We start from the raw sequence: 104567 nt of genomic DNA on the forward strand, positions 1-104567 counted from the left end.
TGGGAAGACGTAATATAATTCAAATCAAAGACACTTTAATATTTTATTGACTGAGGTGTCATGAGTGTTACAGCCCAGCCTACCTCATTTGTGATGCGTCCTGTAACAAACCTGTGTCCAGTTTTCCCATTCTGTGTTCACACCAAACATACACTTTGTTTTGTCACAGAATCCTGGGACATGTCTTGAGATTAGCCGTACCTCTCCGTGTTATGCAGTGTTTTCACTTGTCATCACTGTGTTTTCCTACTGCATATCTTGCCCTTTTATCATTCTTTTTACAATAATTAAATATTTTATTTTTATAGTTTGAATTTTATGATGTCCCTGTTGTTTACCTGCACGAACTGATCTGTAGCTTGTGCTCAGATTGTGCTCATCTCTCGACTCAGAAATTGTCTATACTGATTTCAGAGTATGTATGAATACTAACTTTTGATACATGTGACCTTTACGGTTGATTAATGTTAGAAATAATTAATCTGGCATTAAGCAAGAGACTGTTTTGGTGTCTGACAAGTTTATTGTCATTGCCTATTTAACAGTTTTGTTTTACACATTTGTTTTCCACGCTGGGGTTATTGATGCCACCCTGTTACATAGTGTGACTTATAGATTCATAAAAAGGCCTTAAAACAAGCATAAAAAAACAGTCCAAAATGGTATCTTTCGCACGAATAAGGCAGTGTACTGTAGTGATGAGGGGCTCCAGGTTCTGGAATGGAGGGTCATGGTTTCAGATCTTGGATGATATGCTGCTGTTATACCCTCAAGCAAGGAAAATAACTGTTACTGTACATAAACTGGTCTTCAGCTTGAAATTACAAATAAGACATAACTGGTAAGACAAAAGAATAAATAAACTGCCTTGAGTCTATAAAAAGACAGACTAGCTGAATGCTCCAGTTCATGTGTCATGTGTGTCTTACATTGCATACAGCGCAGTCTAGGAAAGCAAAATGAGTCATGTGATGGATCATGGGAACTCATAATCATCAGAAGAAATAGTTTACACTGACGATTTCAGCCCTTTTCTACTCGGTTTTCTCCTGGCCTTGATCCCAGATTGCACAAGATGTTGGATGCCTATCTGATCTCATGGTTGTAGGGCCCTGATCGCTCCTGGAGGAGCCATGGTCATGGTTTTTTCCAGAGACAAACTAAAGACCGTTGAGTCAAATGATATTGGATGAGGATGTGAGCCCCTCTTGTAGACAGACCCCCGGTTACTGTCCAGTTTGCAGGTTCTGGATGGTTGATCCTCTGTGTCTCTCACGTTTCTCCTGGCCTCACGCGGTCCAACACAGTGGTGCCCACAGGACAGCACAGCTCACCTCGTCTGGGCTATAGCTGCGTATTCAGTCCCATCAGGGCAGGAGATGTATGCTGGTTTTCTGGCCTCATTAGTCACCTCGGCATAGGTAACGCAGCTTTCTGACCCCCGCCTGGAATTCCGAAATTGGATATTTGCATACGTTGTATTTTCCCCAGCCTACAGAGAAAAAAAGCACAATGTACTGTACCACGTTGTTGAGTGACAAACGTTTGCTATCGTGGACTTTCTGACAAAATTCCTGGGAGACAGAATGTTTGGGTACTAATTAGAAAAGATGAGTTTTAATACAGACAGGAACCAGGGAAAAGCAAAAAATAATTTTAAAATATTTCTAGATTTCTGTAATGTGCATCAGGATGTCCACAAGAAATTCTTTTCTAAAGTTTCAAATTTGATGTCCCCCTCTTGTGGGCTGTTCCTGTTTCCAGTTATTGCTGATCCTTTTTTGTCACTGCAGTTGTTGAGAAAGCACAGAGCTGTGCAGCGTGGAAGCTGTGTAAGGAGGCTGTGTCACTGCAACACAGCTTCAACTCGCGAAACATCTTCCTTCATGCAAAGAGTTTTTAAATTGTTTTGAAGGAGGAAGACCATTGCTCCTAAATTGTTTTGAAAAGGTTTGTTAAGACATTTGTAGAATTTTTTAACTGCACTTAGAAATTATTAGAAATGAATAAAAAAAGATAAATTTCTAGCTGGCTCATTCAGTTAGGATATCTACCCAAAGCCTGAGTTTTGTCCGGTGGTCTAGACTGCCTGGGCTTAAGCCTAGGCTATGACAATAGACTACAATGGCCAAGATTTCCCTAGGGGAAGTAAGAGAAGTATTTATCAGTCATGCTAACTCAAGTGTGCTCTGGAGAAGGGTATCTTCAGCTTGTGGTGTGTTGTGCAGCTTGCTTGCAGTGCTGTCACTGAGCACTGCTTCACTCTTCCAGCCTTCTGACCACTGTGTGTTTCCTCCAAGCTAGTGAGAGGGTTACAGGGGTACCCCAAGTTGTTTCTCAGTTTCAGATTCCAAATCGGTAGGACTAAAAATACAATTAATTAGTAATTCTTGATTAAACATGGACAAAAGGGCACTATTGAAACCTTAACCTAAGAATACACTCTACACTGTGCACACGTCTGTGAAATATTTTATAGGTACCTGTATTAAAGTATTCTCTGGAATTCCCAGTTTGATTAGCAGCTGAGACCGTGTCAAAGTGGCATATTTAGCCACTGATTCTCATACTGTGAGTTTCTAAATATTTGTATCCCTAAACAATGTTAATTCTTCTGATAATGTGAAAAATGCCTTTGCTTTTGGCTGCTTGTATAGGTCCGCCACTTGAAAAATAGCCTTGAGGCTATTTATTATCCGGCCTGGATAATAAGTCCTGGAGGATGAAGGTGTCCTTCGTTTAGCCATCAGCTGGGACACAACAGGGAAGCTCCATACCTGTCTGCTGTCCACATTCACTGCTGAGCTGGAGTCTCCCTCCTGTCCTCCTTCCTCAGGCTTTCCTGCAGTAGAAATCCAAACCGAGCTGCAGTCAGTGACTGGACAGAGTTTGAATGGTTTCTCCGCTTGTCCATTACCCCTCTCGATCTGAACAGGTTATATTGCGTTCAGTATTCTTTACGTAGCCATGCTGCTGCCATGAAGCATTTCATGACGGGTACATCTGTACAACAGAAAGATCAGAACCAAGCTGAGGCTCCATCGGCCCGTTGGGTTAATTCGGTTCCACTGTCAGTACTGATGGCGCTCGGTTCAAACCCCTCCACTAACTCATTCTCCTGATGTCTTCAGGAGGCAGGTGGGCACCAGAGGACTTGGTGAAAACCCTTAAAACATGGGCAGTTTTAGAGAGCAGATTGTAAAGTGTGACTGCCAGGTAAACACTCACCCAGAACCTTGTTTTTCCTCTTTAGAGTGAAGACAACAACCACAATCACCACTAGGATAACAACCGTAGTGCAGGACAGTCCAATTATGATACTTTCCTCTGTACTTATCCTGAGAAATGAATAAATAAGTGTTTGAATGAATGAAAATCACATATATTTTCAAATCAACCTCTGACCTAGGAAGTAGTTGCAGACGAAGCCCCGACAATGCAGTTGTGATCAAAGCAGAGCATTTACACATATATTTTGGGTTTAACCTGCTTGGCTTGAGAGATGACGGCCTGGCCATGTGGACAAGATAGTCTGAGCCTCACCATCAGAAAGGCAGTGGGGTTGGGGATAGCGAGGGGGTGCTGCTATGAGGAACTCGGGGTTAGAACAGTCTACATGTTCCGTATTTGTACTGAAGGGAGCTGGTGAGGCGCAGGAGCTGGGGTTTCTTTCTCCAGACGGTTGTCATAAAGCCCAATCACTTTTAACTGATAAATCATATTGAGTTGCAGACCTCAAGTACCCAGGAGGAGGCACCATTTCCTGTCTTGTTGTTTTTCTGAGGATTTAAAAAATCTACTAAATCGATTTAAAAAAATCAGCCTTGTATTCCACAACATTTGTATGCTTTTTTGAAAGGTTACATAATGTCTTTTTACAGAACAAACACAGGTACATGGCATCGTAGGGATGACACACACTAGCCTCCGCAAGACATTTGAGTTTTATCTTGTTTCTTTTGGGTTCAAGGGTTCAAAATTTCAGCGGCTACGGCAAGTATTGTAAAGCTCAATCAATTATTCGATCACTACTTTATTGCCACTCAGCAATCTACAACATAAACAAGAGGACTTGTAAAATAACTATTTTAAATTGGCCATTAAACATTTAAGTTTATAATGCAATTAATTAGTGGGCTAACTGCATCTCGCAGGATCAAATACACTGATAAAAGTTCATGATCATGGATTTGTTTAAAAGATGAATACTTATGGCTACAAGAAATTTAAACCACTTCTTGTTTTCGGTGTTATATCTTTTCTGCTCAATGAGTATGGTGTTTGTGTAAGACTTGTGAAGTGTCAGTTCTAATCTGGAGATTTTAAATTTGGGACTTGTTTATCATTGACAGAGAAATTTCAGTTGTTGTTTATTTTTTTGTTAAACAGAGTGAGCTCCACACCAGACAAAAGAAAAATGCTTTGAGGGAAAGTTCTGTAGGGTTTTACCCTTACACTAAATGAGCGTTAAACACTTTTTAATTTTTTTTTCTTAATTTTCTTCTTTTGATAAAAAAAATGACAGACTTAATGCAGAGCTTTGGTCAATTAATTATCAAAAACAAACCCTTTTAAAATGGCTTTTAAAAGCATAAGCTTTAGAATTTTAGACCATGGTCCAGAGCTTTTCTTTCTTTTGAAAAGTCTTAAATGACTAACTTACCCAGGAGAGGGTGTTGCAGGAACAGGGGTTAATGCCTTGGGGGTAGTCGTTGGGATCGTGGTGGTAGTAGCTGTAATAGTTGTAGGAGTTGTAATAGTTGTAGGAGTTGTAATAGTTGTAGTAGTTGTAGTTGTTGGTTTTGTGGTTGTTACTGTATACAAAAGGTACAAGAACAATTTGAATGGGGCTTCACAATTCTGGATGGCTTTCATCAAGAATACATGTGAGCCCATCCCCCTCTGAGATCTGATTCTTGTTATCTTGACACACTGGCATCCCTGTGACAAACCACACCTTCTCCACACAACTGAGAAACCTGCTACACATAACTGCATCCCTGTGCAGGAGTATGTGATGTTCTTGGGTGTTATGGCATCATACCCGGCTCTGTGCTGTTATTGCATGTAACCATGACCAGGAATCCTTGGCTAAGAAAAACAATACTTTGTTTTCTTATTGTTTCTTCTTGCTAGGCACTTCAAACTAACCTCTTTTTTCTGGTGATTTTCCTAGGTTCAAAGAAAGCTTCTTTCTCATAGCCATAAGAATTCTGAACGCCACCTCTTAATGCTTAGTTCTTCTATCACTGCTTTAGTACTGAACTCACAATACTGTCACTACTTGGGTTTTGCATATTGCTGCTATGTGATTGCTGTTAGAGATTTCAGTTGTAAACCCCTCTAATGTAAACTGCTGCTATTGTATTCATTAATAATCTCAAGTACTGTATATTGCTGCTAACCACAGGTTCATGCTACTTTCCACTATGTTGTTAACATGGAACATATTGCTATTGCTTAATGTTCTTGTCTCCAACAATTTGTGATGTCAATCTGTTCTGTCATTTGTCATGTGAGGAAACACGCAAGTAAGCATTCCATTGTACTCAGGTACTCAGGTACATATTGTCATGCCCTCTGCAGCCAGAGAGCGCTCCTACTCTGTCCTGTCCCTAGTTTCCTGCCTGGCTGGTCTTCTCTTTCCCTTGGGCTATATATTTCCGGGTCTTGCACTCTGCCCTTGCTCAGCATTGACATTCGGATGTCCTGAGACCCGCCTAGCACCAGGTCGCCCCATGTCCGCTCCCTGAGGGCAAAGGTTTCTATACGGCACTCCTGAACTCTTTGCACTAACGAGCCCGGGCCTTTTTCCCGTTCCGCCGCTACGCATATGGGTCTTTATCCGCTCTCCTGCTCTCCACGGTTAGTCCCTTTGGACGTCCGTGACACATATGACATTAAATTTGAAACTTGTAACATTGTAGTAAAATTTGCAGAAACATTAGAGAAGATATTACTTGGTGGACATTAATATGTTATTAGTATGTCAGAATGTTGCCAAACGTAACAGCGGGAAATTAATATTACACTGTGCCTCTGAATAGATTGCAAGAACAAGTGTCACATTGCCACAGACTTGCCAACAGAATTGTTAAGTGACTTCCACATTATTTGCTTGGCTGAGTGGTTGTCACGTTTTTGATGGAGTCTGCTCATATTGTTTCAGTTCAGCAAAACATAATTTGCCAATTTGATGTCATTCCTGTTGTGTAATGGTTTGGACATTACAAAGAGTCCAGGAATCTAACCTTTTCTCCATTATGTGTGGCACTTAAGCATTTTCATCACTCTTTTTAATTGATCTCGTTCTTACCTTTGGACGGTCCGCTCCCCATTATTGTCTCGTATGTCCTGTGTGGGTAAAGTATGAGTCATTTAGAGAGAATACAATTTATAATGATGAATTATAACATATAGCTCTTGAAATAAATCTGTGTTGCCATAGTTTGTCACTTTAATAAATACTTTTCCTGAAATTGTATGTCAGGAAATGTGATAGAACTGGGTGCCTTTGTCCATCCTTTTAATGCATAAACAAAATAATTAATGAACCTTTGTGACAAAAAGCACAGGTTTAAAGAACACCCAAATGGTCCTGCACAACTCAGCATTCAGTTATGTTTGCTCTCCCACAGGATCACAACCTGCAGTGAGCTTCAATGTCAATTGTGAGCTGAACCTCTGTGGTGGGTTGAACAAGAGCTTTTATGATTCTGCTTTGTCACGGGAAAAGAATTTCAGATGCAATCATGCTACAGTAGCTGATTAAACAGTTATCCCCAACTGCCTTAAATTCCCATGCAGTAAAGGAAAAGCTATAAACATGTTTTTCCTGTTGGATTTGCATAGGCCCTCGAATTTCTCTTCAAGACATTCACCAGGCCATTCAGACAGGTCTATATCAGGTAGTTCAGTGCTGAATGAAAGGGTAACAGCACTGCAGGCAACGTCAGCTACAGCAGCAAGGCTCATCACTGACAACCCAGTACTGCCGTGTCCACTGACCCATTGTGCTCCTTCTCGAGCTGTGCTGAATGAGCTGTGGGGCACTCTCTGAGCTGCTCCCTGCTCGTTTTGAAATACATGTTTGAACTTTCCTCATGAAGTTCACAGGCTTTTGAAGTCAAATAATGGATAAGCTGACAATCTAGATTACCTTACCATGGGCATTCTTCACAACCACCAAATAATTCTTCATTTCACTCTGCAGTACTCACGATAACAATTCTTAACTACACAAATACAGTATACACAGATATGAATTAAACAAGTTAAACAACATTGTGTTTCTTTTCAGCATGGAATAAACCTTTACTTGTTCCTTTGCAACCTACGCATGCTGATGAAGCTACCTACTTGTATTATTTAAATGTGTGCGTTCCACTATGATATTTTGGTTGAAATCCAAATACAAATTCATTCCTTTCATTTTAGTTTTCTGAAATTCATTTCTCCCCATTTGCCTTCATTTACACAGTGTGTTATTCTATCATACAGTAAGTAATAAAAGGATAATGGATATCACAAATGTTTTTCATTCATGTTGAAAACAGCTATGCATTGAATTAACAGAAAAGGAAATCAAAATTCAGGTTAGTTCTTGTTTTTAAAAAGACATAACTGGTTATAGGAGAGATTACAGGCAGGGAAAAAAAATCAACCTAGATGGACTGAGTTAATACCTTCATGTTAAAATAATAATGTGCTCTTACCTTAAAGACTCACACAGCAGTTTTGTTCTCCAACCAACTATTGTGCACTATAGCTCAGTGCTATTGCAGTTTACTGTGCAGTTGATCTTTTATGACTTCCCTTTTTAAACCGTTTTGCATAGCTCTCACACATCAGTAGGTTTGCAATATTTTTTTGCAATACTGTACACATTCAGTACGAATCTCTTGAAGAAGGGAACAGCACAGAAGTTGAAAACACATCACGTCAGTGTGATTATGGCTTGTAACAGACAGATTCTGCTGCTGTGGATGTGACCCCTGATGGCAGAAAGTGCTGATTAATATCTTTTACAATTTTGAATTACTGGTTGTGTTTTTATTGTGTACACATGTAGTTTGGAATATCCTGTGTTGTACTTGGGGAATGATTACCTGCAGTTGTTCGCCTCTGAAAAGCCCACCTCATATTTTGACAGGTTTCCATCTCTAGAGTGTCTTACAGGTGAACTGGCTTTGATTGGAGGAGCAGGAGGAGCGGTGCATCCTTCACTGAGGCCACCAAGAGACTACAGTTTTTGGAGCACCACTCTAATACTGGATTAAGCTTTCAGTTTAGATCTTGTTAAGGCTGAAACAGCAGAGAGCAACAGAAAACAGGAACCTTACTGATTTTCTGCATTGCAACTACATGGACCAAAAATATCTCTTTGCAGGTCTCAAAAGTGATAACTGGGTGAAATAAACCCGTTTCTCTGTTTTTTTTTCCCCAGATTTTTTTTTACCAGCTGCTTGTCTTGGATAAAATGCCAATGTAAAGATAACCCTTTACATAACACCACTTAGCTGTTCAAACACTAAAATGGCATTTGAAGCATTTGTTATTACTTACAGTGCTGGCAATCCTTTGGAAAAAATGGGGGCGAGGGGCTAGATAAGCTTCATATCATTATTAAGTTGTAATAAAGGGTCAATATTGAATTTGAACAGTCTGAAGTGTAAGAGTGTTCAATCCCCAGATATACTGACAACTCACAAAATATTATGATGTTCTTATATTGGAACACTTTAGTATATCAAAAAGGATTTTTGACACAAGTACCCAATAGTATTGGAAAAGTCAACCAAGTAGAATACATTTTTTTAAATATCTCTATTTAAAAATATCTTGCCCTGACACTGGTTGTGGGTGTCTAAAACAAGTTACCCACTGATGTCACTAAAGCTGATACCCTGGATAACCTTCATCCTCAGATCAATAAGGTGCTAGGAGTTGAAAGAGTTATAGATGGCTCAAATGGTCAGCTCTGAATTTTAACCTTATATTCTCATGTCCTTGTGTTCTTGAGAGTGTACTGCTCCAAATATTCATTCATTGCACAACTTTTATCAGATCTAAGCAGTCCGCTTTCCAGGCGCATAGATATTTTATTTTTTCTTGAGCGTGAGATATGGAGAATAGGATTTTTCCGACTGTTGGCACCGAGTCCAAAAAACTCTTTTATTTTTAAGACTAAATGGATTAATAACAGCCGCTCTTATCTTCCTGCAGAAGGAACGTCAAACATACATATTCCTGGAAAGCATCCAGGAAACATGGAAAGCGATATTGTTCACTTTCCTTTTGTCAAGATGTGCACACACGCTTGTGTCAATCTGCAGTAATGGACCTTAATCTTAATGTACAGTAAATACTAACAGAACACAATAAAAGCTTAGATACGTGGACAGAGGTAGGAAAAGTATAAAAGAGTAAATCTGACACCACAAACGTTTTGTACAAAGGCAACAATGGGCAAAATACTACTGGCATGTGGTGAGTAAAACTAAGCAAAATATGAAGAACAAACTGTTGTTTGCTATCAGAAACTAATGTCTCCTTTGCTGTATCTTCTCATTGTAGGCAGAAAAATACAATGGTACATTGTCCATTGTCTTCTTGGTAAACAGTGCATGTTTTGTCAAAGTATCTCCCTAGTTTACCATAATCTTAAATTGATTGACATTTTAAAAAGCAGCAAAGGTATGCTTCAAAACTCTAGAATGTCACACAACTCCACAATTAAAGTTAGAACCATCATAAAACAGTCTGATATCTGTATTGATAAAAACATGGCTTTGATAATCCAAATATGGGATACATAATTCCCATATTTTTGTGACTTTTGTGTACTTTGTGTCCAGGTGTGACTGCCGATGGTGTCAATTGAGTCTTTGCATTCTGCACCCTGCATTCTGAAAGTTCACACTTGTTTCCTTTCTTATTCCCTGACAGTCCTGTCTGCGCTGCTGCACGTGCAGCTCGGTAAGTTAAATCACTGCACCTTTTCACAGGTGATGGGCAGCTAAATTCATTTCAAGAACAGCCTGATGCTAGTTTGCCACATAAAGCTTTGATTTCGTGTAGAAAAGAGAATAATCGAACTTTGAAAGCAACACAGAATCAACAGGAAACCTTATTCCCTATTGTACAAATGTGCATGCAAAAGCCATGTTTTCTCGGACATGTGCTGTAAACCCTACTCTAATATGTGGGTCTTGTCACTCAATTACTTTTTTACGGAATGCCAATATCTTTGCCGAACACAGAGTAAAATCTGTTTTAAATTGTGTAATAACCAGGGGTACACATGTGCTTGTCCCATTTTAAGAATATGGGGCATTAAATGCCAGAACAATTTACATTGGATTTCTGGATAATCAGATGAATCTGCAGATGTAATTTAGAGGCAACACAAACACCCCCATATCGTTTCACAAGCCAGTGAGCAAGCTCCACTGTCCAGCAGTTTTAGTGAGACTGACATCTGTGTATGGTACTTGTTGGTGCATCACACAGCTAGAACAGAGAACTTTTTTGTCATTTGAGAACTTAATAAAAAAATTGTACCCTGCTCTTGTCCCGATCATTAATTAGCATCTATTGAAATCTCCATCTCTCCTCAACCTTAGGGTCCTCTTATATCCTGTCATGCTACTTCACCAACTGGGCGCAGTACAGGCCCCCACCCACAGTCTACATGCCCACCAACATCGACCCCTGCCTGTGCACCCATCTGCTCTATGCCTTTGCCACCATGAAAGACAACAAGCTGGCCACCTACGAGTGGAATGACGTTGAGCTCTACAGCGAGTTCAACGCCCTCAAGAACAAGTGAGTTCTCTTCCGGGCTGCAGGCTCTCCTGACAGCTGCACTCAACAAGTAGAAAAGTGAGCTACATTCACAATATTATTTTAAGTACACTTAAAATACACTTCTGTATGAGGCATGTACAGTAGTTTCTAGTGATTTCTGTTGCTTACATGGCAGAAAATGTAGTATTTTTCAGCCTTAAATGACTTAAATGAAAAGGTATTATTATTTCTTTCATAAGAGTCACCTGCCCTGCTGTTACACGCCCATCCTTTGATTAAATACATTTTTACATATTTATTATTTACTCGTTAGTAAAAAACATATTGTAAAACACTGTGAGATGATTGCTTTTAATAACACTATAGCAGATTATTCTAACTATGTGTCTGAGGCCTTTATTAAAGACAGCTTTTAACAGTTAGGTATTATACATACAAGGCTCAGTAAAACTATTTATATCAGTAACAAATAGTGGAGCCCGTAGCTGTGTATTTAAATTGTGCAGATGACGTAAAAATGTATACCGAGTGCTAGCAGAAGGGCAAGTTTAGAGTTAAGGTTTTGTGTGGTAAAAAAGCTGGATTCAGCTCTGCTTGTTGCTAATGAGTTCACTTTGTTCTGTGATTTCTTATCGTACCCCCTTCCTAGGAATGGGAATCTGAAGACCCTGCTGTCCGTAGGGGGATGGAATTTCGGATCTTCAGGGTAGGAATCTCACTAAACTTGTGATGTTCTGGCAGAGAACAGGACCACAGTCGTTTATTCCAGAAATGCTGTGTTGTAAATTGCTGTGTGTCGCGAGTATGGGAAGCAATGAAATTTACTAGGGATTTTTTTTCTCCTCCTCCCGGGCGCAGATTCAGCAACATGGTGGCCCAGGCCGGGACCCGTCAGATCTTCATCAACTCCGTGATCGAATTCCTGAGGCAGTATGAGTTTGACGGCTTGGATATAGACTGGGAGTACCCAGCCAACAGGGGGAGCCCTCCGCAGGACCAACAGCTCTACTCCGTCCTACTGGAGGTCAGTCTGTCTTCTGTGGTCACCTTGGCAACGGGTACCACTGCTAGCTGTACAACAACCATCCTCAAACGTGGCCCAGCTGAGCTCTTATTCTCGCAATGGAATTAAGAATTTAAGATAATGATTTTCTGGCTGTCTTGAGGTGCTGAAGAGTGGCTGATTTTTAATTAATTGTGATATCTAGTAATTTGCTTTTAAATCTCTAACAGCTTTAGAGCTGAAAACTATTCAATAGGACTGAAAAAAGTACTGGGACAAATTGATTAAATGCTCTAGGAGTAGTTTTTTGGGAGTAAGTATACTAGCAGTGAAAAAGAGGAAGGTAACTACATGCTCAAAAAAACCCAGGTTCTACTTTTTTCTAAAAGTCAGGTTACAATTTCCTTTAAAGTCTCTGGCATCCTTCTCTTTTTCTATTGCTGTAACTGTTTGTGTGTTGTAACCGAGATCTGGTGGAGCAGTTCACTTTATTTGTGGTTGTAAACAAGTATTTAAACACAGCAATGAGAGCTTCATCCGAAGCCTGCTGATGGCCTCGTTTAAGCAATCAGTAATGAAGAGTGAACCTGTCTGGAATTCTGGCGTTTTCCAGGAAATGCGGGCAGCCTTTGAGAAGGAGGCACAGGAGACCCACAGAGCCCGGCTCTTGATGTCTGCAGCCGTCTCTTCCGGTCTCGGAACCATTCAGTCCGCTTACCAGATCCCCAAACTTGGCCAGTAGGTGTCGCCAGCTCTTTCTGAGGTTCCTATCTTCTGTGAGATAGGAACCTCAGAAACCTTTTTTGTAGATTTTAATCAAGTGGAAACTATTTACTAAACTGTAACCCTTTTCACTCTGAACAAGATTACTGTACATAGATAGATACGTTATTGTCCACTGCTGTGGAAATTTGTCTTTGGCTTCTCCCATAAAAGTACAAAACGCACAAGCAAAACATAAAAGTCCCATAAAAGCACATGAAATCATAACAACAGTATATAATACAGAAATAAATGGATAAATAGGTAGTGGGGGACTACATTTACATACATGCATTGAGCAGTTGTATTGCACAGGGGACAAATACTTCTTATGGAAGTGGGCTTTCACCTTCTGATAGACAGGACATGACTTTTTTGACACATGAAGCTTTTTATGCACAATGAGAACTAACGGCTCTTCTGCTGAGCCCTCTCCATCTGAGAAGTCCATGAGGCTGCAACTTCCTATCTGGCAAACTTACTGCACACTCATCTTTTAAGCAGTCAATGTCTGATGTGCTTGCACCATGTAACTCAGGAAATGAGCTAGGGGACTCCTGCAGGGTCTTAAAAGGATTTACCCGTCAATCATATGTGTGATGCCTTCTTTTTATCTGTTCTTTTCATATTGTACTGTCTTCTCACCATGATAAGATTTTGGCACCAATGAATAATCGGGTTAGACCTTAATCCGATTTTATTTTTAATGAACTGTTCATCATTAAGATGGTGCTTGAATTGCTATTCTATCCATATGGTGAAAGGCAGCTGACGTAGGTCCCTAGTTCAATAATTATTCTAGACAGCTGGTGTTCACTCTGATGCTGCTGGGTAACCTTGTCATCATTCCACTCTAGACTGTTAATAACATTATTTGAAACAATTTTTTTGCTCATTTGGTAAATACAACATTACCACTGTTTCCAGATCATTAATTAATATAAATAGTACCTCTAAAATAATGTGGATTGTGGCCCTCCAAGACAAAGTTTCTTTGTAATTTGCTATTTTAAGTGTGGTTTAAGCCCTGAATGGGGTGAAATGTTGATGCACAAGTAATGTATTGTTCAGGTATATTTGTTATACTTATCTTCTTCTCCATGGATGCAAGAGTTAGTTTTCTTGTTTGGTTCAGGGCACAAATACGTGACGCTTGCTGCTGGCATGTTTGAATAAGATCAAAGGTAACTTCTGCAAAATCTGAAACAAAGACTCAGTTTTACTTGGGGGCTTCCAAGTTTAACTTGCAAATTTATTTGCGATAGCTTTGGAAAACAGACCGTCTCCGGCCAAGCAGCACAAAAAGAAAATGCACGTGGCCTTTTCGCCTCTCATATGAAAACATTTGAAATACATCTAGATCAGTTTAAGACAGAATTTATTTTAACTTTGAATTTTTAGTAAGGTATAATATGACCAACCTCATAATGGCATTGTGGTTTGGGTTGTCGAAGAAATAAAAAATTAACTGGTGAGTAACACGAGCATAAATTTCTACAGTCCATACAAAAACAAGAATAGTGCCCCTAAGAATTTCCCAGCATTAGCATTGTCCTCATCTCCCATTCTTTTTTGCTCTCCCTGCCTTTCTCTTTCTCCCCCTCTCCCTGTTTCCCCCCTGTCTCCCTCTGTCAGGGCTCTGGACATGATCAACGTGATGACCTACGACATGCACGGCTCCTGGGAGACCTTCACTGGAGAGAACAGCCCTCTGTACCGGGGGCCCGCAGACCAGGGTGGAGACATTTACTTCAACATCGTGAGTGCCACCACTTCGGCCAGAGCGACCTGCAGCTTCTTCTACCTTTCTCCTCTCAATGTCTTACATCTGTCCTCAAACAGTGAACAGCTAATGATTCTATTGCCCTCCTGTATAAATTATTATTGACTGACATCCGCCAGTCTTGTTGAAACACTGTTTTAACAAGAAACAGAATAATTATATGAAGAAGAATTACATGGACACTCATTAAGACATGCAGGCTAATTAACACCAGGAGTGTCCGGAGAGGTAACAGCAGTGAGACATTTATGATGGCATTCATGTTTCACGTTTTGCCCTGAGTGATCTTGTAGGTTTTTTAAAGGTAGGAGCACAGTGCAGCACAGTTTGACAGGAAATCATTTCAGCAAGCAAGGCTACTGTAGCTTCAGGTTTCTCATTTTTCATATGGGCCAGCACAGCCAGTAGCAAGTGTTTTTCTTTGTAGAACTATGCCATGAATTACTGGAAGGACAATGGGGCCCCAGCGGAGAAGCTGCTGGTTGGGTTTCCCACCTACGGGCAGACCTTCACCCTGAGAAACGCCGCTGATCATGGGGTGGGCGCCCCCATCTCTGGTGCTGGAGCTCCGGGAAAGTACACGCAGGAGGCTGGAGAGCTGGCCTACTTTGAGGTACAGGATCCTTGGTATTGATTGATTTAATGACACAATTTCATCAGTCACAGTGTGAGTACAGTGCACATCCACCATGGAGCTCAGGAAGAGACTGACATGCCAGTTTAGTCTAATAAAGTAAAGCTTGTGGAAAGTGTGGCTTAAGAATCTGTGTGTTTGTGTTTGGAAAACAATAAAATCACTGGACACAATATTAGGACCATAGGAAAAGGAATAGTAGATTGTCTCAATGGCAGGCAATGCTTGGGTAGCCTGATTAGAACGAGACCGATTTCCATCATTTTCCCAGACAATCCCATTTCCCAGATCCAGTCCTGTTGAAAACTGATGGGGCTGGTGAAACATGCAGCTCTGTCCTACTCAGCATCAGTGTCAGCACGGCCTCAGCAGAAGGTGATCCTGTCAGAGGAATGGGATGGGACTAGGATATAAATATTTCAAAAACCATATGGAGTACAACGTGTTCAGGAAGTTCTTGATATTGTATTGAAGAGGTTCTACATGTGGGGTGGTCAGTGAGTGGAGTGGGGGTTCCTACATTTTAAAGCAATTTGTAACAGACCAATGAAATGAAAGTGACTTTTGACTTGAGTTGTTCGCTTGTTCTTCTGTGATTTTTTTACTTCATGCCACCCACCCTGCTAAACGTGCAGCTCTCATGAGGTTTGTTATGGTCAGTGTTTGCTGCAGGGCTGAGGAAGGTGTGCACATGAATCAGGGACTATCTCTCCCCCTGTTACAGATCTGTGGCTTTTTGGAAGGGGCAACATTTGTGTGGAACGAAGTGCAGGACGTTCCCTATGCCTACAAAGGAACGCAGTGGGTCGGTTTTGACAATATCAGGAGTTTTGGGATCAAGGTAAGCAGATCCTCTTTAGACTTCTTTAGATCCAACTTTAGAGAGTCTCAGATTCCTATCGTCCTTGTCATTTTACATGATGTAGCCCATGGTTTTAATTCAGGATGCTGGTCACAAGGCTAATAAGAGAAAGCAAGGCAACAAATAATAGTAGGCCAACTGGACCATTTTGCATGTTTAATGTTTGCTTCCAAATTAGCTTACAGGTAATTTGGGCATTTCTTCAAATGTCCCCTGTGTGTCAGCTTTGATAGCATGGAAGATAGGTCATTACAGGGCCTTTGTGGCATTTTGTAGAAAGAAACGCCTCCTCCATTTTGTCCTAAGTCTGCCTGCTCTTAATTTTTTGTAGGCACAATGGCTAATGAAGAATAACTTTGGAGGTGCCATGGTCTGGACTCTTGACATGGATGACTACCTGGGCACCTTCTGTAACCAGGGGAAAAATCCTCTGATCAACGTTCTCCACAAAGCCTTTGGTCTGGATCAAGTGGGTAAGTGCTTACAGTGAGAAGCAACAAATAACAGTAAAGGAGGCCAACCACCTCCTGGATCAGCCTCCTGTTGAATCGACACAAAGACCCAGCCTAACTATTTCTTTCAGGACCCCAGAGGGTAAACACCCAAACGGAGCTGTAGTGGTAACAATCTGAATTGTTGTCATGGCAGTGTGGGGGTGGAGGCTCTGAGTAAATCTTTGATCCTCATGCTAGGCTTATATCATGGATCTGTGTTTAAGTTGTGGCAGCAATATTGTCACCTTGTCCTGATCTCATAAGCTCCCAGAAGCTAAACAATACTGGACCTCACCAGTACTGGAATAGGGGATATTTGGTAGACCAGCAGGTGGTGCTCTTCCATCTGGATCAGAATTTCCAGAAAAATAAAATTCCAGTATGGTAACCAATGCGATGTTTGACTGAGGACCTGACTGAATGTCCAGGGTCAGTCATTGAAAATTTTATGGCACTCTTCATGAGAAAAGGGGTACTTAACCTGGGTGGTCTCACCTTGAAAATTTCTTATTATGCTTAACACTTGCACAGCAGTGCACATGTAAGGAAATGTTTCTTCTGTAAACATATTCATTAAAGACATATGGGAGACCAATGCTTTTCCCCTAGTGTATTTCAGCTGAGCAAAGACAGCACAGGCCAGACAGAGCCAATCTTATAAAGACCATTTACTGTCACACCCTCCTGTGCTCTTTCCCCAGCCTGTACGCCCCCTGCGACCCCCCTGCCCCCCATCAAGGGCCTGACGACCACTGGAGGAAGCACGGGAGGCGCATCTGGGGGCAGCTCCGGGGGCGGATCCGGGGGCAGCTCCGGCAGTGGAACCAGTGGGATGAACGGAAGCTTCTGTGTTGGCAAAGCCAACGGTCTGTATGCAGACCCCACGAACAAGACCCAGTTCTACGAGTGCAATAACGGCCAGACCTACTTCCAGAACTGCGCTCAGGGGCTGGTGTTTGACTCCAGCTGCTCCTGCTGCAACTGGGCCTAGACGTCTCAGCAGGCAGACTGCTCCGCACACATCGGCAAGGAAAGACCTCCTTCAGAGGGCTGCATCCATAAACACAAGCAGCGAGGCAAGGCTGCCGCAGGCGGGGATATGGCGGACACCACATTGAATCACCAAACCACACTGTGGCAAAGCCTGAATTCCAGGGTCAGCCACAGAGAAAGTCTGTACCCGCACCTCTGATTTTGAAAGTAATTAGCTTTCTATTATCAGCAATTCCAATTGGTTTTGAGCACCATCGTGTCTGCTGTCTTCCTTCCCTATCACTTTGCTCTCATTTTTATTTTCTCAGACCATTGCAACTTTGTTTTTTTTGTAAATCGGAAGAGCCGCTTAAAGATCGCGGCTTTCACTGACGGGAAGTGTTGCTTCTCATTCTCTGGAATCAGAGATGTCGGATCCATCGTTAGTCTGTTTCTGCCTGAAAAGTAATTAAGGAGCTCCTGGGTAAGAGGCTTGGGACACTCTGGTTTTGCAAAGTAAAACTGTGGTGGTTTAAAAGGGGAACTTGTAAAGCTAACTAAATCTTTCAGATAACACTTTGCACCCGTCAGTGAAAACTGCAGCTGCCTCATTTAATACTCACTGAGCTGCTCATAGCCAACCGTTGCCTTACGTTCTCTTTATGAATGCAGCCCTCTGGTCACACTGTCACTCAGAAGAAACTATTTCCAGTTACACGTTAGTGGTTAAACAACACATTTCCTATCTCTATGACTTTTAAAACAATTTTAAGATTGGGGACCTGCTAAAAACATGCTTAAGGAAGAAAAAAGTTTAATTCGGTTACGTTCTCACAGGATAGGGGAACAGTGCAGAAAGCAAAAAGTAGGAAACACCTCCTTCAGCTGAATGAACTAGGAGCCCTTGGTAGTGATGCTGATAAAACCACACAACTCCATCTGGAACCAGTCTACCATAGTGCCGTAAACCACACATGTAACAGTGTCAGTGTTTTAACACAGTAATCTCCTCCTTTCCCTACAGTCTTAATATAATAAAAACTTTCCTCTACAAGCAAAGCATTGTCTTTTTTGTGTTGCAAGTTTGCTTTTATAAGCTTGTGGGCTTTTCTGTACAGTGTTATTATAGCACATGCTGTACAGTTGCAAGATCTTCGATAACATCTAACATTTTGTGAAGGAAAAATCAAATGAATGTGCAGTGAACAGTTTTACATTTTGGTACTAAATACCTAATGGGACTTATATGAAAGATTATTTCATTTTTAATTTGAGGGTAAATCAGGGTAAATCACAGGCCTTTTGGTCTCTGAGGGTAAATCACAGGCCTTTTGGTCTCTGTCCGAATTGAAACATTAACTGAGGTGTAAAATATGCTGAAGTTTAGTTATATTCGGTAAGGAGGAGAAATTCCAAATTAGATCAATGTCAATTAATGTAATCTTATGGACAATGTAATCAGATGCCTATTGCATCATCTGTCTTTAGTCAACTCTGATGAGCAATCTCTCTGCTATTGTCCCTTTATCTCAAGGTGCAGGAGGGCCTCCTTATTCCAAGCAGATTCTGAGCCACTGCTCTCCCAACAATGTGGTTGGAGCTGTTTGTAATTGTCCTTAGAGGACGAGATGGGATAGCTAGCTAATCTTGCCGAGCAACAGGGGGTACTCAGCTCAGGGCGGAGTTGTGTTCAGCAGGGCTGGCCCTAGGCAAGGCAAGATCTTGGAGAGGGGCTCCTACCCATCATGATGTGACCATACACACTCAGTCCACTGAGACGTTCTTGTGCGGAAGCGCATTGCTGTCACCAAGGAAGAGTCAATGTGTGTCAATGTCCAGCGCTGCAGAATTTGTGTGGATTTACTGTTAACTGGGGTTTAGTCATAATGAAATCGTGCACTTTTTTTGCAAATATGAACACAATCATTATAAGCATGAGGATCAGTTTTGTGGGAAACCGATGCGTTTTAATGATGATTTCTTATAATCGCTGAACAGTCTTTTGCACTGCACATTCACTTTCATGCCTTTGTTATCCACGCAGCACCGATTTTTAGCCAGGTGACCCACAGGTGTACAATTGCAGGAAATGCGAATCAGTTAACGCCTAGTGAAAACACCTCAAGTAGTCTACTTGTCTAGCATGAAAATGTGTCATGTTTACCATTCGCTAGCTTCAAAGATCTGACAGATTGAAAACCAAATGAAATAAAAATTTCATTATCATGCATGTTCCTAATTATTACAATCATTTGAGCGCACCTCTGTTTTGAGGTCACTTATCCTGCTCTTCATTTTGGCGCTTCAGAAACAAATGACAAACTTGATTATGGTTGATCATTTTTTGGGTGGGCTTCCATTAGAGTAATCCACAGCAGCAAGAGAAAGAGCCGCTATAGGGAATTTTTTGCTCAAATTTCAAAGTGCTGATTAAAAGTCTGTTGTGTTGCTCATTGAGGGGGCCTCCTGGTGGTCTCGGGGCCCTAGGCAGTCCCCTAGTTTACCAGAACCAAGGCCCAGCCTGGTGTTCAGGAGGTGTGAAGCGCTGACTGAGGCCTGAACTGAACAGGGGTGGCACAAAAACTTTCAGTGTATCATTTTAATCCCATCACCGGTATCCAATCATTGTGTTTCCTTGTTTTTTTCCACTTTCTTTCTCTATGGGGTCTCTCTTCCTCGTTCCTTTTTTCATTTTTGTTCTACCTTCCTCTTTCTCATTTTTGTGAAAAAAGAAACGCAAGTGCTGTCCTGCGTAAAAGCAGACTGTGGTTTTCCTCTCAGGTTTCGGTGTTTTGTCTGTTACATTTTGTTAACAGAGTAGTGGTGGCTACAGTATTAGGTAATTTATTTGCTTATTTATAAAATGTGGCAATTATAATAGTACTATACAAATCAATATACAGTATGTTCATAGGAAAGGTATAAAATATTGGGTCTGTTCATCTTTGTTGAGGATGGGGTTTTATTTAGGCTAATTTATCATTTACTTCAAATTGCTGTGTTTTCTTAATTGGGGTGTAACTTAAGTCTTTTTAAGTCTTGAAATCCTGAAGCTGACATTTTACTCAACCTGTTATATTAAGACCTTGGCTCCAGTTTACGATGAACAGATGCAAGTGAGAATTAGATTCCATCAAAGTGTTTTGTCTGGCCTTCAACCCAAATGCTTTAAGTCCAGATGACAAGTCTGTAAAAACTACAAAAATGAATTGACTACAATTCTAATTCTGGTATTGATCTTAATGAACTATCAAATGAAAGGTATCAATAAAACCTACTCTCCAGGTTTAGATTAGCTCAGCTATTCTTCTTTTCTGACTTGTTCAACTTTAAAGTAACAGGGAGTCATTCGGAATGAAAAACAACATCTTGCTCAAAGCTGGGGAAAAAAAAGCAGGGTGAGAACCATTTGTTGAGTGATTGCGCCCTCTTGTGGCGAAATATTTGTAACCATTCCCATACGCAAGTTGTGCTTACAAGCATATTTTACAGATTTTTATATAAAGGGAATAGATGAGTTTCATTGGAAAACTTGGTAAGAATAATTCTGAACAGATGTGAAACTTAATTATCTTTTTAATTACTGCCCAAATGCCTGAGGTTATACAGCTGTTCACCAGAGAGAAATCCACACCCCAAATCCAAATGTTGGGTGTATGGTTTCTGTATATTTCTTCACATTAGGAGCATATGAAAGAGAGAGAGATCAGATCACTTTATTAGCCATATACAATTTCTTTCATTAGGAATTTGTCTTTTCGCATATCCGAGCTTGCTCTCCATGAGACACAGACGCACAAATAGAGTCTGTGGGGGGGGTCAGAGTGCAGGATCAGCCATTGTACAGCGCCCCTGGAGCAGTTGGGGTTAAGGGCCTTGCTCAGGGGCCCAACGGAGTAAGATTCTTCTGCCAGCCGCGGGATTTGAACTGGCAACCTTCCAGCTAAAAGCACAGATCCTTAGCTACAGTGCCTCTGCTCCACCCCATATCAGGGATAGCATGTTTATTGTGATAAAATTAGAATCTAAAGGCACCTTGTGTGAGTTTAATTCATTACACTCCAAACCGGAACACAGATTTACTGTAGGCCGGCGTACATTTTTACATGCAGGCAGCAGAAAACTAAACTAAAAAAATAATATTGACAACACATTTACATTGTCTAGACAATGCGAGGAAGCAACAAGAAAGCAAACATAATCTTAGGGTAGTTAAATGTGTAGAATTTAAATGCAAGGATGTTATGGCAATATTATACAATGCACTCTAGTTAGGTCTCATTTAGAATATTGCATACAATTCATGTGTATGGATCTGCCAAACTGTTTACCAATGAGAAATATTCAAACATTATATTCTCTTAAGATCTGCCAGTGCAAGAAACATGCCCGAGGACTCAATGGGAAACTATTGTATGGGCAAGAGCATTTAGAACTGAGAACAGGAGTCCCTTTTTTACGCAAAGGGTTGCGGGAGTCTAGAACAAGCTATCCAGCTATATTATCGAAGCTGATAATGCTAGCTTCCTTCAGATTGATCCTCAGACCTCATCTGTGGTCTTTGTCCCTCATAAATAAGTTATTTTAATTCCGTAAAGATTTAATTTATGTTTGTGTTTGAGTTTTCCTGCATCGTGACCTGAAATTCCTGGTAGGGGGTGTATATGGGGCAGGGAGAGGTGTTGCCCCCAGGGAACAAGAAGAAAAGAATATTAATCTTCATCATCAAGTAAAAAAAGTCCTTCACCTGGTTACCATGGAAACCAGAAGCACAGCCAGCCCGGATGCTGCTCTGACGTGTGTCTTGTTGCTGTGCCACTTGTTCCCTTCAGCAGAAGATATGCCAAATGAAGAATGAGTTTCCCTGGAATCTTATTCTTATCATTACACAGTCCTGGGAAGAAATGCACAGAGAAAAAGAGGCTTTTATTAGTTTCGTGTGGCAGTGCTTTCATCTAGCTTTACAGAGAGAATATAATTATAAGAATCCAAGCAGTTGCATTCTTTGCGGTATTGTTTGCATATCCGGAAGGCAGCAACAAAGTCCCTTGTGATCATCATCATCTTATGTTTATGTGCTCAAATATTTAAATTTCATATTTGATTTAAATCAGTCTGATCTATTCCCAGTTCATAAAAACACTTTTTTTCTTTCTTTTTTGTAAAGATATTTGTTTTCCTGTGAGGTATTGACTCCTACCGTTATGCATCCATCCATTTTTTAACCACTTTTTCCAATTCAAGGTTGCAGGGGAGCCAGAGCCGATCCCAGCATGCAATGGGCACATTCCAGGATACACCCTAGACAGGACACCAGTCCATCACGGGGTGGACACACTCACTCACAACAGGGACAATTTTCCCAGAAGCCAAAAAAACCTACCAGTATGTTTTTGGACTGTGGGAGGAAACCAGAGCCCCCGGAGAACTAGAGCATCGCAGGTCCCAAACTGATCCCAGAGCCCCAGGGCCGCAAAGCTACAAAGCTGTTAACCACTGCACCACCTAACCACTTCCCAGTGTTCTCAAGGAGTTTTTAATTCAACTTGTCTTAATTGACTGGGGAGTGTTTTTACACACGATTTCTTCGGCTAGCTTTCTGCTAGTCAGTTCAACAATGGTCAAAATGTTGGGCAGAAAGTGTTAACCATGCTTTTCTGTTAATGGTCTCAGCAGACGTGTCAATGTGATGGATGAGTCAATGAAAGAAGCTGCTCACAGACTCTTACTCTTTCTTTATAAAAGAACTTGCTTGGAATTATTCACTTCTTAGCCTTTTGTATGTGCTAAAAGTTTAAAATGTTGTATGGACATATGCACTGGATCTGTGGTTAATCTGTGCTAACATCTGTGATGTTAATCAACATCGCTCGAATCCTTCTAATTATTCTACTCCCTTACATAAATTCCTCTTCTACTGTATTTAGACAAAGTATGTATTTGATAGAAACAAAATGAATTTATTATACAGTATGTATATCTTTCCATCGTAACATGTGAAAGCAACCATCTTGCTCTGGGGTATTAGAGTGAAAAACCAAAAGAAAACCCAGGATTGTGCCTGAGATCTGTCAATATCTCCCGTCTGGTCTCGGAATCTTTCAGGGTCAGCTGGAATGCGATAGTGGTATAAGGGATGTCTGGATCTACGTCCTCCGCATACCGTTATGTCAGTGACACCTGACCAGCAAGAGCAATAATCAGAAAATTAAAGGCTTAACAACAGCTGCTCTTAGAAGTGGTATTTGTAGTAGAGGTAGTTGTATCAGTAGTGGAAGCTGCAACAGTAGCAGTCGGTGCGGCTGCAGTAGTTGTGTCAGTAGCTGTAGTTGCAGCAGCGGCAGTAAGTGCAGTAACTGTGTAAGTCGCAGCAGCTACAGTAGTTGTATTGGTAGCAGTAGTTACAGCAGTAGCAGCTGCTGCAGTAATTACATCAGAAGTGGAATCTGCATTGGCAGCAGTTGCAGCAGTAGCGGAAGTTGCAATGCAGAAGTTACAGCAGCTGCAGTAGTTTTTTCAGTGGTGGAAGCTGCAATGGCTGCAGTCGCAGCACTGCAGTAGATGCAGCAGTAATGGAAGTTGCAATAGCTCCAGTCGCAGCGGCTGTAGTAGTTCTATAAGTGGCGGAAGTTGCAATGGCTGCAGTCGCAGCACTGCAGTAGATGCAGCAGTATTGGAAGTTGCAATAGCTGCAGTCGCAGTACATGCTGCAGTATTGGACATTGCAATGGTAGCAATAGTTGTAGCAGTAGAGGTAGCTGGGTCCACTAAAGTTTGGAAAGTGTTGCTTTGTGCGTCAACATTACAGTAGGCTATGAAAAACAAGGATTAAGGTGTCTACTGCAATCTTATCCTAATATCGGCATGTACAAGCACATTTTCTAAGACAGAGAGAGGAGGATTAATCAATTGATTTGTTTGCTTACAGTTGCATCAAAATGCAGTTCTGAGTCAAAAAGCCAAACTTCCTTATCACTCAGGTGATGTTTAAGCAGCAGTTTGTCTTTTTGATATTTCCAGATGGAAATGACAGCAGAAGTCTTGGGAGATTCCACTTGTGTCCCCACTCAGGGTGTTTATGATTACCTGCTGGCTCAATCAGCTCTTCAAAAGCTCTTCAGTCACATCCACTGATCTCACAGAGGGCAGAGTTGCATCTGACAGGTAAATGAATTTTGATGGCACTGTCTGCCCAGCTTTCTCCAGGGACAAACCAAGGAGTTAAGCTGTTTCACACTCCCCAGGCTGTCTGAAGACCTGGCTTTGTAATAAGATCTCTACCTTGATAAGCACATCTCTCTGTCTAAGAGAGAGCAGCAATGTCTGCCAAATACCAGGATGCTCAATCTCGCTCTTTTATTCTTGCTCTTGCTTTCCAAATGAAGAATTACGAAATGGACAAAATTTCAACCATTTATCCTGTCTTGCAAGAAAACAGCAATAGAACATATATTTGTCACTATTCTGTTATCCATAACAATGGCAGTGAGTGGCCCTGCTTGTGTTGATCAGTCTTTACATTGGAGTTTAATGAAAACCTTTTTTTTTAAAAAGTAAGCTTCCCTTTGCAGGGCATCGTACCTGTCCTGCACACCAAACTTCTCAGATATATTGCCACATAGCCTCAAACTGAACAAAGCAAATGGAATTAAATCAGTCTTTACTTGACATTGCATCTGTCACAACAATTAAAGCATTAAATATTGCAAACAGGTATGTGCATTAAAAACTCCAGTTAGCGTTGTCTGAGTAAGACTTTGTCTGATTTGTATGCTACTGTATCGCATGGAGTGGAAGCCATCCGCTGGTTTCTGGAAGACCCACTTCAAGTCTTTTGGGGCCCCCATCAGTTGACACCAGGCTGAGCATCAGCTTTGTTGAAACATCTTTGTGTTTTTTTATGAAAAACAACTCATTTCTCCTTAAACCTTTACAATCTGCACCTACGTTATATTCTATACACTGTAAACTGCTGTATTTTTTATTGCACTTTATGACTTCTTTCCTGTCTGTGGCTTTCCAGTGTTGTCCTTCAATGTGCAGAACATCGTATTTTAACTTTCTACATGTTATATATCAAGAATCATCACCTGAAGAAGGCCCAAGAGCTAAAATATTTTTTGCTTTCTACTTTTTTAGTGTGGAATTAACCTCTGCTTCTTCCAATATCCAACATGGCTTGATTTCCTCATGCCTGTCAAAACCATCACTAAATTGTTCCTGTGATTGGGTGTGTGCCCTTTGATGAATCGCTGTCCCGCCTACAGGATGAACGGATATATCGAATGCAAAGACAACGCTGTTCTAAAATGGATTATATGTGAAGATACTTTTAAAAATGAAAGGCAGAGAATGTCAGCCATCATGCTGAAAAGTTATCATCAAACAGTTGTGAACAAAGATGTTTTGCATGTGGAAATTTCAGAGGTTCTAACTACAGTACTGCCATAATATTGGAAAAACAATAATCTGGAATCATGGTAGCTTTATGTTCATTATGTATTTCCATAATAGCATTTATAGTGTAATTGCCTCTCGGACTTGTCCTTTTTTTTTTAAAGTAAGTTATTGTTCGTAAGATGGGGCACTATGGAGTAAAACGCAGCACAAATAAGGTTTCAAATAATCAAGGACACCATTCCTGAACCAAGACCACATTAAATTCTATATGTTACCTCTTGGCACTAAAAATGTTTTTTGTTAAACTTTAAAGTCTGAAGAAAATGAAAACCTAATAACCACTCCTTCTGAACACCATGTCATATAAATCAAAGGCGAATTTAGATGCATCTCAGCAGTAACACTGTTAGGAAAACTTAACATAGCTGAGTAGTCTGTGTAAAGCCGTTTTTCTGAACTTTAATTTGCTTCATCAGAACACATCAGCTTTCAAGCGGCCCAGGCCTTTCTATCCATTATGGGCCTCGTTTTGTTTTCCTAGTTGCTGCCTCAACCTAGCCGAGTGGGGGGAGGGAGATTGGGGGAGGGGGGTTGGGTTGTCTTTATGACGAGCAGCATGTTTCCCCAATCAACCGCAGAATGATGATTCGAATCACCCAATTACTGCGCGACATTTGGATGGTTCACCAGTTAGAGGCAAGCAGGGGAGGGGCTTGTAGAAGAAGTCCCCACCCACTAGCGAGGGTTAGGCTGCGCGGGAGCTGCAGTTTCAGTTTGTTTTATTCACCATTTTGTGTAGCTGAGGGTAAAATTCAAATAAAAATCCAGTTTAAAACACGTTTATTTTTTGTTTTTTGTGCTTGGCGGCGAACTGCGTTTCTGTCTAAAGCGGTGTGTTTATTCACGCTTTGAGTTGCAAAACCGAAAGGTTTTATTTTTTTATCTCCCTGGGATTTTCCTTTTAAATATATATTTTAACCTCTACAGTATTTCTGCAAAATGTCAAGACCAGTGAGGTATGTTTGTTTTCTATGCTCTTCGTTTACGGTGAGAGTGCATGCACGCTGTGAGCTAAACGCACGCTACCATTGATAATGTAGGTTCTCTTTGACTATCTTGTGTGTGTTTAAGTTAAAAGGGTTGTAGTTTCTTATATTGTCTTTTTCTAATGCTCCCCTTTGGTAGCACTAAGCCTTGCAGTGCGTTGTTACGTTAACGTGTCCTGTCTTTTTGCGCGCACTTCGGGTTTGCATCCATTCTTAAGTTTCCCCGCCGCTAATCTCCTTTCAATGCAGCGTTTATATGCAACGCTTTAAAAAAAATAACCTAACTCGTTTTTGTATGTGTGCAGTGGCTAGTAAAACTGAAAATATGGCTACCCATTCATCCTGAGCAGAGACAGAAACGGCAGTAAAATCCCAGTCCCTGGATGTTACCGTCATTGGCTCATTGATGTGAAGATCTTGTTCGACTCCAGCTTGCACACCAGTTAAAACACAGCGCGAACTTTTTTTATATGCGTTGTTTTATAACAGACGTTGGTGCGCATTTTTAAAGAAAAAATCGCTGCTGAGGAGGGGGGGGGGGGTTGGGAGCGAGACTTGAAAAAACAACGTAACGTTACACAAACTGGACTCCCCGTTTCGCCTTCAACGCAGTAAATTAAAGACTAGGTATTCGAGTGATGTCACGAGGAGGGAGGGGGGGGGGTGTCTGTAGCTCGGGCGCCACACCTCCTCCTGCGCTCGACTTCTGGAAGTTGTGTTCCTGCGCGTCTCGTCTGGAGAGACGCAGAGCTCTTTCCACGCAGGTGGACGAGAGTTGCGGTCGCCGAAACGGGTCCCTTTGTTTCGCCGCGAGCCTGCCCCCGAGGCACTTGCGGCGCGGTCTGAGAACGGTGTCCGCGTGCAGCGCGTGTGCGGACGGCGGGGCCCGACACTAATGGAGCGTGGCTACACTGTAAATCACGTGGCGCTCTGTCGCGCGACTCGGGTTTTTTTTTCTTTGCGCCATCGAACAATGCGAACAACCAGCGAGACAGAGAAGCATTTTTTTTATCCTACACGTATTTAATTTTGACTTATCTTTGACACGTGAGCAGTGACACACGAACATATTAAATACCTTAATTCAGCCTAAGGCAGACATTCACCTGTCCCTAGCCCAGATAATGCATATATATCCTTTAGCCATGCTGCAGTTGCCTTAGAAATGTAGTGTTTAGCTGTGCAAAACATATTCCGTAACCGAGTAAGGCTAGAATTGCACCCATTTCACTTTCCATCTTGATATAAAACACGTATGAGGCCCTTCCCACTTAAAGGGTCCGTATGCCATTAATGGGCCCAACTCGAGTGATGTCACCTGGAGTCACGATTACGTCATGGGGCTTTATCGCCCTGTATTCTTGCATTTAGATTTGTATACGGTCCCGAGCCTGCAGTTTGAAAAAAAAAAACACCACAGAAAATTCTGGAAAAAACGAGAGCCACATGTTCACGCACGTTATGATTATAATACCATAAAACGGAGGAGTGTTGAATATTGCAGTCTGTACTGACATGGTTGCATTTGAAATAACCCCTGAGTGTTTAACGATATGGGGGGGGAGTAAAATTGCCTGATTAAATTGGTAAATTGAGTCTGTTGTGCTTATGTTGATACTGACACAAGAACCCAGGGCTTGTTTCTTTCTATTACTTGAACATAAAGCCTTCTTGTGATGCTTGTAGATCTACCTTAAACCAGATATTACAATACTTCATTAAACCGAGGTTGTGCTCACCTCGGGCAGCCTCTGCCTGTCTGTGCTAGGGTGAGAGCTCATTGGTTGGTCCGTGTGGGCCAGTGAAGTGACCTAGTTCCATGTGATTGATTTTTCTTTAATTCACCAGCTGAAAGAGCGATTCTGCCTAGCAATCCCCTGAGCACGGCTGATACTGGAGCCAATTAAGCCTAGACCTTAGAAACCTGTACTATCCAGAATGTTTTTTTTTAATCTATCGATTAAGGAATATTGAAGCAAACCTTGTGTGGTAGTATTAAGAAGCATCATCAGCGACAGGGTGAATTCCACGGGGAAGGCAAATCTTAACTGAAGTCTTCAAAAGATATTCTAATTTAATTTCCAAGTTCATACCTCCAGCACGTCACCAGTGTTTGGGATTTGCCTGAAATGGCTTCAGCGTGGAAAAGCTTGCCCTGTTGGAGTGCTCCTTCATTTCTCTGCAATTCCTGAAGAATCATCACAGCTTTTGTTGCTTAATGAATGCAGTGCAGTTTAAGGTGATTAATGTGTTTAAACAATTTAAATGGAGTCCTTTTGCTTTTCGTCTGATGATGAAATAAATCGATGTGCACCACACATCCAGTCTCACGCCGCAGAAAAAAATTGGTTTGAGCAACTTGCCAGGTTCTTAATTCAGGATATCAGGCTGTCTGTAAGGGGGAAGAGGTCGTAAAGAGCAGTTAAGTCAAAGGGTTTGTGTCAACATGGTCCAGGGAGTTGTAGCGGTCGGTCAGTAAGCTGTAGATTTGTCACTGATGCAGTCTGAGTCAAAGTAGCCTCAGCAGCAGTGAACATAAATTCTGTTTTATTAGGTGTTTGCTTTTATGAACTTATTTTACAATGTATGAACAATGATGTTTGTTGAACATTTATGAGCTATTAATATATAGTTGTGGGATTCTATGGAATTAAGCTGCAATCAGGTAGCTCCCTACTGCTTTTTGTGCACTGGCACACAGTCGTGTTCTGTAATATATATATCATTTTAAGTACATACGATTTACATTTCATTGGATCCTGTGAGACCTGATTAATACTGGAAATAAAAATGTTATCTCAGCTACTTCATCAATGAACAAAAGAGGCCTTCTAAAAGGCTTGTGAAACAGCTTTAAGAAGTTTCAGGTCTGTTGACATGAATTATTTATGAGACATATTGGTGGGGAAAAAAAGGTTTGTTTTTTGTAGTGCCTAGAGTTTAAAAGCCAACTTGTTTTCATTAAGTAAAAGCATCTCTTAAGGCAAGTAAGAAATCATAATTACAAATTTAATTGGACTATTGGTGCTGTTATCCATGGAGTCTTGCATAATTGTAGATTGTACACGTTATATAGTAGTTTCACAGACAACGCATCAAGAATGTAACTTGTTCTGCAATTTTAGCATGTTTACTTGCTTGGGGTAAAGTCATGTATTACTACAATTCGCAGGCTGTGAAAGCAAGACCTGAAATTTAAACTCTAAGCTTATTTACAATAATAGGTATTGTCTGTATTAAAAATGTGATCTCTCCTTTTTTAAAATTCAGGATCCATTATTTATCATACTTGGGCACCTCTAAGCCTTTTCCTTGGAATATTTGAGCAAATGTGTATTTTCCTTTTATGTGTTCATTTTGCTTATTATTGGATATGTTTAATACCATATAACATTTCTGAATCGATTTTTTTTCTAGACAGAATTATGTCAGATCAGTGATATATGCTTCTGAGCGGGAGGGGGAGGAGGGGGGTCGTTCGGTTGGTGTGCCATGTCCCTCCAGTTACCGACCACTCGCCACACCACGGTCTCCACTCTATCACTCATCCACTTCTGTCTTCTTTCCCTTTTGGATGATGTGACGCATCCTTAATGTGGCCCTTGTGAAACCAGCCGCCCAGGGCTGAACTCTCTCATTCGAGAGAAGAGCCTGCTGTGCAGACTCCAGTGTGAGCTGGGCTCTTGACACAAATGGGGAGAACAGTCCTGTTGAGTCTTATTGGAGCCCCAGTCTTAGATCAGCTGTTGTTTTGCAGCATTTGTAAATGAGCAATTTTTGCACACAGGTTCTCAAGCAAAACGCATTTGGTTTTACATGGGTATATATTTGAACTGTCTGTGGTGAGGGTGTTTCTCTGCTCTGGGGTCTTCTTATTAAGAAGCTGGTAATGCAGTGTCATTCATATGCAGTCTCTTGATTAGGTATGATAGCTGATAAGTAAAATAACATTTTAGTTTATAAGAAAAGTATTAGAACAGTAAGCATTATATACAATGTATGTCTTCTCTGGAAGCAGTCCAGAGAAGAGCAACCAGATACATTCTGGGGTTTAAAAGAATGTCCTCTACACTGACAGATTGAAAGAATCAAACCTTTTTTTAGTCTTGAACAGAGAAGCCTCAGGGAATCTGATACAAGTGTTAAGAATCCTCAAAGGCATTGACAAAGTCAACCCAGCGGACTATGTGAAAAGTATGTGAAAGTGCATTTAAAACTGAAGATATGAGGCATTTCTTTACACAAAGGGTTGTGGGAGTATGGAACAAGCTACCCAGCCTATTGGGAAAAGTAAATACCCCGGTTTCTTTCAAGAAAAGAGTGGATGATCAATTACCTGCTAACTACCAAACAAACTAATGTGGCCAATCAGTCCACTCTCTTATGTAACCTTTCTTATCTTGTTAAAATGAAGGCTTCTTTTCAGCATTGCTGTTACACCTTTTCTGGTAAGGAAGATTCTGTCAGACATGGAAAGGGTTTTACAGGAAGCTGCTGATTGTAAATGGATTTGTGTATATTTTTCTGCACAACTTTAGGAAAGGTAGTTAGGCCAGGAAAAAGTCTGAAGATTTGCACATTAATGAAAGTCAGGCATGCCCTCCCTTCCTCTTGCAAAAAGCATGGAAAAGGAAACTTTTTTACTTGTAGCTCATGTAAACTGATGAGCATCATTCATTCAGTTTGTTGGTTTTGGTCTCACAGCAGGGAAGTTCAGCTACTCCAGAGTTGTTCCTCTTGCTAAGAGGGTGTTGGATTTAACCCATGACTTCTAAAGCTAAAAAGTGTTTTTCCACCTGTATATGATATCCTCTCTGTGAATGCATTAAAAAATAATACATTGAAAATGCTCTGCGTTTGGTGCCATCTCCCCCTCTGTCTGTGGGGCACCTTGAAGTCAGGGGGCCCAGTGATGTTTGTCAACTCTGTTTGGTACAGGGTCACACAATGTGAAGTGGCCATGTTCTCTCGTGTCCATCAAGCCCCTCAGCCTGCAGGAGCTTCAGTGCTGAATGGAGAAGGGGTGTGTCCCTTGCAGATGTCATTTCACACACCTGGCTCATTACAGATGTCCTGTTTCGCTGGGAGAAGAGGGAGTTAACGATCCAAAACAAGTCATGCTCATCTGCCCCCTGGCGTAACCGAGCCAGGAGTGAGCCGTTGCCTTGAGGGGAATCCCAGTCTCAAACCTGCGACATGTTTGATCGTCGGACCCAGCCTGCACCTGGATCAGATGGGCCTCTCTGGAGCCCTGATAAGTCTGTTTTTAAGCAGTTGTACTTAAAGTTGCGAAATGCAGAAGCATAATATAAAGACAAATGTGTTTTTACCCAATATATATTCTCTCGGATAATGAGGAGAAATCTAGCTGTTATAACGCGGTATGGAGGCTGGTCATTAGCCAGAATAAGAACATTAGAGCAGTTCCAAACAAGAAGAGGCCGTTTGGCCCATCGAGCCCGTTTGCCAGTTAAGCGGGTGTGTTAAAGAGAAAAAACGGCTCAAGTCGACGAACAATCCAAAGAAACGGGTCCTTTCATTCAAAAAAGCAACACGCTCGCCCAAAATGGTCTCTTTCAGTTTGCAAGTGAAATGGATACCTTTCAGCCAACATTGCAAGCACAGTTTACATGCTGGAAAACTGTAAACCCTTCACTTGATTCACGGAAGTTTGAATTTCCCTCCCCCTCTTTAGTTGGCTACAGCTGCCGATGTGAATTCAAGAGTACAAGTACTCCGCCACTGAAGCAGGGCTCCGCACTAACTGAGGACGATGTGAACTTTTCTCTCCCTGCCTTCTCTTCTGTTTTTTTGGACATTCATTTATCAAGGAGCAGCTTAAAGCAATGAAGTTATTGGTGAGACCCGCTAACATAACCTATGGCTGCAGGTACAGTGCCTCAGAATGTGTACAGAGCCCTGCCTCATTGCAGTGAGCAACATCCATGCAGCACAGTGCTAGGCAAGAGAGGAGATGCTCACATGCAAAATGGATTTGTTCTTCTTGGTGTTCATGGTACAAAATTGGTTTGGTGCTTTTGGTTTTAAACGCAGACAATAAAAATATTTGTGAGTCTTTGTAAATCAGTGTTCATGGATCAATAGGTGGTGCTATTCCCTCTGGACCAGGATTTCCACCCGGTTCTGCAGCATGGTGACCGGACGCAGCAGGCTTTAGGAGGTTATGTCCTTTAGACGACACATTAAATTTAGGACCTGACTGTTTCATCATTAAAGACTCCTTGACACTTTTCGTAAGGATGTGTTAATGCTAGTGCATGTTTCTTGGTTACAGTCCATTCTGGTATTGCAGAATTTGATCTCCCCCAATCAAGTTGGTGAAGATCCCTTCCCTACCTGCACTGCTGTGCGGCGGGGCTGCTGGTACAGAGCGGCTGCGCTACATCAACCTGGCAGAAGCAGAAGTGGGCTTGTTCCTCAGTGTAAAAGCACTATACACGTGCAAGGAATTATTGTAATTATGAAAGTGCATGAAGTCTGAGAAACCAGACCAAGGACTGCTGGTGGGGTTGAGTGAGGGGTTGAGTCTCTGTGACATCCTGCTTCATTGCTTTTGGATCCGTTGGAAAAGCTCAGCTGGAGCACAAGCATGTTATTAGATCAGAGGGAAAGGAAGTGCAGAGAGTGCATTTTAATGTCTTCATCCCTCCTCCCAGGTGTGTACCACCCTGTTTATGTATCTTTTTTCTTCTTACAGGAACAGGAAGGTAGTGGATTACTCACAGTTCCAGGAGTCTGATGATGCAGGTGAGAACTCAGTCTGAAATTCCTTTTGGGCTTTTGGTCAAGATTGTGAAAGGTGGGGGAGACGTATACGATTCTGCTTTGGTGAGAGCTAGTTCACATTCCTATAATTCATAGCAATTTCTTGCCTTTAACAAACAGTTCGCAGGGTTCCCCGTTAAATATGAATAAATATGTGAGTGTGAATAGTGTGGAAGCGAGACCCATGAGAGCCACTTCCAGCACTCAGGGGGCCAAAGGGTTTCTGGTTTTCATTGAACCTCGGGTTTTAGTCTGCAGTGAACTGAGTGAAAAAGTAGGAGGACTGTTGCTCAGTCACCCAGTGTTAAACCATGACGTCTGCTGGGCTTCCGCCTTCAAGGACCAGAGCTGCTCAGGTGTGTCAAACCAGCCAGCTGAATTCTGTCTTTGAAGTGACTGCGTTACGGATAAATTGTTTTTCGACAGAGTCCCTTTCATGTGGACAGGATATAGAGAGAACATGCCTGCAGCAAAGCAACTAAACGGCAGACGGGCACACCTCCTCACCGGCCACTGAGGTTTACTTCAGGAAGTTCCGTGCTTTGAGTTTTGTGCCGATTTAGCTCTTGTGCGACAATGAAGCACAATGATTTGCTTAGCAGGATTGTTCCATTTTCCAAGGAATCACAAGTAACTTCTCATCTCTGATTTTTTAACTGGCGGCTTAATCCCCAGCTTTGTCGGTGTGTAGACAGTTTTACAAGAATGTGTCAGCACAACTGACCATTTGTCTGAAACTTGGTTTGTACATAATTGTTAGCATTACAGGCTTCAGGTTACCTGTCCCTTTATTTTTGGCGTTTTTCACTAGGTTCTCTTAATTAGGCCCTTGCAATCCCATCTTGGACTGCTTAGCAGAGCCGCAGTGACTGCAGAGTTTTGGACAGACTGCAGACCTGTACTTTATTAAGGCTCTGAGAAACCAGAGAAAAAGCAGTTTGGTTTTATATGGCTATATAGAAAGCCATTTTATCTGTGTATGCTGCTTTGCAGGCAGGATATTTCTGTTGGGGGGGGGGGGGGGTTATAATAGGGAATTGTAGCACATTCTTTTTTCTTTTTGGTTTATGATGTAGTGTTAGCAGCTGGAATGCATTTTAGCTGCTTGCATTTCAAGGATATGAACCACCTTTGTACTATGCTGGAAGTCTAGTGGGTCTGGCCTCTTGTGGTTATGAATTATACACACGCAGTACAATAAGTTGTGTTTTAGGTTAACCATCAGGCATTATAATTGCCTGCAATTATTAGGCCAGATGGGCAGAAGCCTTAAAATTGCCCTTAAAACCTAAGTACATAAAACATGCACAATACAGTACTGATCATATCCCTTCAATCAAACAATGAAAAGTTTATTAGTATAATACTAGATCGCGAGTCGAACAGTTATCCCGAATGGTTGTTAATTTTGCTGTAATGGAGAGTCCTAATCCTGTTCCATCGTGAAAGCCCTTTTTACACAGCTGATCCTCCATGCCTTATTCTGAGATCCTGCCCTACCTGAACTATGATTTTGTTTAATTCAGGGTAGTTTTAAGTGTTAATCAAGGTTGGAGCTACGCTTAAGTGTGTTTAAAACTGAGAACGCAAAGGGTTGTGAGAGTCTGCATCAAGGTGCCTCGCCCACGCTGTTACTGCTGCCCTGGTTTCTTTCTGATACCCTGAACGAGTTCCTTTGATCAGTGAGTTCCTATCACAGGGGCTTGGGCCAAAGTGCCGCCTCTCGTTTGTAACCGTTCTTTTGACAGCTCCGGCCCTGTACTGAGATAGGTGGCTCACAGAGCCAGGGCTGATCCTCTGTGAACCTTCTGGGGAAAAATGGGCTCCAGTCTGAAGTGATTCTGGGGCAAGAATGTAAACCTGTTCAGTGTTCATGGCTTTGTAAATCCTGAGGGTGTCCAGCCCCCGGATTCCCAGTGAATTCAAAGGTGCTGTAAAAGACTGGTGCAGGATTCCCAGCTGAATTGAGTCTCTCTCTGCCTTTCACTTTCGTGGCCCTTAATGTTCCGTTGTTGTTGTTGTAATCCCCCCCCCCCCCCCCCCCCCCGAAGGACTTGGACCCAACTGTGAATACAGGCTTATCCAATTTCCTTTCCTTTGTTGTCACCACAGATGAAGAGTATGGGAGGGACTCTGGGCCTCCCAGCAAGAAGATCCGTGCGTCTTCTCGGGAAGTGAAGCCGAAGAAGAGGCCGGGGAAGAACTCGCAGGAAGACAGGTGATTCGCCTCCCTGTCCTTCCAGTCTTGAGCACGAGCGCGGCCTGCCTTTCTGCGGCCTAGAAACGGGCCTCGTTGCTGCCCGGCACCTTGCGTATGAGACAGGGAGGTGTTCTGGGGGAGGCCCAGGGGGTCTGTACACCGTGGGGAAAAAAAAGTACCCACCTGTCCTCCAGCCACCCGAATTAATTTATTTTTACCTTTTTCAGTGAGGATTCAGACGACAAAGCGAAGTCCAAAGATGACTCGGCAGGTAAGGTCAGACAGCATGAAGTAAACTGAAATTAAAAGTGGTAGCACACAGTGTATACTCAGTTCTGGGTGCTGTCCCTTGATTTGCATGGGAATTGTAACATTAAAAGGACTGTTCTAGACAGTATGAAAACGGGTCTGATGTTTAACATTTGAACAGTGCAACAGAGGCCACTTGGGAATTTTACTTCCTCCAGCAGCGAAGGCAGTGTTTCTTACCTTCCCTTATTCTTCCATTTTGAAAAATCTGTCTAACTGTGCAAGCAAAATGTTGTCAGAAAATGCTGCAAACCTTTTTTTTTTCTTCCCCACACAGATGATTTTGGCAGCGAGGATGACAATGACTTTGAAGGAGAGGAGGAGGAGGAGGAAGAGGGGGGAGACAGTGATTATGACGGTTCTAAAAAGGGCAAAAAGGGAAAGAAGCCTAAAGTGGAGAGGACAGCCAAACGGACACCCAAGTCACGGAAAAGACCAGCAGGTACAGCCAACATCCTCTTGAGAATGGGTGTTATTTTTAAATCTTTATAGGTGTCTGTGTCTTGTTAGTTGAATTGAGGTGAAAGTAATTAAGCTATGGGGCAGATGGGTTACAGTGCTGCTGCTTCTCAAGTCTAGGATTTCCTTTTCATCTTCTGGGCTGAAGTACCTTCTGTGTGGAGTTTGCATGCTCTGTGTTGAGTGGCCTGGCTGAATTGCCCATTCCATGACAAGTGGGAGTGGGGCCCCTGTCTAGCTCTGCTGCAAAATCAATTCCAACATAGTGTGGACAGTACTAGTATGGACAGTGTTCAGGTGGACCAGGTGTTCAGGTGGAGAGCTCTTCTCATTCATTAGGAGTATTTAGTCCTAGTGGCCAACATAGAGTTAATTATAAATGAAATCCAGCTGTAGATTCTTAATCTCAAAACTGCAGTATTTCTGCTTCATCAGAAGGATGAAGCACTGGAATATAGTAACATGCTGCTGGTAACGATGGTAACGCACAGTGAGTCAGTGGCAGAGCTGGAGCTTGAATTGGAGACATCCTGGTGAGAGAGCCTTTTCCTGAATTACTGTGTAATTTCTAATAGTTCTGTGCACATTTACGGTATGCTTTAGTTTCATCTTTGCACAACATCTCAGAAAAACAATAGTAACTGAATTCTTTAGCTTTTGTGAAATACAAATATGCCCAAGCGTTACATGGGCTGGAGCCACTGAACTGTAGAAATGAATGCAAAGACAGTAGCTTGTAGCCTAAATCTTGGAGGTTGTGTCCCAGAATCCCTTGAGCTCAGGGAAATAACTGCCTGTGTTTGTCCCATGACCCCTCCAGATGACAGCGACGATGACCGAGAGGTGAGCAAGAAGGTGCGGCAGCAGCGCCAGGCTGCCTCCAAGGCCGTGTCCAAGCAGAGGGAGATGTTGCTGGACGACGGGGGCAGTGAGGATGAGGAGAAGGACGAGGATGATCAGGCCTTCCTGGACAGTAAGATTTGGAGAAGGCCGGGCAAACATAAAAGTGTAACAGTTTGGCCAAATGTAGCTGTTGTCTCTCTGTTGCACTCCCGTCTTCTGTTGTGGAAAGTGAGGGTAAATCCGAGGAGTTTAACAGCAGACCAGAGGCCTGGTAGTTCCTCTGCGCTGAGATGAAGACGTCTCCCCGTGACGTGCCCTACTCTGTCCTCTCGCTCAGTCCTCCTCCTCTCTTTCTGTCCATAGAGGAGTCAGGCAGCGACGAGGATTTCATGGTTGATGACGACGACGACAGCGACTACGGACACTCGAGAAAGAAGAGCAAGAAAGTGGTGAAGAGGACCAAGCCCGACAGGAAGGAAAAGAAGTCTCCCAAACCTAGACTAAAGGCCACAGGTGGGGTACCTGGGTCTCCTGATGCCTTTAGCTCAGTGTTTAATTGATTAAAAAAGTGCTTAGAGGACTACATTCCTAAAAGCTTAGGGCTTTTTCACAAATAAAAAGGGACATATCCAGGCTTGATCAACACTAGAAAACATATGACTTTTAGAAGACTTATGTGTTATGTATCCATTGTTTTGTGGAAATAACTTTTTTTGGGGGTAAGGATGTATTTGTCGGTGGTATTAAACATGTTTAACGTCGTTAGGTGACCAGGAGCCTGGCCTGGAGTCGAAACTCGTGTCCAGAAAGCACAATTTGTGGGTTAAAAGTGGCTAACGTTGCTTCCTTATCCTGTTCTCCCATCATCCCCCACCCGCAGTGACTCCCAGTCCCATGAAGGGCAAGGGCAAAGGTCGACCCAGCGCGGCCAGGGCTTCCGAGAAGTCCTACAAAGAGGAAGAGGAGGAGCCAGAGAGCCCCCCCGAAGAGGAGGAAGAGCTGGAGAAGAAGGACTCCCCTCCTCCAAAGAAAACAGAGGACCCGACTGAGGAGGAAGAGGACGTATCGGAAGAAGAGGCTCCTTCTGGGGAGGACTAACCGCTTGGAACGGGAGGGTCTTTCTCTCGTTTTTCTTTCTTTCATTTTTAGATCGTAGACAGTTTCAGTTTTCTGTGTCTGCCTGGCTCAACGGTTTGGACAAATTCTTAATATTTTTTCTTGCTTTTTTTTTGCCTGTAAATACCATATCTCAAAGGAGAGTGTGTGTGTGTGTGCGTGCGTGATTGTGTGTGTGAGAGAGTGTAGGGGGCAAATCTTTACCAATTCAGGTGATGAATGTAGTCCTGTTTTTTCTGCTTGATTTTAATGAGCCCCCATCCACACTGTTCAGTGAAGCTGTGCTCCACAAGCACTAAAACCTTTGTGAGGAGGAAGAGGGCTTCTAAGAAGGAAATGTTACACAAGTCAAGAACCAAGTCAGTCCAAGACTGATCAGCCTCTGTCCTCCTGAATAGTACCGTTGCAGGCCTTGCTCACAACTTAGGTATTGTGGAGGAATTCAAGCTGTTGCATGGTACAGTTATGCAGGAAAATTGATTGACAGGTGTTGACTTCACCCTGCAGAGTGCAGAACCTGGGTCAGGTGAACACAGTGAAGTGCACACCCGACACTCCTACAGGCTGCATCTTGACCATGAGAACAGGAACAGGTGTTCTGTCTTGGATGCCCACTGCAGGTTCCTGACAGCAGCTTGCTGTGGCAGAACATGTATTTTCTGCAGATGTTTTTTTTTTTAGAGATCATTGTACAACACTATCTTACTTCGATAAGAACACCTGTTGAGTAGAACCTCTCTGGATTGAAATCTCCTGCTTAACCTGTGCAGGAATCAGTGTAAGAAGCCTGTTTGTGGAGGATTTCATAGTGTAACTGCTTTTTACATAAAGATACAGTAATGGTCAAGTCTGCCTGCTGACCCACCTGGACCTTATATTTTTCAAATGTTGTTTTTATGGGGGTGAAAACATTCGATTTTAGAACGTTTTCTGTGCAAACACTTATTACTTGGGGCAAATAGGTTTGTTTTGATTTTTTTTTTTAAAGTGCGTGGATACGTCACTATTTTTGTGGGGGGGGCGCATTCTTTGCAGTGAAGCTGCACTGGATTAAAAAAGGTTAAAACATGAAGATAAAAAGCATTAAGGATAAACTGCCACAAGTAACTTGTAATTGGAAGTTTGCCATGCGGAACATGTTTGTGTGTTTGGATCTTGAAAACCTGTATGTTCATGTTCCGTTTTCCTGGGCACAGGTGTGTGTTGCCATACAGCATTGACAGGTGGTTCTGTCCAGGCCTGAGCTGGTACTGACAGTTTTCTCTTCAGCACCTCATCTTCTAATAGCTGCTTAGTTTTAGTGACGCACATTGATGTTCCAAACTTTCTCACATCTGAGGTGAAGCTTGAGTTCAGATGATGTGGTTTTTTTAAGTCTATCACAGGTAAAAAGAACACCTTTGTTTCCTGGACATAAAAGTGTCTGACAGTTCAATCCCTTGCGCCAGGCCTTTTCTCTCTCTTTTTTTTTTAATTCTTTTTGGTTTGGTTTTCAAAACAAAAGTCCAAAAATGAATGTTTTTTTTTCTTTCTCGATTTTTTTGTAATGTTTGTTTTTTATGAAAAAATAAAAATGTATCTTGATTTTAAGAAAAAAAAATCACATCTATCTCTTTTCTCAAAATCCAGAAAGGAAGATATATGAAAAAACCCAAGTGTGGAAATGGATTGTTCCTAGGCACTTGTGGTGTATTTAAGGGTTTGGGTTTTATGTAGTAGGTCCTATACAGAAATGAACTGAGAACCTGTGCCTCCTATCCCCCTTCCCGCCCTCCGCCCGCAAAAATAAAAAGCATGAGTTGGTTGAGAGCAGCTTAAAACATTAAGACTTGAAATGTTCCATTTCCAGTGGGCTGGTGTCCATTTTCATAACACTACTGTTAAACGGGAGTGCTGTTTATCAATAGCGTTGCACATCAATGTGAATGCACTATTTGGATGTAAATACATTTTACTGGAAAATTTAAATTCATATTGATCAAATCAAGTCAAATGCGCAGACTGCCTAGCACTGGCCTCTCATACTTCACGATGGATTAGTCTACACAGGAGTGTTCGCAAAATGTTTTCTGCTCACCACCAACTTCAGAGAGTAGTAATTGACTTTGTTTCCAAGAGCCTTTAGAATGTGGACTTGGTTCTTTAAACCTTTATTTTGGCATCTGGTGTCCTACAATCTCTTATTTTACTAAATGAATTAATGTGAAGACACCTGTATTGTATCCTTTTGTTGTAGTTCATTTATGCCTTTTTTCCCCATATTGTTTTATTACTCCTCTAAAAGGGGAGAATCTGAGGGAAGGCAGCTCCAGGGTGTCCAGGATAGTAATGATGATCCTTCAGGGTCACAGCTGGGTCAAGAGGCAGGAATGATGGGCCAATAGCTAGATCTAGAATTAAAACATCAGGTTTACGATGCTAGTTTTCCTACTCTGTCCTGCAGGAAGTCCACTTAATTGGCACTTGGTTTCTTTAAGATGATGAGAAGCTGTTTGTGGTTCCAGTTTTGCTTTGTACCTCTGCATTTAAGGAAAGGTATTGCCTACTAAGGGGGTTTTCGCCAAAGACGTTTGCCCCCTGTGTTGTGTTTGTTCTGCTGTCAGTTTTCAGTCACATATTGATTCATGGAATCAAGCTTTAAGTTGTTAGAGTGGCATTTCTTTACGGTTTTGACTCGAAGGAAGGCAGCAGTGTGACATATTGTGTGAATAGCTGTCCATGCAGTTTCATGCTGAAATAGAGTGAACGGTCTCAGAGGGGCTCAGTGGGTCTGGAGGGGTGAATTGATCCTTTCAAAAGGGTACAGACCCGTCTGGCGTCTCGCGTCCCATTTTGAGATGGGAATGAGAATGTGCCCCCTTTTCTAAATTGCATGCGTTAAAGTGACCACCAAGTATCATATCAAGGGGGTTTATTTTTTTTAATGCTTTAATAATGTAGAGTTTTTTAATTTTTAGCTGTGGGGTGTTCCTTTATGCTAGGGAGGGAGTGAAGTGACGACCACCAAGTTTAGACTTTAAAAACATAATTATTTGCAAGATCATATAATTGTGTACGAGTGATTAATTAAAAATAAAGTCCTACCTGGGTTTTCTGTAGGGGACACTGCTGCAGCTCCTAGCTATCGGTAGTCGTGCGTGACTTGTTTCATATTGTTTTTTCAGTTTTTGTATTGCTTATGCTCTGGAGATTTGTGCAGAAAATCTGTTTAGTAAGCCAAGCTACTCTTTTGCAGGTTTTGGACTGTGAAGCCAGGTCTAAATGCTTTTTGTCACCTTTTCCCCTTCTTACTATCACAGAAATATTGTAAAATGCTTTTTTTCACATTGCTAACCAGTCTTGTGGCTTCCTGCAAATGGAGACGGAAGTCTTTCTGTACTGAAGCCGTGGCTGAGAGCGTACCTGTATTAGATGCTAAGAAACTGGGACAAGTCACATGCATAGCTCTGTTTATGAGACCAGAATGTAAGCTATTTTATTGTAATGTTTTAATCTGTGGTGCCTATTTTTAATGCTAGGAGGAAACTGTAAAGTTCTTGCTCTTCTGTGTTGTAGAGCTAAAGACTTTCACGAGCAGAACCATTGTTTTTTTAAATGGTCGGCCTCGTCTTCTGAGCCTAAAACTACATGCTGTGAGTGATAACTGCACTAAGCATACAGGAGATAACTAGCAAAGTGGATACATTGTGTTTCCTGGAGAACCAGCAAGAGTTTGAAACGGAGGCGAGATGAATGATAACTTCCTGAGAAACAGTTGCTGCAAGCTGAATTCGCTGTACTATTCTGTTACCCCTTGTGGAAATATTGCAGTTTCTGGTGGGTGGGGGAGGGGGGGGCTTAATCTTATGCAGTAGGTGCTTTAAAACATTTTAGATATTTTTACTTCAATCAAATCATTAGTTGTGTGTAAAGGAAAGCAGCAATTAGAATATTTGTCAAGTTGTGAGGGTGGATGGGGACACAGGTGTCGTAAAGCTTTTGATTATGTCCAAGCTTGACAAATGGAAGAAAAAAACATTACAGTGTAAAAACATCTATGCCCTATATTGTGCGTTGATGTGTGTGCTTATTCTTTTGTGTAGCAGCTATCTTAATTCATGGGACATCTCTTACCTTGCCCAAGAAAAACAGAACTACAGATGTACTGAAAAAATATTTTTTTTGGGGTGGTGGTGGCAGAAGGGAGATAAAGGGGTGTGGGTGGGGGGTGAGACCAGAGACGTGGGGGGTCAGTTTTATAAAGCTTTTAAAGGAGAGTATAGTACACATTGTGTGTTGTAATGGGAAAGATTTTTTTAAAGAAAACGCTGTAGTGTTCAGTTTAAAAAAAAAAGAAAAGTTAACATTCATGTGTGCTGGAAATGTTATTGTGCAAATTGTGAGTCCTGTTGTAAAGGGTGCAAGCCTTTTGTCAACAGCATCAGAAGCGAACTTGACCTTTGAGCTGTTGTGCATGTCATGGGGGGGCAAGGGGATGGGTATGGCCATACTGTGGACTTTATTGTGATGATGATGAGAATTGTTGGTTTCCCAGCTCCTAATAAAAGCAACCTACTTTTTATACTGCTTAACCTGCAGTGGTTTTGTTCCGGAATTGTCTTAAAAGCTTATGGGTTTCCTCTTCTATATTTGTAGGAATCTCCCATGATTTTTGTTGTACCTGAGAACCCCATCACAGTACAGTGTTGGTCTACAAAAACAGGGAGTCTGTTGTTTTCCAGATCCTTATAACATTTTAATAACTTAAGCACACACGTTTGAAATTTAAATAGGCTTCAGCCACTGAAAATGTATACCATTTTTCCACATAATCTCAATGTGTAATGGGATTCTCTCAAGTGTGTTGGATGAACTTCTTGTTCAATTGCTGCATTAAAATCCTCAGAAGTCTGCAGGTTTAACCTGAAGCCATTTGGGTTCCCCCCCCCCCCCTAAGTAAAAATAAAACACATATTCAGGTCAGGTGACAGTGGTAGTTAAGGCATGCCCTGCCACAGATGTTGGGAATGTGCCTTGAAATAGAAGTCCAGTATCAGTGCAATGCATACAACTTTCTTCCATAGCTGCAACAAAACTCCCACTCTTAATGATAACAATGTCTTATTTTCATTCTATAAAACCATCTACAATAAGAGTTGTTTGTCCGAGTTCAAGGATTCCAACTTCTGAACATAACGTTTCCCAAATCTCTTCTTTAGCTTTATGAAAACATCTGTTCCTGACCTCTTTATATCTTAGAATGATGATTTAATTTTAAAATATCACCCTATTCAGAATATGATAGTGACATTTAATTTCCAGTGGGAGAGAGAAGGATGTGTACTATTTCTCTAACTTTAATTAGTGCTTTTTTATTAAATAGATTAAGGATTTTCTCAACTTGAAAGTGACGATCTTCAGCTGTAACAGAAATTGTTTGCATCCGGCTCCATAATCCCCTGTTATACTGCTCTACAGTCACTAGGTGTCTCCATAAAGGTTTCCATGGCATTACAGTGATTGCTGAAGTGTCCACAGTCATCAAGCCTCATCTTCAATCTCACTGTGAGGAGTGAAATATATTTTAAAAAAATCCTTGCAGGAGTTAAACGCTAACACGCAATTAGATAACTTAGCATTATTTTAAAACCAGTAAGTAACTTACAGTAACCAGTAAGTAAGGTTCTTGAAGAGAGATGTTTCTCCCATACAGTATATCATTATCCATTTTTGGTTCTCAGTAGTCCTTTGTATAGAAGGTGTGAACATTACGTGCAGAAATGTCATTCTTATGAGCATGCACATATGAAAAGAGGGATGTAAGGATGGTTTCTTGTGATCTTAATATGCTTAAAGTATGGTCTTTGACAAATGCCACATCTTGAGCAAACATAGTACAAAACCTTCTTTTCAAGCAGTACTTTGTTTTTATTATTCTCTACACACCCATTCTTGATCTGCCAGTTCTTTCTGTAGGCCTCAGAGTCAGCTCTCTGTGAGGATACCTGTACCTGCATGGGGAGAATGAAGAGAGACCGACAGACTCCTCCAAACTGCCCCTGCGTCCATCAGCATCATCCATCTTTCGGCACATTACAATGGCCACATGTGGCATCACTATGAGCCCACACAGCTGGCAGCTGGGGATTTGCAGGAGTCACTGTTTTGCTGGAAGAGCTCAGGTCAAAGCCAGTCAATTCCCTACTACCTCTGGTATTATTCTGCCAAGAAAACTCAGAGGTTTCCAAAGGTAAACCTTTCAATGTTTGGTAAATAGTTTAATTAATTGGAAACTCAGCATTTAGTTTATCTGTGCACAAATGGAAACAACATTTTTAAAAAAGCCTAGCAAAGGCATTGGGAGAGCTTGTGTCTCTGCGGGTTCTTATCTATTCGTGGCTTGCCTCCGAATTGTTAGGACCAATATGAATAGACATCAATCAATATAGTTCAGATGGGTAGCTGTGTCAGCATGCATAGGCTGCAAAGGAACAAATAATAGGTTTATTCCACGCTGAAAAAAGAAAGAAGACTCCACAGCCGAAACATTGTGTCTTCTTTCTTCTCTTTTCATTGTGGAATAAACCTATTACTTGTTCCTTATTAATCAATATACTGTAGACATGCCAGTCTTTGCCAACGTGAGGAAAACATTTAATAAAGTTTGTTATTCCATTAATTTCTTGATTTTCTAAAAATCGATGACTGATGCCACAAGCATTCGCTAAAGCCAAAGTATTGGGAAGACAATTCTAAAAACCATCCTCCTGATTATTTCAGTTTTAGGTATCTGCAGACTTCAGCGGAATGGTAAAGATTTCGAATTATGATGTTCTCCTTCCCCTCCTTTGCTCCACAGACTTTTAGGGAAGATGTTGTGGCAGTTGCTAGTTCAGGTAGACAGCTGCCTCCACCAAAATGATGCAATTGGATATGCTCCACACTTCCTATGAATTTCCATTGAGGAAGGATCCTAATTTATGAGAGCGGCCACTTAGCCTCTATTTTCGGAATTAGGATCACTCCCAAAAGGAATTTCTCCATTCCAACTCAATTCTGAAATTGGAATGGGAATATGTCAAACTTTTTACATGACAGGAATTGAACAAAGGGCTTTTAAAACAAGATGGCACCTTTTCTAGTTACATGATATATGGTTCAGTACCTGTAATTCTTATAGGCACTGAACTATATTACAAGACTATAGATGGAGGAAACTGTATATAACGCACCTGAGCATGTGACAGACTGTTCTATGATTGAACAGCACTGCTGGTTCCCTGGGATTGAACGCATTCAATTTTGATATGAGCATAGCAACAGAAGGCTCTTATGTATCAAATTTTTAACCCTGAAGTTCACGCCATTTGCTGAAAGTATAATTTTCCAAAAAATCACATTTACCAATGAAGAATATTATTCTTACCTGTGCTTACCTGGTCACTGTTTTTTTTCTCTCTGATTCTGCTTATATGGATTTTTTAGTTTGTTTATTGTAATCTTGTACAATATTACTCTTATGCAGTGATGTCTTGGGAGGAACAGTTGCTACACAAGGAATAAAGGAATGACCTTCTGTCTGGTCAAGAAAAAGCAGGACACATCTGCCAGGCAGCATGGTAAGGACAGCTGTAAAGATTTTCTACAGTGACCACGTGTGACTTGTAAGTACGGTTTCACACCCATATTTGACTCTGAAGGAGGAGCAAGACTTGAAGTGAGGAATATCAGGTATCATTGTTTATGCACAGTTACGTATGTTAACCATACCCCTCAGGATTGTTGTAGCCTAGCCTGTTTTGTGTCCTGTTTTTCTGTTGTTTCCAAGCAACTTGGGGAGGATATTGTTCCTGAAAAAAAAAGCTGTTTGACAGCCAAAAAAAACAGTTCAACTGGAGAAGAAAAAAAAAGGAAAAAGGCAGGTAGGCCATACCCTCTTTGTCAACATCAAGCCAGTAGACTGTGTGTGTGTGTGTGTGTGTGTGTGTGTGTGTGTGTGTGCGTGTGTGGACCTGTGACTCTCACTTCTCTGCACGTGTGTAGGGAAATTTCCATTTCACTGTGAGTTACGGCAGCTCTGCTTCATGCCCTGCAGTTTTGTGTGGCCTGGTCTTGCCCACTTCACTTGAGATGATTGCTTTGAAAGGCACTATATAAAATAAACTTTTTCGTTAGGTAACAATCAGGAAGGACTGAAAGAATCTGATAATAGCCACTGACCTTATCCAGATTCTTTACTCCATAGTGATTGCGAAAGATCAATAGGTGTTCTGGAACAGTAGTCTCCCATTCTCCTTCTGTCCAGAAGTTGGGATGAAGCTCAATCAAAAATGTCTCTCTTCCCAGAGCATGACACCTCACCCAGAACTAAGGAGTTTTAGAGGCACAACACCGGATCAGCGAATTGCAGCTCTCCTGAGCTCTTTCTCAAGTACTATAATGATAGCAGTAGAGTTCCATCTTTGTTTCATCCTTCCATCTGGCCTTATCAGGAAGTCACTTATTCTGTGTGAGAGTTGTGATGGCAGGACCCTTTCCCAGAAGCAGAGAGCACAAGGTGAGATTACACCCAGGATAAGGATCCAGTTTGTAAGGACATAATAAAGGTAACAAATGAGAGGAGGCCATTGGGCCCATCTAGCCCATTCAGTAGTTAGTACCCAACTGACACGACATTGCTTAAAGGGGCACTTCTACCCTCTAGTTCGTGTTTTATTGTTGATTCTAAAGAAGTCTGCTGGGTTGACTTTGTGGTGCCTTTTGAGAAGTTTGAACATGTGAAGCAGATCCCCTCATAGTCTTTCCTGGTTCACTACTGAAAAGCTTTAGTTCTTTCAGCTTGTTAATATTGGACATTCTTTTAGGAATTCTAGAATTTCCTTATTGGGACAATCCTAGCAGGTGCCTCAATCAGAATATCTTTAATCTGTTTTCAATACATTGTCACCTGACTCCATACCTATCCTGGCCCATTCTACTCATCCTAAACTGTGTTCCTTTCCTTTATAGCCTGATTTTCCTGAGATTTTAAACCTTTGTTTCATAGTTCAATCATAGTTCCCTGATGTTCTCTCACCTCTGTGGTCCCAATGACAGTTGATCTTTGCAGTACTCGCACATGGACAATACATACACTTTTATTTAACACTGGCGTGGACTCATTGCTTGTAATTGAGCAACAGATGCATGCTGTGTCTTCAAGAGATGCAATGAGAGCCTGCTCTCTAAAACCCTACAAATACACCACACCAAATAAAATAAAACAGGATGTTGTCTGGGCTACCCTTCCATAATTACAAAGTCGGTGCTTTCAGATCCACTTCCAGAGTTAGTCAAGGACCTTAATCTCTCAGACCACGTGTTTCTGGAGGTTGTCTGCTCCTTCTCATTTTCATGTTGTGTCTGCATGTGTCTCAGTGAGTCTGAGGGCTCGTCAGTGTGTGTATATGTCATATATTTGCTAGTGTCCAGTCCGGGAGACGCGCTACAGCCGGGTCAGTTATAGCTCGTTGTACTGGGTAGTATTGCTGTGGGCGGTGGGGTTGTTGTAAGCCAGAAGGCGAATTAAACAGTGAGCTGTCGAACCGTACTGGCCTCAGCTCTTCCTCTGTGTCACTTAAAAACTGTTATTACTTTCCTTTCTGGGACACCGGGCTCCCACAAAATTATAGTCTGAGGAGTCTGATTTCCCGTCGAGACGAAAAAAAGAAGTCCTGGCGGTCTGTCTTCAAAAGAGATCGGCATACTTACCATGTGGAGTCGCGACAAGACACGGTTTGACCTCTTTTGTCCACTTTCATCATTTTTATGGTTCTTCAAAATCATGAAACCACATCCACTCTAAGACATTGTACCTGCAGAGGATAATGCTAGGAAAATGGTGCGTGTCGAATCATTTTTCTTTTACCGTATCATGTAGCTGAGGGCATTTTTAAAAACACAATTTGGAAGCAAAGCTTAAAATGAGATTTTAAAAAGCTAAACGCCCTCATCTCAGAATTGGCCTAAATTCGGATGTTTCGGCCAGGATACTAAATGGTGACCGGGTCGCGGCAAAATCTAAGCTTTCTGAGGAAAATCGATTGAACTTTACAATTCTCTTAACAGTTTCTACCTCTACAGCCCTAGATCACACACTACAGTTGCTCCTCCTCCAGAGCCGGGAGGAGCTGTGTTAAACAGTAACCTGGCACTTTTTTAAGAAGTAGCTATGTGACCAACTCTGTAAACAACGCGAACACTTGAGCCAAGTCAGGACTACAGCGACGAGGCGTGCAAGTTAAAGGTAAGCTTCGGCTATGTATGTATTTTAACGACAGCGATAACTCATATTATGTCTTACTCATGGGACGCGCTTTTAGACAAATTAACAGGCTTCTTTATTTTTGAATAGACTACTTTGATTTTGTTTTGCACAACGAATATTACGAATGAAAATTCTTTAAAAGGGATCCTGGTACTAATTTAGGAAGCAAATATTGTAATACCTCATTGGCTTCTAGCTGGGGTACAAGTATAGGACTTTTTAAGACCTTCAAATCTTCCAAACTTTTAAAACTGAGAAAAAATATTTATATTTTACCACTATGCTTATAGGTAATACCGTTAAAGCTATAACATATCTAGAATTTCCGTGCAATTTCATTTCGTGAGCATCTATATGGGAAAAAAGTGAATCGCGACAATCTTTCATTTTACCTAATTCCGCCATTTAAAAAAATTGTCATCATTCACGTTTCGTTGTACACGACGTTGTTGGAAAATAAGAAACTTTTCAGTTAACAGACTCTTTTCACCAGCACAGATGTACGAGGTTACAGTACTGAGTAACGGGGTGCAGGCGGTCATTCGCAGTTACAGACCCGTTAGGCTGTCATTATACTATAATTTATAGACGAGATGTCGTACTCAGGTTCGTCTAGTAAGCACACAGTGGCGACGCGGGACCTAGACCACCTGTGTCATTTCTAATTCCCTATTCCCTTGGAAGTACTGTATGTATCCCCCAATTAGATACGACACCCTTTAGGGGAGTACTGGATTGGATACGACACCAGTTCTCGCAGTGAAGTCTAAGCGTGCGCCCTGTCGAAGTATGCTTAACTGCCACATCACAGACGACAGGAAAAACATACTCGTACTGCTCATCAATTACCGCTGACGTTCACAAATGTGAGAACTCTTTCAGCGTCGGCCTGACAGGATGTTTATAAACACTGAATTTTAAGTTGTTTTGTCGTTAAAAAAGTACGCAGTTGAAGTTCACAAGAAAACTGAGTTCAGAACTATCAAAAACATAAGCTATAGATGATTCACCGTAAAAATAAAATATGCGTAACAGACGCACTTCTCCAGGGTGACACATAAAATAACATGAATACATTCAAAATATATACGGGGAAAGCACTAGCTAAAGGTTAATTCTCAGCACTTTTCAAGTTCCTCTTTTTGGCTGAGTAAATATTCAGAGCTAAACTATTTTAGTTTTTTTGGTAATCTGGCTGTACATTTAACCCGTGATTCCGCGAAGCGGAAAATGCGCAGTTCTGTTTTCAGTCGAGGTGCGAAAATGTGTGCTTTCAGTCTGCTGACTCTATTTCGGTACTTTCTTCAAAAGGTGTCAAGTTGCATTTTTTTTAAATACCGGCAAAAGGTAACGGGAACACAAACGGCATTTTAGGTGACTGGTGACTGATGTTGATCCCGGGTCCCTTCTTAATAAATAACAGAAAATCTATTTACATTACATTAAATTTAAAGAATAATCATTCTATGAGACGTCCACTGTACTTCATATGTAGAAGGGAGCCATATAGTTAATCGTCTCTGCACTAGGTGACAGCTGTTGTTCCCAGTAATTAGATGCCACCTTAATCCTATCGTTTATATTTATCAGTGTTTTACCTGTTCAACCAGTGGAAATTGCTTCTTTCCTCCAAAAGGAAGCGCTCTGTCACACGTCGCCATGGTTACGCAGTATCAGCAGCTGTTGTGTCCGGATATGATTCCCATTATTCTCGTGTTTTATCAGGGCTAGAGTGGCCGTCAGCAATCACACAGTAACAGATGGGGACTGATTGATTGGCAGGTTGTGACTAAACAATCACGCGGTGCACTTTGAAACTCAGAGGATATCACAGATGGACTCTCTCTGATTCGATTAATATAGTTAGTCAAGGGGCACTCTTTATGCCAGTTGTCGTGGTAAACACAGAAGAAATTATATTGACAAACAAGAAAATACAGGTAAACATGTATCCTTGGTTATATATGCTAGCACTTTATAACTTTTATGTCTTACCTGCTGCCCTGGGTTGGATTGTATGCTCATTCCTGAAGGAGGCGAAGTTTTGAATATTCCTCTCAACCTTGTACAAAGAAGGCCTGGTGACTAGTGGACGTCCTGTTGTCCACTTGATCCTGGTATTGCTGTCGCTTAGAGAATGCTCAAGAGCATTATCTCAGAGCCGTGGGCACACTTAAGGAGTGAGCTCAGCTCAGACTGTCACACCCTGGCCTGCCTCTCCAGATCTCTAGAGTGCAGACGATCCTGTGGACTCCCAGTCAAAATGGACAGGGACACAGGAGACTGTTATCACTGTTCATCATGATCAGCCAGTTGTGATCAAGTCACCAATCAGAAATTAATCATGACTGATCTTTGGATTTTATGTTTAAGGACACACTTGATGAATACCCACATTTTATGAAGATGTGTGAAGGTCATTTTATCAGGGAGGCATTTGAGTGCTTGTAGTGTTTTGCCAATGGCAGTGCAGTAAAGCCAAATACTGTTAGAAGGTTGCTGGTATATTTATTTTTGGAGCAGGTACATGGCAAATTATTTTTTATGTTACACAAGGTAACCATATACACTCCACACAAAAGGATCCCCAGCCTGAAATGAGCCCAGGGCCCATAAGCTGTGAGGCCTCAGTGCTACATGCTATAATACCATGGCACCCAATATTTAGTGATCAGGCAATATTTAATGTATTTGCTTTCATACATGCAGTATTTCACAATGCTAACTTTGTGTGCTTAATTGAGCTACCAGTTATCCACCTGTAAGGATACACTAGGGGTTGTTCCAGCTATACCCAATGTCTTTAATTCAATCTTGGTGCAGAAGCTCTGAGCAGCTGCAGCTATGACACTTGGTTGTGAGTATTTACCATTTGTTAGCAGTGAGGGAATGCACAACCTAAGCTTTTCATACAGTAAAAAGTAAAAAACAACATATTAAGTGTGGGAGATTATCAGGATGTGATCACAGAGGATAGATTGTTCAACGGTTAGGGAAAAGATCTCATCAGAAAGAAAAAAAAAGTCCTGGCTCTTTCAAAAACATTTGTTAATCAGACTTCCTTGTGCCTGGTGTGGAAACCTAAAATGTTGTTATAAGAGACTCTGTAACAGAAGCAGCTGAAGCTCAATTTATTCTATAGACTCTACTCTGTACTTAAATGGAGTTGAATACAATTATTTTTTGTTCATGTAATTCATTATTTGGTTGTGTATTAGAGCTTCTGCCCAGAAGATTTCAACCAGCAGCCATATCACCCTGCAACTCACAACTGGCAGCCCACTGAAGCTCAGCAGGTGTGAGCCTGGTCAGTACCTGGATAGGAGACCTCCTGGGAAAAACTAAGGTTGCTGCTGGAAGAGGTGTTAGTGGGGCCAGCAGGGGGCGCTTACCCTGCGGTCCATGTGGGTCCTAATGCCCCAGTATAGTGACGGGGACACTATACTGTAAACAGGCGCCGTCCTTCGGATGAGACGTAAAACCGAGGTCCTGACTCTCTGTGGTCATTGAAAATCCCAGGGCGTTTCTCAAAAAGAGTAGTAACCCTGGCATCCTGGCCAAATTTCCCATTGGCCCTTACCAATCATGGCCTCCTAATAATCCCCATCTATGAACTGGCTTCATTACTCTGCTCTCCTCCCCACTGATAGCTGATGTGTGGTGAGTGTTCTGGCGCACTATGGCTGCTGTCGCATCATCCAGGTGGGGCTGCACATTGGTGGTGGTGGAGGGGAGTCCCCATTACCTGTAAAGCGCTTTGAGTGGAGTGTCCAGAAAAGCGTTATATAAGTGAAAGCAATTATTATTATTATTATTATTATTATTCGTTTAGAGTAGTTTAGAGAGTTTAGAGTATTAGTTTGGTGCTATGAGATCTATGTGTCTATTTGTTCTGTATCAATCTTTAACCTTTTGTTCCATCTTGATTTTGTCACCAGCATGTCTTTGTATTTTGCTTGGTACTGTAGTTTATCCTGGTAACACCACTGTTACCAAACTAGCATGGTTTTATATCATGCATTCATGCATTGCAAGGCAGTACAATGCTGGTACTTTGCTGGTGAGAATATGATAATCTCTTTTTCCCCTGATATTGATTTTCTTTAATTTTAGAACATCCTTGCACAGATCTGTTACAATGAACCTCAAAGGTTTCTGATATATGAAATAATTTAGTATAAGAATTGTACCTGTAAAATCCATAGTGCCTTTCTGTCTAAGTATGGGGAAACAAATCTTCATTAAAATAAAGATGTTTATTAATTCTATTTGCAAGTTGCTTGAGGATGTTTTTCATTTGTTTTGCTTATGGATTCAGATGTTAGTGGTTGTTTTTACACTTTTTTTATCTCTGTATAAACCTGTATAGCACTACAGTCAATGACGCATCCCCCCTGAAAATACTGTATTTAATTTTGTAGTGGTTCAGATTTGACTTGAATGTTTGGGGTCAGAGAAAAAGTAAACAAGTTTAAGGTGCTCCCAGTCTCTTAAACACACTAGAGTGACCCTTACAATATGAGTCAGCTTCCCCCGTGTTCCACAGTTTTAATTCAAATATGTCTGTTGTAGAAATCTCATTTAAAATACTTCCAGAGAATTGAAGGACTTTTTTGGGGTTAAAGTTTTAGCTCCTGTTTCAGTCTGTGGCTTAGGCACATCTTCAGATGAGGAAATTGATTAAGATCTGCTTAACAGTACAAGCTGCTATAGGTATTTTTGAAAATGAACGTCTTTTATCTAGTTTATCTTTATTACTGCACTGTGTTATATTAAATACATCACTGCACTGGATGAGCAAGAACTATCAACATGTACCTGATGCTTAAAATAATCTATGCATGTGAAGCATCTCACTCAGTTATGCTCTTTGGTAAATCCTCTGGAAATGAAAATGCCACATGCCATACTACACTACTATTTGAATAGATAGATAATAGAGTATAGATCTGTGGTTCAGCACACCATCCCACTTAACTGTATAAGGGGAGGGGTTCAGCTCAGGGAATGTTGAAATACCAGTTCCTGATCCAAGGTGCTCTGCAGAGCTGGCTGCCCATTGGTTCCTGTGATCTATTGCCACACCCCCTCTTGCCCAGGTGCTTCTGAACCTGCCCCCTTAGCAGGAGTGGTGAGAGGCACCTTCTTTTGCCTCTGTCCCTGGGAACTCATTCACTAATTGTTATCCGCCACAGCCGCGATCCCCGGAGAGCAAGGAGACGGGATTGCCCTCCGACATTGGAGGGGGAATCCAAAGGATCCTGGAAAGGTAGGAAAAGTCCTTTATCTGTACAAGACAGGACATCCAGCAAGGCACATAAAACAAACAAAAGATGTGAAAGAAAACACAAAAGAGGCAGGCAAGAAACATCCTCCAAGTTCAACGTCCAGATTCTGTGTGGATCTGGGAAAAGAGGCAACAGCTGGGCCTCCTCACACTCATTTAAAGCTACATCAGAGACCCCTGTTGCATTTTAAGACTGGTTCTGACTATAAGACGTGTACGGGTCTCTTGATGTAGAGGAAAAATAATTGACTCACTGAATTGTAAGTGTGTGTACTCAAGGTGTAAGTACATCACTGGTGTAAGTAAGAGGTGTGAAGAGTGTTTAAGCAAACACAACCATGTATTTACTGTACAGCCTATAGAGAAATGAACAGAAAATCTGTCTAGCATGTTCTCAGTTTCAATAGAATATACTCTCCAAAGATGTTATTCAGTAAGTTAGCATCATAAGTATTATTTGTTAAGCTACCCATACTTGACAGACATCTGTGTACAAAAAACTAAGTTTTATATGAGTTGATTAAATAGAAATTCCAACTACTGCTTGCAAGGATAGGTGAAAAGTCAATTGTCTTGGAAGACGTATCAAATACCATCAATTTCCCTTCGGGATCAATAAAGTCTTATCTATCTATAAGTGTAGCCTACTGGTATTTTAACAATACTTCACATTGTTACTTTTTGAGTCATGTTGGGGATAACAATTTCTGTTTTTAAATATATGAATGAAATTTAGAAGTACTGTGAATTTGGATATTATATATTAATGTTCCAGACAAAGAATGCAGCAGACTGAAATTTCAAAAGTGACTTTCGTTTTTATAGCTGACCTGATGATTAATTTTAATAATACTCACAGAGACCAGCGTTTCAGCATACTTGTTTGGAACTCCTGGGACTTAGGTGTTCATTTCTACAAGTCATAAAATAAGGATAATGGAGTTCCTATTTTGCTACAAGGATACATTTGTCTAGATTGCACTGTAGACTTCAGGATTTAAGAAGTCAGGAACTTCCCCTGAAACACTGTTATCACCAAAAGAGGATGGAAAAGAGGACGTACCAATGCAGGAAGATCATATGACTGCGTATTGCTTCACATTTTCTGCGTGAATCAGGCAAGGGAAATAAGGAGAATGATTAGGGGTGGCTGGAAAAATATCTGCAATATCCCAAGTGCACCCACCACCAGATTTAACGCCGAAGGACTTAGACATTGCTTACAATCAGAGAACGTCTACAATTAAAACCCATGGAATGCTGAAATCTCTGCCAACAAGCTAGACTACGTCACTTGTCTGCGTATCTTCTTTTGTGACTCTGACAGGCAGGTTTAGTGCTGACAAGCGTAAAACAATCTTCACCCTAATATTCGTCATTCCTTGCACACATCTTGTGACTGCTGTAGTAACAGGTCAGCACACTTTCGTATGGCCGTCTGTACTTCCTGTTTGCCATCTTGCATTCCAAGGTGTTGAGATTTGTCGCTCACGGTTCCTGTCTCTTCGTCTGTCTTCCCCTGAGGTGCTTGAGCGGCCCGTTTCCTCGCACAAGAAGTGACAGTGAGGTGTGTGCGGCTTTTGAAAACAGCAGGAGACTGTTCTCCACACAGGAGCCTTGTTGGCATGCAGGATAAAACTACTGCGCTGCATTGTGGGAGAAGATTCCCTGTGCGCCTTCCAGAATTGAACCAGTTGATGTTTGCAGTTCAATTTGTGGACACAGAGCCACTCATCTGCCAGTTCTGTCATTGGGCTCCTCTGTCACGTTCACACAGGCACCAAAGTGCCACATTCATTTGTTTTTGAAAGAGATTTATTTTTTCCAAAGTCAAACCCATTTTACCTAGTTATTGTCCAACCACCATGGGGGTGGGCGCAACAGGAAGTGGGAACCCTTGTGCGATTGTGCCCGAGCGGCTCTTGTGACAGCAGTGAAAGTTGGATCCCCCACCGAAGTCACGGGCTTCTCTTGAGAGCCCCCTCCCTTGTACCTTTGATCTATGATAGCAACAGCCGCATTCTGAAGAGCAAGTTGATTAGAGTAATTGAAAGATAGTGTTTCCAGTTCAGTGCCAACAAAAGGCTGGCTGTGCCTCTGCTGTCACATACCTGGCCCTCTTCTTGGCTTCTTTCATCATCGAGGGGCTGCTTTGCATGGGTTACAACAACTTCAAATACTGGCTATCAGCTTTAGTAACAAAAGTCTGTCGGCTCTACTGTCTGCAAAACAGTGTGAAAAGGCTGGAAATAAGGTACAGACATTATAATAATGAGCTGGTGTGTATAAAAGTATTCACAATAGGCACAACTGTTTTGCCTTATATTTTAGGATTTTTAAAATACATATTTTGTATTTTGCCATTTTATACATGTGCTGTGTATATTTCTGAATATTAAATACATACGGCATATTTTAAATATGTCTTTGGCAGTAGTGTGTATGACACTTGCAATTTCTTGTTGCCCGACGTCATAATGAGCAGAGTGAAAACAGTTGGCGCAGAAATGTCTTCTACAGAGTCTTGCATGTAGTTATTTCACATGGGTTTGCAATTGCAAAACTGGCCTCAAGAATTCTTAAAAGGATTCAAGCTGCTCAGAGTCTGCTGAGTCATAATTACCTGGTTTCAAGTGGGTGTCATTCCGAGTGCAGATGAGAAAGTCTTTGGTTTCACTTAATTTTCTTTAGTCAGGCCTGACAGTTGTTCAACTTGAAAATGTTAACAGGCAGGGCAGGAGACTGACTGCTGAAGATGCTATGACTCATTGTGTGGTAGCTTTGAGCTGCTGCTTCTGTGTCCCTAATATGTTTCACAGTTTTGGAATTTTTGTTGCTCTTAATGAAAGGAGCTGTCATGTGACAGAACCTCTGCACTCACAGAGATGTAGGACAAGCAGTCAACTTCCATCTCTGAACAGCTTGATCGTCCGCTGTTCCGCTCCTCCCGCAATGAAGCTTCATGGCTTTTGATGTCATGATGTTCCTGCGAAAGAGGTACTGAATACGTGTCTCATGGGAAATCTGGATTTCAGTAGCCTTTCGATTGCTGTGTAAATCTACAGTGAAGATATCTGGTAATTTCCATCCACGACATTGTCGTTTCAGTTCAAACAGAGTGTGTATTCTGAGATTGTCACAGACTTCCAAACCAGGAACAATCCCAAATCTGGGCTCTACAGGGTACAAGCAATGGTGCTGTCAGATCTGTAAGATGACTGTCCTAAGTCTTTCAGAGATCCTCAGTCATTTGGAATTTTTCCTTTAATTTTTTACTTGTATTAATGATGTGTAAATATACCTAGGTGTTAATGCTTTAGACATACAGCATTTTTTTACATAAAAAAGTGATTTGTTTCATCTAGCTTTTGAAATTTAAATACCTTAGTCTAACTGACTTGCTTTTATTACTAGAGCGTCTTGAGATCATTTTTACAGAGTGCTGCAGAAAATTGTACCTGTTGTAGTTGTAAAATGACAAGTTCTCAGGATTCAAGATCTTTTTTTGCACACATGTTGTGAATGGATATTTGTATTCGCCTTCTCAGGGGGATGGGTGGGAGAATATGGTTTGTGCCCAGTGCTGCTGGGCTGGAGATCGACACAGAAGCAGCTTCTTATAAATGACTGTTTGGTGCAGCCAAAATTTTGGCAGCTGCCCTGAAAACCTTTTGTTGTGGAGCAAACTGACTCAGTTCCCTTTTGCACTTTCAAGCCTCTGCGTGCTAAAAGAAAAAAAATACATTTCCTAAAAGTTCTATCCATAGGCTGTGAGCAAGGCTCTGTGTGGGCACAACGGTTTCAGTGCAAGAAAAGCTGAAGGAGAGAAGCGGGCCTTTGTGTTCCGATCCTAAGACTTCAAAGAGAGGTTTTTCACCCTTTCTTGAAGACCCATGCCTATACAGCCACAACCCAGCGTCCGCACTGTGTAGACATGACATTGAGGTTGTGGAGCTCTTCCACTGGGCTCTGCTGCTGAGTAAAGACATAAGAGAAAGCAGTAGTATCTCCTCAGGGCGTCTTTCACAGTTTTATGTGATTTTAATTACGTTTTGATTGCACATATGACAAATCATCTTTATATTGAGCTCAAAAGGTATAAACGGGGACTTTATACTGTGACCTTCAACCATGGAAACTCTGCCTGTGCAATGAAGATTTTTTGCACTAGGGAAACTTTTAGAAAGGTCAGATTTTTATTAGGCTTCTTTCCTGACAAGCTCAAACACTTCAGGGTGACAACTAAAATAGAACGGGTAATGGCAGAGTAGAACACAAAGGTAGCACATTCTTCATAATTTTAATCTTAATCTTTCTGGAATATTGGTAGAATATGCTTTCAAAATTCCTTAATCATAAATATGGCAGGGAGCACAGTATTCGTTTTTTAACAGTTCTGTTATTACTATTACTACGAAAACAACAACAGTAAGATTTCCATGCTTTATACAGTGCTTTTCATCCCAAAGGATCGCAAAGAGCTTCACATGATGATGAATGACTTCCTCAGAAGTGTATGGAGAGCACAGACAGGATGTTCTTCTGAAATTCCACTGGCTATTTGGAACTGATTACCCATGTTCTAGCCTGCTGTGTCAGCGTGTCACCAAGAACTGAAACTGGAGCTTGCGTGGGCTGGACGACAGGCTCTCCTTGTCTTTCATAGACAGTGACAGGGTGTGGCGTTGCTGCTCTTCTGCTTTTTTTTTAAGGGGGGGAACTTGAAAAAATGAGTGAAACGTACTGCCAAAAATGACATCCTTTTTTTTTCCCTTTTTGCAAAAGGACCTTCTCATCATTCCAAATGAATCTCTGCCAATTGTATTGCTCTGATTTAATTTTCATAATGCTTTATTTTGCCTTGTTTTGCTTTAGGCCACCTGCTTCTGGAATGAAAACAACCCGCAGAGCCAGAAAAATGACAACGTGAAGACTGCTGGGAGAGATAACCTGGTTCCTGAAGGCAACAATCAACGATGGGCTTCCCAGCAAGCTAAGCAGGTGGCCCGCACTAGACAGGACTTGATGGATCGAGACACTTTGGTGGGGGAAAAAAAGAAAATGGGAAATAAGTATCCCAGGTTGACAAGTCATTATTGCCTGGGGCTGCTGAAACTCACCACAAGGACTACTGACTGGGCGCCCGTGAGTGGTGCAGCGAGATGTCTGTGAAGCTGACGTCTGTGGTCATGCGGAGCCGAATGGTTCAGCTGCTCCTGGTCAACGCGCTGGCCTGCGGGCTGGAGATCTGTATGGCGGCAGGGACCACCTATGTACCCCCACTCCTGCTGGAGGCAGGGGTTGAGGAGCGCTTCATGACCATGGTCCTAGGTGAGCTTGGGGGGGGTTCCGATTGAGCAAGAACGGGCCCTAAGCATGGTTTGCTTCAGGTTTGCAGTTCTTGATGTCCCATTGTTGAGCTTAGTGTGCAGTCAAAAGGGAGGCACAATGTGTGGATGTCGTGTACAGTGTAGCACCTAATGGAAGAGGTTTTCCACTTTCATTGGGACCAGGAAGCCTGAGGCCCAGGTGAGTTTAATATCCCCTTCAGTTATAAACAGCTCTTGGTCAGGTGGAAGTCGAGGTTTGCCTAGACTATGTCATCTATTCTTCATGACCAATAGGAAGATGGAGAGACCTAGAAGACCAGGCCAGGTTCTGGACCCTAGGGTCTGGAGTAGGACACCCCTTCCCTAAGGTTTTGAAGGGGAAGAAACTGCTTTACCCTGCCCCTGCCCTTCCCATTTAATTCATTAACTTACAGAGTAGAAAGCTTGCCTACAGAGGTAAAGGAGTACGAAAGAGATTTAACTCTTGCATTCTTCTCTGTTGCAGAAACAAAGAGAAAAGTGTGAAAAGTGTAATAAAGAAGAACAGACCACTTAGCTTCTGGCAGTCTGCATTTTATTGCATTTTGATGGAAAAGCACAAGGTTCTTGAGTAATATGGATTGCCCTTCTCCTTCTGTTAGGGATAAATGTGAATTGCATATGAATCCAGAAATGTTTCAGTGTGGAACTGAAGTAAAGCTTGGAGAAAAATTTAGAGAAAGTATTGTACAGGAGCCCAGGCAAACAAATTTCCTTCTCCATTGTTTCTTTGCATTGGCAGGACTGGGTCCAGTGCTGGGGCTGGTGTTCATGCCACTGATTGGCTCAGCCAGTGACCAATGGACGGGGCGCTATGGCCGAAGACGGCCGTTTATCTGGGCCCTGTGCCTGGGGGTCCTGGTCAGCCTGATCTTCATCCCCCAAGCGTCGCGGCTGGCCAGCCTCCTGTCCCTGCACAGCCAGGGCCTGGAGGTGGGGCTCCTGATCGTGGGGATCGGCCTGCTGGAGTTCTGCGGCCAGGTCTGCTTCACGCCCCTGGAAGCCCTGGTCTCCGACCTCTTTCCGGAGGAGGAGGAGAACCGGCGGGCCTTCTCGGTCTACTCACTCATGATCAGCCTGGGCGGCTGCATCGGTTACCTCCTGCCAGCCATCAACTGGAACGCAGGGCCCTTGGCATCGTACCTGGACAGGCAGGAGGTCTTCACCTTCACCCTGCTCACACCCATCTTCCTTGCCTGCGTGCTGGGCACCATCTTCATCTCAGAGGACGTTTTCCGTGGCGAGGCTTCAGTCAGGGAAGGGAGCCCTGCCCGGCGTTGCTGCTACAGCCCGTGGCTGCCCCTCTTCCGCCTCCACCACCTGACTTCTGTCCTGGGGGGCTGCTGCACCCTGCTGCCCCGGCTGTACCGGCTGTGCCAGCGAGTGCCCAGTGTCATCAAGCGGCTCTTTGTGGCTGAGCTGTGCAGCTGGATGGCACTCATGACCTTCATCCTCTTCTACACGGACTTCGTCGGGGAGGGGATCTACAAGGGGGTGCCCAGCGCCCAGCCTGGCAGTGCGGAGAGGCTGCGCTATGACGAAGGTAAGGTTAGCTCCTGCCTGCTCAGGGTCTGCTAGTGTGTGGCCCAGGGGGGGAATGCAATTAGTGGATTGCAGAGAAATAGGACAGTGCAGCAGTCAACAGGTGAGAGGCTGAGATAAGCAGGACTCTGAACATAACAGGAGTCTTTTAAAGCAAAAAACTCTGGTGGACTGGTTGATGGCACTCTTCCCTCTGGGCCATTTTTTCAAAATTAAATTAAACTACACTCTACTGAAGGAGACTATACTGAAGGAGAGGCTGTCCTTTGAATGAGATGTTAAATTGAGGACCTGACTATTTCATCATTAAAGATCCCAGAGCCCCGTACGTAAGGCCAGAGACTAAAAAGCTCCACCACCTACAAAGCACTTTGGGATTAAGAGAGCTATTTAATGCTATTAGTTATTAATTATTATATTAGGCACTGCACAATTGCAAATTGCACAACAACACTTGAAGAACCACAGCCAAAGATTCTGCCTGCAATCATTTCACAGACATGGCTTGACAGGAAGTCTGGAGTTTCAGAACTGATCAGCAGTGGCCTGATCTTTGGGCGTCACGCTTTAACATGTCCTCAGCAGCCTGCCACCGCTTCTGTGCCCGTGTGTGTTGCAGGCGTGCGAATGGGCAGCCTGGGGCTGTTCCTGCAGTGTGCCACCTCCACGGTCTGCTCCTTGTTCATGGGCAAGCTGGTGGCCCGGCTGGGGCGGCGGGCTGTCTATGTGAGCAGCGTGGTGCTCCTGGTCCTGGCCACGCTGGCAACGTGCCTCTCTCACAGCGTGGTCACCGTCACCGCCATGGCGGGCGTCACCGGGTACACCTTCTGCACCCTGCAGATCCTCCCCTACACCCTCACCTCCCTCTACCACAAAGACAAACAGGTGAGTGTTTCAACAGCTCTCTCCTCCGGTTATTACTTAGCAGACACCTTAAGAGTGACTAATATTTACTGTGCTCCTGGAGGGAAAAGTAATGTCCATGAAAGTGTGTCTCGTCACACAGGCACTGCACTATTAATCTCTATAAAGAGCTACCAAAACACATGTGCAGTGCTTGCTAATGAGAGGGTAATGGAAACCCAATGTCTTCATAATTATAATATAGTTCTTCATATATTTCACTTTTCAGCTATTTTTTTCCTGGACGAAAGTAAGAGGCGTGGCAGCCCCTGACAAAACAGAGAAGTTTGGGGTACCACTCAGCAGGCACTCTGTGACCCTGAAACCGCACTACAGCAATGGCCACCCATGTGGGATGCCAGGGCTGGGCCCTTCAGAACCAGGCCTTCCTGCCTCTGCTTTTGGCCGGTATGTCTCTGTGCCTGCTGAGGCTCCCCCCTGCCCCAGCACACCGGCTCCTGCTGGTCGGGGGATGTGTTTGGACCTGGCCATCCTGGATAGTGCCTTCCTGCTCTCCCAGGTGGTGCCCTCTCTCTTCTTGGGCACCGTGGTCCAGTTCACACACTGCATCTCCGCCTACATGGGCTGTGCCTCAGCTGTTGGGTTAGTTGCTGTTTACTTCTCTACCAAAGTGATCTTCGACAGGAGCGATCTGGAGTGATGAAGGCGGCTAGCTGGAACAGGACCAGGACCATGCCTGAGCTGTGTCAACAGGCCTGTTAACTGAGCAGATCGCTGCAGCAATAGCAGGGACAGAGTCACAGGGGAGTCCCCCTGAATCACTAAGGGACACTCTCTGGGGACTTTGAACTGCTATGCAGGTTAACCTGATTTTTTGGGGTGTTTGTGAGTTTTCAAGACTGTAGCTGTTCACAATGTGAATATGTGTAAATCTAGATTTTGTATTGGATATCGTGGAATAGAGTCAGATGTGAAGCCCAAGGCTGGGGGAACGCCCCTTATTTTGAGCAGAGCTGAAGCATCTTTCCTCTGCTACTCAGTTTATGTCAGTTTGCAGACTCTACACGCAAATCTGTGAGTGCAATGAGTGAAACTCAGGGTTCCTTATGAAGAAGTGCCTAAAGAGATTGAAATAATTTGATTATTTCTATGTGCAAATGGGAAGAAAAAAAGAACATGGTTATACACAGTAATACAATGTCATTCCTCATTCATGTGCACATTGCACATTCATTTTCTGAAAACCATTTAATATTCAACTTAACCATGTTAAAGCAATTAAACATCATAATGCAGGGATTGTAAAAAAAACTTCTGAGAAATTATTACCTAATAGCAATGAATACAGGGTGTGTATAAAATAGGTTAATGAAAACCGCATCTCTGCAAGTCTCTAGCTCTCTTTAAGAATGTGCAAAGAAACCAGAAATATTGCCAACTATTTGGTTTGGTTGATTCGAGACTTCCCCAGGCAGTGTTTGAAGGAGACCGGAGCAGTGGATTTGACAGTGAATGCAGCTGGGGAGCAATGAGGGAAAATAGAGTCAGCTGATCCAATGAATTTAGAGGTTTACAGGTGTCTTTCATTGAACTAATTGCCTGACCCATTTACTGTGCTGCTTTGTTCATGATGTTCATCAGCTAGGTTAAGGATAATCTAGGGACCGGGCAGGACTGTGACTCTGTTTCTACACTTGGCGACCACCAATGGCATCGACTTTTTTCAGCATTTGACTTTGTATCACCCAGGACCAGAAAAACTTCTGTCAGCAACATTTCAGTAAATAGCCTAATATCATTTTCCTGGGAGGTATTATTCTTCAGTGCTCTTTTTGTGTGTGAGTGTATGTGTGTGCATATGTTAAAGTATATATATATGTATGTTACAGTGTTGCTTTTTGATATATGGACCTGAATACAGGACTTAATGACCTGTATGTGACATGCCAGACACTCCTGTCAATACTAGTTTGTCACTAATGAAGGCTATTTATTGTTACCAAATGCACTGGACAGGAATGCTCAAGGCATAGGCTGTGTGACATGATTCTGGGGGTTATTAAAATAGAATGCACTTTGACAAACAGGTATTTTACTTTGTTACACAGCTCTGTTAGTAACCCTCTGTGCATTTTATGCAGTTACAGGCACAGGTATAGACACTCCTTCTGATGTTTAACTGTAATTGTTTGACCAAATCAGACACCTAGTAAGTAGCAGTCTGAGAATTCTATTAAATCTCTAATCTAAGACACAGGGTATGAAGAAAATGTCTGTAGAAGTTTGTAGATTTTTAGCACATATAAATACTTATGTCTGCTATTGTAATAATTAGACTGGTCAAGTACTATGATTAAAGAAGGGATATATTTAAAATCTAATGTTAACATATTTAAAAAAGGAAAATAAGAACTATATATTAATGTTTGTTGGTAGATGGAATTGTGTTACAAAACCACATAGCAACAAGGTATTACAGTACATGCATGAAGGATGAATGTGCATTTCAAATGTCAAATGGGATGAACAGATCATCCTGTCAAGATCACAATGTATTCAGTCTTAGTTTGCAACTTTGATTATAGGTACTTTACAACTTGGATAGTGGGAAATTGTATTTGTATATAAGGGTGAAAATGGGATATTTATTTTATATTATTTTTAAGGGAATATTTCACTCAGTTTTAAGATATCTTTTCTATATATTTCTGAGAAAATGAATACATTATTTATTAAATACTTAATAAAATTATTGTATAGCTAAGACGTCATTGAAAAGAAAGATAGAGAGAGAGAGAGAGAGAGAGAGAGAGAGAGAGAGAGAGATTCAGTATACCTCTAAGGCATCCAAGAAAAACCTTTAACTTCAGAAGATATTTTTTATCAAATGCTTGAATTGAATGTGATGTTGGGCTGCAGGAACTGAGAAATTCTGAATTCTTAGGAAGGCAATTCTGTCACTAACCCAAAGCAGTATCTCTGACATGTTTGCTTTGGAAGTCTTTTGGCTTTGATAATGAAACAAACTGTGTGAGGTAGCATCCTTAGCTGGTTAAGCCAGATATAACCAGACCGACCTACCATTTTCAATTATAAAGGGGAAATACTCTGATGATGAAGTAATTCACTTTCTTATGAAGCACCTGTTCTGAAATGTACTGTAAGAACAAATGGGCTTTGCTGATGTTACCATGATGAGTCGTTCTGTCCTGCTTCTGCGAATCTGTGCTTCTGCTATTGAAATGGACGTCATCATCCAGCTCTTTTCTAGTGATAAATAATCTTTGTACTTGATTTCTTGTACTTGTTTTGTTAAAGTTGCTGTGAAACACAAAGATAAACGATCTAGCTAGCAGCTACATTTTCCATTGTGCAGAGAAAACTATAATGGGACATAGATTATTTTTCTTGGTTCATAAATGAGCTGTGCATCTCTTTCTTTGTCCTTATGTGATTAAAACTATGCTTGCTCTTTATAAATGTGTTATCTACCTGCCCAGAAACCACAATCTTGGAGGGGAATTTCAATATTTAAATTTTAGACATATTTATTGGCTAAAGTAATTAAGAAACATGACCGTGTTTCCTGTAACCTCTGGTTTACACCACCCTATGTGGTTTTATATTGAGAATTGATGGATCTGGATTTAGGGGAAAGGCCACATTTAAGTATAGTTCATTTGTATTTCTCAAAGAGAATTTAGATCCTGTTTTTGGACTGTTCCACTGTACATAAACTGTGCAAAATTCAACAATTGCTACAGAGCTAGGTCTTTTCCATTCTCACAGAGTAACCTTGTTCATATTAAGTCAAACTTCTAACCAACCTTAGACTGCAATTGACAAAACCAGTACTTAATGGTTGAGATTTTATTGGCCAGAAATGTATTTCTTCTATTCATATGGAAACTCTACCTTGAAGTACAAAGTCTGCAATTTGTGACTGGCAGTAGAGCCTTAAGATCCAGACCTTAAGATGTAGCAAGACACAGTTCGGGTATAGAAAAAAAAATTTAACTTTAAAATGAGTTAATGTGCATTTTTTAGTTTCTTTTTAGAGTGGGGAAATTAGAATCTGTATGTAGGTAGAAAAGTGGAGCAAATTCTGCACTGAAACAATGCATTTGACGGTTGTCCTGGTGGTTTCTTCAAGCTTTGCCAAAGAACCGATTCACCCATCTGCTCCTTCTTTCTACAGAGTCAACAGGATCTGTTGGCTCTTGAACAGAAGGCATTTTCAAATAATGTAATAATTGTGTTACTTAAAAACTTCTTTCAAAGCTGCTCTGTATCAAAATGAAAATTAAAAATCAACATTAAATGATGGTTTGTTACTTAATGAAATTCTTTTTTTCCTTTTCTTTTAAAAATGATTGAATATTGATAGACGATCAAGAAAGGGAATGTTGACAGCGGCCCATTCCACCGGTCATTCATTACTCTTAAGTGAATCAATCACAGCACCTTCTAGAATTGAAGACTCCCAGTAGCTCTGAGAAAAGTATTTCTTATACTGCTGTTAGAAGCTAGACAGCCTAAACTGATTATGTTTTTTTTCTTCCAAGAATGAGCAAATGTTCTCTGTTCTCCTTCTTCTGCGTTTTGGAAATAAATTATACCAATAAATAAAAACAGGTAAGTTTATATTTTTTACCCATTTTATTTCAGAAGATCATGTTTTAAAATCAAAAGAAAGCTAAAATTAATTCTCCCCACCTGCTATAAAAGTTTAAGCTAAAATAAATTGCCATAGCAAGAAACGGAAAGTAACTCAATTATTTTAATGTTGATTATTTAAAAAATACTCAGGGCAATGTTTCAACTACTAAAGCGTGAATTTTTTATTTTAATTAATTGTATTTAAGAACTTAATCACTCTTCTGCCCAATTAGTTCGTTTGTAAGACATACAGTACCTGACCTGAAATGATAGTACAAAGTGCCATTGGCATTGAAGCACTTTAAACACAACAGCGTAGTTTTCTAACAAATAACCAGCAGAGGGAGCCATAGAAGCAGATTACTTCCAGGGTTTATACATCAAAGTACCATGTCACCGCAGCGTTTCGTCTGATCAATTCTAATATCTAAAAACAGATGTATATCGATTTAATCTTACTAGAAATGTGTTAGGTAATGAAATGTCAAGCATTGCGTGTTTAGTTGTGTTGGTTGATAATGTGTGTTAAATCAATAATGCACAGCATGAGAGAACAACGCAAAAAATGTAATTATTTTGATGATTGAAGACCCAGCCGGAAATCTTGTGGTCTGGCACCAGTGTGTAACTAATTTGTGTGTGAAGCTTCAATCCGCATCGTTGACAACCAGGCACAGAATCAAAAGCAGATGATCCTTTTTATTGATTACCCCTAGCAGAAGAGATGGGGTGTGGTCTGTGCTGTAGTGTCATGAGTTAATCAGCAGTAAGAGACATACAGGGAACCTCCACCTCCAATACTGTGTCCCCCACCTCCTACTCACAACATCCTTCAACCATTGAAGATATCGGGCTCGCTTTCAGATACTTCAGTAGTTCAGACAAAAGATTAGTAGCCACAATCTACAATCAAATAGCAAATGTTTCATTGTCTTTGCAAAAGAATATACTGCTGTCAGGAGTGCTCTCTTCCCACTTCAAGCAGTTACCCAATGACACTGCTGGTATTTCACTTTGATGGCCACAGACGGGCTTCTGACCTCAGTGTCTGTCTGTGCTACACCCTAGGGCAAACAAGAAGGACATTGTTGAAATCACTGAGGGGATTTAAGCCAGTGAACAGACCAGTAAATAACTGTGAATGTCATTTGGGCAGCAAAAATTTTCCCCTCAGTACAAATTGAGAAACCTTTTGTGTTTGGTTGCTTGACAAAAAGAGTGGTCGATGCGTTTGCCTGAAACCTAGCCTGTCTAGTGCTGCTGCTGGCTCTGCTAAATGTTTCGAGTAAAGGCACTGCAACTATAAACTTCACTCTTTGGGACCAGCCTGTGTGTCTATTGGGTACCTTGAACAGTGGTCAGGCCTGTTTTGCATCACAGAGATCCAGAAAGAAAATGGCTGTGGCTGGCGGAGCTTCAGCCAGGTTTCATCACATACCTGTTCTGACAAGGTGGCTGTGGTGCCTCCAGCGGAATTCCACTCTCTGACCTCTGACCCTGGTGAAGGTCAATAAGGCTCTTCCAGAGAGTTTCACCACAGGACGGCAGCTCAGTGCATGATGGGCTGGAATTCATGCAATGCCATTTTCCTGATTTTCCAGTCTCGTTACCGCTGGAGGCCTGTCTCCTGACCCAAGGGCATCTGAGAGATCTGTCCTCTGACAATGGCCAACATTTCTCTGTTCAGTCCTCTGCACTTGACTGACAGACTGTGTAAGCCCTGACTCATTTCTCCCTTTTACACAGTGGTTTACATTCATGGCAGTGGGACACAGAGCACTGTAAATGCCAGGCAGGTTTCAGTTGTGAAGAGTGTTTGTACAGCCTGTTCAGCACTGGACAGCTTTATACTTTAAAATCTGCTTAATGCTTTTGTGCAATGTTTGATTTGGCAGGGAGGGCTGTATGACATCCTGGTGTGAAAGTCCTTGGGCATACTGACACATGATATAGCACAACAGCTACAGTATTGCATTAAATAATTAAAGAATGGCCTACAACTGAAGTCAATGAAGCACTAATAACATTGGCAAAAGATTTCCTTAGAAAGCGGACACATTTCACCTACATTGGTTTGCTTAGTTCACAACAAAATGCCCAACAGATACTATTTGCAGCAAATCTTGAATGGATTGGTGCCTAATCTTGACTTTGACTGCACAAAAAGCACTGGATGTCTCTTTTTTGTAGAAGTACAAAACAAAAATTTGTTAAAGGTTATCATCACAGAAAGTTTAGGTGTTAATTTTGTGTGTTAGTAGTCCAGGTTAAAACATTTAATAACCAATTTTATATAGAAGTATTTCTTTTCTACATTTAAAAAACATCTATTATTTATTTATTTTGGGTTATGAATATTATTGAGACATTCTGATTTGTTTTTAATCTTAGGCTTTTAAGTTTTTTATTTGTTATGGATTCATGTTATGTTAAATGTATTATGTATAGTGTATGTATTTTTATCTGCCTGCAGAGCAAATCCCAATGAAGTTAATAAAGGAAGTAACTAAGTATTCTCAGAAACACACTAATTCATGGGTAATGGTCAGATGCAGCTTGGAGACAAAACCAGACAAAATGGTTCTGAAAGGCAGTACGAAACAACTAGGGAATCATACAAACCCCACAAAGAGGATTGCTCCAAGCTGGAATTGAACCAAGGACCAAAGAATGAGACAGAACACCAACATCTGTGCTGCTATCAACATTTAAATGGTGAATTTCTGACAAGCCTCTTATTTAAGCGTTGATTCACAATGACCTGATTTTCCATTTGACACACCTCATGTGATGCGATACTAACCAGGAATGACTGCTAGAAGCTGGTTATGGGTAGGACTAGTTCCTGAAATGTGACACTAACAGATGCGAGCTTCTATAAAAAAAAAACTTCCAAGAAATGACAAAGTGTGTCATTGATTTACTGGGTAAAGTAGGATGTTTGCATTTCGTTTTATCAAAGATCCTGTATTTACTGCCTAGAAACTAGCATTTTAACACTAAGCAGATTGAATCTGCAGTGCAGTTGACATGTTTGCACACTTTGTATGTTTAGACAGAGCCCTGGGTTACATTTCCAGCTTGGTAATGTCATTTCGTTCTTCAATCTTTCACAAAACATTGCATTGATGAAGGATTTCGCTTCATGTCATGGTGCACATTTTCCATATTCTTACACTGAAGTTATGGATGATGTATATGTATGATAAACACTGAATAAAGTCCTTCTTCAGTCTAATAGCTTGTACAGCCATAGCTAAACACAGAGTCTGTGGAATTAAATGAACCATGACTGCAAGCAGGACAGAACAGTGGCTCAGTGGTTAACATTGCTGCCTCATGGCACTGGAGCCCTGGGTTCAATCTCTGGGGTGCTATCTGTGCACAGTATTTGTGTAGGTGCTCCAGTTTCCTTGTACAGTCCAAAGACATGCGGGAAGGTTAATTGCTTTCTGGGAAACTTGGCCTGGTGTGAGTGTGTCAGCCCTGTGATGGTGTTCTGTCCAGGGTGTAGCTTGCCTTACTCTAGTTGCTGTCTGGGATAGACTGTGATTGATGATTGCAAGATTCTGCCCTGACGTCCCAGATGTATGTGGTCAGTTAACTGCTCATCGGTGTTGGTACAGGACCCCATAGTTTAGGACATCATTAGAAAGGAACTATGAATTCATTCTGCACTGCTAGAAGTATGTCATCAATAATGCAGCAGTTCTACAGGTGCTAGAAATAAAGAAGGAAAAACCAACTGACAGGTGCTGTTACCTCATCAATCAGGAGTCTTTAGCACTTTTGAATAGTAGTGAGAGATATGAATAGGAGAGGTGCTGGGCCTGGATGTATTCTTTTTTTCACTAAACAAATCAGCTCAAAATAAAAAGCATGCAAATGTGACCTCAGCCGGTCCTTTGACACAGTTGTCTGTGTTGTTTTGTGGGACTTCTTTCTTCAGTGTGTAAACACACACAGCTGTGTACACCAGGGGGGCACCTTGTCCCTCGGCCACCTGACTGAGATCAGACAATAGGGGTCCAAACACACGTTTCTTGCCTGCATTTCTGGTGAGGACTGGAGAGAATCAGAAGGTGGGTCACTCGAGCAATGTGGCTCATCCTGGGCAGGAGACACATTGCGCTTAATTCATACTTCCTTAAGTCTATGCCTTTTGAGCATTTTAACACCTCAATACTTCAATAAAAAGAAGTCTTAATTTCCTTTGGCCTAGCTGTTTTTTGCAGAGCACTGCAGGGTAGCAGTGAGTGGCTTGAAATCACCTTCACCTTGACTCACTAAGCCACCATGGTTCAGTTATTGTCATTATGTAAAAGCAACACAGAAGGACCAGCGCTGCAGAACCACTTCCTACAGGAAATACACAGAACCAGTCACGGTTACTGCAAGGACAGGAGGATAATGAGCAAAGACAGGAACAACGCAGGAGCCTGCCTTTCTTAGTTTCGCCATATTTTCTTGTGCTCGGGGTGACGGTCGTTGGACAGGTAAAACAGGTGTTTAAGGAAACCCACAGAAGCCATTGCGATTGTGAAACAGTGTTCACTCCCATTCGGATACAGTTATTAAAGTGAAAATGTCTTTCAGTCCCGCGGGGGATCTGTCGCACTCGGTGATGAACGCATTGTTTTGGTCTTGTCAATGCGAGCAATGTGGCTCGATCTCGTCGTGTGCCAGACGAGATATCCGATTGCTCCCCCACTGAGACAGAAAACTTCGAGCACCACGTGTGCTCGGAGAGGTGGGAGGGGGGAGAGGAAGAGAAGTACAACAATGCGATGACGCCACTCAAAGCCCTAGCTGGGGCTCTTTAGCAGCGGCAGCCAATGAGAGTCACAAGATCGAGGCGAGCCTCCCCGCATCCCAGCCAATGGGAGTGGCGGAATGGGATCCGAGCCCCCGGGTGCAGTCATGTGACGGGCCCCTGCAGTGGGATAGAATGCCAACATGGAACTGTAGCAGGGGACTGGCTCGAGCTCGCGTGGGACGATAATTGCATTTTAATAACATTTTTATCGTTTTGACTGACGGAATTTGCGAAGTACTCGGATGAAACATTAATTGTGAAATTACAGGAAATATGGATGTCTCGTGGTACCGTGTTAAAGGTAACGCTGTTTTTTTTAAACTTTTTTAAAAGTGCTCAGTTAACTTTATGAATTCGAAGTAGTTTCTGTATTTCTGTGTACACAATATCCGTGCTAATGCCCAAAGTGTAAGTTACGTGTACGGTTTTATTTTTAAGTCTACACGCACTGCAACAGCTTGCGAAAATTAAACTCCACGTATACTTTGGGCTGAGGCTGTTTTAACACACTTCTGCAGATGTCAAGTCATGGGTTCGTCTTTTGTCTCGCCCAAGTTATCGGACAGCTACCCGCCCCGTGGTTTTGCACACCGCACTCCCCTGGAGTTAGTGAAACGACCCTCTTGTGCGCCTTCTTCGTCACTCTCTTCTGCTTTTCGATCTGAGGATTCAAACCGTCCCCGAAGCGCAGGAACGTTTTTCCCCGAAAGTTTAATCTTTCATGTACCTTTTAAATGCAATGAGTGACTTCTCCCTGAAACAGATGCCTTGCCTCTCCATTTCACATATGGCGTCAACACCTCCAGGAAATTCCTTAACGCACGAATATATATTCTAGCCAGGTAAACACGATGGAGTGCGCAGATATTACTCAGACTCAATTAATAAAAACTGCAGGAGCTCTGTATCTTGGAGCGACTCTGTTTTCATCTTCCTGAGTTGTTGCATCAGCCACAGAAGGCGAAGGCGAGGTGCTGTAGTTGTTGTCGTTTGTTTCCGTGGAGCATGTGGTGCGATTCACTGTCACGAGCCCTTCGTGATCAGAAGACTGTGCTGTGCACCCGCCGCGCTTTAATACTGTATTTTCATTTAGATTTCGGAAACAACCATCGCTTTCCCCACCCCACTTGTTTTCATGAGCAAGCGGTTTGTTAATACCAACACAGAAAAGTACTGTAAGACTGGAAAACCAATAAGCTCCTTTAATAAAACTAATACTGCAACAGGATTGTACGTCCTTACCATTCTGGTATTTTGCATCAAATAATTTCCATTACTCGGTGAAATTGACTTACTCGCTGAATTGCACATACAGTTTTTTAAAAGTTTTTAAAACTTTTCCATTAAAAAAAATGGAAAAAGCAGGCGACGACTGCATGCATAACTTCGTCAGCCAGCCACGTAATTTAAAAGACTTGGACCAGTTTGCCAGTTCTTGTGTTAAATATACTTTTTTGGGTCTTGTGAATGTACTAATGCGGCTGTGACAAGGCCATGGTCCTATTCAAGGGGAGTTAAAAGGGTGAGGTATGAGCTAGATTTATCCTTTTTTTTTCCCGCGTAGCCCGGAAAATGTTTATTTCACCTAGAGCGAAGGATCAATTAAAGTGATGTGGTTATGGTTTTTCAGAAGCCTGTTGTGTTATTTCGCGTTGTGTTTTATTTCGGTAAGAAACGTAATTTCAGCTCCCAGCTGGAATGAAATGAAGGGTCGTGTCTGCGGAACCATTCGTCATCCCGTCATTCGGGAGGAGTGAATAGTCGTTTTGCTAAAACCCGATATTAGTTTTTGATTCCATTGTAAAGACTTCAGCCGTTGTACCCGGTGCCGGTCGAAGCCAGACGCAGCCGAGTGCTTGTTGTGTCAACACGTGTGCTGTAGGAAACAGCTGCGCTGCTCTCCGCGAAACGCTGACAGTTTGAGGGAGTCTGGGGTTCTTACTTGCTGTTTTTCCCCTCCACACTGTTATGTAAATATACATGTGCTTTCATTTCCGTTTGCCTTGTCGTGGTCATTGTTAGCAACCACACCATTTATCGTTACGATGAAGTGATCGCAATTTAGTTCAAGAAGTTACCCCTCACAATCTTAGCTGGATAGAACAGGCCAGAGCTTTTTCCAAATGGTTAGAATAGGAAAGCCTACTTATTAGGCCCCACTATTTAACCATAAAGTGAATTAAGCTGTCTGGGGAAAACTGTGTGTTTATGTCTGTGTCCACCCTGCGATGGAACAGCCTCCTGTCCAGGGTGTGGGTACTGGGGTACTATCTGCATGGTGTTTGCATGTTCTGCTGGGAAAACTGGTCCTGGTGTGAGTGTGTGTCTGCCCTGCAATGGACTGGTGTCCCGTCCAGGGTGTATCCTGCCTTGTGCCCGTTGCTTGTTGGGATAGCTGGATATATTTTGAAACATCTTATGGAAATCCACTTATTCATTTTGCCTGTTGTGCTACCTTTCCCTCAGGCTGATGGTCAAGTGTGGATTCTGCTAGGCTCCTGCAATCTGGTGGCATTGACCTTTGACCCGGCCCCGGTCTCTGCAGCTTTTCTCCTACTGATCTGCTGCAACAAATGGTCTCAGTAAGTGAAAGACAGGTGTTGACCGTCGGTTCTGACACGCCAAGGGCTTCTGCAACAGAGTTGCTGTCTACTAGTTATGGTTTGCCTCTCAAGGGCAGCACAGTGGCGCCCTCTGCCTGTGAGGAGGCGGAGTGCGATGTCAGCGAGGAGGCCAGTTTGGCATCATGCTCCAGCTCTGAGTCCCAGGACACAGGGAGCCTGGGCTCAAGCCCAGCGCAGGACAGCGGCTTGCTGGGTGTGTTTCTCTCCTCGGCGGTGAGCGAGGAAGGGGCATCCTCCCCTGGTCTGCAAGGCAAGATGCCCGATTTCTGCTCCACGCTTCCCAGCGACTTCTCTCCCACTCTGGAGGAGATAGAGGAGTTTCTGAAGGAGAAGATGGATCTGGTCAAAGAAGGAGACATGGAGACAAGTGACCCGGCAGCAGCTGCCCCGTCGGGGGACACGCCAGGCGGCCGACCGCAGAGGGCTTCAGCAGCTTCGGCTGTAGCTGCTCCCTCGGCGTCCAGCCCTGGTCCGGACAGTGCCCCCACCCCCGTGATTGTGAGTGCGCCCGTGTTGCTTCAGCTTCAGCCTTTACAACTGACCCTCCCGTCAGCTGAGCCCCGGGCCTCACAGACTGATCCCGCGGGGCTCCGGGTGGCTCACCTGGTGCTGAGCGTCCAGGGGGCCCAGAACTTCGCCCTCCTGCCCCAGGCGGCTTCTGCCGCACTGGTGCCCGTGGCGAGCGGGGGCAGCATCAAGGACCAAAAGTACGTGAAGATCGCCCCCTTGCCGATTGCAGTGAGGGCCGTGGGCACGGCCGCCAGCCTTCTGAAAGCCATCCCCGCCCGCGCGGCCAAGGCGCCGTCAGAGGTGCTGCGGGTTCACAAGTGCACGCACCCGGGCTGTGAGAAGATGTACACCAAGAGCAGCCACCTGAAGGCCCACTACAGGAGACACACCGGGGAGAAGCCCTACATGTGCAGCTGGCCGGACTGCGGCTGGAGGTGAGTGGGTCTCGGCCGCGCCCACGGGCTGAGAGAGTGCCACAGTGGAGAAGATAGCTCTGGGGGACACGGGGATATGGCAGACGTTCAGCTGTACTCACTGGGGCGATTGTAGACGCAGCTTAACCAGCTTTCCGCCTCCAAGCCTCACTTGGAGAGATTACTACTCCAAACGTGAAGGTTTTACACAGGCTACACAGTTACTAGAGACTCCAGACTTTGTGTCTTTTATACTGCATTGCTTGTTGACCTGAATTCCTAAGAAGCCCGTACTTCTTAAGGAGGAGAAGGGGAAGAGGTATTTGGTTATCTCTCGGCTACACTAACCTGACCCCTGAACTTCACCAGCTAATGTCTTGACACCTAGGAATGCCTGCTTCTGCTGTCTGTCTGGGACTCTCAGTACCCCTTCGTTCTTGCTAGGGAAAGTCATAGGTTTATACCATATAGTTTCGTTTAACCCCCTTTGCTCTGCACCACGTCTGTACAAACCGGTATGAACCCCTTCTCTAGTATTCTAGTAATGATTACATGTTAAGCTGACGCTTTTTCTAAAGCTAATTACAGACTTGGGGGTAGCTATGTATAACAGTGCTCATTTGATATATGAGCCTGCTGCAGTCTCTCTGGAGATTAATACGCATTTCACACTCGCAGAGACACCTGATTGGTCACTGAGTTGCTAACAATAGGACCTTGTTTAGGTTTGTCATTCTTAATAACTGCTTTAAAAAAATCAACTCTTCTTTTCATCTGTCCACTGTCAGTAACTGTTTGTTTAACCCAATACACTGCCACAGGGAGCCTGCAGAAATGGATGAAAGAATAGATACATCCTGGTGATCTCGCACACTTACCTCCATGTGCATGTGGGGGACAATTTAGAGATGCCATTTACCCAGTCTGTGAGAGAAACCTGGAGAACCTGTAAAACCCCTACTTAGTAGGAACATGCATACTCCACATAGAACATTTTTCAGGCCAGAATCACACACAGGACATGTGCTGTGAGGGAGTAGCCCTAGCCAACATGTCATCCCTAGGTGATTTGCAGTCATGATTGATATTACTAGGTGATGGTATGTTTCAGTGAAAAATCCCTAACAGGAAAGGCTGGAAAGACAGGACCTGTAAAGAGATATTAGTATTGTTCAATTTTTTCTACAGTAAGAGAATAAAACTCAGTGAACACAGAGCATGAAGGAAGTAAAATGCAAGAAACGGAAGACCGCTGTAGAGAGGAAATGAATAAAAATGTTCTTGTCTCATTCTTACTCCCTTGCAGCGTAGACATGCCTTCAGCAAGAGATGTCGCTCGTGTGCAGATTTAGGTGTTCCTGCTAATTTATGAAATAGTAAAACCCAGTAGATCTTCAGATCCCTCAAATGAAACAACACTGCTTTTAAAGGACAGTGGAGAGCCACTGATTGGGTATGCATAGTTTGAATTAGTTCCTCAAGAACTTATATACAGGCTACATATTCCATTATTATTTATGTTTATGGAGATGCCTCTACAATTGGACGGTACTAGAATATAAGTAATTATATTGAAGCTAGCATGGGCTGGCTGAACTGCATAAGTGCCACTAATAAAATAATATAAAAATTAAAACATTATTTGGATGGTATACCTTGTTGACAACGAGTAGGAGCTATTAATTAATAACTAAGGAGTGTGGCATTTAGTGCTGTTGTCTCATAGTTCTCGAGTCCTGAGTTCAATTCTGAACTGGGGTGCCTCTGTGTGGAGTTTGCCTGCTTCTGCTGTGTGTCTCGGACTCCCAGTGCCTCTTGTGTTTTCCTTGTATTCACCTGGGAGTTGGTAAGGAAAGCGATGATTCTGTGAGTGTTGCTAGAGAACAAGACAGAAGAGGAGTGTGTTGGGAGCAGGAGAGGGAGGGGACAAAAGTGACACAGAGGTTCTTGTCAGAAGAACAGAGGAGGATGGAGAGGTGGAACCAAGAGGTAAAGAGCTAGAGAGCTCCACCAGAGGGAGAGCAAGGGAAAAAAAGGAGTCAGGCTTCGAGAGGTTGAGTCTAAGATTATGGTGGTTCTTCCAGGAGGAGCCAGCTCTGAGAGAGGCAGAGAAATGGGAGCAAAATGAAGCTAACTGCAGAGTTGGGGGTACTGTAGCTATGTATAATAGTGCTTATTTTATACATGAACATCAGTAGGAGTAGGAGCAGTATGAAAAAGATACAAAAAGCAAAGGGACAGGATGCGTGGACCAAGAGAATCAAGTGCAGAGAGAAAACGGTAGAGGACCCAGGACCGGACCTTGAAGGACACATTCAGAATCGCTTAGAGCTTATAGTATGGGTTATCATACCTAATGCTTATGTACCTGCTGTCTTGTGAAAACATTGCTTAAACTTTAACATTTAAAGAATATCAAGAGACTATTTTAGTCATTACAGAATCATGCAGTATGTAGCCTCGATGGAGATGTTATGTTGGCTATAAGATTATTGTATCAGACTGGAGAATGCACAGGTAACAGCACTATATATACCCAGTCCATGCTAAAAACAGTTCTTTCAACATTCTTTAACATATTAACATATTAAATCTCCCAGAACAGACAAGGTTTCTCAGAATAAATGAATTGTGGTGTCAGTGTCGGGGCCCGAGGGGAGGCTGGGCCGTGTCCGAAACTTCAGCACTTTGAATTTCTCCCGCGCAGGTTCTCCCGCTCAGACGAACTGTCCCGGCACCGGCGCTCCCACTCCGGGGTGAAGCCATACCAGTGTCCCATGTGCGACAAGAAGTTTGCCCGGAGTGACCACCTGTCCAAGCACACCAAGGTCCACCGCAGCCAGAGGGCCAGGCGCCTCCTCCCGGCGAACTGCTGATGAAGGGCACCGCCTCCCAGTGGTTCGTGGGAATTGCACAGACGCCATCAGCAGGAGACGGCCCAGCACTTGATCATAGTTTAACTCAGCCTCCTGTTCTGTCTCATTTGGAGATATTCCAGGCGAACCCCCTTTTTGTCTTGAGGGGGTGTGTATTTAAGGAAAAGATTTCTTCATTTTCAATACTCTGCTCCTTCACGAACACTGATGGTACTGCATGATGTTTTGAATCACTCATCTCAGTGAGTGAAATGGCTACAAATTCCAAACAAATCCAGAGGACATACATATGTAATACATATATTAGGACCGTCCTAATATAAGGTTTCCGACTCTGTGCCAAGATCTTGGATCATATTCATCTGCCTTTCAGTTTATTTTATGTAAATTAAGAAATTAGTGAGACCTGATGGACTTTTTCTCATTGTAGAAAAATTCACCTTCCTTTGGTCAGTTTCCAGTTTGTGCCCTTTTAAAGAGCTATAACAGAGCAAACAAAGCCACATCCTGTGAGCAGAATAAGGTTGCATTTTAGCCCCTGCACAGACAACTGGGCTACAGATGAGAGCGTAGTTTTTGTTGCTGGATCTGTACAGTAGAAGAACCATTTCAGATGCAAATGGTTGCAAAGACTCCCGAGATTGTCCTTAAGCACTCAACTCAAAATCCAAATGAAAGAAAAAGAAAATCTTGTCCCAAAATGGAAAAAACACCCTTTAGAACTAAACAAAGAATCTGCAATTTGCTTATTAGTTCCCAATTGATGCTTTACTTTAAATACATGCACAGTATTGCAGTTGTATTCTCAACAGCAAAGAGATGTTCAGCATTTATAGATTCTTCCTGTTTGTGCAGAAAGCTCTAAAGATCAGATACTTGGGTTTTCATGCTCTGTAAAACCATTTGGAATCTGAGTTTATAGAACAGTGTCTCTAGTGCTCATGCAGTAGTGTAACAGCACTGTTGAGGTCACCCAAAACAACAGAATGGAAATCAACAGTCCAAATAGTCTATCATATAAGTTTTGGACCAAATGGCAATTAATGTGACATGAATGTATGTACATTTACTGACCTTTTGGGTCTTTTGCTTTGGTAGTATAGAAGCAAAACTATTGGATCCTTTTCACTTTACACAGCATCAGCAAGCCCTGACCTGATTGGAAAATGTGCTCTTGGCACTGCAAGCGAGATCTTACCTTCGCAGCCTCGGACTGATGGCTCTTGGCACGCCTGGCTCCGCTTCAGTTTTCATGGACTAGGAATGGGAAAATGAGGAACAGCCCACGGACAGTAAAAACTCTGAAGGACGGACGGATCCAGCAACATCAACCAAATCAAAATGGAACACCGGGAATATCTGCTGACGTTGCAGCACCTAACAAGCCTTTCCGATCGCCGTTTCTCAGTGGGCGATTCACGTGGTCCCGGCCTGGACTTAATCCTTCTGGGAGCAGCCTTTTCGAAGGCTTTTTGCCTCAGGATGACCATTTATCTTGCTAAAGCCCAGTCACGGCCTCAGCTAGGCCAAGCACAACCTCTGGTGTTTTGATTTTGATTTACGGAGAAAAACACTATTTTCCTAAGTGTTTTCATGCTGACTAAAGAAAAGAATAGAAATAAAGCATTGAAACCTGAGCCCGTGGTGTTCTTTGGCTCCTGATTCATCTGTCTTGATGGTGGGAGACACTAAGAGCTGGGTGTCAGGATTTCTTGTGGTTTAATCCCAATAATTCCTAAGCAACCTATTTTCTTGTTTTCAGGAGGTTTTCAATATTCTTGCTAATTGATCACTTCTACGGCGCTGGTTTCAGTTCCGCATTTTGAGTTGCTGTCTTGCTCTCTGGAGCTCTGCTTTGGTGATTTAGAAATCTGAAAATAATTGCCTTTGAAGAAGTGATGTGCCAGATTGCATCATGGATCCAGGTCTGATGCACTCCTGTAGACAAAGGAAGTTAGAGATGCTTATCCTATGAAAGCACTGGTGGACCTGAGACCAGAGGTAGTAGAGTAATATTGTTCATTCAACACTTTTTTTTTTAAAACCCATTGATTTTTATTTAAGTCACACTACGTAGTGAAAGTACACAAACGCAGGTAATGTTTGTAAAACGTTATACGTGTAAAAAGCATGTATTCCTAATAGAAAGGTAATTGGGTTGTTGACTGCAAAACTAGCATTTGTAATGACTTTTTGTTTGGCAGTGGTATTCAGAGTTCATGATTGACAGGTGGGTGGCACAGTAGCACAGTAGTTAGCAATGCTGACTCACTTGGGTTCAATTCCTGGAGTGCTATCTGCATGGAGTTTGAATGCTCTCCCTGTGCTTTCTCTGGGTGCTGCAATTTCCTCCTAGAGTTCAAAGGCATGCTGGTTGGTTAATTGGCTTCTGGGAAAATTGGCCAGTGTGCGTGTCTGTGTTTCCTGCCTTGCACCCGCTGGTTGCTGGGATAGGTCCTCCCGCGACCCTGAATTGGACAGAATGGGTAGGTGAATGATTGACAGGTCAGTCACAGTTTTGGTTTAATCCAAGTCTTGGTTTTGGATGCTTGGAAGAGCAGCACCTCTACCACTTTTCTCCTGCTGTCTTCCTCTAGCAGAGAGAATGGGACTGACGCTAGCAAAAATCCCCCTGACAGCTGCTGTCTCTTCAGCTGTAGTACCACTTATATACGACCCACATTTGAGTTTTTCTTTACCAGGGGACATCAGCTCCAGAGAAAAACTAGGCTGATATGATTATGATAAGCTGCTTTCAGTGAAATCTGATGGAGAGTTTCTGGCAAGAACACAGCCTGACTCTATTATTGTAGTGTGATCTTAATGATGATTAGCAAATGCCAGAGGTTTGCAGGCAGCACCGAATAAGCTGTTCTCATAGCAAGTTAGATGTTTGGTGTTTATCACCCCTAAAAAGATATTGTCAGCCATTTGGGCTATATATCATTCCCAGGACACTCTTGCTCAGTTTGCAGTTTTTTTCTCTTAATGGATTCCTCTGTGATCCTGGCTTTTTCCAGGAAGGGAGGGGTGGGCTGCATATGACATCAGGGTCATCAGATCACATCATTCAGCAAGCACACTCCTCACTTGCCTGGTGTTGTGGAGAATGCTGATGTTCAGCCTGCTGTGGTCAGAGAGACAGCCTAGCTCTCCTTTTAAACCAACTTGTTTTGAGTAAGCGTCTGAGTGCTCTCTGGTACCTGCATAGTCATTTTTAAAACCCTCAAGGGACCTGTCCTTTGTACACATTTTCTGGCGCTCGGATTGTATTGAGACTTCAGTCCGCCTGCCAGCACCTTGTTCCACTGACACCTAACCTGTCCGTCAGAGAACACTGGTTTCTGGCATGGAAAACCAGTGCTGAGAGTCTCAGCGTGCTTCTGGGATTTGTGGTTGCCGAGCAGCTTTGGGTTTCTTTTTTGGGTCATGAGCGAATGGAGCTTCACCTGGGCTCAGCTGAACTCCAGAAAAGTGGGATGTGAGAAAAAGCAGTGGGCTGACCACAATGTGGATGGGACATTTTTTTTTCCCCTCAAAACAACATTATGTTGCAAAAAAGCAAGTTAAAGCAACCACTTCTGAAATGTTTTTTAACTTGTTTTCCTGATACGAGGAGCTGAATATCCAATATAACTGTAACTCCTTGTGTCAGTGCTGTCTGGAACCATAAATACTGTACATTCATTCAATTTGTAATGAAGCTTGATATACGTGAGGGTAGCACTTAATGCTGCAGCCTTATACCTCTTAGGTCCAGAGTTCGATTATGGACACAGGAGCATTGTGTGGAGCGTGCATCTTCTCTTTGTGTCTGCTTAGGGTTCCTCTGGACAGAAAGGATTCCTGCCACTGTCCAAAACCAGATTACTTTACAGGTAAATACTGCCTGAATCTGTGTGTGTGCCCACATTGATTAATTCAGTTTACCACATGGAAGTCACAGTACTGTATCAAGTTGAACGCTGTTCAAAAATGATTTTTATCATGCACAAAACTAATTCATCAGGTTATCCTTCCTCAAGTGTTGATCTTTAAAAGGAAACTAGAATTCATTGTTTTGGAGAACATTGCTTCACTGGACATTACCCAAAGATCTACACAGTAGTTTTATGATATGATAAATCCATTTATGAGAAGACCATTGCAACGATCCTTTCTGGGAGAGCTGCAAACTCTGGATGAAATAAAAACATAAAACATACTAAAAAGTAAACAAGACCTTTGACTCATAAAGCTTTATGATCGAACTACCAGTTGCAGAGATTCAATAACCAAGACATAAAATGAGAGAATTGGCTCTAGCGTGTCTGTGTCTGCCCTGCAATGGACTGGTGTTCTTTCCAGGATGTACCCTGCCTTGTGTCGTCTGCTTGGTGGTATAGCCTCTGACTCCCACATGACCCTGAATGGAAAAAGCAGCTAGAAAATGGATAGATAAGATGAGAAATTCTTCAAAATCTCTGATAGTATACTGCTCCATGCTAATCAGTAATTGCATGCTAATCACTAGATTGCTGACCACCATTCTGAAATCTGATGTAGTTCAGTAGTTAAACCAAGTATTAATTTATTCATGTACACCTCAATATACTGTAGATGTGTTTATTAAAAAGTCATTTTTTCTCATGTAAGCTTGAAACAAAGCTCAAACACACCTCACCCTTTTTTCACTGTTCTAATGAGCTGTTGTGCATGACTTCAACGCAGTGATGGTTTTGCAGTTGACAGTACAGGACACCATTTTTCGCTTAGCTTAGGTATTGAATGTCAAAACTTTTAATGTGCTGTGGGTCGGAAAATATTGTGGATATCTTGGAATATGACCAGAAATTTGACTTCTAGTCTAGTGGATGTCTGGTTTGATCATGTTTAGGTGCTTCATGTAACCAGAGCCAGGGCCTGATGGTGACTCCATTTCCCAGACATTTCTAAACTCTGGAAACCTGCCATCCGGCTCTGGAGGCAGACATTCCCAACAGAGAAGGGAGGCAGAGTCTTCTGATTTGGTTCATCTGAGGACGTGGCTAATGCTTTAGATTAGTTTTTCATTGGAGACATAGTGATTTAAAAAAAAACTGTAAAACCTGCAAGAATCTCATTTTACAGGAAGATCCAAAGGCAGTTATCTCCACACACCCAAGATACAGCAAGTCCAGGAAAAGGCAAGGCTCTGCTAAAGTTGTTTGGAGGAAAATCTCTCCCCCGTCATACAGAGAGGCTACCAAACTGGTCATACAGTAATTCTACCCGGCCTGACTCCTCTATTAATAACTCCTTTCAGGACACCCCCGATAAGGTGTCAAGGATTCAGGAGTAAACAGGCAAAAATATTTGAGGCCACAGAGCATTCCACACATCAGCCGTATAGGAAGCAAAAATCAAAAGGGGGGTTTTATTGAAAGGTTGAGCCACAGATGTAATCTGTAAGCAAGTGTCTGTAAAGGCTTTGTATAGTTGGAAATATTGGTTAATAGGTGGGTTAGGGGGTAATTTTGACTGCCTGATTGGATATTTTGCATGTAGGCTAAGTTTAAAGTTATAAAGGGGAGGAATTAGCTAATGTTAATGACATTCAGCTCTGTATTTAGCGAATTTGCAGATGTAAGCACGGTATCCCTGATGAAATTTTAAATTGGGTGAAATATTTAGGGAAATGGATCATGAATTACCAATAAAACATTCAAGATGTCAACAAGACTTTCTCCGTTGTGTGCTGAGATGGTTTATATACAAGTACAAGCTTTGGAAAAAAAATGTCTTTTTATTCACCCAGGGAGAGGGATAACCTAATTTTAACAATAAGAAGCCGTTAGAATTAATCGTGCGTCAAATACGCAATTTACATTTCTCAATTTAAAACAGAATAAAGCCAAATAAAATGAAGAATATGTCATTTTGAAAATAAAATGATATATTTTCTCTTCAAGTGGAAGTATAAAATAAGAATTATCACAAAAACTGAGTCAATACTAGACAGAATGATTTTTATTTACAAATTCCAACGGATTTCCTACAGCTGTATTGTTTAATTTAAATTCAAGGTAGCGTTCACCTCTGACAGGACGTCTACAGACCTGTTCTGCCTTTAACATTGCATTATGGATAGTGCTATTAAAACATCTACAGACTTTAGTTCGGCATTAAATTGAGCGTCGTTTCCTAAACTGAGTTCTTCAGATGGAGCCTCTTTTATTTTAATATTGTCGAACAAACACCAAAGTCTGGAAGTTAGATAAACAGCGCCATCTAGAGAAAGATCTAATCTTTTTTTAAAAGTATTCAGTACTGTACCTTAAAATGGCAACCTGTAGCTGGCTGTGGTGTCTACATTCGCACACACAAACCCACACTGTCATTGTAGCTTAATCGGTAACACTTCTCTTGATTCATTAAGAACGGGATAAATACTCTTTAAGAGGCATAGGGCGGGTGGAAATGTACTGTAGATGCACAGCGTTCAAGTCAACAAGTCAGAACTGTTGCTTGATCGAATGACATTGCTTGACAGCTCGTGAATTATATCTAAATCCGATTTTAATTATATCAAAACAACATGGAGGGGGTCAAACATCAAAACAACACAGTACAAAACGAGTTAATGTGTAAAACATATCAGTGAGTAAATATTAATACGCCCACGTTTAGGACCCGGAGGAAAAATGGCGCTGTCGGCATCTTTCGAGGCGGAAATGGAACCTTTGGAAAATTAAGTGAACAAAAATATAAACCAGGAAGATTGTAATATTGAAGTGCAGAGGAAGAGGAGGGAAAGGTAAAAAGAAAATCGATCACCGGATTCATTGTGGTTTATAAAACATTCAAACAAATGCTTTGTGCCAGACACCAGGAAATGTCTACGATTTTTTACTTTGACGGTGGTCTAACGCGATGATTGTTCCTAAATGCATATTTTTCATGCGGCGGTCCTCCCACGCACGCGTGCTGTAGAGACCCACTCAGTCGCTGTGCTGTTTACTGGTTGTTAGATTTTTTTTTTAAATTCAATGATCTTCAATCTGAAATGGCGGTAACCTGTCAATGGTTGTGCCTCTTGACATTAACGCCCGCAACTTCGCAGACTACGAAGAGCCATGTGTAAGAGGCGGCCGTCTGGGTAGTTGCAGCGATGTAGCGGAATCAATACAGTTTTATAACCTAGAAGCGTGCATGAACGAATTGCAGAGAAAAAAGGAAGTGATCTCAGACTGGCTTTAATTTCCTGTTCTTAAAGACAGATCTACCTTTTTTTTTACTTTGGATTTTATTTGAGGCGCGTTCCATAGGCTCAGCTTTCTGATTTCGTGTGCGTCTTTGGAACTCGGCTGCTTCATTTTTGCACTTCTCTTGCGATTTGCGATGTGTCCAGCTTGAGCAAGGATCTGTTATAGGCGAGTCTCCCCCTCTCCCGCCGTCTGGTAATGTTGTGTTTTTATTACGTTTGCAAGGAGGAAGGGGGAAAAAACGTAGGACCGTGGCAGCAAACAACTATACAAGTCGTGCGCTGCAAACTTGCAGGCACTCACAGAAAACATCGTCAACAAAAACAACTTAAAAGTGTCATTTCTAGCGGGTGGGGTTCCAGTTTTAAGGCGCTCTTGAGAAAGTCTTTATGGTGCTCCTGCCACGCCAGGCTGGTACAGGGGCAGAGGTTGCCCCTTATCTGTTTAGAAGTTCAGCAGAGCCAGAAGTGTAAGTAAAAGTAGGACCTTGTCCACTTTCAAGTACGTCTGGTATCAAAAGGGGGTCACATGGTCGCAGGAGGTCTTATGTGTTTGTTTTTGAACTGTTAGTTTTACTAAATATTTGTCTTAATGCTTGAACAAATAATAAAGCACAACTGTGCTCTAACATTGCATGAATATTAATTCGTATATATATTTGGTGCAACTCTTAGCACCACCACGAATAATAATAATAATAATAGGGATTTGACAACTGTCAAACATTTTGAAATAAATATTGTTTTTGGCTTACTTACTAATTAGCAGCCTTAACATAGTTGTGCGTTTTGCCTGATGGTTTCTTGTGTTTCTTCTGAAATCCAGTATTTTGATTTGTGCTTTATTTATCCATCCCACTGGTGTCAGCGTGGCTTCATGTCAGATAAATTTGTGGATTTTTACTCAAACGGCATCCCAGCTGGTCGTAGGGTGAGTGAGGGCAGATTTGGCTTAATAATTTAAGATGCTTACAGACAACACAGAGTGAGAGTGAGAGAGAGAGAGGGAAAAAATGGCCTTTGAACAGTCAAAAAGTACACGTACGGGTCCTGGAAATTGTGATGGCTCTTTCTAATATTTTTTTTCGAAAATATTAAGCAGCATCCATGTGAATCAGATGCAAAAAGTGTTCGTGTAAGTTGTTGCCGCCTTCTTTTTCTATATGTACAGTTGTTTGCTGTCGATTACGTAACTTTTTTGAATCATTTTCTGTACCTCCGGCTTTCACAGACTCCGGCTACTCCTAATGAAGAGATGCTCCCCTTGTTTCGCGAGGTCTGTCCGTAGCATCGCTTTCGGGTTAAAGTCCTGCTGTTGAGAAGGTAAGTCAAGACTCGCTTTTATTCCGTGTTGTGTGGAAGAATGACCGAGAAAGAACAATAAAGATAAAGAACAGACGTTCTACAATTCTGCCTGTTGTTGTCATCTCCGAGTGTGAAGTAATTTCTGTATATAGTTTACAGCTTTTTAGCTTCTGTCCATAAATGCTTAAGCAAAAACGAGTTCTAGGCTATTATCTACATTTTGTAGGAGATTCAAAACTTATTTTAAAGACTTCGTGAAAATAAAAAAACAGGTTCTGTTTTGGGTTTCATCGCTCCGGTGAATGGTGTCCAGAAAACCTATGGTTTATCAGAATTCTGATTTGCAAAACTTAAAATGCATGTCTTAAGGCATCTTATTCCAGTGTCTGATCTTGGAAAGGGCCATACTGTACCTTAAGTGTCCTCAGTATAAAAATATATTTATTGCTGTTTTGTCACCAGAATTCATTTATTCTGGAATCTACCATTTTATCCTTTAGTTTGGAATTTTATTTTGATATTAAGATTTCAGCAGGATGAGGTTTATTGGACTTCCACGTCTGCAGAGAGTTTGAATGTACAGCACACCTGTTGGGTTTTTAAGATAGTGAAGAAACAGTTTTGAACTGACATGCCTTCAGACATCTCAAGATGTCATCCCATTGTCATATTTACCTTCCTGATGAATTGGGGGAGATTCACATCTGTCCTGCTTGTGCATAATTATAATCTAAAAAGCTTTGCCTTGGATACAAAACTGATGTGGCCTGGAGTGATTATTTACATTGAACATGATATCTAAGCATTAGTATAACCTGATGTCTGTTTCATGGAATTCTGTATCCTCTATTATTTCATACTGGTGCAGACATTTTTCCAAAGACAGCTGAATGAAGTGCAGTGCAGTTTTTAACAATGCTGAGTGACTACATCCTTTGCTTTAAATTGGTGAGGTTGTGTTTGGCTTTCGGCATCTTGATGATCCCGAAATTTCATCAAGGTGTTTCTTAAAAGATGCTGCATCCCAGGCTCCCACAGTTCATGGTGTAAGGACATGATGGCTATTTTCTGTTCTGAGCGATCCACAGCTTAGTTTCCACTTGTTACCCCACTTGTATTGTTGCCAGTATGGATAAAATCTCTCTGGGATTCTGTACAGTGGAATCAAGTCCCCATGTTGTGTTCTCTGTTCCAAGCTGAAACAGATGAAGTTCCCTTAACAGTTCTGAATATGACATTCCCATTAGCCTAGGGCACAGTCATGCTGCTCTCATTTCTACTTCCACTAGAGCAAGTACAAATGAGACTCTCTGATTGTACTGATGGTTAAAACTTTTGAATTGGTGCGGATGAAACCAAAAACCAGAGATAAAGAAGGAGCTTTGGACCTTAAAATTTATACCCAACTCCCACCTCTCCTCTTTCTCTCCTTCCACACCCATATCTCCGTTCTGAGCTGGTGCATCGCTGTGATATTGTCTGTGATGTCAGAAAACTGAACAAGCTGGACGTTGAGACCTTATGTTAGTGTTCCACAGCAGCTGATCCAAGCACGACAAACCTGTGGCTGTTATAGTCTATTGATACTGAAGGGTATAATTTCTTTGTTTTGCAATTAGACTCATCTAATTGAAGGCTGAGGATCAAATGACTATTGAATAGGAGCAAAGTCTGAAAGAAAAAGTTTCAAGAGAGCAAACATCTTGCTGCCTTCTGCCCTCTGCTACAGAAACTCGTATGCTTGTCATGTTCTTCTAACATGTTCTCTAACAACGATTCACTGTATCAGTGTTACCTTAGGGCTATTTTGTTTTAATGAAACCCGATTATTTTATTTTGTGGGTTCTCACACCTTTGTTCATCGACTCAGACATTTTTATTAGTGAAGGCTGTGCTTTTTTCCCTCAATCCATTGGAATTGATGCCTGGCTGTGGGTCAGAGTGATTGAAATGCACACTTTCTGTCCCCTGTGATCTACTACCAGGGGAAACATGGACATTCCCAGCCTCTGCTGGGAGTGGAGAGGCGAGGGGGTGTGGCAAAGTTCCATAGGGATCTGAAAGTCTCTGGATTGATTGGTCCATGATCAATGATTGGGCCTTTTCCTCAATTTCAGCACTTACAGGTTTAATGGTCTTCCATTTCTGTGGAGAGACCTAGTGTATACCTACTGTATTGGCTTTTTTAAGATATTGAGCAAATGGCTTTTAATTGACATACCAGGTGCTGGTGTCTCATGACTGACAGACGTGTTAACCAGAATGGACTTGAATAGTGTTCTAAGGTAACTACAACAGAACAGGGCTTCAAGCCACAGCTGGAGCAAGCCTGCACTTCATAAACACGCTGATAGGTGGTATTTACAGTGAACACGTGTTTCAGCTGGAATTCAGTACCATTTACCGGAGGTGTATGCTACAAGTCTGAAGACAAGCGTTCATGTTGTAACTTGTCAGGAGTTTAAAAAAAGATGTCCGTCTTTCTTGCAAAAGCCTGTGTGGTAAAGCACAGTGAACAGCAGGTATTTTGTTTTTTAACCTTTGGCCCGATGTGATATGGCAGGGGGTATTATGAGAAGGCCATAGTACTGTATGGCAGCTTGAACAACTTCAGATTTTGCAAGCTGCAAGCTCTTGTGCAAAGTGAAAAATAGGAAGGAGGGCGAGGCTATGCTGATTGAAAATAAGTTAAATTTGACTGATCCATTGCCCAGTGTTGGCTTCTACAGACATTTGCAACTGATCAGACTGCTGAGAGTGGGAGCCTGATCTTTTTTTTTTTCCACTGGTAACTAACTTGTTGCAACACCACAGCCTTGAGAGCACAGGTGTTTTGGCCTCTGGCTGTCAGTTCAGCTTGCCGACGTTATACTAGGCTCTAGCCTAAAGGTTTCAGAGAGAGCATGCTACATGTAGTTGTGCACAGGGCTATTTTTTAACTTGGAAGCTTACAGCCTTTAGTATTTACTGTAACGTACTGTTCAGTATATTTAGGGAAGAGAAAACTCTTGCAGCCCTGTCTCTGTTTCAGCCTCTGCAGTCTGTGGGCAATGCTGTCTTTATTTGAGCACACACAGGGACGTCTACCTCCATCTCTCTCTCGATAACAGATGCTATTTATACCTGGCCACACACTGCGCTGCAGTGAGACGTGGTGGCTAGGGGCATTTCCTGTTCACAGACACCCCGGTCAGTTCCAGTGTAAAAAAATAAATCTTTGTATTGTGTAATATTTTTTTTTCAGCAGCTTTTGAAGTGAGAAGGTCAACTGTTTTGACAAGTCAGGGGGTGGCTAGTCCTGTTACTTCAGAGCCACAGTCTAGCAGCTTTAAGGAGTCAGTTTCAGAAGACAGTGTGCTACTTAAGCAGAACGTTTGTTTTAAGCCAAGTGACTTTATGGACATTTGGAAAGAAACCCTGAATTCCTCGCTGTCTTCCCAGTCTTTAGAGCTGAGCTGTCTTGGCTTAACCGAACAAACAGGTTACTAAATTAATCAAGAGCATATATCTTCTATAGGTCTTCATAAATTTACGATGAAGGGTGACTCGTAAAACCTGTTGGATTTGGTCTCTGAAGGACCAAATTGGCCATGCCTGTTGTAAGTCATGCTGCTGTTCATTTACTGAAACTATAAAGGCTGAGTACGTTCCCGGTGTCTGTGATTTATTCTTTCTTTTCCCCCTGACTTGGATACTGGGTTCATTCTTTATCCTTGTGGTCTCTCTTTGTTTGTAATTGGTTAATGAAACTGACGTCTACATTCTAGGCAACGAGCAAACTGTTAACAAAATACGTTTTTGTGCTCACTGAGGTCTAGGTCACTTAATTTCCATCTTAGATCTTTGAAATTGCTTTCATCTGCAAAGCGGCTGGACAGTTTGAGATGTGACTTGCAATCTGCCCCCCCCCCCTGTCCCTCTGCAGCGATGGACAGCGCAGTGACCCTGTGGCAGTTCCTGCTGCAGCTGCTCCTGGACCCCAGCAACGAGCACCTGATCTGCTGGACCTCCCGGGACGGGGAGTTTAAGCTGCTGCAGGCCGAGGAGGTGGCCCGGCTGTGGGGCGTCCGCAAGAACAAGCCCAGCATGAACTACGACAAGCTGAGCCGCGCACTGCGCTACTACTACGACAAGGTGCAGTGGAGCCCCATTCCTTTCCCCACTGCATGGAAAGAAGCACCACCAAGACTGTAGATGAATCCCATGTCTCTGCTCTGTCTATCCTACCCGTCGTGTGTCTGTGGCGCTCTTTTAGTGTTTCCTGCTTTGTCGAAGATGCCCGATCACTGTAAAATTGAGTGACTTGTTTTTTTTGCCTTTTTTTTTTCTCTTTTCCGGGAAGAAGGATTTCTGGATTGAAATGGGTGTTTTTCTTTTGTTTTTGGTTGCAGAACATTATTAAGAAGGTGAACGGGCAGAAGTTTGTGTACCGCTTTGTGTCCTACCCAGACATCCTGAGTGGGGATGTCAGTTCAACGGGCAGGGCAGAGGGCACAGTCGAGGGGGGCAGTGCAGGCTCCCTGCCGCCCTTAGAGAAGAGTGCTGTCCCCAGAGACAAGGAGAACCGGGCCGCAGGGGAGAAGACCCAAAGCTCTAACAAGCCATCCAGCCGCAACGACTACATCCACTCCGGCCTCTACACCTCGTTCACGTTGACGTCTCTGCAGGCTGGCACCCAGCTCTTCAAGTCCATCAGGGTGGAGAACCCAGGGGAGAAACTGGCCGAGAAGAAGGCCAGCCAGGAGCAGCCGCAGTCTGTCATCAAGTTTGGGACCACGCCTTCTTGGAAGACTCCAGCAGGGTCCCTGGATGCCAATCAACAGGCCACTCCCCCTGGCAAGCCACACCCACTGCAGGCCCTGACCTCTAAAAACAGTGAGGTTATTAGGGAGGCCCCGCCTCTCCCTCCTCCTCTTCACTCTGGTCCACCTCCTTCTCATGAGGAGGCTCCACCCACAGTGGCACACGCCCCCACTGCCTGTACAGACACGCCCCCAGTCTCTGCCTTTTCTCCCTCTCTCCCCTCCCGTTCCCCCTCCCCTGCCAATGCTCCTGACTCCATCCAGGACCTGGTGATTGACAGTGACATCGAGTCCATCTCCTCACAGCCCTCTGAAGTGCCACTGCAGGTAACTGCTTCTGTGCTCTTGGTATTTGTAACTTGCACTCTTCTCAGTGTTGTTGCCTCTGGACCAACAGGTGGATAGAGCTAGTGGCTGCACTAGTGTTGAAGTACTCAGTTATCAGCAGCCGGAATGGTTCTGTGGCAATTTCGCATTGTGTATGTTTCCATAATGATCCACAAAACGCTATCCCCTTTTATTTTGAGCACATGTCTGATCAGTAAATGTAAATGGGGGTATAAGATCAAACATTGTCCACAGAGCTGTTCCTAGATGTGAAATATGCATGCTTTTTGAATTGTGCTTTGTGGCTGTTCTTTCACTCCAGTGGTTTCTATATCTGTCACGAGTCTGTGCTGCATGCCAATAGCATGGGATTAAGTCCACTGATAGTACTGTGGGATTAATTTGTTTACAGTATCCAGCTGCAGACAGCATCTCTGCCTGTGGCTGTGTAGGGCAGATCTCATGTGCTATGGTTGTTTCCATGGGTTGCTGGCCCGGTTTGATGTTGTTTCAGGTGCTGTTGACATTTCAGCCTCCTGCTATCCCATCTGTGCACATTTGTCACCTTAATAGTAACGCCTGTATGTCTGCCATGTTTGAGAAGCGTGCTTTTGCGTCCAGCAGCAACAACGGTCTCTATCACTTTGTGCCAGCTTCAGTGACCGCTCAGTTTATGGCAGGACTCATGTCGGAGGACTTGCTCCTCTGGGATTCATCCCGCTCTTCTCCGTGTCGCTGTCCTTCAGGTGCAGCCAGCTCCTTCGTCCCAGGAGGCCAGCGGCCCGGAGTGGGAGGCGGAAAGGTCCCCGGGCCTCAGCAGCAGTGGGGGCAGCAGTCACAGCGGCAAGGCCAAGAAGCCCAAGGGCCTGGAGCTGACGCCCATTCTGGTGGTGACCAGCGGCGACTTCAGTCCCGCGAGCCTGGCCAGCCCCTCGCTGCCCACCGCCTCCCTCACCCCCGCTTTCCTGCAGGTCAGCACGGCCCGCCGCCAGCCCACGCAGAGCCAGAACACACAAGCATCCATTCCTGCGGCACCTTTACTCTCTCCCTATTCTACTCAGGTCTTTCCCTTCCCATCAGCACACGCTGGTCTTTGTGTAAACGGGTCTGTCCACAGAGTCTGGATGCTATCGGCCTTGCAGTTTCTAAGTCTCATCCGTTCTCTGATGCCAACTGTACCTGAGGAAAAAAGCGACTGACTGTAGGTTTTGAATTAGACCTTTAGAACTAGTTTCCAGACATTCTAGAGATGTGTTTTGTACACTAGGTGGCAGCACTGGCCCATGTGGCCCACAGAATTTGTTGAAAAGTGCTGCAGAGTACTTCCTTCCATTCCCCATGTTTTTTGTTCTATGATCCCTGGAGGCCATTGTCAGGGACATCACTTGGTGACAGACTCATGTCAAGAGTCTGTCATATGGTTGTCTTGGCTTGAGGTCAAGACGACATTCATTTAGAACCATTAGAAACCTAATCTTTTTTTGAGCAGAAACAGACAGCATCTCGTGATGAGGCAGGCTGAATAGCTCACTGCCTCCATTCATCTGACATGGTTTATCCCCCTGCCTGATCTGCATATCCATCTCTTTCAAGAGCCACTGTACTCATGTTAAACTTATATAAACAGTTACTTTGTCTTCCGATCACCAATGACAACTGACCTAGACAACCTTAACAGGGGTAAGGAATAAGGCACGTTACTCAAAAGTGCAGTTCTCAGTATACTGTATATGCTTACACTTACATACGCTTTTATGGACACCCCGCTCAAAGCTCTTTACCGTTATTGGGGACTCTCCTCCACCACCACTAGTGTGTAGCCCCACCTGGATGATGCAACAGCTATCAGTGGGGTGGAGAACAGAGTGATGAAGCCAGTTCATAAAATTATTTGGAGGCCAGGGAGAACTTTGGCCAGGACACTGGGATAACACCCCTAATCTTTTCAAGAAATACCCTGGGATTGTTAATGAATAATGGAGAGTCAGGACCTCGGTTTTACATTTCCATGTGAAGGACGGCGCCTTTTTACAGTATAGCGTCCCCAACACTATACTGGGGCATTAAGACCCCCACAGACCGCAGGATGAGCACTCCCTACTGGTCCCACTAACACCTTTTCCAGCAGCAACCTTAGCTTTCCCAGGAGGTCTCCCATCCAGGGAGACAGTGCAGTAAGCTTTCACTTAACAGACTGATAAGTACAAGTAGTAATAATAATAATAATAATAATAATAATAATTGATTACACTTATATAGCACTTTTCTGGACACTCCATTCAAAGCGCTTGACAGGTAATGGGGACTCCCCTCCACCACCACCAATGTGCAGCACCCACCGTGATGATGCGATGGCAGCCATAGTACGCCAGAACACTCACCACACATCAGCGATCAGTGGGGAGGAGAGCAGAGTAATGAAGCCAGTTCACAGATGGTGGTATATTGTGTGGGTAAAATGTGAATTGATAGTAAGGACTGTCCAAGAGAAATGGTGGTTACTTATCCCGTACAGCCACCTTCGCACACAAAGGCCTCCCATCTCCCCTCAACTCTGTGCATGAGCTTCAGTCCTATTAGGAGTTGATCAGGCTCGTGGAAATACAGAAAGTGACTTTCTTATTGTCCCATGAATGTGGCCCCATTTCAATTGTTTTCCTTACTGGACAGGTTGCGTTTTGACAGATGTCACCTCCTCAAGCCCAGCTTGGCTCAAAAGTTTGACACAGCACCATCTGAGAATTCCAGATGTTTGGTTTCGTTGGTCTCGGTTGTCTTGTCCGCTGAGCCAAAAACCAGGGTTGTTTTCATGATTAGCTTGGGGCTCTGCTAGTGCCCTGGGGGCTGTTGATTAATCCAGACCTGCAGCAGTCATGTGTAAAGTTATCATATCCATGACTTAATTGGATATAACAAGTCTCGACCCATTTGCAATAAGAGGTCAGAAATGCAGTGTGGGTGTGAATGGTTCTTGGGAGACCCTTTCTGATTTTGGTGATAAAGCTCTGTTTGCTTACCCCCGCTACCTCCACAGACCCCCACCCTGTTACTGACTCCCAGCCCTCTGCTCTCGAACATCCACTTCTGGAGCACGCTCAGCCCGGTGGCGCCGCTCAGCCCCGCCAGGAGACAAGGGGCGCACACCCTGTTCCAGGTGAGACTGGGCCAGACTCAGTTTACTGTCAAAAATACAACTGCAGTGTTCATTTACTACAGAATGAGGAGGACCACAGTGAGGCATGCATTAGTTACCATTTGGTTTTAGAAGCTGGAAAATGGTCTTAAAAGTGCAAACAGACCTCACTGGGAGCACAATGTTGCAGACCAGCTTTGTGGCAAATGAGCACAAAGGGCTAACACTTCCTCACATCGAGCTATTAAACTGCAAGTCTAAAGATACACATCAGAACGTAATTTTCTTCAGTATTTATCGGGATACCTTGGTATTCAGTAATATACTGAGCATCAGGAAAACTTGTTTTGCATTACTCACTGTAAGAATTCACAGTAATACAGTAACATTTGCAGCAGATGACAAGTTTTGAATCAGGTGCTCCGTCATTGTATTAAACAGACATAAGCAAGGTCAATTCAGTAGGCTGATTAACAGTTGGTAGCAATACACTTTGTATATCTGATGATCTTCTCTTGTTGTGATCGTGTGCTCTGGGGTGTTGTTTTCGCTGACGTGGTCTTGTTGTCTTCAATGCTGTTTCAGTTCCCCTCTGTACTCAACACACACATGCAGCTGCCTGTGTCCAACATGGACGGCTCTGGGACGCCAGGACCTCTGTCCCCTGATCCTCAGAAGACGTAGAGGAGAAATCTAGACCCTCAGGTGGACTCGGATGCGAACCTGTGGCCATTTTTATTGTATTGCTGACAATCATCTGCCTGCTGGCCAGACCTGGCCTTCACACAAGGGGGTTAGAGGGCAGGGGAGGGGGAGGGGATGGGTCACAGGCACCGGCTTCAGTGATGCTTTCCTTTTGGCTGCAGCTGTCTGGAATAGAGGAGGAATTTGTTTCTTGCAGATGATGGACATCAGGGGTGGAGTTTGACAGCAACACCCGTGGAGCCCACAGCCTTCATGGGTGGGGGTGTTACATTTTTGGTGCTTAAGTGAAGGTGAGAAAGGCAGAAGACTGTCTGAAGTGACAGTAGGAGTCTTCAGCCTCTTTCTACCCCAAAGGGAAACCGGATGTTGGTCTTTGGAAATAACTTTTTTTGTTCTGAATTGCTTTCTTGGTAAAATCTGTAGGACCCTTACAGAGCTGTGTGACTCGGCATTAGCAGAAGGCGCAGCTGTCGTGAGGAGCTGAGTTTGTTGCCCTTGGAGGCAGGCTGGAGATTTGCAATGAAACCCCGCCGCCATTGAGAAGACCCCTCGCCCGTTTGAAAGGAGCAGGCGCTGAGAACATCGGTGTCGGGTGTTCAAGAGAAAACTGTCCAGGAAGCGGAAATTCTGGGTTTTTATGTCCTTTCCTTTAGTACAATTTTCCAGACAGAAAATGTGCCATTATTCTGGTTGTTTCAGTTAATGTTTTTTTGTCTCCCATTTTCATCTTGGAGTGATGCAGAGGAATCTGATATCTTTCTTTCTGTGTGCAAGGATGTCGGTTCACTACTTTTCTTAACTTTCCTTCCAAGATCCCAAGGGAAGTTCAGGTCAAGTTGTGCATACTTATTTTTTGGCTTTGAAGTCCTGGTTTTCAGAGAACTCAGTTCAGGAGCTCAATGGCTAGAAGAAGGGTTCTGTATTGCCATAAGGCGAAAATGCTTACACTATTCCCAAGAAAAAATGATTTCTTGACTCGTTTTTGCTTGGCTTGCTTTCTAAAAGGAAATTATTATTTTGGACTCTTTGAAATCAAGTGCTTTATTTTAAAGTAGAACTACAGCGTACATGCTTAGTCATGAAAAGAATCATTTTAATAGAAAATGATAAACATCTCATGTAGTCAGAACTGCAATACAGCTAGTCAATTGTAACAGCTATACTGATGTTTTATTATCACTCCAGCCTCACGGATGCCACAGTGTTAACTCTGATGTTGGCATAATTCGTGATGTCACTAGTGCTGAGCCCAGCATTGCTAATGATGTCGCAAGGAGCCCTGTTTTTAAACCCTTGCTTTTAAATAAATGGCTTTCTTGTAAGTCCTATATGAGCAATAATCATCGTGAGCCTTAAATTATCCTAATTCCTCTCTGCTCACCACAGCTCTTATTGAGGGTGTAACTGTTGGCTGATTAAGACGAATGGATCTCCAGTTAGCTGTAAAGTACAATGGCTCAATGACATCAACCAGATTGAGAACTGGTTTAAAATTCACTAGAGGCATCCTGTCAGAATTACAGCCTGTCTGTTTATTTCCCCGCAGTTTAGAGCTGTTCCCCTGTAGAACCTCACTGTCAATTATGCTAAGATTACCCAATACTGATGGGTAGAAGTGTAATTTAGAAATATGAACCTGCTCCTGGGCCTTGCTTTTTCCTATAAGAGCTGAAGTGCTTCACAGACCATGGGCTTTCTATAGATCTGCACTGTTTATCATGATGTAGGATGCAGGGCGGGTGTCATAGCCTGTGAAATGACGGGGGCATGATTACGTTTATAAATCATTTCCAGAATGCTGGGTTTCGATAGATAAATTGTATTAAATCATTTGAAGATCCTGACATGTAAGAAACGCTAGTTAATATTATTTTGACACTTGTGACTGGAACCCTTCTCGCAATAGTCTGCAGAGAGGCAAATATTTATCTCATTCCAAAGCTACAAAAACTAGTCTTTTGTTGTCAGATCCTTCCTGGCAAAGGCCAAGCTTTCCAAAAGTAAAACAATAGAAGCGTGCTGTATCTATTGAGCCAGTTTGGTGGTGTATGGCTATTGTATCAACATGTTGCCCTTAAAATCATGAGTATTTATGAGCCTATGTTCCTGCAGAGCAGTGCTTTCTGGCTTGCGTTGGGAATTCAAGACTGGGCCTGCAGTGACAGAGACGGAGAAGATGCACAGTTTTTTGGAGAAGAAGCTATCTTCTCTGTTATAAAAAAAAAAAACAGGAGGTGTTATGCCATTAATTCCACAGATTCTTTCCAAAATCTAAACACATCAAAGATGTGTTGTAAAAATCACCCATTGAGTTTCCTGTGATGTGCACGGAGATAGTGAGAGCTGAGTGTTAGCAACAGGAATGACTGCCCGTGCAGTTTCAGGGGTACCTGTCAGAGTTCAAGGTGATAATTGACTGCTAGCAACCGGTTATGTGCAAAGATAGGCAGAAGCCACAGAAGCACCATACAGCGGTTTTGCACATTGGACAGGTGTTAGAGAAATGCCTGTATAAAAATAGCCCTCAGAGTTATGTTTTTCATATAACCAAACCCCAGTCTGCTCATACTGGAGTGCCCTAATGCGAAAGTATTACTGCCTGTGGCTTCTGTGCCACCTAGTTTAAAGGCCTCCAAACCCCTCGCTGTAAGGTGCTCAAAGAGGTGCCATCTATTTTTTTTTCCTCTTTCTAAAATCTGCATCGCTTTGTGGAATTTAGTGTTTACTGTAATGAAAAAAAAAGTATTTTTCTGGACCTTGTTCTTGTAATTGACCTCCAAAATGTCAGAACACGGACTGGACTACAGGGGAAATTGGGCTTGACTTCTATCACTGCCATTGGGGACGAACTGGCTTCCCACGTAAACAGATTTTTTTGGTGATTTCAATCCAGTGTTTTAGAACCCAGTGTTAAGTAAAAGTGTCATACTGAGACGTCACCACCCCTGGAACTCCCTGGAAAGAGTGGAGACCAGCTCTGTAGCAGTCCCTGTTTCCAGATGTGTGTTGCATCTTGGTGGGTGATATGTTCATTTGGGATGAAGCCATTGAACGTGACCGTTCTGTAACTTTCATACCTTGACGTTTCTGCTGTTGGCTGACCCTTTCTTTTTTGCACATGGTATGATTTGCCAAGTTTGTTCCACAGCCCAATGCCTTGACCATCAAGGTCAACTTTTTAAAGAACAAATCCTCCTCGATCCATGAACACGACTCAGGTGGATTGCCTATGTTTCATTTGTTCATTTTTGCTCTTGTGCAAAATGTGCTGCACTCTCAATACCTGAATGAAAAATGCTAATGTGACCAAAAAAAGAAGATCTACAAAATCTTTAGTTTTAGCCTGATTTCAGCCTTTTAGCAGTTTGTTTTTTATCGCCTGTCACGGTTTTGAGAGGACTTTGGTTCAAGGTCCTTTGGGGTCACACCTCTGGTGTCCATGACAGGGTCACCCCCAGCAATGCTGGCTCCTGCTTTTCCTGCTGGGTGGAAAGGAGCTATTGGGGTACCTCTTCTGAGGATCTCACAGCAGTGGGGATGTGAACCCACAATATTCCAATTCAGAGTGCAGATCCCCAACATCTATCCTGTGGGCCCTATATGTGTGGTGTGCAAGGAACCATCTTTTAACCTAAAATTGATATTTGTGTGCTAAACAAGGCAGATCTGATGCATAGGAACCAGTAAAGGTTTATTCCATGCTGAAAAGAGAAGAAAAGAAACATAACGTTTCGGCTGTGGAGCCTTCTTTTTGTGTTTCCTTTCTTCTCTTTTCAGCATGGAATAAACCTTTACTTGTTCCTTTGCAGCCTACGCATACTGACGTGGCTTACCTCCTTGAACTAGATCTGGTGCATAGTCTTATCAAAATGTTAAAGTTTCTAAATCGTCTGTGACAAATAACTCTCCACTGCCTTTCTCATGAGGAATGGTTGCAGTGAGCTGTGCTGTCTTTTGGACTCTCCTTTGAACCTTTAGCCTTATGAACTTTGTATCTTATTGTGTTTTTTTTCCCTTTTAGTCTCTGCACATGTGCATAGTAATGTTTATCAGCACTTAAAAGATGGGGTTCTTTGTATAACTAGACAGTACAGTACAACTTTGTACAATATTTATTTTGACTGTTGTTGTACCTGTTTCTTATAGCTGGCATTGTTAATTTCTTTTGTATTTGAAAGATTTTAAGTAGTATTGCTATCAGATTTATTTCCCATTTGAACAGCAAAAACGATCTATGCACAAAGTACTTTATGCTGCAAGGTGTTTGACAAAAACTGGACACAATGTTTAGGATTTTTTTCTAAGATTTACTTTGTTTAAGTAACTCCTTTGTTTAAGAAGTTTTAAGAATGATCAATTTTATAAATTGCAGTTGCTCTTTCTCAAAGTTTCAAGCAGACCATAAATATATCTTATTCCATTTGTTTGAGACAGAAGATGAATGTGAATGCTATTAGGTTGGTTAACAAAACCGTCACCGATTTCTAGGCTAATGAGAAGGCTTGGTTGGTCCAATGATTACACTCAAACGCTTGATGCTAAGAGGTTCCTGGTTCAAGACCCATCTGTGCCACAGACTATCTGTGTACCTCTTTGAGAGAGACACTGCACAAGCAGTTGTTTTATTTTTGTCTGTTGCTTTGAATAGGAGGATCTGCTGGATGATGAATATGATTACCACAGAAGAGGAAGGTAGTACATAAAGACAGGTGGAACTCCCATCTTGACTTTCTTGCCCAGATCTCTGGTATTGAACTGAGCAGCCTTCATGCTGAGGTTGTATACTCAATCAACACAATACAAAGCACAAAGCATAGCAGCTTTGAGTTTTTAGTGGAAAAACTCAACAACCTCACTATGTTCAGGTTTGCTTATTTTAACACTTCAGGACACTAAGCAGCACCCTCTGGTGCTAAATACAGGCTACTGTATCAAACACTGGCCTTGTCGTGGCTGATGTTCTGACAACGGACCAGCTGTTCCGAACATCTGAGCACCAGCAAAAAATGGAACGACACATCCATTACATCAACCTGCTGAAAGTTAAATTGCATAATACCATTAATATTCACTGTCCTTTGTGATGGTGATGAACGGGCTGTCTATGACCATATTTCTTGAGTATTTCTAAGTGGTGGTTGGTGTGCTCTCTCATCACTGTGTACCAGAAGCACACTGAGGGGCGGGGGTTAGGCACTAAATGCACAAGTAGGACATTTCCTCCCTTTCCATCCTTATGTGGCCATCCCACCCACAAAACCTGACCCCTGGCTTCTTCAGGGCCACGGTAATTTTAGGATTGAAATCATTTCGCATGGAGAACATGAGAAACTGCTGTGGAGTTTCTTGCCCCGCACAGATGGGGAACACCGTTAACACATGACAAAGTCAGTTGTATTCATGTTGTAAAACTTAAATGTTGGTTAGGAACATGTCAGCTGCTGACGTTATCATGTTGGTCTCCTGTCCTCCACACCATGGAGAATTTCAGTCATGGGCCGGAATCCCAGACTGGACTCTGGGACAGTTCCTGCCCCAAGGTTTGAAGCATTCGTACAGCTCGGCTATCTAATCTGTCTCGGTCTCTGTGGATGCAAAGCGTCCTAGCTAAACTATTTCTTGTTAGAATCGGAGAAGAGAAGAAAAGGACAGGGGGTGTTTTTTGGAGTGTATAGAGCATGGTTATCATAAGCATTCCTGGCACAAGTGTAGCAGATGAAGAGATGCTCTATATTGTTAATGTTATTATTTAATTAATTTGAATATGCTTTGATTTTTCATCGTTGTCCTGTTTGATGCTACATATGCATATGAGGGATTATGGTTGTTTTTGTGAAAACAAAACTAGATCCTTTTTTTCCACCAAGACCCTTTCAAAGTCATATTTTAACATTCTTGATAGAATTTTATTATGCCGTTTATCTTTTTTTTTTTGCTTGTGTGTGTCTTGCTTTGCATGTCAACTCTTTTGTGGACTGAAGTATTATTTAAAGTGGTTCTTTTGCTCTGCTGATGTTTACAATGACTTTCTAAAAGAGACAAAGCCAGCACTTTTAACCCATTCAGAATCGTGTTGTCTTGCCATCAGTTTTTAAAACATTTGGTCAGATACTCATCTGCATGCTGTTCCTTTCATCACATTGCAGGGCAGACAGTGTCTGACATGCAGTATTCCTGTCAAATCAATGGTGATTCAGTACAATCAGTACACTGTAAAAAGAAGAGATGGTGTATTGAACTGTGAGACTCATTCCAATCTCTTGACTTGGAATAAGTCTATATTTCTCAGTTTTCCAAGCCTGAACATGCAGCACAGAATTCAGAATTTTTTATAAGAGCAGATATTTTGAGAAGACTGGGATCGGCCTTATCTCTTACTTTTGCTTTCTGACAGCCAAGTAGTGTTTGAAAACGGGGACGTGCTTGTTGCTCAGTGGTGCTTGCAGAGGCAAATACAGTATAAGCTGATCCTTTGCGCTGTGGTTCAACAGAGAGTCTTAAATTGCTGCATGTAAAAGCTAGTAATGAAATTCGACTCAAATTATTCCACTTGTGAACCTGCTCCAGCTGGAATGCGTTCAAGGCAGTGGTTTGACAAAACCCTCTCCATGTTTTTGCCTGGTGTTTGCGAGGTGTTGCCAAGCTCTGGCGAAATAAAAAGAGGTCGCCGTGCAGCTGCCAAGCACCACCAGATACAGCCATACCTGGGAGGATGGAATTGTGCCAAAGAAACCCAAGGAATTTATTTTGAAATTTTATATGCCCACTGCCATCCAGAGATGGCAGTTTGGAGACAGTTTGCTTCTCACTATTTAAATATCGTATAATGTTCCTTTAGAACGCTGTATCTCATGTTCTCCTATTCTGTTCCAAATCATATTCTTTGAGTTACGTGGATTGCTAAGGTCTCTGAAATTTTCGTGGCTTACATCCTGCATTACACAACTGACTGCAGCCCGAGTTCGGAGAGAGGGCTCACCTCTGCTCCAGGGAGAAAAGTGTACAAGCCGGCTTCCTTACGTGCTCGTGTGCGCAGGGCAGTGAATTTGTGTGTAATCCTTACCTTCTCAGCGAGAGTCCAGGGCGTCTCGGCTAGATCATGGTCATGCTCCGAGGTGTGGAGTAAAAAGAGTGCGCGTTGCTCCCAGGGACTGGAGAATTGGCAATCGAACCACTTGTGTGAAGTTATCTGACATTGGGTGGTTGGTATATGCAGTTGCGAAAAATGCTTTTTAACGTGAAATCTGCCTCCCCTCCCCACATTGTAGGTAGCTAGAGGGTTTTGAATGAAAAGGTGGTGAGCAGCTGTCTCAGGTGGCGTTAGTATAAATTGAAATTTTTAACGTTGCCCACAAAGTTGAGAATAAACCTGTCTTAAGCAGGAATGAATCAGGATATGTTTACTCAATACAGGGTATTAAATAGGTGACATTTCAATGTGGAGCATTCTGATCTTACAAAGTTGTGTTTGAAAGGTTTTGTGTTCACCTTTGCTTATGTTTCAGGATCCCCAAATCATTTAATACAATTCGGTTGTTCTAGTTACGTTCTGCACAGCAGATTACAACACTTTGGGAAGATAAGCAGATGCCTGACATGGTCTGGGAGACTCTGGACATTTGCTCAGCCGTGTCAGAACCTATGACCTTGGCGTGAGCGTCTGTTCAGCAGTTGGGCAGATGTGAAAGAAAGTACAAAGCTCCCTACAAGTTCCCTGTACTCGATAATTGCAGTTGTAATTTGTGTTCATTGTGTAGAATAGGTATTTTGTGTGTTTCAGGTGCATTTACAAAGTTGAGGTCACAAAGTTGTGAGCAAGTGCACAGGTTTTAGTATATATAAACCCTTTAAAATTACTTCCCAGAATGCACTTTAAAAATAATGGCTTATTAAATCATTTAGGGGTCCTGATGGGTACCTTCATATATCAGCAGTTGTACATGAATTCTCAATTGTGAATCAGAGCAATGGTCAAAGATCAGTGTTGTTCCACTAGGAAAACCTCGGCAAACTTGGCATTTATATTTAGACGTTTTTATTGTAATGCAGCTAGCGTACAAATGCTAAAAGCAAATCATGTACTTTGTGTTTATACAAAAAAAGTATATTTTGCCTATACAAAGACAAATTTTAATGGAATGCTTCTGTACTTCTCATTTTCTTTTGCAATTGTAATTGTTTGTTTTATGCTTCTGAAATGTTTACAGAATTGTATGGGCTTTGTACAGAGGTTGTGGGTTCAATTTTAAGAGGGACTGTATATTAAAATGATATGATTGCTACTCTGTCTATAGTTGTTCTTTTTCTAAGATGCTCAGAAAAGGTGAGCTGTGTGGAATGACTCACTAATGACTCTGTGCTGTACCCATTTTAACGAGTTTAAAGGACAATATAGACTCATCCCCACCACCACGTTGTCTACTATTCACACTGAATTTATCACCTGGCCATATATACTAAATAAGGTATCTATGACAGGTAAAATCTCAGGCCTTTGGATATTCTGGAATACAATGGCTTCCTCTGTCAGACTCATATGCGATATATAATGAAGCAACCATATTACCACCTGCCCAAATAGGTGACCAGGTTTTAGTTTTTTTCTTAGGTGCTCCTCTTGTTCTGTGAGGATACCATAGGTGGGGCAATTGGCCTCATCTCCTTTCTAAACCTTTCTGTTTTGTGTTGCTTTGGCAGATGCCTGGAAGTGATCATGTCCTATACAAAGACAAACCTGATTTCAGGAATGAGCTGCTGTAGACCCTTATCCAAAAAATGTGTACTAAGCTGTTCAACTGAAAGTGGTACAGGATAATTAATCAGCATTAATTTGGGTTTCTGAACATGCAAACTAAGACTTTTACAGTGCAAAGAAGCAAACGTCTGATAGCTAGCTGGGTATTGAAATAGAAGGGCTGTGACAGAGCTGGGGAACTCACTGGCACGGGGGGGTTATCCTCAAATGAATGTCACAAAATCTCTTGCAAAACTGCAGAAAGAAGGATCTTAGAGCATTGAAAAAGGTTCAATTTAGAATTAAAGCATCCCCCAGGTGTGTTAATGCTGTAGCAACCAAAAGAACCAAAGACAAAATCTGCGTATCCTGTGAAATACAGTGAGATTGACCAAAGGTCACCTGCTTGTAAGACTTATACTGTGAATCCGTCTGTAGGGAAAAAAAACGTTTAACCACGAAACGCATGACAGGGCACACTTTGTTTTCTGAAGTACAGAAAAGTAAGTGGGACTTGTATGTGTTTGGTTATTTTCTCGATGCACAGCGACCACAGCTACAGTGCTAAAATGGATAGAATGAAAGTGGTTTCTGCTGAAGGTTCTTCCACGGGCCG

The 104567-nt window shown here is 42.4% G+C and overlaps 6 protein-coding genes across 12 annotated transcripts; 5 read left to right on the top strand and 1 right to left on the bottom strand.

The window, feature by feature from the left end:
• Nucleotides 1-536: 536 nt before the first annotated feature.
• LOC148830977 (uncharacterized) lies at nt 537-7784 on the bottom strand. Of its 2 annotated transcripts, XM_088922276.1 has the most exons (6): nt 7716-7784; nt 6317-6354; nt 4664-4814; nt 3229-3338; nt 2778-2842; nt 537-1492 (listed from the first exon to the last, which is right to left on the bottom strand). In XM_088922276.1, exons 2-6 carry the CDS (start codon nt 6336-6338, stop codon nt 1331-1333), a joined length of 510 nt encoding a protein of 169 aa, XP_088778402.1. In that variant the 5' UTR covers nt 6339-6354; nt 7716-7784; the 3' UTR covers nt 537-1330. The 2 variants fall into 2 exon arrangements, with proteins under 2 accessions (XP_088778402.1, XP_088778403.1); XM_088922277.1 differs by lacking the exon at nt 7716-7784 and having other exon boundaries at nt 6317-6436.
• Nucleotides 7785-11458: 3674 nt separating this feature from the next.
• LOC148830978 (acidic mammalian chitinase-like) lies at nt 11459-18372 on the top strand. Its single transcript, XM_088921192.1, has 8 exons — nt 11459-11515; nt 11668-11833; nt 12426-12550; nt 14210-14333; nt 14785-14970; nt 15716-15832; nt 16185-16326; nt 17049-18372. Exons 2-8 carry the CDS (start codon nt 11678-11680, stop codon nt 17336-17338), a joined length of 1140 nt encoding a protein of 379 aa, XP_088777318.1. The 5' UTR covers nt 11459-11515; nt 11668-11677; the 3' UTR covers nt 17339-18372.
• An 8081-nt stretch (nt 18373-26453) lies between these two features.
• On the top strand, nt 26454-40078 carry nucks1a (nuclear casein kinase and cyclin-dependent kinase substrate 1a). The gene is made up of 8 exons (XM_088921022.1): nt 26454-26735; nt 33484-33533; nt 35664-35769; nt 35979-36022; nt 36338-36502; nt 37340-37492; nt 37726-37875; nt 38243-40078. Exons 1-8 carry the CDS (start codon nt 26719-26721, stop codon nt 38458-38460), a joined length of 903 nt encoding a protein of 300 aa, XP_088777148.1. The 5' UTR covers nt 26454-26718; the 3' UTR covers nt 38461-40078.
• Nucleotides 40079-48298: 8220 nt separating this feature from the next.
• slc45a3 (solute carrier family 45 member 3) lies at nt 48299-66166 on the top strand. 3 transcript variants are annotated; one of them, XM_088921903.1, is made up of 6 exons: nt 48299-48742; nt 53959-54032; nt 58926-59381; nt 60162-60962; nt 61581-61846; nt 62094-66166. In XM_088921903.1, exons 3-6 carry the CDS (start codon nt 59213-59215, stop codon nt 62523-62525), a joined length of 1668 nt encoding a protein of 555 aa, XP_088778029.1. In that variant the 5' UTR covers nt 48299-48742; nt 53959-54032; nt 58926-59212; the 3' UTR covers nt 62526-66166. The 3 variants fall into 3 exon arrangements, with proteins under 3 accessions (XP_088778029.1, XP_088778028.1, XP_088778030.1); XM_088921902.1 differs by lacking the exon at nt 53959-54032; XM_088921904.1 differs by lacking the exon at nt 48299-48742 and having other exon boundaries at nt 53875-54032.
• Nucleotides 66167-71419: 5253 nt separating this feature from the next.
• LOC148830981 (Krueppel-like factor 15) lies at nt 71420-79358 on the top strand. Its single transcript, XM_088921718.1, has 3 exons — nt 71420-71601; nt 73767-74868; nt 77555-79358. The coding sequence occupies exons 2-3, from the start codon at nt 73874-73876 to the stop codon at nt 77721-77723; spliced, it is 1164 nt and encodes a 387-aa protein (XP_088777844.1). The 5' UTR covers nt 71420-71601; nt 73767-73873; the 3' UTR covers nt 77724-79358.
• On the top strand, nt 71549-103499 carry elk4 (ETS transcription factor ELK4). 4 transcript variants are annotated; one of them, XM_088921714.1, is made up of 7 exons: nt 71549-71601; nt 86177-86268; nt 90176-90384; nt 90642-91379; nt 92126-92350; nt 94414-94533; nt 95098-103499. In XM_088921714.1, the coding sequence occupies exons 3-7, from the start codon at nt 90178-90180 to the stop codon at nt 95194-95196; spliced, it is 1389 nt and encodes a 462-aa protein (XP_088777840.1). In that variant the 5' UTR covers nt 71549-71601; nt 86177-86268; nt 90176-90177; the 3' UTR covers nt 95197-103499. The 4 variants fall into 4 exon arrangements, with proteins under 4 accessions (XP_088777840.1, XP_088777839.1, XP_088777841.1 ...); XM_088921713.1 differs by lacking the exon at nt 71549-71601 and adding an exon at nt 84353-84498; XM_088921715.1 differs by lacking the exon at nt 71549-71601 and adding an exon at nt 84996-85141.
• The last annotated feature ends 1068 nt before the right edge of the window (nt 103500-104567 follow it).

Source organism: Atractosteus spatula, chromosome 7 (genome assembly GCF_055471065.1).
Source record: "Atractosteus spatula isolate fAtrSpa1 chromosome 7, fAtrSpa1.hap1, whole genome shotgun sequence".
In the NCBI taxonomy this organism is placed as follows: Eukaryota; Metazoa; Chordata; class Actinopteri; order Semionotiformes; family Lepisosteidae; genus Atractosteus; species Atractosteus spatula.

Bases quoted from the DNA above. Each gene is read 5' to 3' on its own strand.
- LOC148830977 (XM_088922276.1), bottom strand. From the start codon at position 6,338: ATGGGGAGCGGACCGTCCAAAG. The intron at 3,339-4,663 runs GTAAGTTAGTCA...TTCATTTCTCAG, and splicing joins CCTGCAACACCCTCTCCTGG to GATAAGTACAGAGGAAAGTA. The intron at 2,843-3,228 runs GTGAGTGTTTAC...TTTCTACTGCAG, and splicing joins GAGGAAAAACAAGGTTCTGG to GAAAGCCTGAGGAAGGAGGA.
- LOC148830978 (XM_088921192.1), top strand. From the start codon at position 11,678: ATGGTGGCCCAGGCCGGGACCCGTCAGATCTTCATCAACTCCGTGATC. The intron at 11,834-12,425 runs GTCAGTCTGTCT...GGCGTTTTCCAG, and splicing joins TCTACTCCGTCCTACTGGAG to GAAATGCGGGCAGCCTTTGA. The intron at 14,334-14,784 runs GTGAGTGCCACC...TTTTCTTTGTAG, and splicing joins GAGACATTTACTTCAACATC to AACTATGCCATGAATTACTG.
- nucks1a (XM_088921022.1), top strand. The intron at 36,503-37,339 runs GTACAGCCAACA...TGACCCCTCCAG, and splicing joins GTCACGGAAAAGACCAGCAG to ATGACAGCGACGATGACCGA. The intron at 37,876-38,242 runs GTGGGGTACCTG...CCCCACCCGCAG, and splicing joins ACCTAGACTAAAGGCCACAG to TGACTCCCAGTCCCATGAAG.
- slc45a3 (XM_088921903.1), top strand. From the start codon at position 59,213: ATGTCTGTGAAGCTGACGTCTGTGGTCATGCGGAGCCGAATGGTTCAG. The intron at 60,963-61,580 runs GTAAGGTTAGCT...TGTGTGTTGCAG, and splicing joins GAGGCTGCGCTATGACGAAG to GCGTGCGAATGGGCAGCCTG. The intron at 61,847-62,093 runs GTGAGTGTTTCA...TTCACTTTTCAG, and splicing joins TCTACCACAAAGACAAACAG to CTATTTTTTTCCTGGACGAA.
- LOC148830981 (XM_088921718.1), top strand. From the start codon at position 73,874: ATGGTCTCAGTAAGTGAAAGACAGGTGTTGACCGTCGGTTCTGACACG. The intron at 74,869-77,554 runs GTGAGTGGGTCT...TCTCCCGCGCAG, and splicing joins TGGCCGGACTGCGGCTGGAG to GTTCTCCCGCTCAGACGAAC.
- elk4 (XM_088921714.1), top strand. From the start codon at position 90,178: ATGGACAGCGCAGTGACCCTGTGGCAGTTCCTGCTGCAGCTGCTCCTG. The intron at 90,385-90,641 runs GTGCAGTGGAGC...TTTTGGTTGCAG, and splicing joins TGCGCTACTACTACGACAAG to AACATTATTAAGAAGGTGAA. The intron at 91,380-92,125 runs GTAACTGCTTCT...GCTGTCCTTCAG, and splicing joins CCTCTGAAGTGCCACTGCAG to GTGCAGCCAGCTCCTTCGTC.